The sequence below is a fragment of the Syzygium oleosum genome, unplaced genomic scaffold, assembly GCF_021117445.2.
Source record: "Syzygium oleosum isolate NSW1041296 unplaced genomic scaffold, Sole_v2.1 Sole_v2.01, whole genome shotgun sequence".
NCBI lineage: Eukaryota > Viridiplantae > Streptophyta > Magnoliopsida > Myrtales > Myrtaceae > Syzygium > Syzygium oleosum.
This window is the reverse complement of record NW_026607485.1, coordinates 37,336,453-37,480,631: the sequence shown is the minus strand read 5'-3', so window position 1 is coordinate 37,480,631 and position 144,179 is coordinate 37,336,453. Positions and strand designations below refer to the sequence as shown.

The 144,179-nt window shown below is 40.8% G+C and overlaps 6 protein-coding genes, 5 long non-coding RNA genes and 2 pseudogenes across 22 annotated transcripts in view; 6 read left to right on the top strand and 7 right to left on the bottom strand.

Moving 5' to 3' along the window:
* Nucleotides 1–2,412, top strand: part of LOC115681123 (zinc finger BED domain-containing protein RICESLEEPER 1-like) — a 5,023-nt gene extending 2,611 nt beyond the window's left edge. The window contains exon 4 of one of the 2 annotated variants that reach the window (XR_008818020.1): nucleotides 462–1,101. Coding sequence is in view for 1 of the 2 variants with exons in the window: in XM_056318200.1 (XP_056174175.1) it covers nucleotides 1,542–2,375 (834 nt within the window). In the remaining variant the exon portion in view is untranslated. Of the gene's footprint in view, nucleotides 1–461 lie in introns of both variants that reach the window. The other variant, XM_056318200.1, reaches the window with a different exon arrangement.
* An 11-nt stretch (nucleotides 2,413–2,423) lies between these two features.
* On the top strand, nucleotides 2,424–4,088 carry LOC130140018 (uncharacterized). The gene is made up of 3 exons (XR_008818021.1): nucleotides 2,424–2,564; nucleotides 2,651–2,732; nucleotides 3,798–4,088. It is a non-coding gene; the product is annotated as an uncharacterized LOC130140018 (long non-coding RNA).
* A 5,969-nt stretch (nucleotides 4,089–10,057) lies between these two features.
* On the bottom strand, nucleotides 10,058–11,556 carry LOC130140019 (uncharacterized). The gene is made up of 2 exons (XR_008818022.1): nucleotides 11,492–11,556; nucleotides 10,058–10,295 (listed from the first exon to the last, which is right to left on the bottom strand). It is a non-coding gene; the product is annotated as an uncharacterized LOC130140019 (long non-coding RNA).
* Nucleotides 11,557–38,296: 26,740 nt separating this feature from the next.
* LOC115681117 (uncharacterized) lies at nucleotides 38,297–40,507 on the bottom strand. The gene is made up of 7 exons (XM_030604960.2): nucleotides 40,347–40,507; nucleotides 40,163–40,252; nucleotides 39,688–39,900; nucleotides 39,413–39,571; nucleotides 39,261–39,314; nucleotides 39,024–39,170; nucleotides 38,297–38,742 (listed from the first exon to the last, which is right to left on the bottom strand). Exons 1-7 carry the CDS (start codon nucleotides 40,497–40,499, stop codon nucleotides 38,371–38,373), a joined length of 1,188 nt encoding a protein of 395 aa, XP_030460820.2. The 5' UTR covers nucleotides 40,500–40,507; the 3' UTR covers nucleotides 38,297–38,370.
* Nucleotides 40,508–84,018: 43,511 nt separating this feature from the next.
* On the top strand, nucleotides 84,019–105,261 carry LOC130140829 (uncharacterized). Its single transcript, XR_008818838.1, has 3 exons — nucleotides 84,019–84,135; nucleotides 100,508–100,567; nucleotides 104,475–105,261. It is a non-coding gene; the product is annotated as an uncharacterized LOC130140829 (long non-coding RNA).
* On the bottom strand, nucleotides 93,436–114,841 carry LOC115683090 (uncharacterized). Its single transcript, XM_030607515.2, has 23 exons — nucleotides 114,211–114,841; nucleotides 112,662–112,723; nucleotides 110,445–110,582; nucleotides 110,024–110,299; nucleotides 109,223–109,309; nucleotides 108,357–108,458; nucleotides 108,215–108,280; nucleotides 105,409–105,516; nucleotides 105,271–105,332; nucleotides 103,257–103,301; nucleotides 102,134–102,207; nucleotides 101,929–101,996; nucleotides 101,068–101,136; nucleotides 100,881–100,978; nucleotides 100,717–100,798; nucleotides 100,522–100,600; nucleotides 100,345–100,432; nucleotides 100,108–100,261; nucleotides 97,150–97,338; nucleotides 97,001–97,060; nucleotides 95,531–95,841; nucleotides 94,292–94,397; nucleotides 93,436–93,781 (listed from the first exon to the last, which is right to left on the bottom strand). Exons 1-23 carry the CDS (start codon nucleotides 114,749–114,751, stop codon nucleotides 93,728–93,730), a joined length of 2,919 nt encoding a protein of 972 aa, XP_030463375.1. The 5' UTR covers nucleotides 114,752–114,841; the 3' UTR covers nucleotides 93,436–93,727.
* On the top strand, nucleotides 110,579–112,456 carry LOC130140830 (uncharacterized). Its single transcript, XR_008818843.1, has 2 exons — nucleotides 110,579–111,568; nucleotides 111,667–112,456. It is a non-coding gene; the product is annotated as an uncharacterized LOC130140830 (long non-coding RNA).
* An 880-nt stretch (nucleotides 114,842–115,721) lies between the features above and the next one.
* LOC115669067 (uncharacterized) lies at nucleotides 115,722–118,572 on the top strand (annotated as a pseudogene).
* A 3,998-nt stretch (nucleotides 118,573–122,570) lies between these two features.
* Nucleotides 122,571–123,236, bottom strand: LOC130137618 (uncharacterized). Its single transcript, XM_056309298.1, has one exon. It carries the CDS (start codon nucleotides 123,234–123,236, stop codon nucleotides 122,571–122,573), a length of 666 nt encoding a protein of 221 aa, XP_056165273.1.
* An 897-nt stretch (nucleotides 123,237–124,133) lies between these two features.
* Nucleotides 124,134–125,373, bottom strand: LOC115667908 (uncharacterized). The gene is made up of 2 exons (XR_004004110.2): nucleotides 124,718–125,373; nucleotides 124,134–124,564 (listed from the first exon to the last, which is right to left on the bottom strand). It is a non-coding gene; the product is annotated as an uncharacterized LOC115667908 (long non-coding RNA).
* A 140-nt stretch (nucleotides 125,374–125,513) lies between these two features.
* Nucleotides 125,514–128,443, bottom strand: LOC115669424 (riboflavin synthase-like; annotated as a pseudogene).
* LOC115682907 (pentatricopeptide repeat-containing protein At3g57430, chloroplastic-like) lies at nucleotides 128,374–133,528 on the top strand. Of its 11 annotated transcripts, XM_056321409.1 has the most exons (5): nucleotides 128,374–130,879; nucleotides 131,417–131,539; nucleotides 132,745–132,809; nucleotides 132,876–133,039; nucleotides 133,216–133,528. In XM_056321409.1, the coding sequence occupies exon 1, from the start codon at nucleotides 128,641–128,643 to the stop codon at nucleotides 130,786–130,788; it is 2,148 nt and encodes a 715-aa protein (XP_056177384.1). In that variant the 5' UTR covers nucleotides 128,374–128,640; the 3' UTR covers nucleotides 130,789–130,879; nucleotides 131,417–131,539; nucleotides 132,745–132,809; nucleotides 132,876–133,039; nucleotides 133,216–133,528. The 11 variants fall into 11 exon arrangements, with proteins under 11 accessions (XP_056177384.1, XP_056177378.1, XP_056177383.1 ...); XM_056321403.1 differs by having other exon boundaries at nucleotides 131,420–131,539; nucleotides 132,745–133,039; XM_056321408.1 differs by lacking the exon at nucleotides 132,745–132,809.
* A 2,507-nt stretch (nucleotides 133,529–136,035) lies between these two features.
* LOC115683188 (protein SULFUR DEFICIENCY-INDUCED 2-like) lies at nucleotides 136,036–138,665 on the bottom strand. Its single transcript, XM_056309910.1, has 4 exons — nucleotides 138,446–138,665; nucleotides 137,631–137,843; nucleotides 136,909–137,064; nucleotides 136,036–136,566 (listed from the first exon to the last, which is right to left on the bottom strand). Exons 1-4 carry the CDS (start codon nucleotides 138,548–138,550, stop codon nucleotides 136,159–136,161), a joined length of 882 nt encoding a protein of 293 aa, XP_056165885.1. The 5' UTR covers nucleotides 138,551–138,665; the 3' UTR covers nucleotides 136,036–136,158.
* Nucleotides 138,666–144,179: the final 5,514 nt, after the last annotated feature.

The window sequence follows — 144,179 nt, the reverse complement described above, 5'->3', positions numbered from 1 at the left end:
GAGCTTCGTCACGAGAAAGTGAAGACCGAATGAGAAGATATCTACATACCACCGATTAGCTGACGTGGGGTTTAACAATTAGATATACTAGAGGGACCCATGTTCAAGGCAGCAAAGAAGGATGTGGGGGGAGGGGGAAGGGGGGGGGGGGGAGATGGTCTTGTTGCTGAAAAGGTTCAATTTGAAGATGAATGACAAAATGCTTGCTAGGAGTTGAGTAGCAAGATAAGATATAAGAGATTGATTCTTCATTATATGTTTACCCGTGCGTTGTTCACTTGTTATGTAACTTCTGTTGTTCTTGCGGAGATTTTTTTTTTTGAAAACAGGAAAAGTTCCAGTTATTATCCATGACTATTCTTTTTCTTATAAGGCTTGCGAAAATGTTCTATTATCGTGTTGTTTGATTGACTATTCAAGTGCTCTCAGCTAATTTATTCTTGTGTTGTTTGCCTGGCTAGTGTTGTTTGCTTGACGTATCAAGAATTCAAGATAACATGTCAATGGAGGTTGAGGGATGTAAGGATGTGAGTCCGATCACAGAATTGGAATTGTCGGGCAATGAAAATGAAGAAGAGCCATCCCTTGGCATGAGTGCGACAAACAAGGTACTTGGTTCTCGTCTTCCTCCTCGTGATAAAAAATATACATCCGAATGTTGGAATCATTATGCAAGAATCAAAGATGGGGATGGAAAAACATATGAGGTGAAATGCATTCATTGTGGGTCTGTGTTTATGTATTGTGTTGCTAACGGTACTTCCGCAATGACAAAGCACTTGACAACATGCAAGAAGTTTCCTCGCACTGTAGATAAGAGGCAGAAATTTTTTGCACCACGTAATGTAGATGTGGCTAGCAAGGCAGGGGGAAATTCTAGTACTGGTAGTGTCTTATCGACATGGTCTTTTAATCAAGAACGTTGTAGACAAATGCTTGCTCGATTCATCATAGTTGATGAACTACCTTTTTTCTTGGTTGAGCGTGTTGGATTTCGTGAGTTTGTCACAGAGTTACAACCTCTCTTTAAACATTTATCACGTTTTACGGTGGCTAAAGATTGTATGAAGCTGTATTTTTGTGAAAGAACTTGTTTGAAGACTTACTTTGGTAAGATTAATTCTAGGATCGCACTCACGACCGATACATGGACTTCCATTCAAATCCTAAATTATTTGTGTCTCACTGCACATTTTATTGATGAAAATTGGAAATTGCATAAAAGAATCATCAATTTTGTGGTGATGCATAGTCACAAGGGTAGAGAGATTGGGAAAATGGTGGAGAAATGCATCAACGAGTGGGGAATAGAAAAAAAAGGTGTCCACAATCACCGTGGATAATGCTAGTTCAAATGACGTTGCAATTGATTGTTTAAAGGAAAGACTTTCAAGAGAAAGGTTGTTGATCTTAGATGGTAGTGTTTTACACATGAGGTGCACCGCTCATATATTAAACTTGATGGTGAGAGATGGCTTGACTAGGTATGGGAATCTATTGCACGTATCCGAAATGTGGTTAGGTATGTGAGGAGTTCTCCCATGAGAGCCAACATATTTAAATCTTGCATTGATGGTGAAAAGACTACTTACGAGGGTTCGGTTATTCTTGACGTCACCACGAGATGGAACTCCACTTACCTCATGTTAGACACCACCATAAAGTTTAGAAAAGCTTTTGAAAGGATCGAAGAAGACGATCCATCTTTTGCCGGTGAGCTTAACCATGATCTTCCTAAAGATGATGATTGGGAAAATGCCATTATTCTTTCGGAATTTCTAAAACTATTCTATGATACCACTAATCGGATGTCAGGGAGTTCATATATTACCTCAAATGATTATTTTGAAGGGATAGCTCTTTTGTATAAATATTCGAAAGATGCGGTGGATGCTTCGAATCCTAAGCTTCAAGTTATGGGTATGAAAATGAAAGAGAAATTTGATAAATACTATGGGAGTTTGGATAAAGTGAATATGTTGGTGTCGATTGCGGTTGTATTGGATCCTAGAGCCAAGTTGAGTTATGTGAATTTTTTGTATGGACAAATTTATGATGATGAATCGAAAGTTAATGAGATGCATTACAAGGTGAAGGACGCATTGGAGCGTTTATATGAATTTTATGAGCAATCTTCTCTTGCTTCAAGTAATCGAAATTTTGGTGCCCAAAGTTTGAGTGCTAGTTGTAGTGGTTCCAATGCCAATGCTGGTGGTAGCGAAGGTAACAAGATCAAGAAGTATGACATCCAAGCTTGGCGGAGAACCTTTATGCACTCGAACCAACAAGTGTGCAATGACAACAAATCTGATCTTGATCAATATCTTGAAGATGAAAATGAAAATATTCTTGATCTTGATCTTTTGATGTGGTGAAAGACTAGTGGCTCAAAATATAAGATCCTATCTTTGATGGCTCATCGGGTCGTGTGCTTGATAGCTTTCGAAGTTCTTTGACTTCCAAAGTAGTAGAAGCTTTGATTTGCACTCAAGATTGGTTGAGAGCCGTTCGTGTGCCGATTAATGTTGAAGAGTGCATCGAGAATGCAGAAAAATTTGAGTTGGGTAAGTGATGTTCTGTTTCTATCTTTATGTATTGTAATTCCTTTTATATGTCTAATAAGTGAATATTTTATTAATCTTTTTTTTAGATATGGATTGTCTTAATGAGGAAATTATCGTCGATAAATAGAATTTACGAGTTGAAGCAGAATGGATCAATGAATACATGTGGTGAGGCTTTCTAATACTTTTTTTTTTCTGGAGAGTTGTTGTTCTTGTTAAATTTTGTTTATTTTGTGAAGGGCAAGAAAAATGGTTCAGCAATCTAGAGAATTTACCCATCTTTCACGCAAGAAAAAAAGATTGTGAAATGGGGGATGCTAATTTGTGATGTTGCATTGTCGCTACGATGCACCCTTTTGATATCTAGATGATTCCGTCACTGATTTGCTGCTTGTTTGGAGGCTAGTATATGTTGTGAAGAGATGCAGTTTATATATATTCAGAAGTTGAACATCCTATGTGCTATTGTGTGAGTGTGTTTGAGTTAGGGTTAGCTGTTTAATGCTCTCCCAATTCCATGTCTCCACATGTCGGTGCATGGGTTCCATTGTTCATCCCAGCTCACTTCTTTTCTTTCTTTTCCTTTTCTCTTCCAAAACTTGGGCACTTTTGCACCTTATGTAAATGTGCACATTGACCGTGCTAGTGTGTTGCATTCTTGTGGATGACTAAAGTCTAGGCAAGTAGAAATTAGTGATCTTACTTTTGAAAGTTACATGATTTGGAAATTAATGTACTATTAGCAGTTTAAATGGAGTTATATGGATTTCTTAATGGATTTAACTCATCTAGTTTCATATGACTAGTTTTACATGATCTGTGAAATAAGCACCAATGGCAATGTTTTGCTATTGGACATTAGTGCCCTCTATGAATCAGGGAGGGAGGCAACAACTCCCTTACCACCCCTCCATTTTTCTCTGTTAACAAACAAACTTTTCCCTTGCATTTACAAGCTGTATCCTCAAATGTATGCACTCATGCAAATATTGTGGTTAGATAGAGTAAAACACAGTTTCTAGTGACAATTGTGTGCAATGAGATGTTGGAGTTGTATTATGATGTGGAAATGTAGTAATTCAACTCAAAGTTAGTTGATTTCTATAGTTAATTGGTACGATACTTTGATTTAGGTTCTTTCATTCGGATATGATAATATCTTACTGCATAAAGACCACTAGTAAAAGTTCAAGTGCTCTTGGCTAATATGTTCACATGTTGTTTGCTCGGCAGGAAAAGAGCAACTCCAATGGGTACCATGCATTTGCTCCTCGAGGAACAACAGTTAAGTCTAATGACTGAAACTTAGCTCTTTTAGTAAGAATGTCTTTGTTTAAAATGTTTAAATTGATAGAAGCAGGATTTAGAGGAGTTGGTGATGTTCTCTTGCACGACAGCAGCATCCATTTCATTTTGTGATGTCCTCTGACAAGTCTAGTGACTGAAACTTGGTGACAAGTCTAGTGACTTTTGTTTTGTTTCCTCTCTTTTATCTAATTGAATTCCTTGCCAAACAGCCGCCAATTCTATTTCCTCTGTTGATAATTTTGTTTGTTTTGTATTCTCTCTTATTCGGTATTATTGCATTCATTTTTTGTTTTGTTTAACTAAAAATGAAAAAAAAAGGAACATGTTGGACCTTGAAACCGACCCTGGAATGTCACGCCCCGAACCCCATCGAGCTCGCGACATCCCCTGCTCTGGTCGAAATGATGCGACGTCCCAAGAACGTCGCCGACCCAACCCAAACATCAGAGCCACATGCGGAAGCGAAATATAAAAACACCCCGGACAGAAAGATGACGACAACGGGGTAGAACAACAAAACAATCCAGCAACCACATATTCATACAACATCAAATATACAAACATTGTAATACAAACATATATAGCAACCAGCATCCGGAATCACCGTCATAACAAAAGATCAGGGTTTGGTTAACTTAACTTCCCTATGGGTCAACCCAATATATACAACCCCTAAAATGGCCTAGGGAAAAACCTAAGGATCGCCCTTCTCCATTCTGCCCCTAATTCATCTGGCTCATTCCTTTGGAAATCTCTTGGGCATCGCCTGCAAATCCACCGGTACCATGGGCGGCTCTTCGTACTTCAAAAAGAGGAGGCGGTTCCCTGGGTTTATGGCTGGGGGTCTGAAAGTGGCGGTTATACAACCATGAGACGAATCTCAATAAGTGTACAACCCCAAACCCCACGTAGGCACTCACGTACCACCAGACGAAAACACACATAACACACAATAACCAGCCAAACTAACAATCACATGCGACCCTACCTGGAATTCCTCACGCACGACCCTGCACGTTAGTCAACCACACAGCCAGTATGCCACAGAAATACATCACCGCCGCGCGCGTGCCCCGGTTTTAGAGCAAAACCCACTTGGGCACGTCCCATACCATGCCTAGCAGTTTTTACCCCATAATCGAGCATCACATCACGCGATACAAACACACTCGCATCCCAACTCACACCACACGACACGCCACTTTCTTAATTTCACTCGTCCCGCCAATTCTTGCTCATTCTCAACCTTTCCACCACTACCGCGCCCGCGTAAAACGCATCAGGCCAACGGTCTTCTGACCTCGTTAGGCATCGTCACCCCGTCGGGCCGGGCATCGTCACCTCGTCAGGGATGGCATCGTCCCGCGTAAACGAACACGCCTCAGGACGGAATCCTACACACACTTTCCTTCTACCGTGCCCGCGTAAAACGCATCAGGCCAACGGTCTTCTGACCACGTCAGGCATCGACACCTCGTCAGGGACGGCATCGTCCCACGTAAACGAACACGCCTCAGGACGGATCCTTTCCAACCAATCCCACATTTCCAAACCTTCGTTCCACACTCTCCACACGCACCACGCCACCACACAAACACATTGCCAAACATACACACTTCACACACATTCCATAATTTCGCATTCTCGTCACACGAACACGCACCACTTAACCACACGCTCTTGGCACGCGAATTCAATGCACATTCACATCACCATATCACCACACTTCACGGCTACACAAACACGGCACGCCACCACACCACATTTAGCCCAATGCACAAACCAAATCAGCTCACAACGATTTCCAAGCCAACCAACAAGCACAATCACACAACCGCGCACAAATTTCCATTCAAGGCACAATCCCATTAATTAATCGCACAAATTAATTCCGATCAAACCCCAACATCACAGCCCTAATCCAAGCTCCCTAAACCTCAAAATTTCATCGCCTAATCAGTCCGAGAGAGATAAAAACCGAGAGTGAACAAAATCGGGTCCAAACTGGGCAGTTACATAGTGACAGAAATCCATTTGAAATAAATAGTAAATCAATTCGAAAAATTCTGAAATTTGGATATGTTGTACAAAAAATCTTTATGAACATTTTCCATGAGAACTCAAACCCAATTCTAACCGTAAACACCTCGTTTTGACACTCAAAGTCAGACAAAATCCGGTTCGCTCGGACAGCCCCTCAGGCCATCAAAATACAACTCATTCGGCACCCAAATCATTTTGTAAAACCTTGAAATTTTTATATATTATAGCCACAAATGTCCCCAACAATTTTTGTGAAGGAAGTATTTTGAAAATAGGCCTGGAAAAATTTATAAAAATTCGAACAGACCCGAAGGTCGGGTGAACAGTAAATCGGGCAATTTTATTTCGGCCCAAAGATAGACTTCCGAATGGCATCAAATGATTTCCAAAAATTCCCAAATTAAAATATGTTATATTTCAAGATGTTGGGAACAATTTTCATGAAGAAACCTTCCTCAAATTCGGGCCACATAAGTCACAGTAAAAATAACAAAAACCAGCGACGCAGGAGCAACCTAACTGGAAATCAGCCAACACACACCACCGAGCAAACCAGCCACTAAACTCACCCTAAACCGAGCCCTAAACAAGCCTAACAATACCCGAGGTCCTAGGCGACATTTGGGGAGGTCACTTACCTAAAAAGCGAGGCAGAACGGGGCTGGAACGGTGGCTGAAACGGCGGAACAACAGCAGCAGCAGCAGCAGCAGCAGCAGCGGTGATGGAAGGAAAAGAAGATGAAGAGAGTGAGAGAGAGAGAGAGAAAGAGAGAGAGAGAAACTGATCGTGAGGGGGGGGAGTGACCAGCTTGGGGAACAAGAATGGGAGGAGAGAGAGAGGTTTGACTAGTTGGACCAACATTTCCAAAAATGCCCAAAATGCCCTTAAACACTTGGCCCACATTAATCCTTATCCAATAATTCAAGAGCAATGTGGTAAATCAATAATTTCAATTTCTTTTTTCACTTATTTTAGTCCTCAATTATTGCCCAAAATTGTCCAAAATTCGGAATTCCCAATACCGGGTCCAGGGGCAAAATGGTAATTTTCCGGTCCCGGGGCGAAATTCCAATTTTCGCACATACGGGTTCCATATGGGCGTGGCCAACATAATATAGTGTCGGATCCGCGAAATTCACTTTTTAAGCCCTCGGAAATTGACTGCAAAGTTTCGGGAATAAAATAATATTATTTTTCGCTTCCGAGCCAAAATTCCAATTTTTTACTGTAACGACTCTAAATGCACGTGGCCACCCCAAAATGACGCTAGCCTCGAAAAATAACCTCAAATGACCTCAAAATCCAACATTGGTGTCCTCAGGGGCAAAACCGTAATTTTTCCGGTCCCGAATCCAAATCCATTTTTTTGCAGAAATGGGTGGCCCCAAGGTTGGCCAAGCTAAAAACGTCATCGGCTGCTCAAAATTGTCACTTTCAAAATTCTCGATTCCCGGGCCCGAATTCCAAGAAATGACTAAAATTGAACAATCGCAACTTTAGCTTATCTCTGGCTAACGGGTGGCTCTCTGGAATTACGCGCTCTCGACCCGTGATCGACACTAAGTCAAATCACGTTTAAGTTTACTCTACCCAGGACGACCTCGGTTGTCATATAATTGCGAGGGTCTGTCACTAGTTCCCTTCGGACACGATCAATCAGATAGACCGGTCTCGGTTGGCTCAAAACATTCCCTCGTCAATTCATATGGTCGAAGATCGAACCCAGGTCGAGTTCTTTGGTCGTGCGAACTCAATCCCGTAACGGCCCTACCCCTAAGGTTAGCATCCTGTGAATGCACATTTCCGGGTGAGACCTCACTATAGTGCATTGGTCAAATTCATTTCTTAAATCCCGGGAAAAGGATCGAAAATTCAGACTGTTACATGGAACCTATGACAGGGTAGGTTCTAAGTTCCAGGTTCCGACAGGTAGGTTCCAGGTTCCAAAAAATGAGGAACCTGTGCCCAAGGGTAGGTCCTTGATTCCAGGTGGAACCTGTAAGGAACCTGGAACCGCTCACCCCTAATGCAAATTGCATAATCGGTGATGTGCAATTGTAGACGCATTCCATGCTTTCGAGTACGATCACAAGGAGATGGAAGGTTGAATGAGATCATGAGAGATGGGAATGAGTATTTGGACGAGATGCGTGGCTGCGTGGTTTTATGAATTATGTTTGGAAAAAGGAAAATAGTGAAGGAAGGAAAAGGATGAAGGGCATGAAAATAGAGAAGATGGAAAGTCTAAAGGACTCACGTACCCAAAGGACAAAGGTGAAGGAGCATAGAGAATCCAATTCTTTTGTTTTTTTTTTATTATTTTGAATCAGAATATAGAAAGATTAATATCACGAAAAACTCCAAACTAATACACCTGTGACAATTTTATCTCGAACTAATTTTTTGACCACCAAAAACTCTAAACTAGTCTACCTTTGACAAATTTAGCCCGAACTATTTTTTTGACTATCAAAAACCCCACACTGGTACACTTGCGACAATTTTATCCCGAACTAATTTTTTGACTACCAAAAACCCCAAACTGGTATACCTTTGACAATTTTACCCCAAATCGGTAATTTTGTGACAAATTTACCCTTCGTTACCGTTAAATTGGATTAATATCACAAAAAATCACAAATTGGTAAACTTGTGACAAACAGAGGGGTAATACCAAACTGGTACACTAGTCAACTATCTCGTGTCGTCAAACTTAGCAATTTGACAGTAAAATTTAACGAAATCTAACAGAGGGTAAATTTGTTACAAGTATACCAGTTTGGGGTTTTTGGTGTTCAAAAATATAGTTTGGGGTAAAATTATCACAGGTGTATCAATTTTGGGATTTTTCTTGATCAAAAAATTAGTTCGGGGTAAAATTATCATAGGTGTACCAGTTTGAGGATTTTTATGGTCAAAAAAATAGTTTGGGGTAAATTTGTCACAGGTGTATCAGTTCGGGATTTTTCGTGGTATTAACCCAATATAGAATCCAACAATCTTAAAAGAGTAGTAAACTGTGGAACTACCTTCATGCCAGCAGAGATTTTATGGAGAAAATTACGAGGTATTGGGTGATCATAATATTCTTACTTAAAAACAAGATCAGACCAATTTTCTAGGACTAGTTCTTGAAACTTATTCACATGCTGCAAATGCCATTACATGTACATGCCTTTAATAGCCCTTTCTATCCAAATAACAGACAAATGACCTTGCATCTCTCTCCCTCTGACGTATATTGAACACACTTCATTACCCAATTAAAACTTCAAAGTTGTTCATTAGGGCCTCATTATGTAAATTGGAAAATTTGGGGTCCTAATAGCAACGTTTGGAGGGTAAATTTGCTAAAAATTCCGAATAAGGTCCTTTCGGCCTCAAAATTGTTTTGTAAATGAGTTCTCGGTGAAAACCGATTTTTATAAATAAAAAAAAATCAAGGGCTTTAAAGTAAAAACTCAGAATATAAAAGTTGTTAGGCATAAGGAATCCTAACTACCTAAACAATTTCACGCGGTTTGGATAACGTTTGTTATTTTTCCTACCTTTATTTTGAAATCTCTAGCAAAACTAGGTCAAGTTTACCCTTCCGAGTTAAATCTTGATTTTCGGAAAAATTGCGTGGGAATTAAGCAAAATGGTCTTCTTCTTTTGATCCTCATGATCTAAGCTTTCTAAAGACACCTGATTTACATCATTTGGACATCATTAAACTGATTAATCACTTTTGAACATAAGATGTTCGAATTTGATAATAAAGACCGATGTCCAATCTGGTCTCGATTTGCACACAATTCATGTTACTCAATCATGTCTCAGGTCTTTTTATTCGTGATGTATTAAACACTCGACGAGTTGTGGGTTTTTCTTTCCTCGCACTTAGAATAGCATGTCTTTCAATACTTTGTGTGTTTACTTCACGCATCACCATTTTAATACAAATTGCTTGTTTCTTTCCTTTTCTTGTCACGCCCTGAACCCTATGGGCGAGCGACTATCCCTCCGAGGATCGCAAAGGACGCGACGTCCCAGGACTCGTCGCCGACACAAAACCGCAATATGACAAACACGCGCAAGCGGAAGCAAATAAAAAACCCCGGACAATGAATAATTAAAATGGGGTAGTAGAAAGACACAATTTCAAAACAACGAATGCAATTTTATACGCTTGGCATAAATTACATCGTTCATTTATACAGTTTCAAAATGGGCTACTCACAACTTCCAACCACATTGAACAAAAAGGAATAGTGGTGGAAAATCTTAACTCCTCTACTAAAAAAGAATGGGGCACACACAAAAGTCGGGGCGACCCGGCCTATCCTCGGTCCCCGTGGTGCCCTGGCACCACCTTCGAAACGGTCATGGTCACGGATCTGAAATAGTTAATTCAACAATGAGGATGAAATTCTCAATAAACAACAACCTAAACCCTACATAGGTCAATGCGTACCCCCGACAAGTTTAAGCACACGATCTAATCACGCGTAATAAACTCACATGCACGTACCCGGCTCATTTCGAATCATGGGCCATCTTTGCATATACACCCATTTGCTATAATACGATCACATCACACAGACATACTCAAATCATACAATCGCCATACACGTGCACATTCGTACTATCCAGCCATGACCCGCGTAAACAAGCCTCAGGTCCTTTCCCACAACCGGCATCAACACGCCTCAGGTTGATAGCCCTCCAATCGGGCTTGTCCCGCGTAACACGCCTCAGGACATTTTCCAACCGCGCGTAAACACGCCTCAGGGTATACTTACATTTTCATGCCATCCAACTGCAACCCGCGTGAATACGCCTCAGGTCTTTTCTCACAACCCGCGTAAACACGCCTCAGGTTGGTAGCCCTCCGATCGATCCGGGATTGTCCTGCGTAACACACCTCAGGACATTCTAAACCACGCGTCAACACGCCTGAGGGTATCTCAAACCACACTCGCCACACAGTTCAATCAATTTCCACATCATTCACGTAATCAAACCAAACAATAATATACTCACTCGCCAACCATTCTAATCAAACCGAGTAATCATAAATTCACTATAATTCCCACAAAATTACTCACAATAAATCAAGCACACGAAAATTCCAATAGGCCGTCAAGCTCGACCCCCTAACCTTGCACGTCCTACTCATATTTCCAGCATCAATTTCAACCTCCAAAACATCACAAATTGACCCCCAACCTCGACCCTCAAACCGGCCATAATCAACCCACATATCGACACTAACAGATCACCATCGACCCCAAATTTCACTCGCAAAAGCCACAATGAACCAGCCATATTCACAACCACTAAATCGCCACATTTAACTCACATTCAACATCGCAACATAACCAACGCCACCCAACAATCCAGTCATTAATCAGATCAACACCGACCGTTACCCAGCCACAAAGTCATTACGGATTGACCCCGATACCAGCCACGATTAACCACTAATCGGCCCTCCACTCGGCGCACAATTAACCCCTAAATCTCCCTAATCTATCCCTAAACAAGCCCAATAATACCCATTATACTAGGTAGGGGTTAGGGAGTCGCTTACAAAGCTTTAGGGCGGCGGGGGTAGGGTCGGGACAGTCTGGGACAGCGGCGGCCGGTGAGACGGCGGCAAGCCGTGGCGAAGCAGCTGGTTCAACAAAGGGGACTCGTCTACAGCTGGTGCGGGCCGGCCGACCAAGGGCTGCAGCAATCCGGCGAGGCAGCAAGGGGCTCGCCGGACCTGCAACAGCTCCGGCGGCGATGGGCGGACAGAAGGCCGAACGACCGAACAGGGGAGGGGAGGCGCTGGGTTGGCCGGAACAGGGGAGGGGGTGGTGCTGGTGGCCGGCCAGGCGATGATGTGGCGGTCGGTGGCTGAGGCAGCGACGGCTGGCCGGGCGGCTCGCGACGGTAAGCAACGCCAGCACGGCCAAATCTGGCCCGAGCCGGAGGGAAAGAGAGAAGGGAAGGGAGAGATGGGAACGGTCGGGCTCGGGACGATCGGCGGCATGGACGACGACTCCGGGTCGACGGGAACGCCGTCCGGACGGGCGGTGAGGCTCACGGCGGTGGACAGCGGCGCGGTGGAAGACGCGCGCGGAAAAGGGTGGGAAAACCAGATCTAAAGCAAAGGGGGGGAAGGGTTAATGGCGGAGGGAAATGGCTGGAGGGGTGGTAGTGGCGGTGGCGACGGTGGCTGGAGCGGCGGTGGGTGGCTGCGAACTCCGGCGATCGGCACTCCGGACGATTTGCTGCTCGCAGCCGAGAGGAGAGGAGGACGGGTGGCTCAGCTGGGGCAGGCTCGCGACGACGACGCTGGCTGGTCGAGCGACCGGACGGCCAGGGGAGTGAGTGGCACGCGGCTTCGGAGCCGAACGCGCGGCGGTGGCTGGCGGTGGCGCGGTCGAGAAAGGGTGAGGGGCGGAAGACAGACGCGGCCGCAAGAGGAAGAGGGAGGGGGACGCACGAGGGGGCGAGGGGAGGAGAGAGAGAGAGAGAGTGTGTTGTGCAAGTTGACCTACTCAAGTCCAATCCAAGGGTCCAAAATTGATCTTGGTGAACAAGCCAAGATCTAACGGCCACGAAAATTCCTAGTTTTCAATTAAAGAAAAAGATTAGAAGACACTAATTCAAATAAACGCCGAGGGAGGTATACTGGTCTAGGTCCGCACCCGGTCCAAATTTCATTTTCTGACAAATCTGGGCAATCTCGAGGCTGACCACATTTATTTTAAAGTCGTCCAATTTATTTCGTCGCGAAACTCCGAAAAATTCGACACCCCAGTTCGGGCTCTAAATAATGGCCAAATTCAATCGGACGCGACTTTAGCGAATCTCAAACTAACGGGCGGTTGTTGGGAATTACGCATGACCGACTCGTGGCCAATACTAAATCGAACCACGTTCGGGTTCATTCGAGCCATGGTGACTCCGGTTGCCCGAAAGTCAGTCCACGATCGAGTCCCCCTAGTCGCGCTAAATTAATTCCCTAGTTAGGCTTTCCCAAATGGTCAGTGTCCCGAGAGTGATTAGTTCCGGGGGAGATTACACTACAAGCGCGTTTGATGAAATACACATTTTATAAATCCTAAAAATGGGTCGAAATTCGGAATGTCACAACTCTTCCCCCTTTACAAAAATTTTGTCCTCGAAATTTACAACCCAACCCAACTAATCAAACAAATGGGGGTATTGACGTCGCATCAATTCTTCACTTTCCCAAGTCGCACCTTCTGTCCCATGATGCTCCCAAAACACCTTGACCATCGGAATCGCCTTGTTCCTTAGCATCCGTTCTGTTCTGTCGCAATCCTTACCGGTTTTTCTACGTATGACATTCTGTCGTCCATGTCTATTTCTTCATAATTCAGCACGTGGGTCAGATCCGGTTCGTATTTCCTTAGCATAGACACGTGGAACACATTGTGAACTTAAGACAAATTTGGCGGCAGCGCAAGACGATAAGCCAAAGTCTCGATCCTTTCCAAAACCTCAAAGGGACCCACATACCTCAGGCTCAACTTCCCTTTCTTGCCAAACTGCGACAATCCTCTCATCGGCGATACTTTTAGAAACACGTGATCTCCCACTTGAAATTCCAAAGGCCTACATCTTCGGTCTGCATAACTCTTTTGGCGACTCTGAGCGGTCTTAAGTCTATCCCGAATCACTTTGACTGCCTCAACTGACTGCTGAACTAGCTCTGGACCTATGATACTTCGCTCCCCGACTTCATCCCAACACACTGGCATTCTACAAGCTCTACCATACAGTGCTTCAAACGGTGCCATTCTGATACTTTGCTGGTAGCTGTTATTGTAGGCAAATTCAACCAAATGCAAATGTTCTTCCCAACTACCCTTGAAGTCTAATACACATGCTCGCAGCATATCCTCTAAAGTCTGTATTGTCCTCTCAGACTGACCATCTGTTTGCGGATGATATGTCGTGCTAAACTGCAACTTCATTCCCAATGATGTCTGGAAACTTTTCCAAAAAGCGACCGTAAATTTAGGATCACGGTCTGAGGTAATCGTCACTGGCACTCCATTTAGACGAACTATCTATTGCACGTAAAGCTCTACGTACCTTTCTAATGCGAAGTCCTTTCGCACCGCCAGAAAATGCGCCGACTTAGTCAATCTGTCGACAATAACCCAAATTGAATCATGGCCTCTTTGGCTCCTTGGCAATCCCATAACAAAATCTATCGTGATGTGCTTTCATTTCCATTCAGGGATTTCCAATGGCTGCAACATTCCACCCGGCTTGCAATATTGCGCTTTCACTTGTTGACATGTTAAACACTTAACCACGTGCTTGGCTACATCCACCTTCATGCCATTCCACCAATAATGATGCCTCATGTTCTGGTACATCTCCGTACTATCCGGGTGAATACTATAATTGCTACGATGGGCTTCTGACAAAATTTCCTCTTTAAGTCCTACATCATCGGGCACGCATAACCGTCCATGAAACTTCAAAACCCCATCCTCAGACACTTGGAAGTCCGATTTCCTCTTAGTGACGTCCATTTCCAGAATTTTTTGAATCTCTACGTCCGTCGATTGTAGAGCCTTAATCTTAGTCTGGATTTCCGGTTTGATTCTCAATGTAGCAAGCAGGCTTGAAACACGACTCTCTTCAAACTTAAACTCCGAATCCCGAACTCCTTCCAACAAGGTCCACTCCTTAACCATCATGTATCCAATACTTGATTTCCGAATCAGAGCATCCGCTACTTTATTAGCCTTCCAGGGATGATACAATATATCGCAGTCATAATCCTTGAGGAGTTCCATCCAACGACGTTGTCTCATATTCAGTTCCTTCTGCGAAAACAAGTACTTGAGGCTCTGGTGGCTCTGGTGATCCGTATAAATCTGAAACTGTTCTCCACATAGGTAGTGCCTCTAAATCTTAAAGGCGAAAATAATCGCGGCCAATTCCAAATCATGCGTCGGGTAGTTCATTTCGTGCGGCCTCAACTGACGCGACGCATATGCAACCACCCTTCCGTGTTGCATCAATACACATCCAAGTCCCCTTAACGACGCATCACTGTAAATATCATACCCTCCCGATCCTAATGGGATAGTCAATACCGGTGCCGCTGTCAACCTATGCTTTAGTTCCTAAAAACTCCTTTCACACTTGTCATTCCATTCAAACTTCGTTTCCTTCTTAAGCAGACGCGTCAACGGTGTGGCTATCGACGAGAACCCTTCTACAAAATGCCTATAATAGCTTGCCAAACCCAAGAAGCTTCGAACCTCGGTTAATGACGTTGGTCACGGCCACTTTGTTACGGCTTCAATCTTAGTCGGATCTACTGAAATTCCATCACCTGAGATTATGTGTCCAAGAAATGCCACTCGACTGAGCTAGAGCTCGCACTTACTAAAATTGGCGTAGAGTGCGTGTTCTCTTAAAGTCTGTAGTACTTCACTTAGATGCACCTCATGTTCTTCCGAGCTCTTCGAGTAAACCAATATATCATCGATGAAGACTATAACAAACTGATCCAAGAACTCCTTAAATACCCGATTCATTAAATCCATAAAGGCAGCAGGGGCATTTGTCAAACCGAAAGGTATCACCGTAAATTCATAATGTCCATATCTCGTCCGAAAGGCCGTCTTAAGTATATCCTCTTTCTTAATCATCAGCTAGTGATATCCCGTCCTTAAGTCAATTTTAGAAAACACCGATGCTCGTTACAACTGATCAAACAGGTCATCTATCCTCGGCAGTGGGTACTTATTCTTGATCGTTACCTGATTCAACTGCCTGTAGTCTATGCACAGCCTCAACGACCCATCCTTCTTTCTTACAAACAGAACCGGTGCTCTCCATGGAGACACACTTAGGCAGATAAAACCCTTGTCCAACAACTCCTGCATTTGGACCTTTAACTCCTTCAATTTTGACAGCGACATTCTGTAAGGTGCTTTCGAAATCGGTTCTGTCCCTAGGGCCAACTCAACCACAAACTCCACTTCACTATCAGGTGGCAATCCCGGTAATTCCTGAGGAAAGACATCGGGAAGGTTACACACCTCAGCTATGTCCTTTAGCCTTGGTTCCTCAACCAACTAGTCAACCACAAAATAATTATTTTTCTATATCTCAAAGACAAGACTCAATCCATCCAATTTCAATCCACAGTCTCCCAAAACAAATTACCCCAGTTCTTTACAGAATCCGAAATTTCCAAGCAACACAACTCCTTCCCAACCCGTCCAAAAATGTCATTAGTAATTTAGAAATCCTCAACTGATTGCGCCTACTCACCATAAGTGATTATAAGTCTTACATGACCATTCAAGTTATAATTTCAAAATCTTCTCTTGTTGCACCCACTATCATCACATAACGCATCCAGACTTTCAAGACAAATCCTCTGATTCCTTCCCAACCACCGCGTACATCTTTCCTTGTGCCTACGGTTAATCTGGTTATTCCGCGGGGCAGCTCCCACTTAATGTCCTATTTGCGGTTGTTGTTGCTGTATTAACGGTCTAGCTTATCAGTTCGGGCAGTTTCTCACTTGGTGACCATGTTGGCCACATCCAATTTACGCTCTAGGCCCACCTGGGCAAGGGCCATTTCCGTGCCTCTTTCCACAAGACCAACATGTGATATTGGAGTAGTAATTTGGCTTTCCAAAGTTCTTCTTACTAGAGGGACAAATCTCCGATTCTCTGCCATAGGCTTCTTTCCAAAGTTCCTATTGTCCCTAGCCGGCGCGTGCCGCGATCCAAAAGCGGCAGCCCTTTCACTCGTATCCGTGTCAACCATTGAGCTCTCTCATACAACTCATTGTAATCCCTTAAGCCCCAAAAGTACTAACTGATTGGGGAATTCTGGTCCCGATCCATCCCGAAACCTCCTTGTCCTATCCACATGGTCCTTGACCATCCTTGGTGTGTACTTAGGCAACTTTACAAACTCGATCTCGTACTGGCCGACTGACATCCGATTTTAGCGAAGCCGAAGAAACTAGGTCATTTTCTGTCTTCGTGAACTCTCTGAATGTACTTCTCATTGAAGGTCTCGACAACGACACCCTAGCTTGGAATTATGCCCTTCAAAATATCCTACTTTGGGGGTCCTCTTACCAATTGTTGACACCTAAATTTTTCCCAAATCATTTAGGGTTTTATCGCAAAAAATTAGGGTTTAATTCTTAACCCCTAAACCAAAAATATTCTCATTAAATTTCTTGGCATATTGATGTTAGGTGCATTTGCATTAATAGAATTTAGTGAAAACATATTTTCCTTTTGTTTTATTTATTTATTTAAAAAATTACTATAAATTAAAAAAAAGAAAAAAGAAAAAAAAAAGAAAGTAAAAAAAGAAAAAAAAAACAAAAGAGAGAAGAGACAAAAGAGGGGAAGGCCATCTGCTTTCTCTCAGAGAGTGCACGTAAGAAGGGGGGCTACGAGAAGAGAAGCCAAAAGGAAAAGAAAGGAAAAGTCAAAGAAAAAATGACAAAAAAAAGAAGAAAAAAAAGAGTGAGCTTTTCTTCTTACTCTGTTGACAGCGCAATCCATTCACAAAAAAGGTAGAACGCAGCAAGAAGCAGAAGCGATGCAGAAGGGCAGGCTGATCAACGGCAGCTTTAAGCTGAAAATAGAAAGAAAAAGAGCTGGCTTCGTTGACTGATCGGGGACCGTTTTGGAGGGACATCAAAGAGAGAGGAACCGGGGAGTGGAACGGGTGAAAATAGAGAGAAAGAGGAGGTTTTTGGGTGGCTGGAACAGAGAGATCTTTTGGGGGTGAGTCTGAAAAACTGAGAGTTCTCGGGGAGAAAGTGAGACGGAGAGCGCAAGAGAACTGGAGAGAACTTGAGGGCGAGATCAGAGACTGAGAGCTTCGCCCGCTCGCCGGAGCGCGGCCCGAGCAGCCGCCGAACCCTTTAGCCGTCGCGCCTCGCTCCGGTCAGCCCCGAACCAGGTCGGTTCTCATCCTTGTCTTCCCCTGTTTTCGCCCCCCTTCCCCTGCCTCTCGGGTGCCGGGCACACCGCGCCTATTCGGTGGTCGCCCAGCTCCGTCCATGGAGGCTTACACTTGTTTCATGCTCGAATAAGTTGATTTAAACATTATAGGTCGAAAGTAGGCCCTGAGCTCTCTCAAAATCGAACCTGTAGTTCCGTCTCTCAGTCGCCTCCCACGTTCGATAAAATACCTCACCAAAACCTTATGAGCTTACAATGTAAAATCTGGTCGTGTTGATTTTTAGAGTTTCTTTGTAAACTGTAATGGATTTGTGGTGTAGTGAGGTTGTCTATAGTTTTACTCATCACATCTGAGCCAAAAATCACATTCAAGACCAATCTTAAGTCTCTGCTTGACCCCGCCTACCGCCTGTTTGACAAAATGCTCGAGAGAGCTCCGAGTTTGTTTTTGCAAAATTGGCACCCCCAAAGCTTTGTTATATGCTGGGTTGGTTTTAATATGGTTACCGATATCAAGTTTTTTTTTTGCGATTTTCATGTGTTTTACGGCACTCACGTGAGTCAGCCAGGGCTGGTAGTGTCGCCGGAGGTGCTACCCCCCCTTTTACCGGAGCGATGCCCACGGTTGAGGCTGCGACCTTTAACCCTCTATCCCCATTTCGTGTGCGTTTATGCTTGTTTGTTCAATCGTAAGGTCTGTTGTTGGGGTCGGGAGTTTGAGGGTCGGAAAATAGGGTTTTTGTTCGTCGGTGTCGTTTCCGTGGCCGGACTTGGTCGCCGGGACATTGGTCGACAGCAGCGGCGTAAGGCCACCGTCCGCCGCCGGCGCTGGTGGCCCAAGCCGACGGTCGGCGGTGGGGCGCTCCCGGCGAAGTCACGGTGATGGCATGAAGAGTTCTCGGTGAAGGGCCATGGAAGAAGATCACGTGCATGGGCAAAAGGCACGTAGGGGAGGAGTTCTGGGAAAGACACGAAGAAGGAGATGAAGACCAGAAAAGACAAAATGGAAAAGAGTAAAGAAACAAAAGAAAAAGAAAAAGAAAAAGAAAAAGAAAAAAGGAAAATCAAAAGAAAAGAATAAAAAATAGAAAAGGAGTGGGAATGCGGATCCCGGGTCAGGTGTCGGGCGGATCGGGTCAAGGGACCCGGTCTGGAATTATTATATTCTTAAAAATATTCAAAAATTCAAAAAAAATATTAAAAATTCCAAAAAATTCAGAAAATTAGGAAATGTTCAAAAATCACTTTTTGGGCTTGATTTCACTAGATATTAGTTTTAATTTCATTCTGGGCTTAGTTTAAAATTCGTAAAAATTGAGAAAATCCTTTAAAAAATTCTCAAAAATCGGACAAGCTATTAGGGCTTTACCTTGGGGCTTTTGATTGAATTTTTCTTTCTGGAGACGATGATAAGTCGCTGGTTGTTTATTTTGGTTGTGCACTTTAAATACATTGGTTGTTATTTTCCATTTTTTTAGCATGGTTAGGACGAGCTTTAGGCTTTTCGATAGACTGCCCGGTACGTTAGTTTGCGAACGTTCAAGTTTAGGTACCGAAAGGGCACTAGTTAGATCGCTAGTGTAATCAAGTCCCCGAATTTTGGAATCTCTGGTTTTCGCACGCATCGAGATGACGCTCCCGCGTCTCGATTAGGGTTTCTAGCCAACCCTTGATCTTGGCTAGTGGCGACTCCATTCAAATGCGTAAATTAGAAAATTCTCGTCGCACTAGGTATGAGGCTTGGGAGTGCCTTAGTTTTTGGATTAATGAACCATTTGGTTTGTCTTTCAAACGAATCAATCGTTGTTCACATCCATCGACAAATACCTATTGGCCTAACCTTTCGGTTCGGGGAGGTCGCGACAGCTTGGCGACTCCGCTGGGGACTTGAGGACTTAGGCCTAGTATAGCTTGATTGCTTGTTAACTAATGTGGTCTTTTGGCAGCGCATCGTGAAGGCTAAGGTAAGTCCGCTAACAAAGTGTTAAATGGTTTTGTAGGTTGGGAGTTATAAGGGGTGGAGTAATTGTTGACTCTTTGTTTTGCAGGTTTAGAGTTTGGGAGTGAATGTTTATTTTTTCGGATGCTTGAAGCATTGTTTGCTTATAAACTGTTGTGCATGCTTTAAATATTTTAGCACTAAACTGTTGCACACACAACCATGCTACCGGACCTGGGCTGCACTAGGAATGTTTAGGATGGTATTGAGTTGGATACGACTTCGACCGTGAGGCCGCGTAGTAGAGGTTGCCCAACTCAATCCCGAAAACTTCTTTCTTGGTGTCGAGGATGCTTACCTTTGCTCGCGAGGCCGCGTCGCATTAGGGTATCATTCTTGACTGAGCCGGAGTTACGAGGACTTGGCTTAGTACGCAAGGCCATAACTAGTCATCCCACCCTTGTAACTCCAATTTGTTGAGCCATCTAGAGTAGAAGTCGAGCCGCACGTTACATTCACATGTTTATGTGATTAAAAGTTTGTCATCTAATGTAAGTATGGTTTCTCTCTTTACTTGTTCACTTTTGGTTCAAACTTTCATTTTTGAAATTTGTGGAAATCAATCGAATGCCCTAGGTGATCTAAGCTTATAATTGAAAATTTCAGACAATCACTCTTGACAGTAAACCTTGAGCATAAATCTCAAACACCTTTGATTTGGCCCTACCAAAACAGATGGTTTTGTCTAAACTTTCAGTTATAGGCTTAAAATCACTTTTTTTGTTCAGAAATTTTTTCAAGTCAAGATTGTATTTTGGGGCATAAAATTGAAATCACATTTTCAATAAAATTCTTTATTGTTCGCATTTCGGAATCAAAATTCAAATCACTTTTTTGTATTAATTTTTTAAATAGGAATCACCTCATTTTTGCAAAAGTGAAATCGCAAATCAGTCTTTCAAATTTGATATGCCGCATTTTGCGATGAAACTTTTGGAATAAAAAGGGCGCTCGATTGATAGCCGCGATTTGATCTTTTAATGATGTCTCCACTTACGATGAAATCTTGGTGGAATACCAAATGCCCACAAACAAGGACCACGGGGGCATGTATTGTCGCCTCGCTTTTGTTATAAGAGGTGCCATCAGTGAGAGACCACTTTTTCATTCATATACTAACGTTATCTTCCTTTTGCAGGTTATGCGTAACAATCGTTCCTTAGAATTTTATCGAACTTCATCCCTCTATTATCATTGGGAACTGCATTTTCCATTTGGGTTTTAATGTGAACCCAATCGATGTTTTTGAAAATCATGCGACTCACGTCTTTGAGTAGTGAGATTCTAATTTGTAACATTGTTGTTTGAAAATACTTGGAATATTTCAAACTGAACCCCTGAGTTAAGCTTTTATGCTTTACCTTCAAAATGTTTTGGAAAAAAGAGTTTCAGGAAAGTTTTGCATAAGATTTTATCACTCTGCTTGATCATTTCTCAGGTTGGTCTGCAAAAAGATACTTTGAGATGGTAAGGTTGTAATCGTTCCAACAAGAATTTCTCGTGCGACAACTGACTCGTCCATTCATCTTTGTCAAACAGGTAAAATGAATGATTTGTTCGACATTCTCCTCCTCTAAACACAAAAGTGTAGGCACTTGGAACTCAAGCCAAACGCAACGTGCCATAATCACCAATTGAAGTGCGTCGCGGGAAGCACAAGTGCTCGTGATTTTTGCTATATTCGGCGGTCGGGGTATCAAAAGAAGAGAATTAGTTGCCCCCATATGCGTGGTCTTTGATTATGTCATGATGGTGTTGCGTGTTTGTTCAGTCTACAACCTGAACAATATAAGCTATCTGGCAAGAATTCGTGGACAAATTTCTTAGTCATTAACATTGGGCTAAAGATGGGAGCATCCTCGAAATTTTGAGAAAGCCAAGATCGTGAAAGAAGCAATATTGAGTTTCCTCGGTCGACTAGCCTAGAGGACAAAATTTCTCGAAATTCCGAACCAAATTACTCTCCATGTGAAAGATATTCAATCTGCATTGTTGATGGGAGGTGCAAGAAAGTTGACTAATTGTGAGATCAAGGCCGGAGTTAGAACCCTGAAGGCATGCATAACTTGAGCCCGAAAATGTGCAATAGCTCATCATTGAGAGAGTTAGGCATGCGGATATTGAAGGCACTAACAAGCTACAGGGACACCCACATGAGGTCGTGCAAGAAGATATGAGCACACAAGGCGCATGTATGATATGTGTAAAGATAAATGAGTTTCCATTTAATCAGCAACAAGCTCATCTAACGAGACTGGTGGGGATCTACCTTCAGAAGACACCGTTTGCCACTCTTGCAACGTTGCTGCGGATCCTCTTTGGCCGCTTCGCACGTATGAGCTCTAAAGAAAGTGATTTCGGGTTATGCAACTCATCATGTCTGATAGAGTTTACTGAGACAAATTACTTGTGGGAAATTGCAGCCCTGAAGTGACGAAAAGATAGGCTTTCAGAACAAAATGTGCCCTTTGATGTCATGACCGAGGCTGAAACGGATGGATGCATGAGAATGCCATTTTGGGGAAAACTTTCTAATTAACTCCAGTTCAGGTATACTGGCTGATTCGGATTCTCCATATAACAAAACCGCTTATGAAGAGCCTTCCTTCTTGAACAATATCCAGATAATGAGTCCCATGATTGACAGAACCTGAGCATTCTTGAGTTTTGCATTTGGCATCAAGACTACACAGGGACTTCTCATCTTAAAAGATCTCAACCAATTTTATAGTTTTTTTCGGAAGAAGTATGTGAAGAAAATAGGAAGCTCCATTTCTTTCTCCCCTACCATGTCAGCCTACCACTCTCATCGCGAAGATTGCTGTTCCTTATCTCGCGAGTCCTAATCCAGATGCGAGGACAGTTGGAGTTTTCCTTCACTTTCTGAAGTTGTTTTCACCGCCTCAGTGCGCATCTCTACCCCTGGCCACCATCATAGAGAAACTCTCTAGTCACCACCATCTCCGAGCTCGTCTCCCATTACCCTAATATCTCATTTTGTGATTGTCTACGAGCTTATTGCATCCCGAGTTAGCATGCGTCACGTTTGAGACTTTCGACGTTATCGCGTCGGTAGGGTAACGAAATGAGATTCCATCTTCTTCCTTGAATGATGAACTTGATAGTCTCCTCATCTAGCTCTGTTCCAAATGGGCCTTCTATGTTTGACAATGACTTCCTAGAAATGCCGAGAGAAGGAAGCTAAACAAGTTGAATGTTTTTAAATACTTTGATCTTATTGAAGGATCCTATTATTTTGATGAAGAGCTTTTAAATGGTGTGAAAGCTTGTGAAGGGTGTGCTGTCATTTGAATGCATTCATGCAAGAATAGAAAAGAAAGTTAAGTGCAATGACTTGTATCCTGTGATAAGAGATATGAGTAGGGAAGCGCTTTAATACATGACTTTGAAGATGGATTTTTTGAGATCCCAAGTGATTGCCCATTTACAAATTTTGGAAATGGTGCATCATGTGGCAACCCCTGATTCTCGACTCGGAAGCAATGTAAATTTACATATTCTTTGGAACTGTTGTTGATAAATTGAGTTAGTGTGAGCTTCAGGGAGGAAAATCTCATTTTGCTACCTATTTACGAAGCTCCAGAAAGTGGTGTCATTCGCTTTGAATAGCCCAAGGCACTGTTATGATGACGTTGCCAAGACCTCTGAGTTTCGCTGGATACATCCTGGAGCAAATTGTCCGTGAACAATCTGTTTGTCTTCAGCCCTATTGTCAAAAACTTCGAGAGGTTTAAAGACGTAAACCTATGTCTGGCCACAATATTCCTATACTCTGTCCTATAGATTATTTGTCAGTGAATAGGACATCAGTGCCCCATTTGACAAATTTAATGGCACACGGAAAGCATTGCACATATTGGGCAGGCCACTCTTTTACTCCTCACAATATTGGTCATTAAAAGCATAGCAGCTACCTGAAGGTGCTGTCAACCACGCCCAGGAGACTGAAATCAAGGAGGCCCTGCCCAAAAATAGGAGCCATAAACAAAGGAGTCGAACATCTCCATCCTCCACCACTTGACAGCTAACTCGAAGTTATAATCATTGCCAAGCCTATCGTATAACTCGCCTCTATCGGGTTGTCATGGGCTACTCTCAGTTGTTCCCGACTTTCTCCTGATTTTGTTAAGAAGTCCATGGTACAATCCCTCACTTGTGGCATTCTTGGAAATGAGAAAGGGAAGAACCAAATGGAGGAGTTGATTCCCTAGCAAATGAAAGAGGTCATCACTATGATGGAATGAAAATGACAGACCATCACTTTACCATGAAAATGGAGGGACTCAGACAAGGCAAAAGACTGCCGGTCAGACATAATGAAGTTGCATCTGACAAAGCTATCTGGCACAGTGCAGCGCACATTCTCCCCTTTATCTGTGAAGATACGATAGGATACCAAATCACTCGACATTGAAAAAAGGATGTATTTCGTTCTTGAACTTTATGTTTTAGTGTAAAGGAATGATCTGGCCTCTCCTTTTGTGCAGGATAGACTCCAAACAAAAGCCCCCAGGCAAGCATGGTGAAAATATGTGTCGACGAAACTTGATTCGGCATAAGGATACACTTCTCACCAAGAGAACATGATCGAAGCATTCGCTTTGGCACAAAAGAAATAATGGAGAGCGATTAAAGACCCGCCGGCCAAACAGGATGAAGTTGCATATGGCTAAATCATTTGGCTCAATGTGAAGCACCAAATTATTGGGACAAATCTCTCTCTTCTCCACCAAGCAGGCATAATGGGGCATCATATGTAGAACGTCTCTCGCCAACAAATCACAACAAGACATCCAATCTAACGCGAAAGGATGTATCGTTCCTAAATTGAGTCCAACTGAGTATGGAGTTAACACATCCCACTTTCTTTTCTCGCAGAAGGATGATTGGAGCAAATCACTCAAGGGGCAACAACTACCATTCATGAAGTATGATGAAATGGAATACAAAATGTGTTTGATCATCGTGACGACGTTTCCAACTAAGAAAACGTGAGGAGGCAGAATCATCCACATCGGCATAAAAGGAGTTGTATCGTTCCTAAATTAGCTCAACCGAGAATGGAAATGACTTGGGTCATCTCTCATTTTGCAGATAGAGGAATGTATGGGGAGAACCATCCATGAAGCAATGCCCTCAAACGTCGAAGCAGGGAGTATCCCTCTCCTTTAGTCTCTGACATTCACTTAGACTTGGTGAATTCGATGGCATTGGAAAGGCCAATGTGGGAACAAGATTTTCAAGATAACTTGGAAATAATGATCCTCATTTAAATTTTTCAAACTTCATATGAAAATAACAGGAATTGAATTTTGTGAATTATCCCGTGAATGAAATAAGGGCCGCAAGGCCAATTTTCATGCAATTCTAGTCACTTTAGGTGATTTGTATTATGAATATATTGCATACATCCTTTATGTGTGTATTTCTTTTTGACAATGCCGAAAAGTCAAGATGGAAGAAAGCGGATGAATGGAGTTACCAAACATACAATGAAGCAAATTCAAATGAAGGGAGTTGTCAAACACCCAGGGAGGCGAATTCAAATGAAGGTAAATTGTATCGTTTCCAATTGTCCCTTTTGATTCCATTCTTGACATGATTCTTTTTTCCATTGATAGGAAGCATCAAAGACCTGAAGGACAAATGCAAACGAGGGGTAATGTTGTATCGTTCCCAATTTTCCAATCCCTAAAGGGTCTTTAACTAACTCATTCTTTTTTATTCTTTACAGGGTTACCAAGTCGCCATGTCGCAGGTAAGTACCCTTCTTCCAAAATTCAAATGAAAATCAAATGCAAATTTTCTTCATGAAAAAATGGGGGAGTTTCTGATGTATTTGAGAAAAGAGCACAAAAGTAGAACTGTGAAAGCAAACTTTTCACAAAAATTTTGAATATCGTCTTTATCCAGAAATTGCCTTGGTGCTTGGCGGATCATTCATTTTGAATCAAAATTCCCTGTGGAGATTAATCAATCCGTGATGATCTCAACAAAATGAAAGGGAGATGTTAATCATGCCAAGCGAGAAGCACTTAGAATGAAGAAAGGCGAACCATTCCCAAACACGTCTTATAAACACTTTGTGAGTTGAGTGCAAAAATTATGTTTTAGGACGAGAGATTCATTCGCAAATAGTATACAAATCAAAATGAAAAGAGGCACTTCCTTCTTATATCCTATACACTACAGGTGATCATAGTTAAGCCCATTTGAGCCTTTAAATGTGAAGAATTCTCAAAATACTCCTGTCAAGAACCATCCCACAATTGGGGCAAGTTTGGAGATTTTGTTTAACATCATTTGGTGAAAAGATGAGAAAGATTTCTTTGCTCTCACTGGTATGAATCTTTTTGTGGTAACTCCAGGTGAATCTTCGTGGAAGCTCGAAGCATCCTAAAATGAAGAAGAGCATTCATTTCTCTACCCAAACACTCATACCCTTTGTTCTGCTGAGTTGAGACTGAATATTTATTTCTAAAGCCTGAGTAGTGATTGTCTTCCCACACTAGGGCAAGGCACATGGTTTACCAAAATAATTGGTGCTTATTCTCGAAAGTCCTCGGAGCTCAAAAGATTCAAATTAGCAAGAGTCATATGAAAGTTTGGGGGCATGAAAAAGCAGTGTGCCTGGTAAAAGCAAGGCCAATGCCCGTAAAAAAAAAAGAGAGACAAAAAAAAAGAGGAAAGCTGCATCAAGAGAAAAGCTCTCATGTGAAAAAAAAAAAAGATGTCAAAAGAAAAATGTTGGCAAGAAAAGAAAAATCATTACAAATACAAAAGCCATTAAAGAAAGGAGCGAAGCTCTTGTGTTGAAAGGACTAGTCAATGGATTTTCGAGATGAACTGAATTTCAAACTTTGAATGCCTTCGAAAAGATTGGACGATATGGTAATGATGCCATGATGATCACCAACTCTTAAACCCCTTTTGTGAATTTCTAAGCCTTTCGAGCCTTTACCCAAGCCAATGTTACAACCTTCTCTAAAGTCTCTTCTGATTGGGATGGTTCAAGCAGAAATTTGGATGTCTAAAGAAGCTACCGCTTGAAGAAGTGGGAGCAAGGTTATCTTATCTCGTCTAAAGATTTCTTGACTTGTAAACCTGATGGAGATGCTGATTGACAATTATTTCATTCCTTAGCCGATAATGCTCATCCATTGTTGAAACCGTGACCAAACCTACATTACGGTCCTTTAAAAGACCTCTTAGATTGGTCAATGTGTACTTATTGCGAATGATTCTCAAAACCCTCGACAGCGGTCATGTGAGATATATTGAGTGATCAAACTATTTCCCACATTAATGGATGGAATCAAGCAGCCTTCTTGAGAGTACATGAGAAGCCCTTTTCCGATTAAGGAGCTCTTGTTTGGCATATTTAACTAACTCTTTTCATGGACTGAGATCTTTTCTGATAAAGATTTGTCTCATAAGGGAATTTGATGATTAATGGCGTCTTTCAAGCCTAAAGGCAATTTTGCGATATTGAAGGATGCAAAATATTTTCCAAACAATCGAAACTAGTTTGAATTGCTCATGCAATCAATGCTTTCTCATTGAATATACCATTTTCATATGGCCTCTCATGATGTTATCTTGCCTGGTACGCATTCGCTACCAGAGCACTTGTTATAACACGTTCTGTTAGATGTGCAGATGCCTCCTCGGAATTTCCTCAATATTCAATAGATACGGTGAGCTTCTGCAGCCTGGAGCACCCTTTCGACCTGGCGAGCTTTCGCAGCCCAGAGTCTTTTTCCTTGCCCGGTGAGCTTCTGCAGCCCGGAGCATCCTTTCGACCCGGCGAGCTTTCGCAGCCCGGAGCACCCTACCAACGTAGCGAGCTTTCGCAGCCCAGTGTCTTTCTCTTTGCACGGTGAGCTTTCGCAGCCCGAAGCACCCAATCGACTTGGCCAGCTTTCGCAGCCCAGAGTTTTTTTCTTTGCACGGTAAGCTTTTGCAGCCCAGAGCACCCAATCGATCTGGCGAGCTTTTGCAGCTCAAAGTATTTTTCCTTGCACGGTGAGCTTTTACAGCCCGGAGCACCCCATTGACCTGGCGAGCTTTCGCAGCCTAGAGTCTTCTTCCTTGCACGGTGAGCTTTTGCAGCCCGGAGTTTCCTTTATTTCTCTTGTAAACATCATATAAGTATTTTTACCCTCTTTAAAAATAAAAATAAAAAAAAAGAGAAGAAGAGAAGAGAAAAAAGAAAAATGAGGCCTTCACAGGTATGTCCTTAAGCCATGCTCCTTATGTCATATCCTTTGTGAGAAACTTAGGCACCTCAAGCCCTTCGTGAGAAACTTAGGCGCAATCTATCAAATCCTCGGGTGAGGAACCCCGAGTGCTCATTCACTGAATCTTTTCAAGTCTCGCTGGCAAAGAGCCTCTGAGCAATCCGATCCAACCTATAGGTATGTAAACCCAAGTACGCTTCAAGGTTTATGGTCCAACCTTAAACCACACATCAAAGGTTTGTGGTCCAACCTTAAACCACGCTTCAAGGTTTGTGATCCAACCTTAAACCACGCATCAAAAGTTTGTGGTCCAACCTTAAACCACACATCAAAGGTTTATGGTCCAACCTTAAACCACGCTCCCAAGGTTTGTGGTCCAACCTTAAACCACGCATCAAAGGTTTGTGGTCCAACCTTAAACCACGCTCCAAAGGTTTGTGGTCCAACCTTAAACCACGCTCCCAAGGTTTGAGGTCCAACCTTAAACCACGCATCAAAGGTTTGTGGTCCAACCTTAAACCACGCTTCAAAGGTTTGTGGTCCAACCTTAAACCACGCATCAAAGGTTTGTGGTCCAACCTTAAACCACGCTCCAAAGGTTTGTGGTCCAACCTTAAACCACGATTTCCAAAAGTTTGTGGTCCAACTTTAAACCATACCTTATTCATCTTATTTTATTTTACTTATTTCATTCTCATCTTATTTTGTTTTATTTTTTTTTCATTTTTTTTTCTCTTGCGTAAAGCCAACTTTCGCTTGCCTTCCGCTGACAAATTTAGGTGTCTTTTGTCTTTGAAGGGAACCTCTTCGAACTCCCCTTCAAAGAGGGGCAGCTGTTGACACTTAATTTTTTCCCAAATCATTTAGGGTTTTATCGCAAAAAATTAGGGTTTAATTCTTAACCCCTAAACCAAAAATATTCTCATTAAATTTCTTGGCATATAGATGTTAGGTGCATTTGCATTAATAGAATTTAGTGAAAACATATTTTCCTTTTGTTTTATTTATTTATTTAAAAAATTATTATAAATTAAAAAAAAAGAAAAAAGAAAAAAAAGAAAAAAAAACAAAAGAGAGAAGAGACAAAAGAGGGGAAGGCCATCTGCTTTCTCTCAGAGAGTGCACGTCAGAAGGGGGGCTACGAGAAGAGAAGCCAAAAGGAAAAGAAAGGAAAAGTCAAAGAAAAAATGACAAAAAAAAAGAAGAAAAAAAAGAGTGAGCTTTTCTTCTTACTCTGTTGACAGCGCAATCCGTTCACAAAAAAGGCAGAACGCAGCAAGAAGCAGAAGCGATGCAGAAGGGCAGGCTGATCAACGGCAGCTTTGAGCTGAAAATAGAAAGAAAAAGAGCTGGCTTCGTTGACTGATCGGGGACCGTTTTGGAGGGACATCAAAGAGAGAGGAACCGGGGAGTGGAACGGGAGAAAATAGAGAGAAAGAGGAGGTTTTTGGGTAGCTGGAACAGAGAGATCTTTTGGGGGTGAGTCTGAAAAACTGAGAGTTCTCGGGGAGAAAGTGAGACGGAGAGCGCAAGAGAACTGGAGAGAACATCGGAGAGAACTTGAGGGCGAGATCAGAGACTGAGAGCTTCACCCGCTCGCCGGAGCGCGGCCCGAGCAGCCGCCGAACCCTTCAGCCGTCGTGCCTCGCTCCGGTCAGTCCCAAACCAGGTCGGTTCTCATCCTTGTCTTCCCCTGTTTTCGCCCCCCTTCCCCTGCCTCTCGGGTGCCGGGCACACCGCGCCTATTCGGTGGTCGCCCAGCTCCGTCCATGGAGGCTTACACTTGTTTCATGCTCGAATAAGTCGATTTAAACATTATAGGTCGAAAGTAGGCCCTGAGCGCTCTCAAAATCGAACCTGTAGTTCCGTCTCTCAGTCGCCTCCCACGTTCGATAAAATACCTCACCAAAACCTTATGAGCTTACAATGTAAAATCTGGTCGTGTTGATTTTTAGAGTTTCTTTGTAAACTGTAATGGATTTGTGGTGTAGTGAGGTTGTCTATAGTTTTACTCATCACATCTGAGCCAAAAATCACATCCAAGACCAATCTTAAGTCTCTGCTCGACCCCGCCTACCGCCTGTTTGACAAAATGCTCGAGAGAGTTCCGAGTTTGGTTTTGCAAAATCGGCACCCCCAAAGCTTTGTTATATGCTGGGTTGGTTTTAATATGGTTACCGATATCAAGTTTTTTTTTTTTTGCGATTTTCATGTGTTTTACGGCACTCACGTGAGTCAGCCAGGGCTGGTAGTGTCGCCGGAGGTGCTACCCCCCCTTTTACCGGAGCGATGCCCACGGTTGAGGCCGCGACCTTTAACCCTCTATCCCCATTTCGTGTGCGTTTATGCTTGTTTGTTCAATCGTAAGGTCTGTTGTTGGGGTCGGGAGTTTGAGGGCCGGAAAATAGGGTTTTTGTTCGTCGGTGTCGTTTCCGTGGCCGGACTTGGTCGCCGGGACGTTGGTCGACGGCAGCGGCGTAAGGCCACCGTCCGCCGCCGGCGCTGGTGGCCCAAGCCGACGGTCGGCGGTGGGGCGCTCCCAGCGAAGTCACGGTGATGGCATGAAGAGTTCTCGGTGAAGGGCCACGGAAGAAGATCACGTGCATGGGCAAAAGGCACGTAGGGGAGGAGTTCTGGGAAAGACACGAAGAAGGAGATGAAGACCAGAAAAGACAAAATGGAAAAGAGTAAAGAAACAAAAGAAAAAGAAAAAGAAAAAAGGAAAATCAAAAGAAAAGAATAAAAAATAGAAAAGGAGTGGGAATGCGGATCCCGGGTCAGGTGTCGGGCGGATCGGGTTAGGGGACCCGGTCTGGAATTATTATATTCTTAAAAATATTCAAAAATTCAAAAAAAATATTTAAAAATTAAAAAATATTAAAAATTCCAAAAAATTCAGAAAATTAGGAAATGTTCAAAAATCACTTTTTGGGCTTGATTTCACTAGATATTAGTTTTAATTTCATTCTGGGCTTAGTTTAAAATTCGTAAAAATTGAGAAAATCCTTTAAAAAATTCTCAAAAATCGGACAAGCTATTAGGGCTTTACCTTGGGGCTTTTGATTGAATTTTCCTTTCTAGAGACGATGATAAGTCGCTGGTTGTTTATTTTGGTTGTGCACTTTAAATACATTGGTTGTTATTTTCCATTTTTAGCATGGTTAGGACGAGCTTTAGGCTTTTCGATAGACTACCTGGTACGTTAGTTTGCGAACGTTCAAGTTTAGGCACCGAAAGGGCACTAGTTAGATCGCTAGTGTAATCAAGTCCCCGAATTTTGGAATCTCTGGTTTTCGCACGCATCGAGACGACGCTCCCGCGTCTCGATTAGGGTTTCTAGCCAACCCTTGATCTTGGCTAGTGGCGACTCCATTCAAATGCGTAAATTAGAAAATTCTCGTCGCACTAGGTATGAGGCTTGGGAGTGCCTTAGTCTTTGGATTAATGAACCATTTGGTTTGTCTTTCGAACGAATCAATCGTTGTTCACATCCATCGACAAATACCTATTGGCCTAACCTTTCGGTTCGGGGAGGTCGCAACACCAATCACTTGCATTTCCTTAGAGTTGATATATAGCCAGGGTCACTTTCTCCTCATCAGTGCACCCGAATACCTAAAAAGCCCCCCTTTTTTTTTCCAAGTCCTCTATCCAAAGTAATGTAGCCTCAGGGTCACCTCTTTCCATCGAACCTTGCAGGTTTATATTTCAAAAATTTTCAAACCAACTAACGCATCTATCTGACTGCATTAACTTGCCCTTGACCTTGATTCCCAACATTTCCATTATACCCATGATTCTCATTATTTTCGTTGGCAGCGGCAATAGTAGCCACAGCATCAGTAGCAACAGTAGCATTTCGCTCCTCAGTCTATCTTCCCATTAAAATTCTAACTTCCTCGAGTACCCTCAATATCTCATCCCATCTGGGATCCTCTGCAACTCCAACTTGCGGATCTACACGACCTCGACCTCGACCTCGGCTACTCATATTCACAGGATTCACACCACCCACTTACCTGCTATAATTCCCCTCGAGAATTAGAAACCTAGGCCAAATATACCAGTCTAAGGCCCTAGGTAATAAATCACGACAACCAACCACCAAAACAAGCAACCATTTACAACCAACACCAAGTCACAATCAACGAGTTCGTGCACTAACCTCAAGTCGCGACGCACCTGCATTTCACGTGTTATTGCATAAAAATCACGCATCAACCACAATCACATAGTCTGGGGATACGCATGACACACAAGTCTCCCTAACAAACTACCCCAAGGTCATCACTCCTTATCACTCCAGGCTTCGACCGACTTGGATCGAGACAACCTCGCTCTGATACCAAATCAACTAGGGATGTCACGCCCCGAACCCTTCGGGCGCACGACCATCCCTCCGAGGGTCGCAAAGGACGCGATGTCCCAGGCCTCGTCGCCGACCCAAAACCGCAATATGACAAACATGCGTAAGCGGAAGCAAATAAAATACCCCGGACAATGAATAATTAAAATGGGGTAGTAGAAAGACACAATTTCAAAACAACGAATGCAATTTTATACGCTTGGCATAAATTACATCGTTCATTTATATAGTTTCAAAATGGGCTACTCACAACTTCCAACCACATTTAACAAAAAGGAATAGTGGTGGAAAATCTTAACTCCTTTACTCAAAAAGAATGGGGCACACATAGAAGTCGGGGCGACCCGGCCTATCCTCGGTCCCCGTGGTGCCCTGGCGCCACCTTCGAAACGGTCATGGTCACGGATATGAAATAGTTAATTCAACAATGAGAATAAAATTCTCAATAAGCAACAACCTAAACCCTACATAGGTCAATGCGTACCCCGGACAAGTTTAAGCACATGATCTAATCACGCGTAATAAACTCACATGCACGTACCCGGCTCATTTCGAATCATGGGCCATCTTTGCATATAAACCCATTTGCTATAATACGATCGCATCACACAAACATACTCAAATCATACAATCGCCATACACGTGCACATTCGTACTATCCAGCCATGACCCGCGTAAACATGTCTCAGGTCCTTTCCCACAACCCGCGTCAACACGCCTCAGGTTGATAGCCCTCCGATCGTTCCGGGCTTGTCTCGCGTAACACGCCTCAGAACATTTTCCAACCACGCGTAAACACGCCTCAGGGTATACTTACATTTTCATGCCATCCAACTGCGACCCGCGTGAACACGCCTCAGGTCTTTTCTCACAACCCGCGTAAACACGCCTCAGGTTGGTAGCCCTCCTATCGATCTGGGCTTGTCCCGCGTAACACGCCTCAGGACATTCTAAACCCTGCGTCAACACGCCTGAGGGTATCTCAAACCACACTCGCCACACAGTTCAATCAATTTCCACATCATTCACGTAATCAAACCAAACAATAATATACTCACTCGCCAGCAATTCTAATCAAACCGAGTAATCATAAATTCACTATAATTCCCACAAAATTACTCACAATAAATCAAGCACACGAAAATTCCAATAGGCCATCAAGCTCAGCCGCCTAACCTTGCACATCCTACTCATATTTCCAGCATCAATTTCAACCTCCAAAACATCACAAATTGACCCCCAACCTCGGCCCTCAAACCGGCCATAATCAACCCACATATCGACACTAAGGGTGCGTATGGTAATGTTTCTATTTCTGGGAACAATTTCTTTTAAGAAATAGTTTTTTTCTATTTCTATTTCCTGGAAGAGTTTCTGAGCAAAATAATGCGTTTGGTAACTGCACAAAATTTCTATTTCTAGAACGGAAATGTGTTTGGTAACTGCACAAAATTTCTATTCTTGGAATAGAAAAAGAACATAAATGCGTTTAATAACTGCACAAAATTTCTATTTCCAATTTTTTACATTCAAATCTATATCTTTTATTTAACTATAAGTACAAGTTATAAGTGAAAAAAATCAATAAGCATGATTTATTGGTTTGTCTAATCCTTTTTAGGGGTTTAAAACCCCTTTTAATCCCTAAACTAAGGAATCTTCAAAAATACCACTTGAGCACATCAAAAATTTAAATTTCACTCAAAGTGGGTGACCACAGGTATTCTAAGCCATTATGTGAATTTTTTTATATTTTTTTGGGGTAAAATTTATTAAAAGTTTTTACTTTCCCTAAATCTGTTTATTTTTATTTTTCCGAAAATTTTTTATGAATTTTTTTTAATTTTTTCAATTTCGGAATTTTGCAAATATTTAAGGGTTTTCTGAGTTTTTCCGATTTTTATGGATTTTCTGAGAATTTTTCTGATTTATATGAATTTTCGGGATTTTTTAATTTATTCTAAGCCATTATGTGAATTTTTTATTATTTTTTTTTGGGGAAAAGTTTATTAAAACTTTTTACTTTCTCGAAATTTGTCTCTTTTTATTTTCCAAAAAGCTTTTTATGAATTTTTTTTAAATTTTTTCAATTTCAGAATTTTGCAAATTTTTATGGATTTTCTGAGTTTTTCTGATTTTTATGGATTTTCTGAGAATTTTTCTGATTTTTATGATTTTTTGGAATTTTTGGAATTTTTTATAATTTAATTAATTTTTTTATTATTTCCGCCGAGAATGGACCAGACCGGTGCTTTGAGACGGTTTGCAGACGATGGAGGATGGAGGAGGAGCTGAGGTCGCGGCTTGAGGACCAGACCTTTCTATTTCTAGGAATAAAGAAGTAGATTTTTTCTACTTCTTATTTCTGCTCCAATCTATTTCTTGGCCACTTTTCTATTTCAGGAAATAGAAAAATAAAATACGTTACCAAACGGATTTCTGTTCTTTTTTTGTTCCAGAGAACAGAAGAACAGAAAAATAGAGAAACGGAAGCGTTACCAAATGCGCCCTAACCGATCACCATCGACCCCAAATTTCACTTGCAAAAGCCACAATGAACCAGCCATATTCACAACCACTAAATCGCCACATTTAACTCACATTCAACATCGCAACATAACCAACGCCACCCAACAATCCAGTCATTAATCAGATCAACACCGACCGTTACCCAGCCACAAAGTCACTACGGATTGACCCCGATACCAGCCACGATTAACCACTAATCGGCCCTCCACTCGGCGCACAATTAACCCCTAAATCTCCCTAAATAAGTCCGATAATACCCATTATACTAGGTAGGGGTTAGGGAGTCGCTTACAAAGCTTTAGGGCGGTGGGGGTAGGGTCGGGACAGTCCCGGACAGCGGCGGCTGGCGAGACGGCGGCAAGCCGCGGCGAAGCAGCTAGTTCGGCGAAGGGGACTCGGCTAAGGCTGGTGCGGGCCGGCCAAGGGCGGCAGCAGTCCGGCGAGGCAGCAGGGGGCTCGCCAGACCTGCAGCAGCTTCGGCGGCGACGAGCGGACAAAGGGCCGGACGACCGAACAGGAGAGGGGAGGCGCTTGGTTGGCCGGAATAGGGGAGGGGGTGGTGCTGGGTGGCCGGCCAGGCGGCGGTCGGCGGCTGAGGTAGCGACGGCTGGCCGGGCGGCTCGCGGCGACAAGCAGCGCATGCGCGGCCAAATCTGGCCCGAGCCGAAGGGAAAAAGAGAAGGGAAGGGAGAGACAGGAACGGTCGGGCTCGGGACGATCGGCGGCACGGACGGCGGCTCCAGGTCGGCGGGAACGCCGGCCGGACGGGCGGTGAGGCACGTGGCGGCAGACAGCGGCGCGATGGAAGACACACATGTAGAAATGGGTGGGGAAACCAGATCTGGAGCAGAAGGGGGGAGAAGGGCTCACGGCGGAGGGAAACAGTCGGTGGCGGTGGGGGTGGCGACGATGGCGGTGGGCGGCGACGAGCTCTGGCGATCGGCGCTCCGGCCGATTTGCTGCTCGCGGCCGAAAGGAGGAGGACTGGTGGCTCGGCTGGGGCAGGCTCGCGACTACAACGTCGGCTGGTCAAGCGGCCGGACGGCCAGGGGGGTAGTGGCGCGCGGCGTCCGCGGCCGGACGCGCGGCGCGCGGCCGGACGCGCGGCGTCAGCGGCCGGACGCGCGGCGTCGCGCCGGACGCGCGGCGGTGGCTGGCGGTGGCGCGGCCGGGAGAGGGTGAGGGGCGAAGGACAGACGCGGCTGCAAGAGGAAGAGGGAGGGGAACGCACGCGGGGGTGAGGGGAGGAGAGAGAGAAAAGAGAGAGAGAGAGAGAGAGAGTGTGTGTGTGTGTGTGTGTGTGTGTGTGTGTGCAAGTTAACCCACTCAAGTGCAATCCAAGGGTCCAAAATTGATCTTGGTGAGCAAGCCAAGATCTAAGGGCCACGAAAATTCCTAGTTTTCAATTAAAGAAAAAGATTAGAAGACACTAATTCAAATAAACACTGAGGGAGGTATACTGGTCTAGGTCCGCACCCGGTCCAAATTTCATTTTCCGACAAAATCTGGGCAATCTCGAGGCTGGCCACATTTATTTTGACGTCGTCCAATTTATTTCGTCGCGAAACTTCGAAAAATTCGACACCCAAGTTCGGGCTCTAAATAATGGCCAAATTCAATCAAACGCGACTTTAGCGAATCTCGAACTAACGGGCGGCTATTGGGAATTATGCATGATCGACTCGTGGCCAATACTAAATCGGACCACGTTCGGGTTCATTCGAGCCATGGTGACTCCGATTGCCCGAAAGTCAGTCCACGGTCGAGTCCCCCTAGTCGCGCTAAATTAATTCCCTAGTTAGCCTTTTCCAAATGGTCAGTGTCCCGAGAGTGATCAGTTCCGGGCAAGATTACACTACAAGCGCGTTTGATGAAATACACATTTTATAAATCCCAAAAATGGGTCAAAATTCGATGTCACATTTCTAGACTAAGTCAAAACTAGTTTAGAACCTAAATGGAAAACATAAAAATAAAAAGCATGATCACCTAGTGGACTTAGACTTTGGCATGAAAATGGTAAAAAACAAAAAAAATAAATGCATGACAACTTAGATAACAACGCTGTTAAGTTTAGTGTTACCAAAAGGCGTTAGTGGAAACATTAACGTAAGCTAGTCTCCAAATCCATGATCTCTGATTTTCATAGAAATCGAAACGAAAATCCTGCGTTTCAGTTGGGTATTCTAGCTAACCCCCGACCTAGGTTAGTGGTGACTCCTATTTGCTAAAAAGATAAAATCAATTCACTGTCAAGCAAGGTATAAATTTAGGGACAATCCACGTTCATGATCAATGGATTTTATGGATGACTAAAAGATTAATGCTTCGGTAAGCCATCTTTTATGATGTGTCATTTGGACCGTTTCATGAACCCTTACCTCTAAACCCGCTTCATCGAGTTCGGCCCTCAAGAGGTAGGTAGCGATAAAGTTTTGGTCTAGAATCTTGCAAGTTATAAGTTTTGAAATTATTAAAGAACTCACACTCCAATATATGAAAGCCCTTGTCCATGTGTCGAAACTGGAACATTTATTTACCTGAAATAAAGAAGAGGTTAAAGAGCTTTGTCGAACTAGGATACATGGTCAATTTCAGTTGTATTATTGTTTGAAATTATGATGCAATGCGAGTGCTTAAATCATTGATATAAGAAGGGGTAATTGATGAGCCTTTATGTTTGAGAATTGGAGATTCATTGAATTTAATGGAAAATAGATAAGTTCTTATCTCGGTTATCTAGGAAGTTATAGGCATTCAATATTAAGTGATGATCTTTTAAATGATAAATTCTTTAGTAAGATTTTTGGTTTAAAGATAAGGTCTAGTTTTGAAACCCCTGATGCTAGAGGCAACAATGGGAAATTGCCTTGGGAGACAATGAGATTGGAATTTAAAGAAGTGGATCATTATCTTAGTGCTACGATTGTATGTACACAATAATCTTTTTAATATGATGTTGTTATGAATCATGTCTTGGGTGTATAACGAGTTAAGTGTCCCATGATGCTAGACGAACAAATTTGAAATAATGTGATTAACAATCTCACTCGACGTGTTAGTAAAAATATGAGAAGTATTTAATGGTTTTATACAACAAATAAGGGTTGATTTGCACAAATCTTCAAGTGGATTATGCGATATTCTTGAGGATAAGTTGATCAATGGAATAGACAATTGATGTGTGATATGAGATTGATCAACGTAATAGATCATTGATATTAGGGTACGAAAAAACGCACCGATGTACTCACTGCAAAACACTTGACAGAGCCATTTTTATTAGGGTACGTAAAAAAAGGAAAGCATGTTATCATATGTTCAAAAATTTGTACACTGCGGTGAAAATCCGGGGCCCCCATAATAGAAATCGACTCCAAATTTGTTTAACATTAAGTCATAGCATTCAGATCTGTGCACAATCTTCAGGAGATTCTCCGGGTCTCTCTCAATTAATCCTTCGTCGATGAATTTTAGATTGCTGAAATAGGACGCATGTCCAAGGCCTTCATAAGGGAAATGGCCACTCCCCATTTGCGTTGACGTATGACTACCACGCTGTTGCATGTCGACTATCTCTCCGCCCCAATCGATTCGAGTAGCAGGGCCTTTTAGATAACTGAAGAGTTCCGGAGGCCAGTAGGCTACAGCTATGTTCGCAACGTGCAGCCACCACGATCCAGTATCAAGCACCTGAAATACTTTTGTTAAAAGATAGAAGACTAAACAATATCCATCGTAACCACCCGTCTGGGTGGCGCTGCTGGAAAGGGCACTCTTCCTCTCGCAAAAGGTTGAGTGTTCGAATCCCGGGCGCCGCAGGGTGACTTAACCAGTGCATGTGTGTGGTGGCTAGCACGTGTCGCCCCCAGGGTTTACCTCCCAGCTGTCGGCCGTGCGGGGGTTCCCTGGGTTACCAAAAAAAAAAAAAAACAATATCCATCGTAAAATTAGATAAAATGTTGCTCCATTACCCTCGTAATTCTTATAGGTACATCATATTGGTCTCCACCATAGACAGAGACTGGTCGAATCACAGCACCTAAGGCAAACTGGCGATTTATATGTACAAATCCCTCGCAATCAACATCGTAGCAACCACTACCGCGATAGCCATTACCCTAAACTCCAGCCAAGAAAAGCATGTCAACGTTTGATATGGTTGTGAAAATTTAATGAATTGTAAGCACTCAAAAGTGTTAAGAACTTACTGTCCAGAATGTGAAAATCTGTGCCTCATTGGTATTGCTCCGTTCTCTATTAATCTATAATAAAAACACAAACCACTTATCTTCCAAATTTACATACAATTAGAATGTCAATCATGCTAAAATCTTCAGATATGATCATTCTAAGTTCTTACCATCCATCCGGCCTCCACAGTGTTCACATCCCAATCGGGGCCTGCTGCGACCCAAATTTGAGAGAAAGTGCCTTCATTCTCCATTACTGTGGGGTTCCACACATTAATTTTTGCATAAGCTCCATTGTAGTTGCCACCTCTCATAGATACTGCAGCATACTAACCAATATACAACAAACTCATAAGGAAGTGAAACTTAAGGATCAACGCATAAACAAAAATGCAACTCAAAAGCAATGCCACAGTAAGTCATATCGTGATGTATTTGCACATACTTCATGTTTACCCACTCCATTGATGTCATTCCTGCTCAAATTGAGTTGATGCAGGCGTGGAGTCAACGGTCTAACATGATGATTGGTAAGATTTTGTCGTCTTTTGATGGGGACCGTTCCTTCAGGGCATTCACCATATTTCCACCAAACTTGACGGAACGCACCTTCCACATATTTCTCTCCATTTGCTTTCTGATTTGAGTTTGGTTTCATCTATTCATAAACATGCAAGCTTTAGTGATTGTTAAATAAGGTGGACGAACATATCTAAGTTCGCATAACAATACTCTGGACATAGAATAGCCCTCATTTCTTAGACTCTCCTACAACTGCTCTATGATGGCCCTCATGATTAAGGTACCTATACCCTCATCATTGCACTTATTCATTTCTACTGTTAATTGCAAATTTTGTATGGGAGGCATAAGACAGAATACTGGTATTATGTTATAGGTCAAGAATGAGGGACAAAAACCTGTATGGTATGATTCTTGAGAAGTGGATGATCAAAAGCAGGTTGCTTGAAGATGTCAACACAATCGATCACTTCACCAGTTTCATGACTCTGCAGTAGGTTCTCATGCATCATCTTAACAAAAAGAACATATTTAAAAGAGAAAAAAAGGTTGAAATAGCAATAGGCAGAGTTTAGGAATGACCTCAATGGTTTTCACCGTTCCTTTAGGCTTGTTGAAACCTGTAACTTGGTTTGATATAAGGATTCTCGCTCGAGCATGCCCATCGCTTGTCATACCGATAATACTTATAATCAAAACCAACCATTTGGAAAGATGTATTTGTGGACTTACCATAGCCTTTATAAAATAGACCAGCTTATTTTTGAAAATGAGACAAGACATGTTCTTCCTTATATACACAAAAATCATATCCCCTTGGTAGACCTCAAACTTGAATCATGACAATCATCATTAACAGCCTGCCTTGGATCACCATTTCCACAAGGAAGAAAATGATTCTTCTTTTCATTAACAGCCTGCCTTGGATCACCATTTCCATAAGGAAGAAAACGATTCTTCTTTTGGCAAGTATGATCAAGTTTTTTCACGGATCACCATTTCCATAAGGAAGAAAACGATTCTTCTTTTGGCAAGTATGATCAAGTTTTTTCACGTTAAAGGAAATGTTCAAGATTTGGTAATCTAAAGGAGATACACATCAAAGATTTATCGTTGATAAACCACAAACCTAAATCCTGGCAATCATCATTAATAGCCTGCTATGATCATTATTTCCATAAAGAAGAAAATGATTCTTCTTTTGGCAAGTATGGATTGGGTTTTTGCACATGAAAGGAAATGTTCAAGATTTAATAATCCAAAGAAGATAAGCATCAACAATTTATCCTTATCCTTCCATAGATGGAAACATAAAGAGAAAAAATAGGTCAATTTTCATACTTATAAAAAAATTCTCATTTTGGAGTGGCCATAAAATGTCATAAGGATGGCAAGTATATACGCATATATACATATATAATGGCCTAATTCTCTAAAAAACCCCAACTTTAGGTCAAGTCCCAAATCGGCCTCGAACTTTTTTTATCTTAAAAAAACCCCAAATTTTAGGTCCAGCCCAAATATGCCCCAAGCTTTTTTTTGTCTAAAAAAAAACCTCAAACATTAAATCCAGTCCCAAATCTGCCCTAAATTTTGTTTTGTATAAAAAAAATCATCAAAATTCAATTTATTTTCAAAATATACCCCCGTAATCTAGTCTCAACCTGATGTAGTACTTTCACGTCAATAACAAATCCACATTAACAAAGTAATGGTGCTTTTTTTTAGACAAAGAAAAGTTCGAGGCAAATTTGGACTCAACCTAAAAATTGAAACAAAATTTGGGGTGGATTTGTTATCGTCCCTAACTTTCATATCCTAGATCGGTCAACAATTTTTATTAGGTTGGATTTGTTATCGAAGTGGAAATAAAACATCGGCATGTACCTATCACCCCATTACTTTGCTGATGTGGATTTGTTAACAACGTCGAAGTGCCACGTGAAGTTGGGATTGGATAACGGGGGCATATTTTTTAAAATAAATAAAATTTGCTATTTTTTACACAAAATAAAATTCGGGGCAGATTTGGGACTGAAGTTAAAGTTTGGAGTTTTTTTTTAGACAAAAAAATGCTCGGGGCAGATTTGAGACTGGACCTAAAGTTTGAGATTTTTTCTAAGACAAAAAAAGGTTCGGTGTAGATTTGAGACTTGACCTAAAGTTGTGGGTTTTTTTTTTTTGGAATTCGCCCCATATATAATATATATGGTAATGGTAATGAGTGAAATTGCTTCAGTGCCAAAGGGCAAAGAACTCTTCAATTCCCTCTTTTTCAAAAATGGTAATGAAACTCCAGTATCCAAAAAATTATGTTAACAATACATAAAATTGCCAAAACTAATAGACGAAGATGCAACAAAAAATAGGCAAAGCTGCAAAGCCTCTCTTGAGAATCTACCCCTTTTCATATACCGATACCTGGAAGAAAAATAAAATGACAAGATTAACGTTCCAGATATAATATGTCATATGTTAAGGGAGATATGCTAACACATGAATTTCCTGAGGCTCTCGTGGAAACTCGCAACTGATTTTCAAATTATTGCTAGCTCATCAACTGAAATTCCAACCCGACAATGCATCTCTAAACCAATCTGATTGTACTTCCAAAAACAATAATGAACAATAATTTCCGAACACCATTTCCAAACTATTTGGACATAATGTACGCACCCGGGAGGTCTGTTCTATGGCTTTATTGACACTTAATTTTTAGTCAATGGGTTTTATAAATGTAAAAACTTGAAATTACGGTTTCTGATCATGACAGAGCCCATTTCTCAACCAAAAAGAGTCATTTAACATTTTTTTTATAATTAACCTTTCATTTCCAAGCTTTTTACACTTTGTTTCAAAAAGTCAAAAATGTTGACTTTCAAGTTGACTTTTTAGTCAAATTTTGACCGAAAAATCACTCATAAGTCAAAATTTGGGTTTTTGCATAAAAAACCCCAAAATAGTGTCAATTTCACTTTTGCACTATCAATTTTCATAAAACTCAAACTTTGATCCATTAATTGATAGCTTAGTAACTAATTGCTACAATGTTAACTTTTGGTCAACGCTTTCTCGAAAAAAAATTGAAAAAATTTAAAAACACTAAATCACCTCCTTTTTACCTTAATTTCAATTTGGCAATTTTACAAAAATCAGCTCAGAATCAACTTATCCCAAATTCATGAATTTTGGTTCAAATTGGTCAAAAATGAAATTACTTCATTTCTAGTAATTTTTTGGATAATTTCCTTCACGACATTTGATCTAGACGTCGTCTTATATTCAATTTCAAGCCAATTTCAGAATTCAAAGCCAAGAGTAAGAAACCCCAATTTAAGCCCTATTTAGGAGTTCCGGTTGGTTCTTAATGATTTGTGCAATTAAACCACGAATGAGTCCATTTTCTTATATGCAACTTAAATCCTACATCAATTTTAATAATTTTACATGAACTCAAGTCAATTTGATCAATTTGGTAAACCAAAGACTTGCGAAATCGAGTTAACTTGGTTCAATTGATGTAATTCGACGTGACCCATTCCAATCCAGGGGTTAATTTGATGAATGGAGCTTCATTCGATGATTAAGCTCCAATTACTTTTTTGGGTTCAATTCAAGTCATTATGCCAAAGTCAATTTGAGCACATTAGAGTGTTTTAAACCCATTTAATTGAATTAATTGATTGCTTTTCAAGTCAATTGAGTTTAATTGAAATCAATTTTGTCAATTGGGAACAAAAATTGCAAAAATTGCATCAATTGATTGAAAATTCCCAATTTGTGTGAAGCAAATCAATCAAGATGAAATTGACATTGCCTATGATATAATTCGAACAAACTCATTCAATTAAGGTGTCGGAAACGAGTTTGATTGAATAATCGATTCGATTTGAGTTGTTTTTTTTCCAATTTGATCCGTTCCTTTGATAATTTGATGATAACTCTTTGCAATTAGGTTCTCCAGAGAATAAATTGGACTAAATTACCCAATTTGCTTAACATTGAACCGGCCCGATCGGTCCAACCGACCCAACCGGTGAGGAGGTCATTCCAGCCACTACCGGCCACCTTGAGCCTTGGTTGACCAAGCCCCTCTCCTTTATAAATGGAATAACCAAATTACCCCTTAGTGAAATTACCAAAATGCCCCTAAATGCCATGCATCAAATTTATACCAATTAGAGCATTTCCTTAATGATTAAGCAAACCATCTTAGACATTTATCAAGAGCACGTCTTAGCCATCCATGAGCCATATCACCTATCTTAGTGATTCAAATTCAACTAATGAGAGATAATCTTTGCAATTGTTGAAACTTGATTTTTAGCCGACATCATAAAAGTAAAAATAATTAGATTAGGGTTTTTTATTACAATAGAACCTGTTTCTCAACTAAAAAAGAGTTATTTAGCATTTGAATTAGCATTAGCCACTCATTTTTTAACCAGGATAGGAACTTATCTATTTTCCATTAAATTCAATGAATCTCCAATTCTCAAACATAAAGGCTCATCAATTACCCCTTCTTATATCGATGATTTAAGCACTCGTATTGCATCATAATTTCAAATAATAATACAACTGAAATTGACCATGTATCCTAATTCCACAAAGCTCTTTAACCTCTTCTTTATTTCAAGTAAATAAAGGTTCTAGTTTCGACAGATGGACAAGGGCTTTCATATATTGGAGTGTGAGTTCTTTAATAATTTCAAAACTTATAACTTGCAAGATTCTAGGCCAAAACTTTGTCGCGACCCACCTCTCGAGGGCCGAACTCGATGAAGCGGGTTTAGAGGTAAGTATTCATGAAACGGTCCAAATGAAACATCATAAAAGACAGCTTACTGAATCATCAATCTTTTAGTCATCCGTAAGGTCCATTGATCATGATTGTGGATTTTTCCCAAATCCATACCTTACGTGACAGCAGATTGATTTTATCTTTTTAGGAAATAGAAGTCGCCACTAGTCTAGGTTGGGGGTCGGCTAGAATACCCAACTGAAATACGGGAGTTTCATTTCGGTTTACACAAAAACCAGAGATCATGGGTTCAAAGACTAGCTTACGTTAATATTTCCACGAACGCCCTTTCGTTACCGTTAAACTTAATAGCGTTGTTCTCTAAGTTGTCATGCATTTATTTTTATTTTTTTTACCATTTTCATGCCAAAGTCTAAGTCCACTATATGATAATGCATTTCACTTTTATGTATTGAAATGGTGATGCGTGAAGTCAACACACAAAGTATTAAAAGACAAGCTATTCTAAGTGCGAGGAAAGAAAAACCCACGACTCGTTGGGTGTTTAATACAACACGAATAAAAAGACCTGAGATATGGTCGAGTAACACGAATTGTGTACAAATCGAGACCAGATTGGATATCGGTCTTTAACCACCATCTTCGAAGTTGTTTGGCTATCTTCTCCACGGATCGCCTCACAGGTGTCGGTTTCACAGTCATACCATTCATTCAAGTGGCACTCAAACAAGGTCAAGCACGAATATTCAAGCATCAACTCAAGAATGGGCCTCGGGGTTAGCCTTTGTTTTATATGCATTCCGATCATCCCACCTACTTAATCAACTACCATTGATTGATTAATGATTAACAATAACGAGCCACCATTTGTATTCAAAAAACAATGACTTATATCTGTTAACCCTTAAAATAGGATCTAAGTGTTCACTGTGTGCTACCCGCCGTTCATAAAGTTCGGGCCTAGACATACATCTAGCATGTCGGGAACCGGCCAATGAGCGATCAGACCGAACGAGAGTAGATCTGGCTGAGAGAGAGAGAGAGAGAGAGTTTAGCGAGAGAAAATGAATTTGAAAGTGGGCCCCCCTTGATTTTTGGAGGAAAAATCCTTATATACCTTACCCAAGTTTAAATGATAGTCCTTAGATTGATCAAATGGCTCAAATTGCTTCTTTAAGAGTTAAGAATATTATTTAAGGGCTAAGGATAGATGACCTGGCATAATGGATGGCTATGATGCATTATTAATGGATGGTCATGATTGTTTACTTAATCCCTAAGGAAATTTGCTTATCCCTTAAGAAAATTGGTTAAAAATTGATTATAGAAGCATTTTTGTAATTTCAATAGGGGTATTTTTGTAAGTTTAGACACAAAGGAATCAGCTGGCCTTGGCCGATCAGAATGGACCGCCGACCACTGAAATTTTGGCCGGGAAATGATCGGCCCGATCGGGCCGGTTCAATTCTGGTCAAACCGGGTGGCCAACCGGGTTGAACCGATTTGGTTCTTGGCTTAATTTCGTTCCAATTTCATGTAATTTCCATCTCTATCATGATTGATTGGCCCAATTGAATTGAATTTGATTAAAATAGATTGAATCAACTTGAAATACAAGTACAAAATGGCCAAATTGAACCTCAATTTATCAAATTTGATGTTAGTCTAGAATGAGCCAAGTTGAATTGCACTAATTGAGCCAATTACTCTTAGATTTCTCAATCATTGGATTGCTAGATTGTTCAAATTGACTTAAATTCATATAAATTTTCCAAAATTAATTTTGGATTTGAGTTTCATATAACAAATTTGGCTCATCCGTGTCTTAATTATGCAAATCATGAAGAATCGACCGGAATCCCTAATTAAGGCTCAAATTGGGGGTTTTCACCCTTGGTTTGGAATTCTAAATTTGATTTGAAAATTGGATCTAATACGACATTTAGATGAAATGTCGTGAAGGAAATTATCCTAAAAAATGACTAGAAATGAAAAAATTTCATTTTTGGCCGATTTAAACCAAACTCCGCAAATTGAGGAAAAGTTGATTCTAAACCGATTTTTGTAAAATTAATGATGCCAAAGTGAAATTAAGCTAAAAAAGAATATTGATTTAGGGGTTTTGAATTTTTTCAATTTTTTTGGACAAAATGTTGGCCAAAAGAACATTTTAGTACCTCTGTACTAAAATGCAATTAATGGGTCAAACTTTGAATTTTTTGAAAATTGATTGTGCAAAATTGAAATTGACACTATTTTGGGGTTTTTCATGCAAAATACTAAAATTTAACTTTCGGTTGACTTTTGGACAAATTTGACAAAAAAAGTCAACTCAAAAGCCAACATTTTGACTTTTTGAAATTGAAATGCAAAAAGCTGGAAAATGAATGGCTAATGTTAATTCAAATGCTAAATAATTCATTTTGGTTGAGAGTTGAGTTATTTCACGATTAGAAACCCTAATCTCAAAATTTTCCCTTTACAACGCGTCGGCTAAAAATCATGTGTCAGCAACCTTGACATGTATATATAGGAGGGATTCTAGGCTGATGACTATCAAGACAATGGTCGTTACGATTTTGAATGTCCTGGGTTCGTGCAAGTTTATCGTAAAGTTGCTCTAGGATCTCCAATTAGACCTATCTCCTTCTATAGTGGACAGCAATATAACATATATGTATCCATAATCAAGGTAATGAGGAGTTGAGAACCATATTTCAGGTGACATAAAACAACCTTAGGCTGAAATGCATAGCCTATCCATGACTGTCTCCATTTCCTTCTTCTTGTAATACTCATATTCAAAAGAAATACGTGCACATACTTTCAGTCTTCTATCTCTTGAACAAAGGGATAATTGCATATTCAAGATAGTGGGGATTGGTGGCTGCACATCACGAATGTTAGATTTGGGAAACCGGATTAGACAAATATTCATTTCTCTAGATGGAGCTGCTTCTAAAATACTTTGGGCTGGAGAGATAATGAATACACAACCGAATGGTCATCATAAGGCAATGTAGATGGGAAACGGCCATTTTCCTTCCACAGGCTTCGGAAAATCGTCATTCTGCCGCAATATTAAGTTCATCAATGCTAGTTTCAAAGAGAGAAATGCAAAGAATGTCATGAAGTATGTGACAAGGCCTCAATGCTATGATTTACATATTGATGAGGGTGAGTCTCGTCCATATGAAGTTCGGTCCATATGAAGTCCATTTCTACTATGGGGGTGTTGACACTTGATTTTTAATCAACGGGTCTTTAAAAGCTAAAAACTTGATATTAGGGTTTCTGATTGCAACGAAACCTATTTCTCAACCAAAAAGAGTCATTTAGCATTTGAATTAGCATTAACATCTTATTTTCTAGTTTTTGCACTTTATTTTCAAAAAAATTGACTTTTAAGTTGACTTTAGGTTAAACTTCGACCGAAAAATCAACCCAAAGTCAAAATTTGGGTTTTTGCATAACAAGCCCCAAAATAGTGGCAATTTCACTTTTGCATTATCAATTTTCAAAAAAAAATTCAAAGTTTGACCAATTAATTGACATTTTAGTGACTATTCACTAAAATGTTGACTTTAGGTTAACACTATTGAAAAAAATTAAAAACCCCTAAATCAACTACTTTTTAGCTTAATTTCACTTTGGCATCAATAATTTTACAAAAATCGGTTTGGAACCACTTTTCCCCAATTTGCAGATTTTGGTTCAAATCGGCCAAAAAAGAAATTACTTCATTTCTAATCACTTTTTAGAATAACTTTCTTCACGACGTTTGATCTAGAAGTCCTTTCACATCCAATATTTAATCCAATTTTACAATTGCAAGCCAAGAATAAAAATCCCCAATTTGAGCCATAATCCGTGATTCCAATTGGCTCTTCGTGATTTGTGCAATTAAACCATGAATGGGTCCATTTTCTTGTTTGAAACTCAAATCCAACACCAATTTTGGAAAATTCACATGGTCCAAGCCAATTTGATCAATTTGGCCAAATAATGACTTGCAAAACTAAGCTAGATTGATCTAATTCACCCAATTAGAACAAAAAATCCCACAAATTGCATCAATTAGTGAAAATCCCCAATTTATACGAGACAAAGCAATTGGGATGAAATTAGCATTACCCATTGTATAATTCGAATAATTTTGATCAATTGAGACAATAAAAGCGAATTTAGTTGAGTTTAATTGTCTGGATTTGAGTTTAATCCTCAATTCGACTCATGTATTGGTCAATTGGACACGAATTCTTTGCAATTAGGTCCTCCAAATGATAAATTGGATTAGATTGCACATATTAATTTGCATTGACATTAGCCAAACCGACCGAACCGGTTCAAACTGGCCTTAATCGGTTCGAACCGACCCAGCCAGTCCGATCGGCGAGTATAGCCATCTGGCGAGGATGGCCGATTTCCGGCCACATCTAGCCACCATGAGGGGTGGTCGGCCAAACACTCCCCCTTGGATCCTAGAATTACTAAAATGCCCTTATTATTCAACTAATAGAGTAACAACTTAATCATTAAAGAAGTAATATGAGTTATTGGATTAATCTAAGGGCCACAATTCAAATTAGAGGGGGCATATATTTATTTTTCCCTCCAAAAATTAAGGGGTGGGGTTGGCCATTTCCAGATTTGAATTCTCTCTCTAGCTCTCATATCTGTCTAGTTCTCTCTCTCGCTCTTGCTGGTTCCTTCCATAATCCATACTGACTGGCCGCCAGCCTCTTTCTAGTGGACCTCTGCCCCTCTGACAATCCTCACACCTCCCCCAAGGCTGTCGCAACACCAGCCTCGCCGGATCATCGCTAGAGCCCTTCGGTCCAATCAACTTTCTCTCTCAGCATCATCACCGTCGCCTACACTGGTGAGCTGTTCAGCCGCTTCTCGCAACGATTCAAGTGGTCCAACGACCTCCGCTGGTCCCTCGAAACTTGTGACTGGTCCCCTCAACTTGTCCTTGAAAACGTGGTGGACGACCGCCGAAACACTCATCTTCATATCATTTTCTACCAATTGTTCAATCGAGTTTTATTGAACCGGTTCTCACTTTGATCTTTGTACTTCATTCTTAGTAACTCGTCGAGCTTTCTGAGGCTATTCCATGGTATTATTGAACCGAATACACAAACCGGATAGTTCATGCAAGCTCATTTAGCTTTTCGAACAAGGTATGCATATCACCATATGTTCTGTGATTTTCGTATACTGAGAAGTCAGTGTGCTTCCATTATTTATTTAAGTTCGAATATGTCAAAATCTGAAAAAGTGTTCAACAAAAGATTCGATCTAGACTTCTTGAGCTTCGATTTGATAGGTCACATGCATAAAATGGACGTCATTTGCTAGGCAAAAAACTCTTCGTGATCTTAGATCAGTGTTGACACCTATTTTTAATTTGCCCAAAATTAATTGCACAAAATTTAGGAGTTAATTTTCTTTAATTCCTAAAACAAAAAAAAATATTTCTATTTAAATGCATTGCATATAGAAATTAGGCACATTTGTATTAATAGAGTCTATTAGAGTGTTAAAAAAAATCAATCAATCAAAATCAAAATTTAAAAAAAAAAAAAAGAATTTCCTAGTTGGGCCGGGTCGGGGCCGGGCCGACCCGGCCCTTTTCTTTTTCCCTTTTCTTCTCCCCCTGCGGTCCTCGGCCCTCTTTCTTTTCTTTCCTCTTCCCCCGCGCGGGCCCAGCCCACTTTTCTTTTTTCCTTCTTTCCCCCCCCCCCCCGAGCTGGGCCCAGCCTGGCCCAGCTCCCTTCCTTTCCTTCTTCCTCTCCGCCGACTGTCGCTCTCCTTCCCCTGTTATGCCCTGTTGCTAACGCAGAACGACGAGCGGCGGAGCAGCCTTGCCCCGTCGCTATCTGGCCAGAGGAAGGCCGAAGAGGCACGCCGACGGGACTGGCATTAATTGCCAGTCCCGTTTTCCCCGAAAACCCGGACCATCTCTCCCCCCTTCTTCCTCTCTTCCCCATCTCTCTGTACACTCCACAGACAAGCCCCCTCTGCACCGGCCTGCAAATGGCCACGAAAGTCGCGGGGCGGCGTAAGCCGGTGCAGGCCGTCATCAGCCAACGTGGGGGAGCAGAAGTGTGGCTCTCGGCCACTATAAAAACCAATGAGGAAGAGAGAGAAAGGGGTCGGCCATTTTCAAAGAAAAACATAGACAGAGCGAAGAGAGAGAACAGAGAGAGAATCAGAGAGAAAAGAGAGAGAAAGAGAGGAGATTCGGCTTCTACATGTTCCCAGCAGCGTCGCTGTCGCCCCCCGATCAGCCGGAAGCCCCCCAGACACGCCGTCGACTATGAGATTCCCCCCGGGTCCCGACTGTCCTGTTTTGCTTTGTTTTTCTGTACGGTTTGGCCGGGACTCGCGCCGGCCGTTTTGCATGAGTCCCGGCCCATACCGTTGTCCCCCGCCGTCCGTGCGTCGTCGTCAAAGGTAAGAACGGGTTTCCTGAGGACGGCGGGGCCTCGAAGCAGGTCGGAACCTCTTTTTTTTGTTTTGCTCCCCATCTGTTTGATAAAATGCTTCAAAGAGGTCGTTTTTTAATTGCGTCGCCGGCCGGCGAGCGGCGGTCGGACGGCGACCCAGGTGGACGGTGAGGCTTGGCGGTGTTCCAAGAAGCCGATTTGGGGGCGGTGCCGGTTTGGCTCGGCCAACGGAAGGCCAATTTTGGCTCCGCCGGCATCCCCGCGTGTTTGTACACCCGGGGGTGACCCGACCCGGATCAACCGATCCAACCCGGATCAAACGATCCGACCCGGGTCAACGCCCTGGGTCGAGTCTGTTGACCCAGGCTGGTTCCGACCCGGATCAACCGACCCGACCCGGGTCAACTCCCTGGGTCGGGTCCGTTGACCCGGGTCGATTCCGACCAACCCTGATCAGCTGATCCGACCCGGGTCAACGCCCCGGGTCGGATCCGTTGACCCGAGTCGGTTTCGACTCGGTCCGGATCCGCCGACCTGTTTCTTTTTTATTTTATTTTATTTTTTAAAAAAATATATTTAAAAAAATTACTTTTTTTTTCTTTTTTCTTTTTCCCTTCCTGTATTTATTTTTTTAAGAAAATTATTATTATTATTTTTTCGTATTTATTTTATTTTATCTTTTTTTTTAAAAAACTTCAAAAAAAAAATTTCTTTAAAAATTATGTTATATATTTGTTGTTTTAATTTATTATAGTATTATTATGCAAGTTTTTGTCTTGTTTAAATTAGACAATCCTGAGGATGCATGGTAATATTTTGCATGTTTTTTTTATTATTACTGTTGTATTATTATGCATGTTCTTAATACAATTGCATGAATGGTTGTGTTTTTGAATGTCATCTGACTTGGTTAGGATTAGAACCTTAGGCTGCATATCTATCCTGACTGCTGATCATTTATGATTATGCACTCGTTTGATCACCTCACATGTCAGGAGAAAGGTCCTAAAATCAATCCAAATTGCCTGACAAATGTTTTAAAAAAAAAATGAACAGGGTAAAAAGGTACCGAAAGGGCATTAGTTATCCAACTAGTGTAACCAATTCCCCGAACTCAGTTAATCTCTGGTTCGCAGGAATAGGGTGATTCTCCCATAACCTTATTTGGGTTTCTAATAGACCCACCCCAAATCGATTAGTGGCGACTCCTTAGTATAAATCATTTGCATGTTAAAAACTTAAACCCTAAGTCGCGATATGGTATGGGCTTGGGAGAGCCCGAGTTAAGTCCTGAACCATAGACTTAGCACGTACCATGCGAGCCCCCCTTCTTTTTGCATGCTCGATAAAAAAGGCTCGGAGGTCAGTCGCGACAGACTGGCGACTCCGCTGGGAACTTGCATTTTTTTAAAAAGTGGACTTAGGCCAAAAAATTTTTCCTGTTCAAAATAATTTTTGTTTGGCAGTAAGGACTCCAGGTATGATCTTGACATTAAGGTGTTATTTGTTCTTGCAGATTCGAATTGATTGTTTATAAATTATTGTGCATGCCTTAATAATTTAGCACTACACTATTACACACACTACCACGCTGCCGGACCTGGGCCACAATAGGGAATTTTAGGATGGTGTTAAGAAAGATACGATCTCGAACGCGAGCCCGAAATGTAGAGGTTGTCTTTCTTTTCCCCGAAATTTATTTCTAAAAAATAGTAAAGAAATATCTTTAGCCGCTATTCGCGTGACTATAAGATATTCCTTTTAATTTGGCCGAGGTTAAAAGGACTTGACACCAACGCGAGACTGCGACGGTCAGGCACCCTTTTAATTTCATTTTGCTGAGCCAGTCTAGATAGAAATCGAACCTCACTCCTCATGTGCATGTTGTTGTGATTGCCATGGTTCAAGGAAAGGTATATATTCTATCCCTTCTCATTTTTTATTATGCACCCTACTTATTCATTTGGTTTGTTAATGTTAGGCCACCCATTGATTGCATTCTATATACGATGGGAAGAGCTGATGTCCAATTCGTCCCCACTCCTAAAAAAGAGCTTCTGGCATGGTGGGACCGACTCGATCAAAATGGCCAACAGTATGTCAAAGCAAGAATTGGTCGCCTACTCCCCTTGCTCAAAATCAACATCCATTCTGGCATGATGCAAGCATTAGCACATTTCTGGTGCCCACAAACATCCACTTTCATATTTGGTAAATTTGAGATGACCCCGACTCTGAAAGAGTATAGTGTTGTCATTGGAAAACATTTGGGATCTGAGCTCATCAAACCACTTTTGGGTGTGTCCCCTCTACCCGAATTATCCCAATTTTTGCGAACCGATAGCAATACCGTGAAAAGAGTCGTTAAAGCTCATTGCAATGCCTGCCCCTGGTTTTTCTTAAATGAGCGTTTTGAAAGTCAACCCATGGGCCAAAAAGCTAAAATTTTTATCCTTGTTTTTGTTGGGTGTGTCATTTTCCCACATCGCAGAAATTCAATAAACCCCTCAATTGCGTATGTGGCCAAGCAAATTTGCACCGGATTGGGTTATGTTAATTCGGTTCTGGCAGAAACACTTTTGTCTCTAAACCGTTTTAAACAAAATGATGATAAAATCATGCGGGCCGCCCCAGAAATTTTGCAAATCTGGTTTTTATCTCATTTGAGAGGATTTGGGCACCTCATGCAGCTTTTTGAAGTCGATGACTTTATACATCCGATACAAAGGTTTGAGGTTTTAAAAAATAATTCCCCTCGTAAGGATTACTCTACCTGGATAAACTTTTTGAAAGACCCCAATCCCAAGGCTTTCTTATGGCACGCTAAGTGGTTCCATGAGGGTCAGGCTCGGTATGCTCACCAATTTCACAACCCTGTCCCATTGCTCGGTTTATCTGGCATCACTTCATATTACCCTTACCGGGTAGCTCGCCAGTACAGGGTCCTCTAGGAGATCCCGCCACCTCTCAAGACAGACTTGTTTCGAGCTCGATTCACTCGTTCGAATTACAATTACGCTAGCGAAATTCGTGCCATCTAGGGAATATGGACTGAGTGTCAACCTGAGAACATTCTTGTGCCTAGACTATTGAAAGGGCAAGAAAAGGCCCACCATGCTTCTCTGTTCTACATCGTACATCACCAAATCCCGGCCGATCTACAGCCGAAAGTCCCAGATGTAACCAACAAGCCCAGTCGCCAAACACAGATTGACCAGCTCGATAGGACTATGGGGACGAAGGATGCGCTTATTGCGGAGCTTGTCCGTGAAAATAAGCGGCTCCGAGAGACTGTAGCTTCCCCATCGTTTATAGAATGAGCATCCAGGAAGAGCGCCTTTTTGTTAAAAGCCCTGTCTTTTATATTTCCCCGTATTTATGTTTAGGGGTTTTGGTTATCTCCTGTAAAAATGTTTATGGGTTGTACTAATGTTAATATAACTCGGACCGCTTTTTATTCTTTAAATAATTTTTTTTGCCCTTTAATGACACCACCGCGACCTTCGGCCCAGTGGTATTCGGGGATGTGGTGTAACGGTCCGAGGCGACCGGGGTTCGAACCCCGAGGACGTCGCCTGTAATGTTAATATTAATAAAAACTTTTTTTCTCTTTTTTTTCTTTGCAAATAAAGAAAGTATGTAATAATAATATGACTAGGTCATAGAATGATTCTTTATCGAGCATTATACTCATTCATATTAGCGTTTTCACAGGTAGTTACAAAAAAAAATGGTCGAAGAAAACGTCCGCCTCAATAACATGGAAGACGAGATGAAGATGGTCCTCAATGCGATCCAAAATCTCACAAAGCAGGTGGAATCCATTCAGGGCAAGCTCACGCCCACGCCTACAGCAGTTGAGGTGGTGTTATCACCACCGTCTACTGGAAAAGACAAAGCCTCCGCCAGCGACAGTAAAATGACCCTGCTAGAGGACGATCCGCTTCCCCTTGCTGTCAGGAAGCCTGAACTTGAAGCTGTACCAATGACAAAACAGGACAAACGCCTTGCAAAGGTTGAGGAGATGCTGAAACAGCTATAAGGCCCGCAACATGCTGTTCTACTTGACCTGTCTATATACAAACGGGTCAAAGTACCAGAAAAATTCAAGATGCCAAAATTCGAGAAGTATGACGGTACCTCATGCCCCAGACATCATTTGCACATGTATCATGTGCGGATGACCCAGTACGTTGACAACGAACCCCTCATGATTCAAACCTTTCAAGCGAGTTTGACGGGGCCAGCCTTGACATGGTATATGTCGAAAGATGTAGATGCGTTTAAGTCTTGGGATGATGTCGCTGATGCATTCCTCAAGCAATATCAGTTCAACCTCGACGTCACCTTTACTCGTGACGATCTGGAACGCATTGAAAAGAAGAAGAGCGAGTCCTTCAAGGAGTATGCCACCAGATGGAGAAACTTGGCCGTCCAGGTTACCCCACAACTCATTGATCATGAACAAGTGAAGTTGTTCATAAAGTCGCTTCAGTACGAATACAGACACCGCCTGGTTGGTGCCACTACTCAATCGCTTAATCGTCTTGTTCCTGTGGGTGAACAAATTGAAATGGCACTACGTGACGGATGGTTCACAGACCCCGCTTCCACAAGTAAGAGACTCCACACACGAAAAGAGAAGGAGCCCCTAGCAGATAGGAATGTTGCATATACCCAGACTGTTCATCGTCCCCGGACAGTCCAAGTGAACAGTGACCAACCGCCGACCTCAAGTCGCCAGCCTCCAAGGCGATATAAGAAAAGGCAATTTACTCCATTGCCTGGATCCCCTTCTTAAGTCCTAGCCATACTCCGGAAGAAAAACCTGCTTTCTACCGAACCAAAACGACCCAACTCAGAAAGCTTTTCGAATTACGATCCGTCCAAAAAATGTGACTATCACATGAGCAAGGTAGGACATTCGACGGACAACTGCTATACCCTCAAACACCAAATCCAAAACTTGCTCGACACCAAAGCCTTTTCATTCCAGACACCCAAGCCAAATGTCCAAAACAACCCACTACCTGAACATGAAAGCAGAATTAATGCCATATTCACTTTCGACGCTGGTCGAATCAAGAGTGAGAGGGTATAGACTGTTGACATTTATGACGCCCTAGTGAAAGCGAGGTATTATCCTACTGGTGAAGTACTGCCCTTGTCTCTAATGAAAGAAAGGGTTGCCAGCATGGCAAAAGTAGGTTTGATTGTGTACACCGACCGTACCAGTATAGTGGCCACCATCTCTGAGGTCATCATCGACTGGGACAAAGAGCTCTCAGTATTGAATGCCGAAACAAGTGAATCCACCCCCACGCTTGTGAACGAACCTTTGTCTGACAGCCCAGACAAGGAGGAGGAGCTGACGATTGAGGTACCCCTACCCGCAGAGCACATAGTGATCGAAATACCTCAGCCCTACCGGTACGAGAATGACAAAGCAGTCCCATGGTCCTACGAATTGGATGTAGACCTAATCACCAGGTCAGGACGGACGTATGCCCAAGCTGACGCTCAGCCTCCGAAGCTTGTTACCGACAAAGAAGCCAAAGAATTCCTGGCTATCGTCAAAGCCAGTGAATATAATGTGGTGGATCAGCTACGCAAATTGCCCGCTCAGATTTCCTTATTAGAACTACTCCAAACGTCCGTGAAGCATCAGAAAGCTCTGATGAAGGTACTCAGCGAAGTAAACGTACCAGAGACAATCGAGCATGACAAGCTAGAAGCATTTGTGGGGTTTATCCTTTTGAAGGATCACATAACATTCTCGGAAGATGAATTTCCCGCTGAAGAAAGGGGACATACCAAGGGCTCTACATTTCTGTTAAATGTAGAAACTTCCACGTAGCTCGACTTCTGATAGACAATGGGTCTGCATTGAATATCTGCCCGCTGGCAACCTTGCGCCGTCTTAATGTGGACACATTCAAGCTCCGTGCCTCCAAAACATCCGTCCGAGCGTTTGACGAAATGAAGAAAGACACTGTGGGTGAAATCGACCTCGATGTCCAGATTGGCCCAACAGTATTCAGCATCCTGTTTCAAGTGATGGACATCCCCACTGCTTTTAGCTTTCTATTGGGCCGTCCCTGGATTCACTCTGCTGGAGCTATACCTTCAAGCCTTCACCAAAGCGTGAAGTTTGTAGCCCAAGGGAAGCTGATCACAGTCCTTGGAGAGGAAGACCATCGGATCTACCAAGAAACCGCCATCCCATATGTCGAACCAAGTGGCAAGGTGGAATCTAGCTATCAGTCCATCGAGCTCGTTTCAACTGTGCATGGATATCGAGGAACTTCTCCCCTCGCCCCTGATATGTCAAAAGCCTCAATCATGGTAGGGAAGGTTATGGTTGGAAATAGCTTCACCCCAGGTCAAGGACTCGGCAGAGGAGGCTCGGGCATCCGAGAGCCTATCCAGGCTGGCAAGAATTACCGTACGCTGGTCTGGGGTATCATGGAGGAAACCCACAGGCCAACAAGGGGCACATAGCGGGTCAAGTCAGTTTGTTACCTCCCCACATCCGGGAAACTTTTCTGTCACCTGCTAAATTGTTGCAGGATGAAAAAATTTATCTCAACCTCTCAGGACAATCCGATGAGGGGTTCAAGCATCCTGCCGAATGTTCAAGTCAACCGAGCTCCTCGATGCTTCTCTTAAATGTTGCTGTTGACCGACATCGAAACCTAGACAGGCTACCAATTAAGGAAGATTCGGCCTCAGAGACGAGTATGAACCCGCCTGATTTGCTTGCACGTTTGCAGTGTCAGTTAGGCACGCTACGAGATTTGCTTAAGTCCTTAATGGATACTATTGGCCAAATCTCGGATGTGTTACTGCCGTTTCCCGATCAAGAGCAGGTGACCCAAGTAAATCGTCCCGAAGAAAACCCGCCGTCGGGAGCCCTTCCCGACATGACTTGGCGAGATGTCCAACTCTTACAGTGGCAGGGCAATGTACGACGATACTCGCCGGTTCCCAAATCCATGGATGTGATATTCCCTATCCTTTTGTAGAAGGGGCTGATCACAAGGAGGCCAAAACACCCTACTCCTGAGTACTTCATTAACTATGATCCCTCTAGATCTTGTGACTTTCACTCAAGAGAGTTCGGGCACTCACTGGATGATTGTGACGCTCTGAAGAATAGAATTCAAGACCTACTGGATGCTAGGGCATTCACTTTTCGTGCCCCATGGTTGTGTCATGGTGAAGATGACCTCTTGGTGGTACCTAGCCTTCGTGACGCTACCCCTGAGCTTTCTGATAAGGCACGCAAGGGAAAGAAAATTATGGATACCCTGGGCCAGCCCAGTGGTAAGTTCGACTATTACGTTGACTACCAGATGCCATCAAGTTTTTATGAAGACGAAGACCAGCAGAACAGCATTCCTAGCGGATGGGACGACATGGAAAAGCTAACACCAGTGAAGAGAAGAGCCGATGAGCTAGATTCTTAGAACGATGATTTCAAAGATTTCTTCGTCGGCGCAATAGACGAAGGACCGGTGGAGGGAATGGGCGCAAGCCCGCTTGAGTAGAATTCCTCTTCTCCTTTCTGCATGAATCCCTGGAAAAGGGGCTATCCTTGTATTTTGTTTTTTGTCGTCATTTCTGCCGGAAGAAATGTCTTTTTGAACTCTCCCTCTTTTGAGGTTGTAAATCCGTGTATTGTAAATAAATAATGTTTGGAGGGCATGAGGTAGTATACCAAACCGGCCCGTTGATGATATCCAGCTAAGAAAAGGAAGGTATTCTGAGGCCCGGGCTATCTCATGCTTCCTCGTTTCTAAAATTTTTTCGAAAATCAAAGACGTTTCACGATTTCTTCAAAAAAAATGTTTTAAGTGGAAGAGGATAATGAAAATGTCCATATCCCCATTTGTTTTTTTGATCAATTTACCCTATGTTTCAGGCATAATCTTGCGACTTGCGAGGGAGTTAGTACGGTCCAGCCTGATGATGTAGATACTGATAGCAGTGATTCTGACGATTCAAGCGATGACCCCGCTGAAATCCAAAGAAATTGGGAGCAATATGAACAAATCAAGCCCCTTACAACCGAAGATAATGTTACCATCAATTTGGGTCGTACTCAGGAGCCAAAAGAAGTGAAGATTGAGGCCAACCTTCCCGAAGGGAAAGCCATATGTTTGATCGCTCTCCTCAAAGAGTATCAAGACGTCTTCTCGTGGTCTTATTCTGATATGCCAGGACTAGACCCTCGAATTGTCGAGCACAGTTTGCCTACCAATCCCGACATGCCTCCAAAAAAGCAAAGATTACGAAGGACCAAACCCGAGCTGTCGAAAAAGATCGAAGAAGAAATGATGAAGTTGCTGAAAGTAGGGTTCATCGAGGTTTCGTAATACCCCGATTGGGTAGCGAACATCGTACCAGTGAAGAAGAAGGACGGTCGAATTCGAGTTTGTGTGGATTACCGCGACTTGAACAAGACCAGTCCAAAAGACGACTTTTCGCTCCCCCACATAGATGTCCTTGTAGACAGCACTGTTGGATTCGAATTATTTTTTCATGGATGGATTCTCTGGGTACAACCAGATAAGGATGAACGATGAAGACAAAGAGAAGACGGCGTTCATCACTCCATGGGGGACCTTTCACTATAGGGTTATGCCTTTTGGTTTGAAGAATGCTGGGGCAACATACTAACGTGCTATGGTCACTCTCTTTCATGACCTGTTGCATAAAGAAATTGAGGTCTATCTCGATGACATGATTGCCAAGACCAGGTGTGGAGAGGACCACATTAAAGCCTTAAAGAAGCTATTCAGCCGGTTGCGTGAATTCAAATTACGCCTGAACCCTGCAAAGTGCATACTCGGGGTGACCTCTGGTAAGTTACTCGGATTCATCGTGAGTAGCAAGGGGATTGAGGTCGACCCCTCGAAAGTTAAAGCAATATGTGAATTGCAACCCCCGTCCACGGTGAAGGAGGTCAAAAGTCTTTTGGGAAGGTTGAACTACATTGCTCGATTCATCTCCCAACTCTATGAGACCGCACGGCCTTTCTTCAAACTTCTCAGGAAAGACGCTCAGATCAACTGGGATGAAGATTGTCGGGAAGCATTTGAAAAGCTGAAGTAATATTTGATGAGTCCCCCGGTACTAGTTCCATCAGTCCCAAGGCATCCTCTAACTCTCTATTTAACGATTCACAGTGAGTCGTTAGGAGCCCTATTGGCCCAGAGCCACCCCGATGATGGAAAAGAATGAGCCATCTATTATCTGAGGAAGAAATTCACCATTTCGGAACAGAATCATTCCGAGTCAGAGAAAACATGTGTCGCATTGGTGTGGGTATTGCATAGGCTCTGACAATATACTTTGCATCACCAGACATTTCTCGTAACTGAAAACGACCCTATCCGGTATTTGCTTAACCGACCGGCATTAGTGGGAAAATTAGCTAAATGGCAAATTCTAATTTCAGAATTTGACATCCAAACATCATCACAGAAGTCAGTGAAAGGTCGGATGATCGCTGATATGCTGGCTGAATGCCCTGGGGAAACACATGAGGATGATCTCCCAGATGATCGTATTTTATCAACGGAGGAACACACATGGACCATGTTTTTCGATGGAGCAGTAAACTTGTCTAGCTCTGGCACCGGGGCAGTCTTGATATCCCCAATGGGCAGCATTATCCTGTAGCTGCAAAACTGGTGTTTCCTTGCACCAACAATATAGCCGAGTATGAAGCATGTATTGTCGGTCTACAAGCAACAATTGATATGAAAATAGCCAAATTAAAAGTGTTCGGCAATTCTGCCTTAATCATACTCCAGACTGTGGGTGAATGGAAGACTAGGGATACTAAATTAGTACCCTATCATGACTATCTGGAGGAATTGATTTCCAAATTCGACGAGATCTCGTTTGACTACCTGTCTAGATCTCATAACCAATTCGCCGATGCACTGGCTACACTATCGTCCATGTTACAGGTTACCAATGGTTTGGAAATAGAACCTCTGAATATTGAAGTCCTGACTAAACCAGCCCATTGCATGACCGTGACTGAGGAACCCGATGGTAAACCATGGTATTACGATATCTTGAACTACATCAAGGAGCGACAGTTCCCTGAAGAGATTAGCTCTGCAGACAAATGGTACATAATGAAGATGGCGACGACGTTCTTTGTCAATGGTGAGAACTTGTCCAAGAGGTTCTATGATTCTATTTTGCTAAGATGCGTGGATGCGACAGAAGCAATGCGAATTATGCAGGAATTGCATTAAGGAGTATGTGGTCCACACATGAATGGACACATGTTGGCTAGGAAGATAACCAGATTAGGTTATTACTGGCTTTCCTTAGAAAGTGATTGCATCCGACACATTCGAAATCGTTACCGTTGTCAGATCCATGGAGATAAGATAAATGCCCCACCAACTGAATTACACCAGTTGTCAGAGTCATGGCCATTTTCAATGTGGGGTATCGATGTGATCGGCCCAATTAATCCAAAAGCATCGAATGGACATCGCTTTATCTTGGTCGCAATTGATTATTTTTCCAAATGGATCAAGGTCGCGTCATATGCCAATGTCACTGCTCGGAATGTGATGAAATTCATCAGGCGAGATATAATCGCCCGTTATGGCGTCCCTGAAGCCATAATTATAGATAATGGGACGAATCTGAACAACAAAATTATTGATGATTTACTCAGTGAATTCAAAATCCGCCATCTGAATTCGTCTCCTTACCGTCCCCAAATGAACAGAGCTGTTGAGACTGCCAACAAAAACATCAAGAAGATCTTAGCCAAAACTACTGAGAACTACCGAAATTGGCATGAAAGATTGCCTTTCGCATTAATGGCTTACCAAACATCAATTCGGACATCTACCGGGGCAACCCCTTTTTCCTTGGTGTATGGCATGGAAGCAGTCCTGCCTGTTGAGGTAGAAATCCCCTCACTCGGGTATTATCCCAAGTGAAACTGTCTGATGCAGAGTGGAAGCAACAAAGATTGAGCAATGAATATGATTGATGAAAAGCGCACCAAAGCTCTTTGTCATGGGCAATGTTATCAACAAAGGGTAGCCAGATCATTCAACCGGAAGGTACGCCCAAGACACTTCGAAGTAGGCGATCTTGTCCTGAGAAAGGTGCTACCACTACCCCCTGAGCTTGGAGGTAAGTTCGCTCCAAACTATAAGGGTCCCTATGTCGTGAAAAAGACACTCCCTAGAGGGGCTTTGATTCTGACTGAAATAGATGGACGCCAATTCTCCAACCCGGTCAACTCTGATGCTGTGAAGAAGTACTATCCTTGAAATAACTTCTATGTCCCAATTGATAGCAAGGGAATTGGCAGAAAAGTTATTGATAAGGACATTCTTGGTGGCAAATCTGACCGGAAAGGATTTCGCACATGACAAAGTGGCTTCAAGGCCGATCCTGACAACTATGGAAGTCTCGATGGCAGTCACGCCCATATTCGTCAAAGACCTTTAAAGCAGAAATTAGCTTTGCTGCGAAGTTCCCCATGCAAGCAATTGCACATGCCTGTGCAGTCAGGAATCGGAGCATCCACGAGAAACTCCTTAACATGCAGGAACCGCATTGATACAGCATGCGCTAACAAAAGAACCCTCTATTCGGAAGCACCCCTAATTATAGAGGATTTCATTCGAGCTTCGAGACCAAGAGTATGGAGGAGCAGACTGAGCCAGAGAAGGCTGAACAAAGTAAAGAGGAGAACAGACTCTGCTAGCTTTGAAGGCAAAATGGAAGAAGAGTAATTTGTATCGTTCTCAATTTACCCTCAATCCTCTCATTTCTAACATAAGCTCCTGTTTTTGTCAGAAGGGAATCATCAACATCCGAGAAAACTCAAGGAGCTGTCAGTTTAATCTCAAATGAAGGGAATCACGAAGGGTAATGTTGTATCATTTCCAATTTCTGTCCCTCAATGAACCATTCATTAACACTGTCTTCCTTATTACCTTGTAGGGTTTGCTCTACTATCGCAGCATAGGTAAGTATCTCTTTCCCTAAAAAAAAACTCTTCTCATAATAGTAGAAAGAAACAAGAAAGAAGAAATAATTAAAGAAAATGGACACTACTTTCTTCCTCAAGTGCATTATGTGGAAAGTAATTTTGCATGGTAATTTTATTTGTTTAATTCACTAATTCCCCGCGAAAATTTTGACAATTCTATGAATGGTGTCGAACTGCTCCGATGTATTGAATGAAGTGGGTCAGGATGATAAGAGGCAATCCTTGATCTATACACATTCTCAAGTACCAAACCCTTGCAAGATGAGCGAAAAGGTTTCGTTGCTACAAGGTTTCTCGCATAAGGTACGGTAGCCAAAATGACGAAAGGCAGTTCATTTCTCTACCCCATACACTACTGTCAAGAACCACTCCACATTGGGGCAGCTTGAGGTAAATCAGCATCACAGGAAGGATTCAAATTCAGAGGAAGCAAGAAGAGCGTTCCTCCCTTCTGGTCACCTCCCCCGTGGCTTCGACCTCGTCGTTTTCATGGATCCGGTGGTCCTCAACAGAGTCCTCCAAGACAAGCACACCATCGACGGCAGGATGGTCGAGGCTAAAAGGGCTTTGTCAAGAGAGGAGCAGTAAACTAAAGCCTGTCCAAAATGCCAACATTTCATTGATAACAGTGATGTTTTCATCCAGCAACTAAGCAAGACAAGAAGGATGAGGAGTTTGTAATATCTAAAATTTTCTATGATCATCAGCCGCAGTAGCTCGCACAAGGTGAAAAAGATGAATATAAATTTTCTTGCTCTCATTTGCATTAATCTTTGGGTGTTTTTATTGCAGATGAACTCTCGCGATAATTTAAATGCCCTAGGATGATGAAGAACAATTCTTTTTCTATCCCATACACTTATATCCCTTACTAGCCCAATTGAGCCGGTGATTTCATTTCATACGAACCCAGTTGGTGATCATTCCCCACACCGGGACAAGGCAAAAGTCACCACAGTTTGAGCATTAGGGTCCAAAGTACCGAATCAAGATGAAGACTCCAAGAGCCTAATAACATTATTCTGTTCAACTTTGTTTAGGCTAGTCCTGACAACACCATAAGAACAATAAAAAAATGCTGAAAACTAAGGGCATGAAAAAGCAGTGTGCCTAGTAAAAGCAAGGCCAATGCCTATGAATAAAAAAAACAAACAAAAAGAAAAAGGAGAAGAAGAAAAATGATGAAAAAGATGAAGAGAAAGGAGTCCCTAATTTCTGGGTAACTGCTATGAAAAACAATGAAGTTTTAGCTGAGGAGATCTCTTAGCATGATGAAGACACTCTCAAATATCTCAAAGATATTAAGTGGTGTAGAATGGACGACCCTAAAGGGTTTAAACTTGAGTTCTTATGTGATATAAATTCCTACTTTAAGAACTCTGTCTTGACAAAGATCTGCTACATGATAGATAAAGACGAACCTATTCTTGAGAAAGCAATTGGAACAGAGATATAATGGTATCCAGGAAAATGCTTGACGCAGAAGCTCCTCAAGAAAAAGTTGTCAAGGAAGCTAAAACACGGGATTACCCAGGGAGTTTGCCAGAAGGATCCTGACGGCGGAGAAGAAGACTGGTGACAATGCTAGATGATCACCAATTCTCACCCTTACACACATTTTTTAGCCTAACGATCATTTCATTTCTTAACCTGTAAACCAAGCCCACGTTACATCCCTCATGAAGTCTCTTCTTACTAGGGCAATTGAATTAACGTGGAATTTCAAATGTTTATAAATAACGTTCGAGGAAGTGCGAGCAAGACTATTCTCATCTCATTTTGCAGGGTTCTTAACTTGTAAACCTGGAGATAATTGCAGAATATTTTCTTTCATGGCCTTGACTTGGACAGTCACCTTTCTTAAGCCATTGGCCAAGCCAGCATTACAACCCTGAGGAAGACCTCTCAGATTGGTAGCATCGTACCGCTTGCGAGAAAATTCAGACGGCAAAAGAACACCACAAGTGCCATAACTTGTGTACGGCGCTCACTTTGGTGCCATAAGTTTTTTTTGGATCACTTTAGTGCTAAAATTTTTGAAAAACGATCACTTAAGTGCCAACTCCGGTGCTGTACACAATTTTTCGCCGGAAATCCAACGTGGCATTTTTTTTATTAATTTCTGAAGCTGACGTGGCTCGCCGGAGATTGGCACTTAAGTGATCGTTTTTCAAAAATTTTAGCACTTAAATGATCTTTTTAAAAAAATTTAGCACTTAAGTAATCGTTTTTCAAAAATTTTAGCACTGAAGTGATCCAAAAAAAACTTATAACACTTAAGTGATCGTTTTTCCTCCGACTTGGCACCAAAGTGATCTCCGTACACAAGTTATGGCACTTATAGTGTCCTTTTGCCAAATTCAGACCCTTGTTGATATGATAGCGGTCAGATTGAGTGTTTTCGATGTTCCCGCATTAATGGACGGGACAAACAGCCCTTTTCAATGAGAGTGAGTGGAAAGTCCATTCTGACTGAAGACCTCTCGTTCAGCATCTCGAGAAGTCCACCTTGAGAGCGAAAATTGTCTTGATCGGTAATTACCCTCGGTGGATGTTTGGTAATGCAAACATGGCAAAATCATCATGCATGAACTTTCAAATACACATTTTGGAATAGCCTAGCTTGTCTATCCTTGATGAATGCATATATGTTTGCGCTCATCGTCTTTGACAGCTCAGAGTTTTAACCCCCAGTGATAGAACACGAAAATTCGGGCGTTGGAGAAGCCCTCATTATCATCCCAAGGGAGACGCCCCGAAAAAGGTCAGTTATTCAGCAGATGATGCATCAAACCTCTGGGGTAAGAAACCCTGGGTATTTCATCAGAATTCTTTTCAAACTACCCAGAAGGTAAACAGGGTGTTCCTTTGAAAAAGAAAAGCATCTTGACTAGCTGATCAAGATATTTCATACGATATTCTAGAATAGCCTCAGTTGTCTATTTCTCCAATGAATACATATGTGTGTGCATAAAGAAAAACTTGTCTGACAGGAGACATGCACTTAAGAGGCAGGAACGTGCCCAGGTAAGTATATTCTACCCATGCCCGGTTCCAAAAATTCATGTACCTACGATTGTTATGGTACCCTTTGAACATTGGATTGACCCCTCTATTCACCAACTGAACATTGGATTGACCCATCTGTTCACCATGTACCTACGATTGTTATGGTACCCCTTCTGAGCATGGGATCAACCCCCCTCTGTTCACATCAAGTCTTTTCAGGTACCCCTTTATGAGATGCAGGTACTTTGACAAAGCAAAATTCAATCAAGGCGACCGAAGAAAGGTTTGGGTCCTAGGCGAAGCAAAATTCAGTCAAGGCGACCGAAGAAAGGTTCGGGTCCTAGACAAATGAAATCCAGTCAAGGCGACCGAAGATAGGTTCGAGTCCTAGGCAAACGATTTCCCCAGTCAGGGCAACCGAAGGTAGGTTCGGGTCCTAGACAAACGAAATCCAGTCAAGGGGACCGAAGATAGGTTCGGGTCCTAGGCAAACGATTTCTCCAGTCAAGGCGACCGAAAAAAGGTTCGGGTCCTAGACAAACCATTTCCCCGTCAAGGCGACCGAAGACAGGTTCGGGTCCTCTACACACAATATCAACTATCTGAATTACTCTACCCTTTGGCAAGGTAAGTAGCCCCAGGTATGTTTTTATTTGCTTTAGCATGCATCATCTTATATCGCATCATAAAAATGGGACTCCAGTCTCGGCAAAAATAGCACTTATTGAACATGCATGGGCCAAATTTACGTGTCATTTTATCTTTGAACGTAACCTCTACGAGCTCAATCTCTGCGAGCTCACCTTCAAAAAGGGGCAGCTATTGACACCTATTTTTAATTTACCCAAAATTAATTGCCCAAAATTTAGGAGTTAATTTTATTTAATTCCTAAAACAAAAAAATATTTCTATTTAAATGCATTGCATATAGAAATTAGTCACATTTGTATTAATAGAGTCTATTAGAGTGTTAAAAAAAATCAATCAATCAAAATCAAAATTTAAAAAAAAAAAAAAAATTTCCGAGTTGGGCCAGGTCGGGGCCGGGCCGACCCCGCCCTTTCCTTTTTCCCTTTTCTTCTCCCCCCGCAGGCCTCTGCCCTCTTTCTTTTCTTTCCTCTCCCCCTGCACTTGCCAGCCCACTTTTCTTTTTTCCTTCCTTCCCCCCCCCCCGCGAGCTGGGCCCGGCCCGGCCCAGCTCCCTTCCCTTCCTTCTTTCTTTCCACCGACTGTCGCTCTCCTTCCCCTGTTCTGCCCTGTTGCTGATGCAGAACGGCGAGCGGCGGAGCAACCTCGCCCCGTCGCTATCTCGCCAGAGGAAGGCCAAAGAGGCACGCCGACGGGACTAGCATTAATTGCCAGTCCCGTCCTCCCCGAAAACCCAGACCATCTCTCCCCCCTTCTTCCTCTCTTCCCCGTCTCTCTGCACATTCCACAGACAGGCCCCCCCTCTGCACCGGTCTGCAAATGGCCACGAAAGTAACGGGGCGGCGTAAGCCGGTGCAGGCCGTCGTCAGCCGATGTGGGGGAGCAAAAGAGTGGCTCTCGACCACTATAAAAACCAGAGAGGAAGAGAGAGAAAGGGGTCGGCCATTTTCAAAGAAAAACAGAGATAGAGAGAAGAGAGAGAACAGAGAGAGAATTAGAGAGAAAAGAGAGAGAAAGAGAGGAGATTCGGCTTCTACAGGTTCCCAGCAGCGTCGCCGTCGCCCCCCGATCAGCCGGAAGCCCCCCAGACGTGCCGTCGACGGTGAGATTCCCCCCGGGTCCCGACTGCCCTGTTTTGCTCTGTTTTTATGTGCGGTTTGGCCGAGACTCGCGCCGGCCGTTTAATGGGGGTCCCGGCCCATACCGCCATCCCCCGCCGTCCGTGCGTCGTCGCCAAAGGTAAGAACGGGTTTCCTGAGGACGGCGGGGCCTCGAAGCAGGTCGAAACCTTTTTTTTTGTTCTGCTCCCCATCTATTTGATAAAATGCCTCAAAGAGGCTGTTTTTTAATTGCGTCGCCGGCCGGCGAGCGGCGGTCGGACGGCGACCCAGGTGGACAGCGAGGCTTGGCGGTGTTCCCAGAAGCCGATTTGGGGGCGGTGCTGGTCTGGGTCGGCCGGCGGAAGGCCAATTTTGGCTCCACCGGCGTCCTCGCGTGTTTGTACACGCGGGGGTGACCCGACCCGGATCAACCGACCCGACCCGGGTCAACGCCCTGGGTTGGGTCTGTTGACCCGGGTCGATTCCGACCCAGATCAATTGACCCGACCCGGGTCAACGCCTTGGGTCGGGTCCGTTGACCCGGGTCGGTTCCGACTGACCCGGATCAGCTGATCCGACCCGGGTCAACGCCCCGGGTCGGATCCATTGACCCGGGTCAGTTTCGACCCGGTCCAGATCCGCCGACCCGGTTCTTTTTTTATTTTATTTTTTAAAAAAAATATATTTTAAAAAAATTAATTTTTTTATTTTTTCTTTTTCCCTTCCTAAATTTTTTTTATTTTTAAAAAAAAAAATTTTGGTTTTATTTTATCTTATCTTATTATTATTTTAAAAAAAAACTTCAAAAAAAATTTCTTTAAAAATTAAGTTATATATTTGTTTTTTTAATTTATTATGGTATTATTATGCAAGTTTTTATCTTGTTTAAATTAGACAATCCTGAGGATGCATGGTAATATTTTGCATGTTTTTTTATTATTACTGTTGTATTATTATGCATGTTCTTAATACAATTGCATGAATGGCTGTGTTTTTTAATGTCATCTGACTTAGTTAGGATTAGAACCTTAGGCTGCATATCTATCCTGACTGCTGATCGTTTATGATTATGTACTCGTTTGATCACCTCACATGTTTAGAAAAAGGTCATAAAATCAATCCAAATTGCCTGACAAATATTTTCAAAAAAAATGAACAGGGTAAAAAGGTACCGAAAGGGCATTAGTTATCCAACTAGTGTAACCAAGTCCCCGAACTCAATTAATCTCTGGTTCGCAGGAATAGGGTGATTCTCCCATCACCTTATTTGGGTTTCTAATCGACCCACCCCAAATCGATTAGTGGCGACTCCTTGGTATAAATCATTTGCATGTTAAAAACTTAAACCCTAAGTCGTGATATGGTATGGGCTTGGGAGAGCCCGAGATAAGTCCTGAACCATAGACTTAGCACGTACCATGCGAGCCCCCCTTCTTTTTGCATGCTCGATAAAAAAGGCTCGAGAGGTCGGTCGCGACAATCAGAATCTATAATGTTTATCTCTTGTTATGTTCTTATGCTATTCTGAATAACCATGCTTGGTTCAACGATTTTTTCGATTTTATATGCTCATTATCCAAAAAAATTTCTTTCATAAAAGTCGTAGAATACATTCAAATTTTTCTAGCATAAGTTTTCACAAAATTCCATGCGGATTAGATTAGCACGATTGATGCTCGAAGTTGCGTTTTCTGTTTGTAAAAAACGATTTCAGGCTGACCTATGCATGTTGTAAGATTTTTACAAATTTCATCATTTAGAAAAACTTCTTTCATGAAAGTTGTAGAAAATATGTTGATCTATGAAACCTCAAAATTTCATGCAATTTCATGTTAAGATAGTCCGATTTGTGTGTGATGAGGACGTCAGAATCCTGTGTTTTGATCCAAAAATTTCCAGTTTCAATGACCGAATTGGTTTTGCAATTTTCATAAAGTTCGGGTCCTTTTTTGCATTCGATAATGACACAAAATTTCTGTTCTCGGAATAGAAATTCATTTGATAACGATGCAAAATTTCTATTCCTATCGGCCAATGAGCGGCAGCGGTGATGGCAACGAATGACGATGAACGGCCAATGAGCAGCGGCGGGGAGAGATGGGCGAGCAGTGGTGGTGATGAGTGATGAGGAACAATGGACGGACGGCGAGTGGCGGCGATGTCAGACAGCTGGCGAGCGGCGGCAATGGGCGGCATCAAGGGACAAAAGAGTTGTGGTGGGCGAGTAGTGGTGGCGGATAGCCGGTGAGCAGTAGCAGTGGGCGGCAGACAGCTGGCGAGTAGTGACAGGTGGCGATGGACGACCGGCAGCTAGCGACAAGTGGGCGGTGATGGACAGTAAGGGCGAGCAATAAAAGCGAGTTGTTATTTCTGTTTATGTTCTACAATTAAAAAAGTAAAAAAATTTAACTTTTCATTTCTGTTCTAATTCTATTTTTTGGCCAAAATTTGCCCTAGAAATAAAAAAAATGGAATTATTTTACCAAACGGATTTCTATTCCAATCCTGTTCCCAGAAAAAAAAAATAGAAAAATAGAGAAACGGAATGGTTATCAATATGAAATTAATGAAATTTCATTAACACTTAGGCTGCGAATGGTAACTATTCTATTTCTATTTTTCTGTTCCAGAAACAAGTTTGGAATAGAAATCCGTTCGGTAATGCAATTTCATTTTTCAATTTGTGGAACAAATTTTAATTTCAGAACTATGTTTAGAACAGAAATGAGAAACGAGCCATTTCATCACTCGCCCTCGTTACTAGCCGGTCGCCCACCCACCGCCCATCGCCACTCACTTATCGATCGTCGCCTCCCGCCGTTCACCGTCTCTCGCCGCTGGCCGTTCTCCTCCCGCTGCCACCCTCCTTCCACTACTGCTCATCGTGGATTGCCGCCCGTCGGCCACCATCTCCCGCCGCCGCCCCCCTCTCGCCGCAGGCCGTCGCCCATCTCCTGCCGTTGCCCGATGCCGACCACCTCCGGTCGCCGTCCTTCGCACTAGCCACGTTGCCATCTGTCGCTGCCTCCCCCCACCGTCTATCGCTCACCATTCGCTGCCACTGTCCGCCCTTCTCCCGCCACCTCCCCCCTTTTCGCCGTTCTACCTCCCTCCGCTGCCCGACATCGGTCGCCTCTAGCCTCCATCCTCCGCACTAGCTGCGTTGTCGTCCGCTACTGCCTTCCCCCACCGTCCGTCTCCCGCCATTCGCTGCCACCGTCCGCCCTCCTCCCGCCACCTCGGCCCCCGCTGTCGTCCGCTGCTGCCCGACACTAGCCGCCTCCAGCTTCTATCCTCCGCACTGGCCGCATTGCCGTCAACCGCCACCCCCCTCCCGCTGCTACCCGACGCCGGTCGTCTCCAGTTGCCGTCCTCCGTACTAGCCGCATCACCGTCTGCCACTCGCCATTCGCTACCACCATCCACATCTCGCCGTCCACCACCGCCATTCGCCCGCCGTCCACTCGCCGGCCACTCGAGAGGGAAAAATTTTGTACTGTTATCTAACAAATTTTTGTTTCAGTAATATAAATTTTGTGTCGTTATCAAATGTATTTTTTTGCTCAAAAACTCGTTCGGGAACAGAAATAGAAAAATCTATTTCTTGCCAGAAACTGATTTCTAAAATAGAATAATTGTCATTCGCAGCCTTAATAAACAACCTATTTTTGTGGAATAATTTAATTTAATTTAATTTCATGTTCTAAAGTTCCATGTCGACAAATGTAACTGTGATTATATTTTGAAAATATTTCAAGAGGTCCAATCATCTCATTATATGTAGGGTTAATATCATGCAAAAACTCAAACTGGTACACCGGTGGCATATTTACTCCAAACCAATTTTTGGGTCACCAAAATCCCAAACTAGTATACTTGTAAAAAATTTATCCAAAACTAATATTTGAGTCATCAAAAATCTCAAACTGGTACGCTCGTGACATATTCACCCTTTGTTAGTTTCCGTTAAAGTTTATGTGAAGTTACTAATTTAGATGACACATGGCATGGCAAGTCCACGTGGAATCCATATCAGTTTTTGGTAAATTTATTTAAGCTATATTAGTTTGGGTTTTGGGTGACTCAAAAATTAATTTGGGTGAATTTATCACAGGTATACTAGTTTGGAGATTTTGATGGCCCAAAAATTAATTTGGGTAAAATTTATTGCAAATGTACCAGTTTAAGGTTTTTCGTAGTATTAACCCTTATATGTATATATATATATAAAAGATAATTGATATGAATTAGTTTAATGGTGATATGCACAATGAAATAGAAGTTTATAAACATGTAATTATTGAAGATGCTCGATCTCCAGCCTAGTACCGCAGGTTGGTTGGAATGGAGGATGTAATATTTTCAGATGTTGTTCAGCCAGATCAGGTATTAACTCGTCCTTGCCTATGAAAGAAATTGAATATGTTCTTAAGAAAGTTTTCCTTGCCAAAGTGGAGGCCCAGGACTTCGTCTTGCGTCCGGACCGCCGAAAAGAAAATCCTATGTCAGGCATCTTACCTGCATTTCTGTTTGACTTACTGCATGGTTTTGTTATATGCTCATAGCATCTTATTTCTCTATTTGGATTTTTCTTCCTTCATGAAAATGCAGATATATTACCTTTTGATCCTTGGTAAGCAGATAGCATTGTCGCGACCTACCTCTCGAGGGCCGAACTCGATAAGGTGGGTTTAGAGATAAGTGTTCATGAGACGGTTCATATGGCACATCATAAAAAATGACTTTACTGAAGCATAAATCTTTTGGTTATCCATATGGCCCATTGATCATGAACGTGAATTTTCCCTAAATCCATATCTCGCGTGACAACGGATCGATTTTATTTTTTTTAGGAGTCGCCACTAGCCTAGATCGGGGGTCGGCTAGAATACCCAATCGAAACGCGGGAGTTTCGTTTCGGTTTCTACGAAAACCAGAGATCATGAGTTCGGGGACTAGCTTACGTTAATATTTCTATTAACGCCCTTTCGGTACCGCAAAACTTATCATGGTTGTTATCTAAGTTGTCATGCATTTGTTTTTTACCATTTTCATGTTAAAGTCTTAGTCCACTAGGTGATCATGCATCTTGTTTTTGTATTTTCATTTAAGATTCTAAACTAATCCTATCTTAGTCTAGAAAAAGAAAGAAACAATCAATTGTATTGAAAGACATTTCGTAAAGTAAACATTCAAAGTATTGAAAAGGCGAGCTAATTCTAAGTGCGAGAAAGTAAAACCCGTGACTCGTCGGATGTTTATTTCAACACAAATTGAAAACCCGAGACATGATCGGGGATGAATGAATTGAATATAAATTGAAACCGGATCGGACATCGGTTTATTGCCACCATCAAATGAATACAAATTGAAACCGGATTGGACATCGGTCAATCGCCTTGGTCTTTTACAATTTTGGATTATCCTCCCATGGACCGTCTCTCGGGTGTCGGTGTTTACATTCACAACATACATTCACAACAAACAATATACAAAGGAATAACCAAAGAAAAGCAATGGTGCAAACAATTCACTAATCAAGCACGAGCCTCGGGATCAACCTTTTTTTTTCATGCATTTCGATTCACCACCCACCTAATCATCTAACATTATTTGATTAATGGTTAACGATAATGGGCTACCATTTGCATTCACAAAACGGCAACTCATATCAATTAACCCCTAAAGTCGGGTTCTAAGTGACCATAATGGGCTACCCGCCGAACATGCACCGGGCCTAACATTCATCTAACAAACACATGCATAGCAATGAAATAAGCATGAATTCAAGTCCATGGGCCTTATTTCTCAACCAATCAAGCGATGGGAAGTGGGCTTCATAAGGAGACCACTTATTCAGTTATTATCTAATTCGGATTGCTTTTGTTCATATGTGATTAACTAACCTAATGATGTCCAAATGAAGTGATTCATGTGTCATTAGAAAGCTCATGACATGAGGATAAAAAGTTAAGAAGACCATTTTTTCTAAATCCCAACCGATTTTCACGAAAATGACAAATTTACTCTCGGTGACAGACTGGACCTGATTCTGTTAGGGATTTCAAAATAACGGCAGGAAAAATAACAAACCTTATCAAAACCACGTGAAAATTTTTAGGCAGTTAGGATTCTCCGTGTGTAACAACTTTCATGTTTTGAGTTTTTGCTAAAATTCCTCCAAATTTTTATAAAATTCGGTATTCACAAAGGACTCAACTGCAAATCAAATTTTAATCCGAGAATGCCTTATATGAAATTTTAAGCAAATTGACCCTCTAAAAATTGCTATTAGGCCCTCAAAATTTTCAGTCAATATAATGAGACCCCAATGAACAACTTAGTAATTTTGATTTTTTGCAAAGGAGGACTCTAACTTTATCAAATTCGGAAAAACATCTTTTGGATTCCAAAGGAATGAAAATCAGATCTGAACACAGATACTGATTAGATCATAAAAATTCCTTTTTAAAATCCAAATGAATTCAGATTTTGATGAAATTAGTATCAATGGAAAGATCTCAATCTCAGTGTGAACTTTTTTGAACAAAACTTTTTCATATTTTGAACACATGAATTTATGAAAATCGAATAACACACGAAGGTCAGTCAGAAACTAGTCTGTCACCAGATTTATGCATATATGACGTTGCAGATCGTACAATACTAACATGCTTGGAATTTTATGAAAATTTTATGATGAACATATTAAGAAGTGCTTTACGACTTTCATGCAGAAAGTTTTTTCAAAAATCGATCGTAGAAAATCAGAAAAATCATAAAACAGCACAACATCAATCAGGAAATCATCAAAACAGACTTGAACATCACATTCCAGATTCTGATCCTAACTTCCGAAAGAGTTTTGACATAGTAAAATACGTCCGATTGAGGCATGCAATATATCAAATCGAAGCTTGAGACGTGTTTTACGATTCTCTAGTTCGTCACTGTGTAAGATTTCGACATTAACAATCTGAAATCGGCATCTCAAACATGCAGGTTTCTCTGTACACGAATTTACAGAACAACATCCAAGTGTACTTACCTTGTTTAATGATGCTTCGACGCGCAATCGAGCGATCTGGTCTCCGTATTCAGATCAAAAGCGGCACGAAGAAGTCTCGGAAAGCTTGACAAACCTATGAGAATAGAGTGCACAAGCTATAGTGAGAACCGACTCGATTTCGCGCTAATGAACTAATAACGAAAAATCAAGTCAAAAAACGCGATCCGGTGGCTGTTCAGCGAGAAGCTGGCCACCACAGCCACGTGAAGACACCAAGGAATGCTGCTGGAGGTTCGGGATCGCCGATCAGCCGATTCAGCCGCTTGAACCGGCTGATTCAATCACCGGCGATTATGCCGGTGATGCTGCCGTGGAGGAGATCACGCCGGACTGAGGGGTTCCGGCCACCAGCAAGGTCAGCTGATCCTGCGACCGGCCTTGTGTCACCGTGGGGGACGACGGTGAGGCGGTGGCTCGCCGAAAAACGGCCGGCGAAGGGGCGAAATGACCGGCGGCCGAGAGAGAGTGAGAGAGAGAGGTATGCGTGAGCTAGAGAGAGAGAGAGAGAGAGAGAGAGAGAGAGAGAGAGAGATTGAGAATTCAGATCTGAAAAATGAGAGTCCCCCCCAATTTTGGAGGGAAAAAATACTATATACTCCCATCAACTTTGAATCCTAGCCCTTAGATTAATCCAATGGCCTAAATTGCATCCTTAATGATTAAGAATATTCTTTAAGGGCTAAGAATTGGTGACATGGCATCATGGATGGACATGATCAATTCTAAATGAATGGCCATGATTGATTTGCTTATCTCCTAATTAATTTGCTTAATCCTTAAAGAAGGGCATTTTAGTAATTTCACTTAGGGGCATTTTCGTAATTTTCAATTAAGGGCATTTTTGTCATTTTTGGGCTCAAAGGGATGAGGCCGGCCTTGGTTGGTCGGAATGGACTGTCGATCGCCAGATTTTCGACCGGAAAATGGCCAGTCCGATCAGACCGGTTCAATTCGAATCAAACCGGGTTGAATCGGTTTGTCCCGAGTTTGCCCTGGTTGAACTGGTTCAATCCTTGATTCCATTTGTTCCAATTTTGTACCATTTGATCTCTATCATGATTAATTGACCCCATTAATATTGAATTCGATCAAATTGGATTGAACCGATTTGAAATTCATGCACAAATTGATCCAATTTAACTTGTTTAGCTCAATTGTTCTTGAATTTGGGTAATTGCATGGCCAAGCTAGACTAACAAATTTAATTGAAGTTCAATTAGCCAAATTGAGTCTCAATTCATCAAATTGAATATTAATCTAGAGTGAGTCAAGTTGAATTGCACTAATTGGACCAATTACTCTTAGACTTCTTAATCGTTGGATCACTAAATTGATCAAATTGACTCAAATTCATGTGAATCTTCCAAAATTGATTTTGAATTTGGATTTGATATAAGAAATTAGGCTCATTCGTGCCTCAATTGCCAAATCATGAAAAATTGATCCAAATCACTGATTAGGGCCAAAATTGGGGGTTTTTGTGTTTGGCTTGGAATCACAAAATTGGTTCAAAAAATGAATATAGGATGACCTCTAGATCAAATGTCGTGAAGAAAACTAACCTAAAAAATGACTAGAAATGAAGTAATTTCATTTTTGGCCGATTTGAACCAAATTCCGCAAATTGGGAAAAAGTTGATTCTAAATCGATTTTTGTAAAATTTCAAATGCCAAAGGTAAATTGAATGTAAAATAAGATGATTTTTGGATTTTTGTATTTTTCAATATTTTTTGTCAAAGGTTTGACCAAAAGTCAAACCCTAGTTGACTTTTCACTACGAGTTTGATTTTATGATCAAATCTTTGAATTTTTATGAAATTTCCACTTCTAAAGTGAAATTGGATTAGAAAGGAATCTTTTTATGCGAAAAGTCCCAATTTGACCTGGGGTTGACTTTTGGTCAAAGGGTTGACCAAAAAGTCAACTCAAAAGTCAACCGTTTGACTTTTCGGGTTTTTGCATGAAATGAATAGAAAATTGTTTACAGAAGCTAGGCCAACAAATAGAATTAAAAAACGATACTTTTTGTTCAAGAAACGGGTTCAGTCGCGAGCGGAAACCATAATCTTGAATTTTCTACTTTTAATGACACGTCGGCTAAAAATTAGATGTCAACAAGCATAAATTGTCAACTTTTTTTTTTCTGATAACGCAAATCAATGCATTTCTTTGCAACATTCATTTTTATTTGTGATATTTTCATGATTAGTTTCATCTTTGTGGGCTTCACAGAACTTGAATAGACAGCTCCTGCAAATTCAATATGTTGATTAGACAAGTTTAAAGTTGAAGTACTTGATGAGAAATTTGCATTAATTTAGGGAAAAAAGATGAAATTTTATCCAAATCTCATTTTCCCCACGTACACCAAGAAACATCTTTCAATCAGGACGGGACGGACACACCCATGCAACAGTTGACTAATGACTAATTATGATTTCTATCTTCAATTTCATTTGAAAAAAAAAAGCATTAGACAAAGAAACATCTATTGATATTTTGAGAATAGTCTTCAAATGATAAAAGAGAAATTCGAAAGAAAATTTATTATAATTATTTTCTCTAATGAAAACACGATAGATTGAGAAGGAGACCATGAGCTTTGAAAGTGAAAAGTTCCGCCTTAAAAGACACCTTCAAAAACCACAAACCCTATCTCTCCAATCCAGACTGTTTCTACTTTCTACATTGAGGTCAATAAAAAACTTAGAGGACACGTAGTAAAAAGGAATTGACTTGGAATGGAATTGTTATGCCGCGTGCGATTCCGTTTCTTTTGCTTGTTTCTTGGAAAGTCGAGGATTTCACATTCCACGTCAAAAATCTTGTTGTTCCGATGAATGCGGCCAACTAATCAGATTTGGAGCGGTGGAAACTTTTAATTAAAAAACTCAAGTAAATTCAATAATTTCATTAGATAATTTAAAATTTTAAGTATTTGATTAGAAATTTGATTAGTTCAGGGATTAAAAATGCCATTTTATCCAAATCTCATTTCCACCCACGTCGGTTGTGGGATTTCGTCATGACTTGCAAAGTGATATTTTTAAAAGCAGAGGATGAGAAGCAGTAAGGAAGATATTTAGGGCACGAATGATAAACATACCGTTTTCAGGCCCAAATTCTGGCTAGAAATAGAAAAATATATTTCTATTCCTTGAACAAGTTTCCAAACATAAAGTAGCGTTTAATAACAACACAAAATTTCTATTTTCGGAACAAAAATTCGTTCAACAGCGTCAATGTAGAATTCATAAAACGGCGGGCAGGTGGCCAATGGCAGTGAGGGCGAGGTCTGAGAATAATTGTTAAGTAGAAAATTTCTACTTCTAATTTTTATTACAAACCTATTTATGGGATAAAAAATTGTCCGGAAATAGAAAAATGAAAATGCATTGCCAAATGGATTTTTATTCCAAACCTGTTCTCAAAAAACAAAATAGAAAAATAAAATGATTATCATTTGCACTCGTATCTTTCTTTCATTTCTTTTAGGTTTTTTACACTAGGGGCCTGTGCAAGAGGTTTTAGAAAGATTTCGCAACACTAAAAGCTATCTAGACTCTAGACTTTTGTTATTGGGGCGCTAGGTTCCGTCAACCTCCTATGCCTTTGTTCTGAGTCTTTGCCTCACAGTCTTCACATTAGCAACTTAATGCTTCGTTTGTTTCCCGGAAAATCTGATATTTTTGGAAAATGTTTTTAGAAAGCCATTTTTCAGGAAAATTATAATATTTTTCGGTATTCGACTAAAACATAAAAATGAACTAGAAAATACTTTTCGCCGTTGGATATGGAAAATCCTCATAGGACTCCTTTTAAAAATATTTTATTTTATTTTTTTATAAAAATAAAATTTTTAATTATTTTTTATTCTTTAATTTTGATTTTTTAATAATTTTTAATATTTCTTTTCTTTTCTTTTTTCTCTTTTTTTTATTTTCTTTCTTCCTCTACCAATCGCCAGCAACCGGCATAGGCGAGGATTGGCCTCACTGGCCAATCTCGGGCGAGGCCAAGCCTAACCTTGCTGGATCTAGCGAGGCGAGGCTAGGCTAGGCTCGGCCTCACTTGAGGCTGGTAAAGTGAGGCTCTTGCCTTGACCTAGCTGGAGGTCGCCGGCCTTAGGTGAGTCAGCTGGGGCTAGGCTCGGCCTCGCCTGAGGCTAGGCTCGGCCTCGCCTGAGGCTAGCAACTGGCTAAGGAAGAAGAAAACGAGAAAGAAAGAAAAGGAAAAAAAAAGAAAAGAAAAGAATAAATAAATATTAGTCTTTAAAAAAGAAAAGAAAAATTAATAATAAAAGTAAATTGTGTTTGGTAAAGAAGATGTGGAAGATAAAAAGTGGAAAATATTTTCCTCACTTTTTTTTGAGTGGCGCTTTTTCCACTCCTCTCTTGGCTCTCATACTCCCTTTTATAGTGTATTGGCTATATTACCCTTGCTAAAAGTCAAAAGTGGGGCTCATTTGGGAATTTTTTAATTGTTTCTTTTTTTCTTCCATTTTCCTTTTTCTTCTAAGTGGTTTTGTTGATTAGGGACCCACGAATCTGAAGATGACGCCGTCTCCCGCAATGGTTCCTTGACGAGAGTGTCAAGTTCTTTATCCCCCCGAATGGCTAGTTGCAGATGCATCGGGATTATCTCACATTGAGGTCTTGCTCGCATTGCCCGTGGGCTCAAGCACCTCGATCATTCTATTTTGATGCTTGGAAATCATCATGAGAATCAAAGAATCGCCAGAGAGAATTACAAGCCCCCTCTGCACTGGTAAAGTTTTGAGTCATCATGATTAGCGTGGTTAATCCTCGTCATACAATGGAGGTTCAACGCCAAGGCCAAACTCTACAAGGAAGTCTTGCTCTCCTACCTATTCCTCGCTAATAATCTGAACTACATGGTGGAAAAGGCGAGATCAATGAACCTCAAGTATGCAAGGCATGCGAAAAAGGTGAGGCAATATGCGGCGAGCTATGCGACCGCGGCGTAGAACAAAGTCCACTCATCGCTGCCAGAGGCAGCATCCGAGGGATGATTGCTAAAGGTGGCAAGGGCGTGTCTCCAGAGTTTGACGCAACGTTTGAGGAGGAGTACCAGAAACAGATGCCATGGACCGTGCCGGACAAGAAGCTAAGGGAGGAGATAAAGCTGTCCCTTGTGTTGGCATCGGGATGGTTCTACCAGATGCGCCAAGAGTTTGTGAGGGGCAATGGCGAGGTCGAGGGGAAGCTCGTGCGATTCTGTAAGACCGCGTAGTTGTTGGTGTGCATGGAGGTCTTGGAGGAGGAAGAGGAAGCCGTATCGGCGATACGCATCAACACAAGAGAGAACAAGATGAAAAAAAGTGGAAGAAAACAAAATGAAACAAATAAAAAAAAGACCTCAAATGGGCCCCACATTCGATTTTGGGAGATACATCATTCCAAGGTGGAAAAAGTGCGGAGTAATATAGTTAGTACAATGTGAAAGGAAGTGTTTGAGCCAAATGAGGTAGAGGTGAGCACGGTTTCAGGGTAGAACCGGGAACCGAAGAACCGAACCGGCGGGTCCGGTTCGGTTCCCGGTTCTAGGGTGGGAGGTTCCGGTTCTTGGTTCCAATTTTTTAGGAACCGCCGGTTCCAGTTCCAGTTCCCAGTTCCTATAGGAACCGGAACTGGACCCGGAACTGGACCCGGAACTGGAATCGGAACCGGCACTCTCTCTCCTACTGAAAAGTAAAAATCCTAACATTCTTAGTTTCTTTCCAAATTTCCTCTCAGTTGGTCGCTCCTCCATTGCGCTCTCTCTCCCACTCCCCACACCCACGAGTCAACGAGACCCTCTCGCCTCTCCTTGCTCTATTCGGCGTCTGCCTCGGCTTTTCCTCTGTCTTCATCAACCGCGGTCTGGCTCGTCCGCGGCGGAGGTGGTCTTCGCTTCACGGCTTCAACCGACATCCTTTGTCTTCGTCTTCGTTCGGGCTCACGCACCGCCGCACACGCACCCTCTTGAGCTCGCTATCTTGGCTCTTCCTCCTCTTGTCTCTCCGCAAGATCGGCGTCGCTTCTCGTCGGACGTGGTTCCTCTCCGGGCAAGGTTCGTGTCAGCCTCCGAGTTTGAAAAAAAAACTGGTAACACGCTTGTTCTTTTTCTTTATTTGGGTTAAGCTTGAGGGAGGGGATAGGGGGGAAGGAGGGTTGGAATTCAATTATTCAACTTCTGAATGTTTCGGACCCCAGACCCAAATCCACAAAACAAATACTTCTATATAAGTTACAGAGATTTATTTCTGATTTGAGCAGAACTGAAGAATAGTACTTGCAATTTTCATGTTGGTTGGGTGTCTATTGGGACTCTGGGAACGCAAAGTAGACATTACTATGCCAGAGAGCGTACATAAGTCATTCCAAAAAAACAATGAGCAGACTCATCCGGTATCCAACATCTCGGGGAAGCAACTGATTATTTCTGTGTTTTTTTCCAGATTCCGTTCGATTGCGCTACTGTAGAGGTTTCTCTGAGCATTGATTCGGGAGGAAACTTGTAGCTTGCAGACATAACTTCCTAGTTGTTTGCTTGGCCAGTGTTGTTTGTTTGATTCGGGAGGAAAATATTTTGAGTGTGTCTTAAGCCTTTGGGTTTGCAAATCCTTGCCAATCTTCCTTGGGTCATATCTGCTCTGCTTTCCTTGTATTAGATGTGCTTTAGTATTATTAGAATTCTTCGGTTTTCTTGTTGCTCCTGCATCAAAAGATTTTAAAGTGTTGATGGTGTCTTATAGCGGCATATGGTTCATTGGTTTGTATGTTTTAATTGAACATAAATGTTTAATTAATTCTGTGATGATAGAAAAAAGAAAAGATTTCACTAACTGACAAAGAGTTGAACAGTTGAGGTGCGCATTTTTTATGTTTGGGGATGATTCCACTACAAGTGTAAAGTTACATAGTGCTTGGCTATGGTGATGTAAAGACTGGATCTAAACTTATGTAGGGCATGCATCTGGTCATTTTTTTGTCAATATTGGAACTTCAAATTTATGTTTGGCTGCAGCATCTTGCTAAAGTGTGGCTATTAAAATTCCCATTTGTCAAACATGTTTTTACATGGCATAAAATACTATAGTTGGGACTCGGGAGAATTGAGACAAGACAATTGAAAATTTCTTCTCATTTCATCTGCACTTAATTTATAGTATGTCTCATAAGGTCCTCTTTCCATTTTACTCTTTCGTTTTGATTTAGGCACTATCTTCTTGACTTGATGAGAGTAACTCCTTGTGTTGCAAACTATACCGGACCTGGATCTCGATTTTGTATTTTGAGATAGGAACTAGTCACAGCTTTTTGCCAGGTAGCTCATGCTATTACTGTAGTTAAGTGGTTCAGCCATCTTCATGATTTCTTACTTAAAATTTTTCTATTGAGAAGGCCCAGTCGCAGGGGAGATCGAAACGAGTTCAAGCTCGATACTCGTCCGTGACTCACCAACCGATTCTTTAAGAGTTGCCGAGAGATAACGGGCTTGGGAATGCTGATGCGGTGTTGGAGGATTTTCCGACAAGAAGGTAGTTACCCTATCTTTCCCCTTCAATTGGTATTGGGCAATTATAGTTTAGTTCTATCCAGGCATTTGTAAACTTGGCATTATATCCCCCAAATATCACATCAGGGCATTGTGTATGTATCATTCAGATGATCTACTATTGCATTTATTTTCGTTTTGTTTAATTCAAAACGAAATTAAAAAAAAGAACTTGTTGGAACCTGGAATCGACCTTGGAATCTGTGACAGGGTAGGTTCCACGTTCCACGTTCCGACGGGTAGGTTCCAGGTTCCTCATTTTGAGAAGCCAATACCCGAGGGTAGGTTTCAGATTTCAAGCGGAACCTACCCGGAACCTAGAACCGCTTACCCCTAAAATGAGGAGTGTTGACACCTGATTTTTTGCCTATTTTTTAAATTTTCTAAAATTCACAAAATTTGGATTAATAATCTTGGCCATGCTTAGGAACCTATTTCTAAACAAAAAAAAAAATTTAGAATTTTTCTTGAATTTTTCCTTATTTTATTTTGGTCAAAATGAGTGAAAAATCAAGAAAAATACCAAATGGAACTCAAAAATTCAACAAAAATATCCATTGGCCTTATTTAAATTCTAATTTCATCATGGTAGCTTCAATTTTGTAAAATTTCAGTTGGGGATACGTTTTTCCCAAAATTGGGTAAGTTCATACCCTAATTGAATCAAAAATTCGATTGAGTCGCTTTTAGTCATTTTTAGGTCATAGTGTCTTCACAAAAATTGATTATAGGACCTTGAATTGCATATTGGTCAGTCCAATTTTACAATTTAACAAAATAATTGGAAAGCCCCAAAAATTAATTGAAAACTAGGGATTTTAAGACCCAAATTGGGAATTTTATACAATTCAAAATTTTCGAAAAAGACCCATACCTTCCCTAGGGTTAATAAGTCATGGGTAATTCAATTCTGGCATCAATTTTGCCTAATTTGGTCATTTGGGCACTGAATTGAACAAAAATCCTATTGATCTGAATTCAAATTTGGGAATTTTTTGGTCTAATTGTGACAAAAATTGGTACAAATCTCATATTCTGATGCAAAATGTGCTAAGAAATCTAATTTTGGGGTTAAATTTGCAAAATTGGGTCAAAATCGGGCTTAATTTGCGAATTTGGACTAAAACGGGCCTACTGGTCAGTCGGATCAACCCGACCCGACTCGGGTCAGTCTTCTTCCTTACCTGACCAACTCGCCCATGCGGGAAAAGAGAAAATATCTCCTTGGGGCCGCGTTTTCACCGACTTACTCCGGTGAATCCAGCATGTGTTAAATGGATTGGTTAGAACGGTTGTCCATCTTGATCCGTTCTAACCCACTCAGAGGTCGGTTAGAGCAACAATCCGACGGGAAATCGAGCTAGAAAAGGAGAAAAAAATCATTATCCGCATATACAACCTGTTCGACGAATTGCCAAAGAGAGAGAGAGAGAGAGAGAGAGAGAGAGATTGAACAAGAGGGCGAGTTGAGGATCCCTAAGATCGAGCGATCGGCGCAATTGGAAAAACGCTAGCAAATCGGTCCCGACGGTGAATCTTCTCACCGAAAAACCTACAACAAAGCTGATCGCCGAAGCTTGAAAGTGAGCTCCGGCCGATCGATCCAGAACCTTCATGGTGAAACGGAGACCATTGGCTGAGAGAACAAGTGTTGAGGAATCACTCTATGATCGTTGTTTAGTTCGAAGTTTCAAAATCGAGTCTCATCAAACAAGGTAAAGTTTGCTCATAGTCACGGTTTGATAAAATTCCAAAATAGATGTTTGAACTCGGTCATGCTTGATTATGTCATTTTCTCTGCGATTTTGAGAATATTAATGTTCAAAATATGTTTCTGATCACAAGTTTTATTGTTTGTTGCATTTTGAATGATTGAAATTGCATTTGACTGAGTTGGCCACCATGAAACCCATGCCGAAGCTTCTCAAACTTCATCGGAGCATTTTTTGTGGCCAATGGCCGCCCAAGTTAGTGATTTCCAATCTTTATTGATGTTCTAATGAATGCTTTAAGCATTAGAAACGGCTAGGGCGTACCGTGTAATGATCTAAAGGCCAGAAAAGCTTGTTTTGATCAGTTCTAGGTTAGGTTCTTTAGGATCGATTTTCACCGGTCGGCGGTGGTCCGGCGACGAACCGAGAAGGTTAGATGGTTAGGGTGCGATGAGAGGTTGATGCAAAACCTAAAATCGACGCCGTAAAATCATCGAAAGGTCGTCGGAATTCGATCCGAAGTGGCGGCCTTGATAACAATAAAACATAGAATAATGCCCACCAACTGCTCGGCAAAATGCCGCAGTGAAAAAGGAGGAGAACGGCGCCGTTTTGTTACTGTGCCAGCCGGGGTGCTGGCCGGCGCCAGTGCCGGCCGGTTCGACTCGGTCGAGCAGGTTTGAACCGGTTTAGCCCTTGGTGGGAAAAATTTTTAAAAATCTATAAAAAAAAATCCAAAATTTTTAAAATATCTATAAAAATTTAAAAATCAGAAAATTCAAGAAAATCCTAAAAAAATAAAAAAAAATTCAAAAAATTCATTAAAAAAATCAGAAAATTCAGAAAATCCTAAAAATATGTAAAAATTCAGAAAATTCATAAAAAACGGAAAACTCGGAGAATCCTAAAAAATTAGAAATTTTACAAAATTAAAAAAATCAAAAATAAAAGATTTCAAAAATTCACATAATAGCTTAGAAACCTGTAGCCACCCAATTTGAGTAAAATTTGAATTTTTTGAAGTGCCCAAGTGATATTTTTTAGAATTCTTCAATTTTCTGAATTTTTCTTTGGGGCTTTACTAGGGTTTTGGGTGTTTTGATTGACTTTACATTTTAGAGACAAGTTTAGGATTGTTTTGTGTGATTAAAATTGATTGTGCATTTAATCATTGATTGATAGAATTTTTCCGATTAGAATGGTTAGAATTAATGGATAGGCCTTGCGAACTTGTGGGACACGTTAGACACTTCATATTGTTTTAGGTACCGAAAGAGCGTTAGAGATCTCAATTAGAGATCATTAGCGTAACCAAATCTCCGTACTCATGTAATCTCTGGTTCGCAGAATCGTGGTATTTCTCCCATACCTCGATTAGGTTTCTAGTCAACCTACCAATAATGACTAATGGCAACTCCAAATCAAAACTTAGGTTTAATAGAAAAGATTAGAAAATAAATACCCACTGTATCATGAAGTATGGTATGGGAGAGACCCTCGTTTGTCTAGTGATGAGATGTTTATGGGTCATTAGAGCAAAATATCTGTTTTGGACCTTAGTAGTCTATTCGGGGACAGTTTCCTCATTTGTGACGAACGAAAGTATCTCCATAGGCGCGCGAAAAAGCGCCACACGATAGGCTTGGCAACTTTACTGGGGACTTTAGCTTTCTAAGTGGACTTAGGCCTAGATTAAAAAGATATGCATGTGTTTGGTGCTCGCGCAAGGATCCAAGGTATGTCTTACTAACAATTATGTTAAATAGTTTTGTAGGTGAGAGGTATAAGGAGTGTTGTCTTTGTTGACATTTGTTTTGCAGGATGGTGTTAGGAATAAATGTGAAATGATTATCATAGAAGTGTTGTTTGGATATAAATTGTTAGCACGACACCATTTGCACACACCACCCGTGGCCCAATCTTGGCTACATTTAGGACTACTCTTAGGAGGTATGCATTTAGGCAAAACTATGGGATGATTGTCCATGGGATTGTTTAAATGCAATACCGATCACCGAGATGGAATAACATTCCATTACTTTAGGCCGATTGCCTATTGGAATGGAATCCCTTGTCCATTAAGGTGGTGACCTTAAACCTTTAGCCTACCCTACCCTTAGGCGTCAAAACCTCACCTGTTACATCCGTGTGTCTTTGTGGTTGGTATACCAAAAACCAAAAAAAAGTGTCTTGGTGAGTAAGTATCGTTCCTTACCTTTCTCTTTTTATTATGCAAGTTAGTTGGTATAATTTGAACAAAATCCCTAAATGACAACCAATGGTTGATCTAAATGCCTTTCTTATACTAGAATGAATGATTAAGGTGGCATGCTCCATTAGACCATCCTTTTACTTTTAGATGGAATGTATAGGTTCATAGTGGATTTTCAATGTAATTCAAGTGGTCATTGTCTTTCAAATTGAAAGATCATTTTCTATGTGCTCCAAATGTGATAAATACAATTCAGTGAGTCAAATGTTCATTTTGATATATTCAAAGTTGTAAACCATAAGTGAGGGTCCTATGGTCTAAACGGAGCATGAAAAAGGGATATTTACATCAAATATTGATTTCATCTCCATTTTCAATTGTATGCTCTTTTAAAGAATAAATGGACTTAAAGTGACATTTGTATTACTTTTTAAGTATGCAAATGTACTTTACCTCCATTTTACCTTAAAAAAGATATATGATTGAAATGGAGGCATTAAAAATTGATTGGTAATCTATAGTGAATAATAATGAATCTCTTTGCATGTTTAGACTCAATGGGAAAGCTAGACATCCAAGTAGTTCCCATTTCTCAAAAGGAACTTACTGCTTGGTGGAAAGATAAGTCCAAAGACAGTCAAGCTTATGTCAAAGAAAGGCTCGGGTATCTTTTCAAGCTAATACATGTTGAGCATCAAGTTAGCTTACTACAAGCTTTAGCCCATTTTTGGGAAGTTTCTACCGCCACATTCCAGTTTGATGAACACGAAATGGTGCCAACTTTAGAAGAGTATAGGACCGCCATTGGGATCAATTCCAAACCTAGGATTGTAGAGCCACCCGTTGGACTTAATCCCGTGAACGTTTTAGCCGAATTCCTTAACTTAAAAACTCCCAAAGTCAAAAAGTTGGTCAAGTCAAACACGGGTAGATTTCCTTTATCCTTTCTAATAGCCAATTTTTCAAAACTTCCTAAGAAAATGGGAAACACTTCAGCTTGGGTATTCATTTTAGCCTTTTTTGGCTTCATTCTCTTTCCCGTATCTAGAATGAGATTAGATCCCTTAGTTGCCGTAATCGCAAGACAAGTATGTCTCAAATGGAATTTTTTAAATATACTCCTTGAACAAACCATCATTTCATTAAACAAGTACCAAAATCATGGGAATGGTGTATTCCAAGCTTCTACTAGTCTTCTCTTATTATGGTTCATTTCGCATATTCGACCATGGTGTCGCTTCATGAACATTCGCAAGATTAGTTCAGAGATAAACCCAATAGAATGATATGTTCGTCTCCAAAATAAATTACCCAAACACTCGTTCTTAGATTGGGCCAACTTCATCAGAGCCCTAACTCCTGATCAAATCCAATGGTAGATCAATTAGCCAAAGATTGACAAGGCAAGGATTACAAGCCAAGTATGAAATATGGTGCCATTGCTTGGATTGAATGGAGCAACTACATATTGTCCCCTAGGAGTTGTTAGACAATTTGGGATGCTTCAGCAAGTTCCCTCGGTATCAAATCCTGAAGAGTTCACCTTTGACATCCCAAATGGGACTCTGTCCGAAAAGGAGAAGAATAGCCTACAAATGAAAGTTCGCAAGATTATCCAATCTTTGGAGCACTCACCCAAGCAAGCAATTGAGTGGCCAAAATGTTTGGAAGGCGAGATGAAGATCTACATGGCATCCAGAGAATACATTAAATGGATAGAAAACAAGCGACCAATCGACGTGGAGCCATATGTACCATTGAGCATTACATCGGATCCCGACAAGCAATATGTTCCAAAGTATTTTGTTCCAAACATACCTGAAGTGGAGCCCTATGTCCCCGAGGAGGTCATAATTGATGTCGAGGAATGAGAATCCCCAATCAAGGAATGAGAATAATACAAAAAGGCGGAAGTTACCTTAGCCAGCAAGAAGCCTGGAATTGGATGAGCTAGAGTTCTCATTAGAGTTTAGAATCATTTGTTGAACAATCTCAAATTCTATATGCGATAATGAAGTGATCATTTTCAAAATGTGTCTGGAAAGGTTTAGAACATGATTTGAAAACATTAAGGAATCACCATGGATTACAATTATTTGAATTGTATGATTACTTAAGAAAGACAATGATAAGGAATTTAGTATAAGGCTAAGGCTTGTATAAAATTTTTTATCCTTGTTAATCATGAGAAACCATACAATTGAAAGAATGTAGGTTTACATTCTTATTTTGCCATATTAACACCTTGTTTTTCTATTGACAAAGGTTTTCTAGCAACTGAATTGAAAAGACCCCGAACTCGTTTGCAAACTAAAATGGCGGAAGAGGAGACTCATAATGACTTGCTGAAGTCGAAAATCAAATGACTCAAATGGCCGCCATGATAGCAAAGATGAAGGCCTTTATTATAGCTGCAAGAGGATCTTATCCTATGGCTCCTAATGCTAATGCTCCAAATGTTGAAGAGACCTCAAATCAGAATCAAAACAAAGAGCCCGTTTAGGAAAACCCGCTGAAGACAACACCCAAGGTGGTGAACTTAGAAAAAGACGGAACTTCAAATAAAACCCTCTCTAAAACCAAGGATGAGGAAGAAGCCAAAAGACCAGCCAAGATCGAAGAATTTTTAGCAAGTCAAGGCTACGAATTGCAAATATTCGATAAATTCTCGCCATATGCAAAGGTTGTTGTTCCAGAGAATTACAGGGAACCGAAGTTCGTAAACAAATATGATGGAACTGGTTGTCCCAAAAGCCATTTGAAGTATTATCTCCGTAAGATGACAAGGTATTCGGATAACATGCCTCTTCTCATTAGCCCTTTTCAAGATAGTTTCAAAGGAGCTGCTCTGGCGTGGTATACTACTCCTGACACAGAAGGCTTCACAGAATGGGATCATTTGACGAGAGAATTTCTCCTCCAATATAAATTCAATGTCGAAGTACTCCTAACTAGGGAGGATCTCATTAGAACGGAGAAATGAAGAAATGAAGGGTTCAGAGCTTATGCCCAAAGATGGAAGGCTGTCACTTCGCAAGTAAAACCTGCTATAAACAATGATGAGCTTGTTGAGCTCTTCCTAAAATCATTGCCATATGAATACTACGATAAGTTACATGTGTCAGGTTGTCAAACATTTATCATGCTGGTAAAAGTTGACGAAAGAATTGAGTGGGACTTAAAAGAGAAAAATGCTCAAAAAACAACAACATGAAGGCCTTATCTTGGGAAGGAAGATAAAGAGCCAATGCATGAGGTACCTATGGTTTCTGGCCCTAACGCTTATCAAACACCATTTCCGAAGCAACCTAACAGGGTTTGGAAAAACTCAAGGCAGTTTGAGCCAAAGAAAAAGCCTATAAAGCAATTTACACCACTCCCACGACCATTGTCGCAGTTATTACCTATGTTACTATAAGGGCATTTGGTAGCAAAAGAGATATCAAGAGAAAATCCTCCCATATTTCCTAGGTATGACGAGTCAAAAACCTATGTGTATCACATGGGAAAAAAGGGACATGATGTGGATAATTGCCTTACTCTAAAATTCAAGGTTCAGCAGCTCATTGACAAGAATATTCTTAACTTCCCAGAACCAGAACCAAATATGCATCAAAATCCACTTCCTAAGCATAATGTGGTAAGCATGATTTGGAATACGAGGCCAAATAAGAACCTCTCGATGAGGGCATGCCCGATTTCGCCAAGAGGCATTTCAAAAAGGTGAAGTCGTAGACAATTTAGGAGAAGATTCTGGTGAATATAATTTTCAAGTAAAGTATACCCCGCTGCCTTAGGTATTTAAGGACGAAGTAATTGTGCCCGATGGTTGGGGCGGTATGGATGATGAGGTGAGTCCCAAGGAGGAGATTCCATTTGAGGGAGCAAAGTTCGAAGAGGAGATAGATGAGGATGAGAAAGAGAAGGAAAAGATTCGTCAGGGTGAAAGGCATTTTACCCAAGAATCACTCAAGCAAGGCGAGACTGTAGATTTACTCGGTCAAGACAGTGGCAGGTACAACTACCATGTAAAATATACCCCTTCTCCATGGGCATTTAAAGACGAGGTTATCGTGCCTGATGGATGGAGTGGTATGGATGAAATTCCAATCAACAAGCTAAATCTTGAGGAAAAGGAAGATTGAGAGGAACAAAAGAAGGAAAAAATTCGACGAGGTGATAGGCGGTTTATCCGCAAAGCACGAAAGCATGGTGAAACTGTTGACCTGTCACGTCAGGATATCGGTCATTATAATTACCGTGCCAAGTATACACTCCCTCCATGGGCGTTTAAAAACGGAGTCGTCATACCCGATGGTTTGGGTGGTATGGATGACGAGGAAGCTAATAAAAGTATCGTATCCATGATCACACTATTTGTGATCAAACCTGATGAAGTGGACAAGTACGGGAAGGAAGGAAGTCATATTGAACCGATTACTATTCAACTTTAAATGGATCTACTCAAGATTGAGGAAAAAGAACCACAGCTTGTGATTATTACTCTGCCTCCAAACAGTTTGATATTAAATGCGTACCTTGGAATTACGTACCAAAAAAAGTCGATGCTATAATCCGATCGGAAAGATGTCTATTACGCTCCATTCAACTGTTATATATGGTCGCTAGCAAAGTTGCCTTCAAAAGTCTCGCCGCCAAGTCCTTACCTTTGGTAGCCCTAATCATCCATTTGAGTTCATCATTCCATCCTCCTAAAGAACGCCGAATTCCATATTGTGTAAGGATAGTACACCAAATGCTTCCGGTCCATGTGCACTAGAAGAATAGATGTTCTCTGCTTTCCAGACCAGACATACAAAAATTACAGTGGATATCTACTTCAGGCTTCCAATGTGATATGATTTCCGATGTTTGTAGTCTATCCCTACAAACTAGTCGGCCGATGAAGTTGTGCTTGCTGAAGCCTCCTTTCATTCCACAGCCGGTCTCACACTCCTGGTCTCATTGTATACCTCTTGGCAACAATCTTGGTCTAGATATGACCAAAGCTAAAGCCAGTCTCAGTTGAAGAATACAACGCCAACTCCATGCCATAGAACCCTTGATTTCAAGTTGCATAATCAAATTGCCTCTACACTTGGTACTGTTAACCCATTTACTCCATAAGGAAGACGACGAACAATTTATGAGGTTCCAAAGCATACGTCCAAGCAAAACTTTGTTCCATAATTTTTTATGAAGCAACCCTAGACCTCCTTCCTTTTTTGGCGAACAAACAAATTCCTAAGCAACTTTATGTAATCCATGGCCTTCTGTATTTCCAGCCCATAAAAAATGTCCCAAGCAAAACTTTGTTCCACGATTTTCCTCACTTTTGAAGGTGTTTTCTACATTGGTGGAAAATGTTTTCCTTGACTAGTTTATCTTCCGTGAACCGAACACCGGAAAATCCACGTTTTCCAGGAAGTTGTTTTCTGGCGAGGTCGAGCTCACCTGAGGCCAGCAAACAAGCTAGGCGAGGTACCCAAGGTCGCCACAACCTTGGGCGAGGCCCGAGCTCACCCGACCGGCCTTGGGCGAGCTCGACGTCGCCGGATCAAGCAAGACCGAGCCTCACCGGAATCTGGCAAGGCTCGAGCTCGCCTGTGGCCAGTCACATGGGAAGAAGAAGAAGAAGGAGAAAAAAAAGAAAATATAAAATTAAAAATATTTTTAAAAATAAAAATAAAAATTATTAAAAGTAATGCAAAGAGGAAAATCTTTTCCATATCGAACAATGGAAAATATTTTCTGAGCCTTTTTAATATTTCAGCCGAACACCGGAAAATTGTTCCATTTTTCAGGAAAATAACTTCATGGAAAACATTTTCCAGAAACGTAATATTTTCTGCGAAACGAACGGAGCCTAAATGTAAAATTATTTCTCAAGAGATTTCTTTGACAATAGTTACCAATCCCTTTTATTTAGGTTTATGCAAATTGCAGAATCCATGATGCGCGATTGTAGAGGCATTTCAAGTTTTCGAGTACAATCACGAGGAGATGGAAGGTTGAATGAGATCATAAGAGACGAGAATGTGTATTTGGATGAGATGCGTGGCTACGTGGTTTTCCAAATTATGTTTGGAAAAGGAAAATGATGAAGGAAGGAAACGGATGAAGGCCATGAAAATAGATAAGATGTATAACCGAAGATGTAAAGCCTAATGGACTCACGTACCCAAAGGACAAAGGTGAAGGAGCATAGCGAATCCAAGTGCAATTTAGTCCTTAAACTAAACAATCCCTGCACGTTAGCTCAATGTGCAATTTAGTCCTTGAACTTTTAATTTTTTCAATATACTCCCTAAACTTTAGCCTAATATTCAATGTGGTCCTTGAACTATATGAAAATGTTCAATATAGTCCTTCCATTAATTTAAATTCAGAGACTACATTAAACATTTTCATATAGTTTAGGGACTATATTGAACACATACCATAAGTCTAGGGACCACATTGAATAAATTAAAAGTTCAGGGACTACATTAAACATTAAGCTAAAGTTCAAGGACTACATTAAACAAATTAAAAGTTTATGGACCAAATTGTACATTGTGTCAAAGTTTAGGGATTATTTATGTCATTATCCTTTTTTTTTTCTTTTTGGATCAGAAGATACAATCCAATAGTCTAACACGCCAATTTCGAAAGAGTAATTGATTTTTACATAATCAGGGACAGTTCTTTATCTTGGAAGGGAAAAAATTAAATTTAGGAGATGAAACCGAAAGTACCGAAGAATTATTTCGATGTGACAGAGATAGTTAGCTACTGTTAATTACTATCGTAAACTTAATGGTCGGCTCATTGACTGATTAAAACAAGTTATCAAGATTAAATTTGGCAGAGCCTTGTAATTATTGAGGCTTCTTCTATTTTTAGTTCCAAAACCGAAATCACAACTCTACCAGTTTTGGGCGTCTACAAAACCCATGTCCCCGCTTTGTACGAGTCTTAGCGAAAGAAGGTATTGGGTTATCGCAATATTCTTGCTTAAAGGCATTTGAAGTACTAAGTCTTTGCCTCTGTATTCTTTCTCCAGTAGCTCTCACTCAAATAGCTCATACTACTTTTAAGCTGACATGGCATTTCCAGACTCTTTGAATTCTATAGAGATCTCTATTTTCAGAATTTAAATCACAGAAGTGAGAGCCTTGTCAACGACTTCAGCTTGGACAAGCAGAACTGATCCATTAGTATTATACATTACGCTGCATGTACCTATCTCAGCCTTTTCGCAAAGACTCGGTATATTTTACACTTCATAATATAAGTTTCAAGCTATGATTCACAGATGCACGAGAAGAGCGATTTGTAGATGTTTGTCCCACTGTACCATGAGAGCAGCACCTCCGTGGACCTTCGGAGTAACCTGGGTAGTCACAGCAAAAAATCTCGAATTCGAACCGGCCTTTTTATTGCATTTGTGAAACCCTGCGCAAAAGGAAATCACTAACTCATAAGCAGCGAGCTTTAAATCAAGTATTCAAACGAAAGAACATAATCTAGTAAGAACAGTAGATATACACAATCTTTTATAATATTTCGGCTGTTGCAACTACTGATTAATGAAGTCTGTCCGTAACTGGTGACAACGTAATTGCACCAAGGGCATGTCACTTCATATGTTTTTATTTTTCAGTAATGAATCTCAAGAATGTGCAAAAGATGGCAATAAGTTATTGGACAGTAATTGCCGCAGAAGCTTTCTCATGGCCTTCAATCCTGCTTATCTGAAATTGAACAGCATATATTTTCATATTCTGGTGGGAGTCGAAAATCTCTGAGGAGGGGCTTTCTCTTGGAGTTTGCTTTCCATAACCTATATGCCTATCGCCTAGGGCAATATAACTCCATTTTGGGATGTTATGTTTGAAAATCACATTCATTCTTTCTACTTTGTTACCAGCTTCTATTAAATGAGGGTGGCATAAAATATTTTACCTCATTAAACTTGAAAAGCAAAGGATATGAGTCTCTCTTTAAGGTGGTCAGCTTTTGGGCGGCATTGTCCGTGTTCTGAGAACCTTCAGCCTTCAATTTTCTAAACCTGTTCCACAGAAGGGATAATATTAAGCAGAATCAAGAATAATACGTGCTCTAAGGCACATTAAATTGTATAAAATCTTTTTCCGCAAGGAGCGGATCTCCTATTCTATGTGCAACACCAACAGAAAGATGAGATCTATGTTTGTCATGGAGCCATGAAACTTTTGGGGATAACGACACTAACAGCGTTATCAATTTCGTACAACGCTCATTTTGGTGCCATAACTTTTCAAGCAATCATTCAAGTGTCCTGACTTTTACAAAAGCAGATCATTCTAGTTACATCGGCAATCTTCTTGCCGGAAAATTTCCGATGTAAATTAAGTTATGTGTTTCTAAAAGTTATGACGCGAAATGATTGTAAAGTTATAACACCAAAGTAAGCGTCGTACGATAATTATGGCACATTTAGTATCCTTTTCCCAAACCATTGAGATGTAATGCAGAACCAAATTTATGCATCGATCAAAAGCTCCTAAATCATATCAAGCATTTCAAAACCAAATTATGCTATGAAAGGCTATTGGTAACATCAAGGGAGATAGATCACAATTTCTGTAAGTTTTAAATATACACAAAAAGAGGGTGCCGTGTTAAAATTCTACAGACAATCTATGTGGAGAGTGAAGTAAGCTAACAGAGGAAATGAGGTGGCAATTATGGTAGCATCATTCAAGAAGAAGAATTACTTGATTTCATGCTGGCCTAGAATTTACAAGAGGAGCTGCTGCTTATAAGAATCTTCAAACTTAAAACTATCGTAGATGTTAACTACAGACTAAGTTAGGAACTCAGATTTAGAAGGACTATAAGTGAATTTAGCTGCTATCTATGAAGTATAGAAAGGAAAGGTCGTGGAACCACGTGGCCATATATGAAGAAATGAAGAAAAATGCTTTACAAGAAAGAGACTAAGCATTTCCTAACTTTTGAATTTGAGAGGTAGATGATATTTTACCTGGTCAGGACAACACTATAGCTGTAATTGTGAGAGGAAGCTTTTAAGAAGGATATTGTGGATTACAGAAAGAAAAGTGAGTTCTGTCTCCCCTATGTATTCTTCAATCCGAAGTTTTAAACAATGACCACTCTAGTTTAAGTCAGAAGGTTGAAAAGAAAAACTGAATAATTAACCTGTCAAAGAAGCTGGAGCCAGCAGAAAGCTTTTTAGAAGCATTAGTAGGCTTTAGCTTCACATCCACGGTGGTAGCTCTGTTATGAGCAAGGGATGAAGAATTAGTGGAGGCACTCGCATTAAACTGAGTAGAGCTAGATTTATTAGCTCCACTCCCAATGTCCTTCATAGCACAAGTGGCCACATTGAGAGAATTGTATCTTGCTCCAGCAGTCTTCTCTCCTTCAATATACTGTGTTTCTCTGTTCCGTCTGTCAGTTGGATATGCAGATTTCTCAGCGCTCCCATGCAAAATCTTTTGTTTTTCGACCTGAGATTTATTGGATTGAGGGATGTGAGCGACAGAAAATTATGTCAATAAAAAAGGGAAAGCTCCGTAACAACCTAAACCACAACATTCAAATCATACACGCACTTGCGGCTTGGACTGTGTGTGCAAGCACCCAGACACAAGCGGGACAAACACACAAGCACATGGCATGCCTGCGGCACTCATGCCCACAGAGAGAGAGAGAGACAGAGTCTGCAAGGCCAACCAATTAACATGGCCACTTTCTCAGCTGAAGCAACATGATAGGAACATAAGCTTCAACAGTATTGGCAGTAATTTGTGTCAAATTAATTAGCATCAACATATAAATCAAAACTTCCTTTTCAGTAAAAGATAGGATAGATCTTTATTGCCATTAGATTAGTGTGGGCCAAGATAAAACCAGATGCATTAACAGAGAGATTAAACTTTAATGTCCCTCGACTTTGAACAACAATTTTTTTGTACGATTTGCACTCAGCTCATGATCAAGCCAATCTCATAAAAGTTTCTTTAGTTGAAGCTAACAAGTTTTCCTGCTCCAGTTTACCACTGGGAGAACATCATCTTGAGCAATGAGATTGCGCTTCTAAGACACTTTTTACTACATGCAGCAGATCATACCTCTCGGTACATATTTTAAAGCACATTGACGAGACAGAAAAACTTGCTGTCCTTTCTTAACAACATATCTACCAGGAGTTAAAAGTTCAAGTATGTCTCAATTTCATTCTCTGGCTGATTGTTGTGATGATAAAGCTAGACAGACAGATTGGCATGAGAAGATTACAGAAGGTATTTATGCACCAAAAGTTACTTCAAATCTTTATGCCAATACAACCTCTAGCTGGATAGTCATATCTTTCTCCTCTTTCAACAAAGACAGACGGAAGACGTTCAATTCACAAAATGCTCAAAATCCTTTCTCTTTAAAGACAATATTTGTTTTAAAAAAGATGCCTATATTTAAATGCTTCTGTTCTTTTAGGCTGGAATCAGTTGGGAAGAAGAAAATGGAGCCACCTACAAGGTTGTTTGTTGATAGAACATTATGTCCAAGTAAAGCGAACCGCTCAACTTGATTTTCCAGACCCAATCAGTTTGAGAGAAATTAGCACACAAAACAAAAGCACTAAGCTAAAGGACTTTATCAACCTACCTCATGGACTAACACCTGCTTCATTGCTGCTGAAAGTATGTGATGACTAGACTTGTAGTCCTGTTTAGCACAGACAAGAGCACTTTGAGAACTATATAATTAACAATTACATAGCATGCGAATTAGGACATGTAATTTACAATCCTTACCTTGAAGTTGACATAATCATGAATAGGCGGATCAAAACCAAGTGAAGAGGAATTCGAGATAGCTTCCTCTTTCAGGTTACCCAGTGGACCAGAATTTGTGTTCTTATATGTCATAGAATAAGACACCATTGTGCTAACCAATTGATTCAGATCAATCTTCTCCTTCTCCGACAACAAGTGGATTGCCACCTGAGAGAAGTCCAAAGTCCTATTAAAGACCATAGCAACAAAGCAACAATGAATTGGTACTTGCATTGAAGTTGTTCTTTGCATGTAGTGTCAGCTGTCACCTTGTTTAAGTACCAGCAGTTGTAGGAATTGTGAGGGGTGGTAATTCATGTGTCATGATATTAGAGTCGGTTATTTGTCATTTTGTGTCATCACTAAAATGTATCAACATAGATTATAGAGTGTTTTCTATACAAAATGGATGAAAATGTGTAAATTCACGTCATTTTTTAGTTAAACGTGTTATGTCATGCTAAGATTGGGTTTCTCTCTTTAAATTCGTTTTGCGTAAAGTTCGTGGTCACTTCTCGTATTTAGAATTGACATCCCTTGGGATGCTTGGCCAAGGATTATTTCAGGTGAGAACTACAAAATGGCAGCAAACTAGTATCATGCATGTAAGGAAATATGGAAAAGCCACTCGTTTCATTCTAATTCTTTTTTCTTTTTTTTTAAGTTTTGTTTCCCCTCAATCCCATATGGTCCAATTCCCATGTTAGGTTACATGGAATTACAGTCATGGATTTACAAACAGAATGAGGGATACCATATGCTCTGCTACGACCAAAAGCTGGTATGGAAAAGTTGTCGCAAAATTGTGCTCTTGCCCAAATTAGAACTTTCAAACAATTATTGAGAAATCATTTGGATCTAGAATAAAGAGCACACTGATCTCGTAGCTACGTTTAAAATGAAGCCATACTAATTTCAGCAGGAATGTATGAAATCGTAAGCGACATCCTCGTGAAACTCTCAAAGGACCTAAAAATGAAGCCGATCTTGCGAAACTATATACAATTACCTTGATAAAGAAATTTAATGAATTCTTACCTAAGTTATTACATTTCTCGGTTTAACAATTACAATCAACAGTATACAAAAATAGTCGATGTGATATCACCAAATCTCAAGCATAAAGTACGCCAACGTACAAATAATTCTTGCGTGGATGGTGGTTTTAATTCAGGTTTTGATGTTGGTCTTTAATGTAATACGCCTCTACTTGCCTTGCTAATGACTCTATTGTTTTACGTTAGAATAATTAAATATTAAACCACGCATTCATCTAACAGTTTAAGCTTTTGGAAGAGATAGTAGTGGTCCCACATAATCTCACATGGTATTAAAGCTGGAGGTCCTAAGTTTGAATATTTCAAGGCCCTATTTGCCTCCCCAATTAATTATGTCCACGCTTGGTACTAGGCAAAAAGACCAGACTAAACGTGAGGGGGAGTGTTAGAATAATTAAATATTAAATTACGCCTTCATCTAACAGCTTAAGCTTTTAAAAAAGTTGGTAGTGGTCCCACATAATCTCCCATTTTACACGGAGCCAATGTTGATCATTTACTGAATCTTAAATGTGTTGTTCTTTGCTTTGAAGATGTTTATGGCCTTAGGATTGATAAGTGAAGTCATGCCAGTGGGCCATTGTTGAAAGTTTTAAAATTCTCATGGATGACTTAGTTCTAAAGTTGAAAGCCCTCTGAAATTTCTTGCTCTCCCTTAGGGCGATCCTTTTAAAAGTGTGAGAGTGGAATGGCAGTCTCAAAACATTAGAAATAAATCAGAGTAGTTGAAAGAGGGCCTATCTCATGAAAGGTGGTTGAGTTACTCTGTGTTTACAGAGCCTAAGTAGTTTGATATGATGCATAAAGCTGACCAAAATTAGTAGAATAAGGCTTGAGCGGTTGTCATTGTGATGCTCAATTACACCTATAGTTGTATGTGTTCAAATAAAAGTAATCTATGAGCGCTTCCATTTTACAAAGATAAAGCACTCTGCGTCCCATAAATAAAAAAATCTTTAGATTAAGCAATTCACTCAATTTGTATTCCACTGAATAAAGGGAAAGTACTTTATAATTTCAGATATGGAAACAACTTTAGATTAAGCAATTCAATGGTTCTGCATTTTCTTACATATGAATATGACCATTTACCTTTATGTATCAATTTAATTAAATAATAGGACACTCTAATGCTCAAGTAGTCCTATACTCTGATCTGAATTCTATACACTGAACCAACTTAAAAACCTTGGCCCAAGTACATGTTTCGGTGACCTTTTACATCTGATAAATGTAGTTTAGGGAGGCAAAAGGCAATATATCCTTCAAAGCTTATATATTGGTAGACCAAGAAGTTTAAGAAACCAAGTTTCCTCATCTTTTCTCTTACCTTCAGTTAATACAATTAAAATAAGATCTGACTGACAAAATCAAGACATTAAAAGATATTATCCAAAGCTTCAACATATGGCACAGAAGCCTACACAAGTTCTTCCAAGAGTCCAACAAGGTTTGCTACCAAGAAAGTTTATCTCCAAAAAATTCAACCAAAGCATGCAACACATGATACTAGAATAACATACAAGTCAACACATGCAAAAATTTTAGAGTTCCGATTAAGAAAAAAGTTTGCTTTCATATTATCACCAAGGTCATCCTCATAGACAATTGAATATCAAATGATAAGAAAAGTTGGTAGAGTGGAATACTACTGTTCCTCCATGTTTCACAAATTTACAATAGACAAACTCTGAGAAATCACTTTGCCAAGTAGATTGGCAAATTGGAAATGAGTATTTAACAAGTGGAACATATTCAAACACTCAACAAAACCTTGGCACATCACTTTGCGAAGCAATTTTATAAATAACATTTTTTTCACATAAAAAAAAGAGCATATCAAAAAGGCAATTGTATAAATTGAGTAGAAGCAAATTACCGGCCTCAAATTTGGTGGAGAGAGGATATGCAACAACGGAGAAACTGAGTCTTCAATAACGGACTTAATTGATAAATGCCTCGATAGATGAGGAGGAATCCTATGACACCAGTCCCGTAAAGCGTCTGCCCTCTCGATTAACATTGTTCGACATCTGAAGTTCATACATGAAGAGAATAAGACAGGTCAAGAAATAACAAAGTACAAGCATTTTGCATCAACTTTAATGTCATGCACCTTTGGTAAGACTTTGGCCACTCAATATTTGCTTTCTGAACTTGAGCTACATGGCGATGTACAGCTATTGCAATAGAAGGCTGATAAACTTGATAAAAAAACACATTTAAATGAGCTTCTCGAATATCAGACACATTCAACATGGAAAAGTTGACATTGACAGGTAATGCATCTTACCTTGAAGATGCATCTGCTGCGAGCGAAGGATATATTGGTGAATCAGGTCAGAAACACCAATGCTATCGAGGCACACAACCTTTTGGTTAACACAATATAATCAGATCACAGGTCATAGTAATTTATGCAATAATGTCATAGTTCAATATAGTCATCTGCACTAATCATCAGTAACCAGAAAGTCGTTGGCCTTACAGTTTTCCACATTACAGGATCATGATAATGAAGCTGCAAAAAATTTTCATGAATCCCTTCCAAGACTAGATCATAGTCACCGCTGCATTAACCATATAAATCCAATAAGGTCATCCACTGAAGACAAGGACTGGAAAGTGCCATTCTTGGAAATCCCCACCTACCGACTAGAAATCAGAGAGTGCAAAGCGTCGAATTCGCTGGACAGACTGCTGGCAATACTAGACTTTCTGTCCCTTTTGATTTTTCTCTTCTGGAAAATCTGCAAGAGAGAGTCCTCGATTACTAGCTGTAAGCGAGAAACTAGAGATAATCAGATAAATTTTACAGATATCAACAACTTCATTGGACCTCTTTCCATATATCAAAGATACTTCTTGAGACGTCCTTTCGACCAACCACTTGAGAACTTATGTCCACCTGAAAGACAGCAAAGATATATGAGTATTGGCGAAACTCAACATAGCCAATTGCCACTGGCAATGATATGGAGAAAATAGAAACCAACAATTCTTAGCATGCAATTTCCAGTAAATCTACTCAACTCTCACTAGATCATCCTGTAAGTATGTAGGGAATGGCTATTTGGTCTTCCAAGAGAAGGGAAGTTCACTTCCCCAGAACCCACATGTAAAGGGATTGCAGACACTTTCCCGCTACAGATTAGCAGGAAGGATCCATCAATGTACAGCTACAAGGTCACGTTGGTTATCCAATACTTACTTCTCACAGTCATGACTTTTACATAGCAATTCATGTGTTAACGTAGTTAAAATCTACCAATTCTCTATGTCAATGGAAAAATCAGATTTGTCTGGCTACATTAATAAAAATAGCTTGACTTCAACTGGTAGATCCAAAAAATTCAATTTTAGCAGAATTTAAAGCAATTGGAACCTCCGACCAAAATAAAAAAAAGCAATTGGAACCAACTTCAAAGAAGTTGCCAATTTGCTCAATCTACCCACTGCTTTTATTGAGCTAATCAAACAAATGAGATTTAGAGTTATGCTTCTCCTATTTACCAGAAGCATAGTACGCGACCCGAGCTCTGGCACATTAAACTACAAAGAACATTAACCCAACGAAAAATGGTTTGAAAGCCATCCTCTATCTAGCATTGTAGATATAAGGGACTAATGCTAAATTATATAAGTTAAAAGCTAATCATTAGTATAGTAAACAAGAAATTTTTGCAGATAAGAGTCTTACCACATTGAGACTCTCCTTCTTCTTGTTGAGAAACTGAAGAGTATTTAAACAAGATCGGATGTCACATTCTGAAATTAAAGACACGGAGTCAAGCATTTGAAGGAAATAATTACACATGAAAAGACCAAGCAGACAATCAGACTGTCCTGACAAATGCATATGATGCATTGCTGGAGCATCTGATACATTTCGACCATCAACTCACCAGTGTACTCTGCAAGGGCAGTAAGTGAATTTGCGCTTGTTTTCATTCCCTCCTTGTTACAAATATACTTAAGTCTGTAATTAAATAAGAGCAAGAGCTTGACATTTTTTTGATAAAATATAGAGTATTATAGTACCAAAGTTTAACATGAATAAGTTGAGGGGGCACAAAAACCATGGATTCAATTAAGATATAACTGAAGTGTCAGATAAGTGCTTGAATCACTAAACAGTACAAAAAAAGCTTTACATTCAGTAAGCACCAAATAATGAATCAGACTCGAAAAGATTTCATGGTCGATGTTTTCCTCATTAGGTAATATCCTTTGGGTAAAATTGCTACCAAGCATACTACCTGCTACCTTTATTTGCTAGATGGTCTTCTTAGAAAATTTTATTATCATATTTATTATTTATTCAAAACCATTATGTATAGATTGTTTGAACAACAGATACTGAGATCCAAAGCACAGTTACCAGGAGTCCCAAATTGAGGGGGAATATCCATGAATGAATCACATATACTTTGTTAGCTGGTTTTTCTAATGTGTTACAGCTTGAATGTCTAATCCTCTGGCAATCGCTACCAATTCTCTCTCATATGATACCACAAACATATCTCCAACTAGTGACAAATGTCTCGGACAGAACGCATGCTTTTTGGTGCATTACAAGGTTGGAGACCCATCAGATGTGTTCCATCCTAGCACTAGAAAGTTATTAAAGCTTCAAAATCAGTATTGCTGACACATACAAAATGATCATATATATATAGTGCACTATAATAATCATTTAAGTTTATTTTCTCCATAGTGTATAAACAGTTATAACCACTTCGATCTATAAGCAAGTGGTTGCAGGTACTTGACCCATAACCCACAAAGCATCTTTGACGTAATCTATGATCGATTGAGTCCAAATGGCTGCCAATGAGTAAAAAGAAGACAATTTCTTATTGAAAGTTTCAAACAACCTGTTACATGTGGGACATCACTATCCAAGTTGCCATATGGTTATTAAGGAAGTACAAAGGAAAAAAACCAGTATAAAACTTATGCCCCCTCATATGTGCAGAACTTACAACGACCAGACATAAAATAGATTTCAGAGTAACCATTCATCACCTGCTCACTATTCGGCTAATGGACGGTTGGACAAATGTATGAACCCTGTGTCACAAAGAAGCAAATACTTACTCAAGTTCAAGTACTTCAAAACTCTGAGCAAGACAAAATAAATGATATTGATTTTAGTAAAAGCAGTATGTATGATCCAACACCAATCATGCAAAAGCCTGAAGAGATACACTTCCAAAGAAACACACGTTGAAACCATAAAATAGATTGCTTATAACTCACACAAGACACTAAAATTTTTATTGACAAGTCAAGGAAGCATGCTTAAACCGTGTTATCCTCATGCAGCTTCTCATAAACAAAAATCTCCTTCTGAAGGATAATGTGGATATCGATCTACTGGCTGTTGATTCTGTGTTTAGCAAACTATCATATGCTAAGGCAGAATGCCCAGTTGCCTACCAGCCAGAAACTCACTTGCTAAGTCAATCAACATTACCTCAAAGAAGAATCACCCATCTTTTAGATCAGAATTAACCAATCTCATTATCACAAGGATTAGCTTAGTCTTTCTATTGATGTAATTACATTCTAATAAGACAAGGGGAAAAGTCCTCCTCTTATAAGCGGGTTTAGGCTTAGCTTTGATATGAAAGGATGCAATTTGACCATATCACATAAGCTACAGAGGCCCCCAGTAGATGGTGAACATATACCTGGAGATAGGTTGGTAGCCAAATACAAGATGGACAGGAAGGACAATTTGTTCATGTGAAACATAAAACAACAAGACAAAAAATGAGACTCAATGGTTAGGGAGTCTAAGAGCACCCATTCTTTGTTAATAATATACACTACGTGATTATCTACGAGATATGCCTCTGTAGCTACTAACACCACAGACATAATATTCCTCAACAGTTCATGGCATCTAGTAGGAGTTTGCATGAGATACCATTGTCAGTTGTCAAGTGAACTGCAGCTAAGTCTACATGTGAATATCTGCTGCTGCTTTGAAAGCAGTTTGAAGTTTTACTGTCTTTGTTGAACTCAGTCAAGTCTAGGGGATAGTGCAAAATGGGCATCTTTGTTTTCGATTTCAAGGGGGGGGGCAGTTCACCTATAGAACCAAGGCATGCTTTTGGAGGAAAAGATAAAAAAAGCAAAAACTAAAAATTACAAGAGGAAAAACAAATGAACTAAGTGAGCACTCTTGAATTGGTGTCCCTTAGTTTATGTTTTCTGCAAACGACATGGTTTTGATAGAATTGAGGGAGTAACTCCAAAGCTCAAAGCATGGGACGTACTGGAAGATGAAAGTTTCATCTATACAGCATGAAGAGGAAACTGGACTGTAAATCCGGGAGGAAGAGGGTAGCAACAAAGCTCCAGCACAAACCGAGGATCAAGAAATAGCATCAAAAAGCAAATTAGATACCTTTGCTTCATTTTGGCAAATGATAATGTATTGATGGAGATGTTACAATTGACATAAAAGCATGATGGATGCAATGGCAAAAGTGTTGCCAAGTTCGGCATTCTGTATAGGTCGGCAGTAAGGCTGTATATGCTCAATGTAACAAAGAGTTCAGAAGCTAAATGTCTTTGATCTATAAGATGGACATAAACACAAGGTGGACCACTTTAAGGATACCAAGGTGGAAGCTAATTCAAACCTAATCACAATAAAGAATGCCGATGACCATTTTCTTCTTCACAAACTTTAGCATCACAAAACGTGAGATAAAATAGGTTGAAATCATGACAAAAGTTCCTCGTCAAGTATATAACATACTACATCATTGAACTTGCATTGCATCACATGTTCATTTGACATTCAAAGGAAAATTTGGGCCCACATAATGATAGTGTTCATAATATTTACGGCTACTAATGCAAGCTACTAAGTTCAAACTTTGAGAAATGGAAACCAATGATAATTATTTTCTTTTCTTTTATAAGTAAACGCACTGGACTAATGTGGTTCCTAGAGAATGCAAGCCACTACAATGTCATCTAAAATACGTGGAAAACAATTTAATAAAAAGCAGAAGAGACTTACTTTGCAATCTGACGTAATTGTCTCAAGGCAGGAGCATAAAGGTCATTACATATGCATATTACCTGTAATATGCGGATCATTCACTATGAAATTTAATAAAAGTAATTTACAAGAAATATGTCTGAGCACTGAACTAACAGGTCTCAATAGTGACGGAGTCTTCTGCCTCTTCTTTGAGATCTTTCTAGATTGTTCTTCTATTGCAGCATTTTGCTTTCCTTCCTCAAATTTCCTTCCAGCAGAGACCTTAATATGTTATGCAATGAATGAGGAAATTATAAGTTCAGGCAAAATAAAATACTTGATCTGATAAAAACCTAGTTTAGAACAAAATAAAGAAGAGTTACCACGAGAATCTAATTAAACATAGGGAGCCCTATACTCTCTTTAATTAAGACATAAGAAAAGGAATCACACATATAAGAGGAATCATAAATCCTCAAGCTTTTAATCATGTGGACTTGATTTTGGGAATAAAATCCTCAGTTTGTAAGTTACTTCTGATATTAGGATTGCATACATGCTCTTACCAAAGTTCAAATCACTAAAGCCATATATAAAGCCGCTCTCAAAACCAAAAAGGAGTTCAATAACAAGATGAATCATCAACTATACTAACCAAGGCATTTACATCCTAAGCAAGTTTCCACTATACCAGAAGTGTGAAATATTAAGCCAAAATAGAGATGGGAGATTCCTTGAAGTCAAAAGCTCTCTTCTTCTGCTCCTCCCCAATCAACCAAAACATAGAAAGAGGAGTTGAGGTAGCACGTCTTTTCTTGTTGTGCTGTAATTGAATGCCCTGCCAAGCCCAAAGTTTTTGCTCAATAGAACCTCCAATATCCCAAGATAACCCAATGCAAGCAGAGGCAGCTGTCGCAACCCTTCTCATCCAAGAACAATGAAGGAGGAGATGCCGAACGGTCTCTGCCTCCTTTTTGCAGATGAAACACCAATTAACCTATACTTTGCCTATTTGTTGAAGGTTATCTTCCCAAGCAAAAAAAAAAGAAACTCTTGTTGGGATTTTCACTTTCCAAATTGCTTTTCAAGGAAAATCCAATCTACCATGAAAACCCTCCCTATCTAGCAGCTTGTAGTAAGATTTTATAGAAAAGATTCCGTCTCTTTCACCATTCTCCACCAAAGCATCCTCAGAAGCAGTAGAAATCTTCTAATTACACAAAACATATAAAAAAAAAAAAGCACAAACTTCGAACACCCAGTCTTGGGCTTGCCTCAAGAAATCAATAATGACCATGGCATCATTTAAACAATAAGAATCCACTACCAAAGCCTTCTTGTTCCTGGTGATATCAAAGATATCAAAAAACCAATCTTTCAAAGTTGTGTCCCCACACCCAACGTCAGAACAAAACTGTGTCCTATTTCCATAAGAAGAAACTCGCTTCAACCTTCTCTGTCTTCCTTTGTACATTGATCCGTGTGAAGCTCCCCTATCCTCAGTGATCCAACCTGCCTTTTCAAGGCCAAATTTTGCAGCTACTACTTTTCTCCAAAGATGTTCATTTGCAACACTGAACCACCAAAGCCATTTTCGGAGAAAAGCCTTGTTGATTAACAAGAGGGACTTAATGGCTAAACTGCCATTTCAAAAAGGTCGTTTGACTGCTTTCCGATTCACCTAATCGAACTTGTGAGCCTCCTCAATATCACCCAACGAAGATTCATTTTGAATGGCATCCAACCTTTTAGCCACCAAGCAAGGGATGGGAAATAGAGAATGAAATAAATAGGAAGATCGGGAATAGTGCTTTCAATAAGACCAAATCTCCCTGCTTTGGAGAGGGAAAAACTTTTCCAACCAGACAATCACTTAACAAAAACAGGCTCCCAGATATGCTTGTTCTTGGAACTAGAACCAAAAAATGAGACCCAAAACCTATCAGTTACGGATTAGCAAAATTCCAACTCTTTCATACAATCATGTCATCTCTCTCTAATGGGAAACTCCAGAATCAGTTCTTCTTGGGGAGGTATTGGATTACAAAGACTCATAACGTTTGCTTTCCATTAGGGTCATATATGCAAATGTTTTGATGAATAAGGTTTGGAAGTAAGAAAATTAACACCGTTTGATCAAAGCCCTTTTTGGGAAAGAACTGTTTTTTTTTTTTTTCTTTTCTCTAGATACAGCTAAGGGGAGTAAGGTTGGCATACCAAGGGAGTTGAAGGCGCGAGGCACCTAATTATGGAAATCTGTCTGGAGAAATTGGGATAACTTATCTTGAGTTTATCCGCTTCAATGTCGCCCATGGATGTAAGACAATATCTTGGATTGTTTTGTGTTGTGGTTGACTTGGGATAAACATTTTTTTATGATAATTAGCCGCACATCTATGCCATAGCATCACATAAAAAGTTCTGCACTTTCTAAGATAAATAGTCGTCTCATCCACTGGAATTCAAGGCTTGAATGGAACATTGAGCTCATGTCGGTTAGTTTGACTTCTGTGTTATTGTAATTCTTCCTTGCCTTTTTTGTTATCTTAACAAGAGAAATGAGAGATGCAAAGAATTTCATAATTGGTGTGCATTTGAATTGGATTTCTTTTCTATTCAAAACACAAGTTAAATTAAAGAGAAATAGTAGAATTTTTAAAGTAAAATGACGAGTGTAGGTTAAGAAAAAAGTAAAATCCTGAGACACACCAATTAGTTCTATTTAGTGTCACAACCCTTCATTACAGAAGGAAGAATAATCTCATCATAGCTATGGTAGCAAGATAGTTTATTGATTATTACCTTAATTTCGACCCAAAAAATAGCATACCCTTTGACTATCACATACTCACTGCTTTATTGTTAACTCATGAATAAAATATATGATGTAATGTTTAAATTTTAAAATGGCCTTGGTAAATATAATCATAATCAGCAATGAACTCTAATGTCATATTAAGATATTCCGGAAATGCCTTACCAACTTTAGTATAGCCTCCACCGCCCCCTTCCCATCCCCAAGAGCACCATCAATTTCATCAATTATCTGCACAATCAACATCACATTCATCATCTCCAATAGTACAAAAATCCCAAGCAAGACATTTTTAAAGAACACGGACCAAACACTTGGGCTTTGAGTCAGCCATGACAGAGTCCATCTGAACCACATCAAGGATTTTGGCTTCAACTGTTGCCGATGACCGATCATCACTAGCATTGATCTACACAGACAGTCTTTCAAAATTATAGCTGGAACACAAATAGCAAGAGAAAAAACACATGATGAGGCCTAAATGAGAAAAGATGCACATGAGAATGACCCCAAACATGATTGAGGGGATGGGGTGAGAGTGGAAAGTAATCTATTACCAGGACAAACACAGAAGCTCAAGGCTAGAGTCTAAAATAACCACACAATCAGACTTATGACCTTTTGTCATACAGAGAAGGGATATGACAAAGAATTTGATATAAAATGCACTCCTATTTTTTCTCTCTTTTTTTCAGTTAAGCAACCAACCTCCCTGAAAGTCTGGTATAGAGTCCCTGTCTCAGTTTAGTAGACGATTCATTCTGTAATTGTTATAATGTAGGGCAATCTGATCGGTAGGACTCAGATACCGGTTAAGCATGTCTTTTATAGTTCCTCAAAGGTTGTTTCCCAATCCGTCATCATCAACATTTACAACTCATTGATGCCTTTTCAGTTTTTGATGTTATTAGGAAAACCAGCACATAAATGAGAACACCTAAGGAAGGTCTAATAATAACACAAAGCAAAGTATCAAACCTATCATAATCAAAAATCAGCCAAAACCAAGCGGAAATGTATATCTGCTTTGTCTTGCAAGGAAATATCTGTCATGAGGCACTTTCTGATGCACTCATTTGCAATTTTAAAGTCACCCGAAACTCACACAGTAATTAAAAGGCTAGTATATCTATAAATGAATATTAAATCTTGCCAAAGAGAATCAGGTAATACCTCCACTACTCGATACCCACAATGTTTGGCAGCTACATGAGCAAGTGTAGTTTTTCCAAGTCCTGGAGGACCACAGAGTAGAAGGACCTGCACAATTGGAAACAAACGTCCAAAGTATTGACAACATACAGACCAATCTATAAGATGCGCATGGAGATAGTAAAACATTTGCAACCTTCTGAAGAATAGAGAGACAATGTTAAAAGTTAGAAGCAAACAATAATCTAACTGTTTATGTTAAACATATGTCGAAAAGAACAAGATCTGTACAGTTGGTTCTGTAGCAGGGCATGAACATCTTGCTTTTGAGCATCGATGAACAATAATTTTAGCCCCTTCCAACTCACATCCACCCCCCCCCCTCCCTTAAAAAAAACAACAACAAGAAGAAGCAGAAGATTCAATAATGCAAATGAAACACATAGAACGAAGAGATTGCTGCAAGTAATGCAATAATGTTACAATTACTCCAGATTCTCTTCCATTATAGCAGTACTTTCTCCCAGGGATTTGTCAATAGAATCCAGATAATAATTAGGTTTTTGAGATTTACATCCATCCAACAGCATATTGCTTCAGAGCCACCCAATTCTAGCTATTAATACAATGTGAACTGGATGAACAACATTGCTAAATAGATCTTTACATGCATGCCCGTCTATTAGGCAATATATGGGATCCAGATATCAGTTGTGAGATGCTTGTCCATACGTACTGAAAACTACACAACACATTGAGTCAGCACTTCATCAACAACCCTTACTTTAGTACACTTAACAGATTCTTTCAAAAAGTGCTGACCTTCTGCTCCGGTGGGCCAGTAAGCCTTGAGCTTTTGCTGCATGTATCCAGAGTTCCTTTCAGATCGGCATCTGTGTGGCCTGATTTATGAGGATCTTTAAAGCTCTCATTAGTCCAACTTTGCCATCTACTACTCTTGAGTGTATTTAGACTACTATATTTTCTATGCTGACTATGAGCAAAATGACGTCTAAGTGCCAACAGAACCTCATCTGTAGTGCTCCTAATTTCAGACCCAAAAACACATGAATCCCACTGTTTTAGCCATAAAAGTACCTGAAAATGCAACAAAACACTTGTTAAGACATCAGCGTTGGGAAACTATTGAAACGTTCAATAAACAGAAGCATTGGTAAGGCTTAGCCAAGACAGAAAACAGGAGCTTTCGAAAAAAGATGTAATACTCGGAATAAAGTCTTGCCTCACGATTTGTCTGTTCATCACTAAGAAGCTCGCTAAAAGAATTTGGGGCATATTTATCCACCCAAAGTTTCTCCGGTATTATTGGTGTTCCTGGAAGCACTTGATCTTTCATTTCCTCCAAACTCACACATAGAGCCTTCAAAAACATGATCATTGCAATGAGAAAGCTTGCATGCAGAAGGCTTGTTTTACCAAACAAAAACCTAATATCCATGACCAACATTTGGTAATGAATGTAACACCCTTTTATATTAATAATTATATTAACTAAGGTCCATAATATCTTAGACAGGAAATGAAGCTGATACATCTCGCAAAGAAAAATACCAGATGCAAACTGTTGCGAGATATAACAAATAAAATACATCAGGATAAAAGATATTTCGATATTTGATGTGATGCAGTTATTACTGAGCTGATTACATTGAAATACTGAACTGAATTCACTTTAGAATAGCATGGCTACCCAAAACAGCCTAGTAGGACCTTAACAATTGTATCAATCTACTCCGCATGATCCGTTAAATAGGTTCTTCAAGGAATCGGATAGACAAGTAGACAGACTGAAGATGACGTTTTTTGTCTGGGTTTCACCTTTTAGTGAGGTTTTTAGTCAGCTGCACCAACTTCAACTGAAGTTTATCACCTCACCTTGCAGTTCATCTTGCACCAAATACTAAACTGTTCCCAACATAAAGTTACTTCGTGCAATAAGAGATATCTCCCTTTTAACTTTCTAAAAGAATCCATCACATGAACAAAATCTTTGGGATTTATGCGTGCTGAGGTGTTCAGGTCAGTCTATAACATTACAGAACATAAATCTACAACCCCCATACAATAAATCTCACATAAAACAGGATGGTTCTGTGAGACCAATATTGTTCACACAATTGACCAACTAGGGCAATAAAGGTCGAAAAATCTGATAATACAGGGTAAATTTCATATGGCATCATTGAACTTTAATATATTTCACAAACAAGTCATTAAGCTTGATTTCAATCACCAATGTACTAAAATTTTGCTTGTTTGTTGTTAGATGCACTCTGACAGGTTTTAGACCAATTTCCTACAGAAGTTCTGACATTGCTTCTAGAGGTCAGCAACCTTCCTCTGGAGGTGAGGGACCTTTGCCAGCCCTCTTCCCCTTCTTTCTTCTGTTCTACTTTGTTCAATCTCTTTTGATTTTTTAGAACATTTTTGGAACTTTTTGGTAGGGGCTGGATTACAAACCACATCAGCACCCCGTGGTCACAAAGCATTTTCATTGAAAGAAAGTTGCACAATGTCGATAATGCATCAGTTGCAAGATATGAGAGCATACCGCGTTGGTTAATTTGAAAAATTTTATGATCTAACTGCTCCAATTTTTGAGTGACCATATATGAAATTTACCAATCCTACATGCAACAATCTTGAAAAATTAATTCTTCATATTAGCGGGCTGAGAATCGAAGCACAAAGAGTTTTAAATAGCATGTTTTTCTTTATTATTCTTATTGCTTTATGTCTCAGTCTAGAGCCGTTTTGGTCAAGAAGCAACCTGGATCAAAAAGCCCAAAAACAACCAGAGGTCGAAAATAGATGTTTGTGTAACGGGGGAATTGGGGTCAGGTGAATGGGCCACAAGGCCCAGACTACTGGCCAGAGGCCTGGAACGGCCAACCATTTTTATGGACTGGCCAAGCCCTCGGCCACTAGCCCTGAAAAAATAGTCCATTCTTTGAATTTGATAGGCACCTTTACATGCCCAACCGAGCACCCAGTGGCTACGCAAACTGTCCCTATTCCATGCTTTTAAGCCTTTTCCAAGTTAATTGTTGTATTCACATATAAACCATCAAAGAGTATTTTAGGGTTCTTTATCTGACTTTTTGGTCAAAGCACTGAGAGATTGTGTGAATTTTAAGGAGAGGCTTTGCGTAATCAAGGGCTGGAATTGAGAGCCATAGATTTAAGCTTGTAATCTCCGTTGTTCAAAGTGTAATTACTAGCCAAACCATTTAACTCCTGGTGTTGATTTTCTCTTCTCTTTCTGGTTAACTATTGCAATTTTCCACGTTTTTCAGAAGTTCATATTTGCGAGATGGCATGCTTTCTGTTAAGCTGCATTTAAGCACTTGCACTACCAGCAAACCTGGATAGCATTTTTCAAATTCTTAACCTTGCCCCAACACTTCTACTTGCGTAAGTTTATGTGTGACATGGATACCTTGGTGAATGCCTCCTTTTCGCATCTTTGTAGCAGAACATTGACAGATTCAGTGATTAGGCCTGCAACATGATTCGGTGCTAACATCATCAAAAATAAACTTTGATAACTCATATAGAAAGAAAAAGATTGTGGAATTTATAACCATAGGCCCTCTATAATTAAGATTTCCTAGTACACAACATGCCTCAAGCTGAACATAAAAGCTTTCATCATATAGACAAAAATTTGCCTGTTAGAGCACATATTATGAGTGTTATAAAAACTAATCCACAATGATGCTTAACAGCCTTGGGATTTTTCTCAATCCCAATTCTTAAGCCTGACAGTAATCTTGAGAGGAGTGGAGACAAGATTCTTGGGTCCAAACTTAATCGAATTAAATTTTCCATTCGTTGTTGTTACATCATTGCAACCCTATTAGACAGACATGATCAGTCATCTCGCAACTTATCAGCTCCCATGCCTTCACATGAGAGAACGACATCGCAGAGACTTCAACTCCAAGTAATCAGATCAACCATCCTCCAAGCCCATTTCTGGCACAAGCCAGCATACTGAACTGGAGCTTCTGTCTATGATCAAATTAACCATCCAAAACAAATCCAACATGATTCATGGAACCACCAGCCAAAAATAGACCTGATCAATACCTGAGTTGGTTATGAGGCACCACTGTCTATAGACATTCTCCACTGAGGATTGTCCCTATCTTATGTTTAGTTACACTGAGTACCCAACTCCACATCACATAATATTTGCAAGTCAGTCCTTTAGATTGACATGGCCCACGAGTGAGTACAGCCAAGGGTAAAGTGTAGGTTTATGAAGTCCAGGGGTGGACATATAGTTATGTTAAAGTGCATAGTGAGCATGTAGTTCCCCCAAAGCATACTCATTGGCATCATCAGTTTAATCTTACACAAAGGGTGAGGTTGTTTCGTGGAAAATGAATAATTTGAAAAGCATTATCCTTTAAATAATCTTGTGTATCGCTTTCAAAAATAAATTAACAAAAATATTATCATCGTACCTGAAAATGTTTATACATAATGTGAAACATTTTTCATTGATTAAGCGATACAAGCTATCATTTTTTAGGAAAATATTTTCCAAATCATTCATTTTCCGTGAAACAAACGGAGCCAAAATCCATGAATCAATACACACATGGAGGCTCTTACATTTCTGGTAATGTTGCATATTTTGCCACCACTGATTTCTTCTTTTCCAAATAACTAAATTACCTTAATTCCAAAACCAAGACAGATTAAGGCGAGCTACATCCCTCACAATCTCAACCTCACTTCAATCTATTTATTGAATCACTTTATGTTTCTTGATTGTATCTAGCATTATACCTCCTGTTTTTCTATTACCAACTTGTTCGTGTAATCTCTTAACACAAAAATCGATTGCCTTGACTAGCTTGAAATTGGATACTAACATAAGCTCTTCCTCCTACATAGTGTTCCTGACCCACCCAAAAACCACAATAACACTAAAAATGATTACAAACAGGTAAGGCAAGAGGGCAAAAGGAAATTACCATCAGATCGAGCCCTCAAATCCAATCTCTTAGGCCATGAATCGATGTCGAACCTACAGATCTTCGCATAAACCCTGTCCCCTCCGGGTGCCGTCACCGGGACACACTCGCCGTCGATCTGAGACGCGTACCGCGAAATGGCAACCTCCTCCGGCTCCAGAATCTCTTCCTCCCGAAGCTCTGCCCGATGAGTCTCCGGCGGAGGCGAGTAACGCAGCCAATCCTCCTCTTCGCTGTCCTCGTGGTCGTCAGCAGCAACTTTGCTCCGCTTCTTCTCGATCGGACCAGCGGCTTCCTCTCGGGAAGGGCGTTTGCGGTTTTCGAGCTGCTCGTCGACGGATTGCGGAGATCTAGGAGGCGGCGAGGAGGTTCGATTGCGCCGGAAATTGAGCACTTCTCCTTCGTCTTCCTCGTCGCCTTCGGGAGGGTAAGGGTAGGGATCGGGCGGGTGGAGGTCCAGCGGGTCATCTTCGTGGAGGCGAGAGTGAGCTTCGAGCCACTCGAGCTCGTCCGGGAGAGGCATGTCCATGTCCGCGTCCATCGGCGGTTCCACGGCGGCGGTATGCGGCGGTGCTCGACGCGACACGGAGGGAGAAGAGAGAGAGCGCGCGCTGGGGGGCTGAGTGAGGAAGACGCAGCACGGTAAATGGGGGGGTTTTTGGCGGGAAAAGGAAGGAGGTCTTGAGGGGGACGCGCGTAGGGCTATAAGCGGAATTTCATAGCCGAAGCCTGTAAACCCTTGAGTTATTGCCACGTGGATATTCATTTCTATTTAAGAAGGGAAAATGACACAACAGATTCTGAATTTCTGCCCAATTTACACACTAGTCTCTAAACTTTTAATTTGTTCAATATTATTCATGAACCGTTGATACATATTCAATTTAATCCATGAATTATATGAAAATGTTTAATGTAATCCTTCCATTAATTCAAATTCAGAGATTACGTTGAACATATAACAAAAGTTCAATGACCATTTTGAACAAATTAAAAGTTCAGGGACTAAATTGCACATTGGGTCAAAGTTCAGGAACTATATGTATCACTATCCCTTTTAAGAACAAGTCTTGTGCACGACCTCACTCGCGACCGGCGAGGCGCCGACGACTCTTGCTAGTGGCCATTGGTAAATAAAAAGATATAGAATGTAAAAAAAGAAAAAAATTAATAAATTAATGAAAAAATTTTGAAAATTTGAAAATTTTATTAAAAATTGTCCATATTAGCATCAGTTGTGCTACATGGGATGGCCGACGTCCACGTCGTAAATTCCGGATGTACTCAATTGGCAAAATGTTAAAAGATTTAGGATTCAATTGATAAAATTAAAATTTTTAGGATTGAATTGAGAAAATTATAATAAATTTATGTTTTTGAATAATTTTTCCTTATTTCCGGCAAACATTGATCAGAGAAAATATTCAGTAGTAACATACTGCCACGTAGTTATCCTACGTGGCGTATCTGTTCCATTAAGAAAGTGACACGCGTCACTTGACGTGGAAAAAAAAAAGAAAAATTGGAGGGACGGGCGAAAAGTTGAAATCCCGCTTAAAACACTTTCTCTCTCCTCTTTTCAATTTTGGAGGCCTTCTTTACCTGCTCTCGTGGGGGAGAAGACGCTCTCTCTCTCTCTCTTTCTCCACCGCCTCCGCCTTCGCCTCTCCCAAGAGCCTGGCCGTCGCTCCGAGTTCAGATCTGCGTCTGGCCCGTCGCGGCTGCTGGATCCCGAGCCCCTCCCCCTCCGCCTGCGCCTCCGCCTCCGTTGTCGCCTCCGGAGCCCCATCGGGCGGCTACGATTTACGATTCCTTGGCTGAGTCCTCTCTCTCTCTCTTTCTCACGCACCAAATTCCTGGCTGTTTCCGACGCGGCGATCGAGCACAAGGTCTATGCTCGCGTCAGTTTGGGGAACCCTAGCGACGTCTACCTACGGCCGCACCATCTCTCTCAGCCTTGGCAACTTCTGGGCCTCCGTTCGATTGCGTCCCCCGAGACACTGCGGAAGACGTCCCTGGTCGAGCTCGGGGCTGGGTCGATGGTGAACCTGGAGCGGGCGGTGCAGCCAACGAGCCGGATGGGCAGGCACTGTGTGCAGGGCCACGTGGACGGGACCGGGGAGATCGTGTCGATGGAGCCAGAGGCCGACTCGCTGTGGGTGAAGGTGAGGGCGGGGAAGGAGCTGCTGGGGTACGTGGTGCCCTAGTGGTTCATTGCCGTCAACGGGACGAGCTTGATGGTGGTGGGCGTGTTCGATGGGGAGGATTGCTTCAATTTCATGCTGGTGGCGTATACGCAGCAGAAGATGGTCATTCCCATGAAGAGAGTTGGGCAGAAGGTGAATTTGGAGGTGGACATATTGGGGAAGTATGTGGAGAGGCTTCTCAGAAGCGGGTTCGTCGATTCGATGAAGACTTCTCGATCGTGAAGGTGATGATCACTCACTCTCTGTAGGTGGTAACTTGATTGTGAAGGTGCATTAATCTAATCTAAAGCTGTTTGGTTCGCTGTTAATGGAATTGTCTCGGTCTGTCATTGAAGCTAGTGATTTCATTTTAAGATCTGTGGCATAAATCATTGCAGATGCCGTGCACCACAGTTTTGTATCGGGCGAGAAAGTCGTTAGTTCTTTCATGCGAGGGCTTGAGTGATAAGATGGGAAAGGGGGTTTGTAACTCCATGCTTGCATAGACTCTGTCAGCTCTTGAAGTGAGAATGCAGTTGTTCGACCGATGATCACCTAGTTTAGTCGCTAGCTGCAAGACCTGGCAGAGGTGTACAAGTGTTGTAGTGACTAACTTGTCTAGAGAAAAACATAACATGAGACATAAGAATTGCATTTTGATATCATGTTGCGCTTGGTGGTGCTTTTTATGGTTTCTGTGTTCACTTTATTTTCTATCCCACTCAATAGTTATGTTCAATTGTGAGTTAGGACTTGTGAATTCGCAGTTAAGGAACAGTATATGTTTTTATTTGGGAACATAAATATCATAAAAATATTTCAATGCTATTGTGAAAAAAAGTTCTTCAACCGAGAATAGCATACTTCTATACAAATTGAAAATTGCCAGTTATATATGGTGTCATGATTTCTGTATTGCCGCCATTTGCATGTTTAAGGGAATAGATATGCTGAAAATTAAGGGGGTAAACTGACTAAACTGTTCTTTTTCCTATTAACATTCTAAAGAAGCAAGGAGGTGTTATTGGAAAAAAATAGTAAGAGGCAATGAAATGCATCTAATTCCTGACCCATCCTCTTTCTCCTCTGCCTGTGTCATTGTTTCCTTGCACTTCACTTCCCTCCATCACAGCAAATGTCAACCGAGATATTTTCTTCATTGTTTGCTCTTTCTAAATTGTCAGTGAAGCTATTTGTGCAGTCATTTTGTGCATCGTGTTTTAGTGGCAGTAATGAAGTCATTGATAGTTTGTGTTAAGTAGAGTGTATGCATTCGTTTATTCAACCTAAAGATTTGAGACCGAGATTAGAAGGTCGATCGCATTTTCTTTGTCGCAAGCAATGAAAAAGTCCTTATTTTTAACTGTCCATCTTGTTGCTCTAAAGATGGTTCTCTGAAAGGGAAATTATGAATATAGAAATATGTCATGTACAAATTCTTCAATGTCTGTTAGGTTATGCTGTTTGCTCTATGTCCCGGCTTTTGCTTTCTCTTTGCGTCAAAGATGTTGTGAGCTAGTGATGAGGTTGCTTATTGTTTACTTTTTTGTGACAGCATATGGAAAGTGTAAATCTTCTTTTCTCACATTAAGTTGTATTTAATCACTGTTTTTAGATAACTGGAGTGTGAAGACAATCCGAAGGAAGACCAAAGAAACTGGTAGGATGAGGTATCTCCACAATGTCCTCGCAGGTTCAAGAGTGGTTTCAGGGAAGGTAACGAGCTTCGCTCTTACTTATTTGAATGTCTTTGGAGATAATGTTATTTTTTGCACTTGGTGATGGAATTTTTTTGGCTTATTTGCTGATTTTTGTAGCTGATGGTGATGTAGACACTGAAGCTGTGCCAACGAAGGACGCAGCACCAGCTTCTCCTTAATTGCTATGATTGTTTTGGGGCATAATCATGTTATTTTGAAGGATTTAGTTATTGATATTTGCACGCAGGGAACTTTTGGCATATGCAAGTTTCATCTATTGGCATTATTTGCAATTTTGAATGAGCAAAGATTAAGCCTGCTGTTGTTCTAGAAATGTCTAGTGATGTGGTAGTCGGCCATTGATGCTCTTGCAATGCCTACCTGTCCTTAGTTACATCTTCAATCTCTCTTGATTGAAGCAAGTTGCTGAGTCCTATTATGACAAATCCCAACTCTGAGAGTGCCCTTTCTCAGCCTGTATTGTCCCACGAAATGTTTGGTACGCAGCAAGATGGTTCTTTGGAGGTGAAAATGTATCCTGTTTCCTCCAACCTTTTAAACAGTTCAATTTAAATCTTTTGAAAAATTAAGAGATATATGTTGAGTTGGTTGAAGGAGAAAAGACTAGCTAAACTGTGTTATTGATTGAATCGCTACTTACAAATTTATAAGCTGTAGAAGCTTATCTCTAGGAACAGAAAAACAATAAGATCCCAAAATACAAGGAATAAAAAATAAATAAGATATTTATCCCTAATGATAAGAAGAATTTTAAAAACAAATCCTAATTGAAATAGGTAAAAACTAAATCCTAAAAATCTGCTAAGGATCCGCAACACTCCCCCTCAAGCTGAGTTGTACAGATTGTACATACCCAGCTTGTCTAGTAGACTTTCAAACATTTTTCTGGATAGGCCCTTAGTCAAAATGTCAGCTGTTTGATTCCCGGTAGGGACGTATGTTAAACTGATAATTCCATCTTCTATCTTTTCTTTGATGAAATGTCTATCTACCTCTACATGTTTAGTGCGATCATGATGAACTGGATTATGAGCAATACTAATAGCAGCCTTGTTATCACAATACATCCTCATAGGCAGCTCCCCTTGAACTTGTAACTCTTTCATAAGACGACTCAGCCAAATAAGTTCACAAACTCCGTGTGCCAAAGCTCGAAATTCTGTCTCTGCACTGCTTCTAGCCACAACACTTTGCTTCTTACTCCTCCAGGTTACAAGATTGCCCCAAATAAAAGTACAATAACCAGAAGTTGATCTCCTATCTTCCACTTGATCCCGCCCAATCGGCATCTCCGTATATCCTTCAATTAATCTATTCTCATTTTTTCTGAAAAACAGCCCCTTTCTAGGTGTACCCTTCAAGTATTTCAAAATTCTAAAGACAGCTTCCATATCTTCTTCAGTAGGATCATGCATATACTGACTTACCACACTTATAGCAAATGCTATATCAGGTCTGGTATGTGAAAGATAAATGAGTTTATCTACCAAACGTTGATACCTTCCTTTATCTACAGGTGTCCCATCGACTTTCTGCCCGGTTTTGCTTAATGGTTCCATTGGAGTATCAACAGGTTTAGAGCCAAGCATCCCTGTTTCTTTCAATAAATCCAATACATACTTTCTTTGGGTAACGGAAATACCTTCTCTATTTCTTGCAAATTCCATTCCAAGAAAATATCTTAAGGATCCCAAGTCCTTAATTTCGAATTCAGCAGACTAACTTCCCCTTCAACCTTGACATTTCCTCTTCGTCATTACCTGTTAAGATAATGTCGTCAACATAAACAATAAGGATAGTACTCTTACCTTCCTTATGTCTATAAAAAAGAGTGTGATCCGTCTGTGCTTGACAATATCCTTGTTGTAAGACGGCTTTAGTGAATCTCCCAAACCAGGCTCTAGGAGATTGTTTCAGCCCATAAAGAGCTTTGTTCAATTTGCAAACCTTTCCATACTTCTTCGCATCATCAAATCCTGGCGGAAGATCCATATAAACTTCTTCTTCCAAATCACCGTTTAGGAATGCATTCTTGACATCAAGTTGTTGTAGTTTCCAATCAAGGTTTGCTGCAAGAGAGAGAATTACTCGTATAGTATTCAGCTTCGCTACAGGTGCAAAAGTCTCCCCGTAATCAATCCCGTATGTTTGGGTGAAACCCTTGGCGACTAATCTTGCTTTGTACCTTTCCACTGAGCCATCAGATTTGTATTTAACTGTAAAAACCCATTTGCAACCTACTGGAGTCTTCCCCTTGGGTTTTTCAACAATATCCCAGGTATTATTCTTCTCAAGGGCACTCATCTCCTCAAATACAGCTTTCTTCCATTGTGGTTCTTTTAAGGCATTATGAATATCCTTAGGAAGATTTTCGCCTGAAACCCTTGTAACAAAGGCTCTAAAAGAAGGAGATAGATGTCCATAGGAAACATAATTAGAAATAGGATGTTGTGTACATGATCTTACACCCTTTCTAACAGCAATGGGAATGTCGAGCTCACTAACCTTATTAGACCGATCCGGGTCCAAGAATCGACTGCTTTCGAGTTGCACAATGGTCTCCTTATTTTGTTTCAAATTTCTACGTGAATAAACACGTAATTCAGTGTGTAATTGTGGGCTATTGGGTACAGTTTCAGGACTGTTGGGTACGGTCTCAGAGATAGAACGAGACACAGTTTCTATTTCAGTATTGGTTTTGGTAGATGATGGTATAGTGGATAGAGTGATAGGTTGAGATAGCGATTCGGGCATTGTAGGCAATGTAGGGACGGTAGGGACATATTCAGTGAGCGTAAAGGATTTAGTGATTGTGTCCCAAGAATTGTCTTCCTCTATATTTACTGGTTTCTCCCCCTGGAGAGAATTCTTGAAAAAAGGTTGTTGTTCAAAAAAGGTAATATCCATAGAGATAATATATTTTTTATGTTGGGGAATAAAACACTTGTAACCTTTTTTTGTGGAGGAGTAACCGAGAAATATGCATGGAATGGCTCGAGGTTCAAGCTTTGAACGAGAAGGATCAGTGATATGAATGAAACATTTGCAGCCGAAAACTTTCAGTGGTAAGGAGGAGACAATTTGGTGATCTGGGAAAGTTTTGCAAAGAATGTTGATTGGTGTCTCATACTTGTGAACTCGTGAGGGTAACCGGTTAATTAGGTAACAAGCTGTAAGGATAGAATCCCCCCAAAGATATGTAGGTACATTAGTTGTGAACATGAGGGAACGGGCTACCTCTAACAAGTGTCTGTTTTTGCGTTCAACAACACCATTCTGTTTTGGGGTACGGACACAAGAACTTTGGTGAATGATGCCGTTGGATTCCAAGTATTTCCCAAGAGTGGAGTTGAAGTATTCTGTACCATTATCAGTACGAAAGATTTTGATATTAGTACCGAACTGAGTTTTAACCATGGTATGGAATATTTGAAAGATATGAGAAACTTCACTCTTGTCTTTTAATAGATATACCCAAGTAAGACGGGTATGATCATCTATAAAAGTAATGAACCACCTTTTTCCCGTATTAGTTGTAACACGTGAAGGTCCCCATAAGTCACTGTGTATCAAAGAAAATGGTGAGGATGGGATATGTTCATGAGATGAGTAGGAAGAGCGCTTATGTTTAGCTAATTGGCATATATCACATTGAAAAACATCACTTGAAAGGAATAATGATGGAAATAATTGTTTCATATATCCAAAGCTTGGATGTCCAAGTCTGAAATGTAATAACATGAGATGTTTTTCACGAGTCATTGGAAAAGATTCACAACTAACATTGAAAACATTTTTATTAATGCAGAAATCTGAAACAAAATAATAAAGTCCACCGTGTTCCTTAGCACTGCCAATCCTCTTCCCCGAACTCAAGTCCTGAAATTCACAAATAGATGGTGAGAACCAAACCATACAATTCAAATCCCTTGAGAGCTTACTAATGGAAAGGAGATTGCAAGTCAACTTAGGGACATGGAGAACATTTACTAAGCAAATTGTCGGGCTCAAATGGACAGTACCCGACCCTGCAATAGAGGCAAGGGAACCATCTGCAATTTTCACTTTAATGTTACCCGGACTTGGTTGATATGTAGAAAAAATATTTTCTGATCCAGTCATATGATCAGTAGCTCCGGAATCTATTATCCATAGATCACAACCAGTAGATCCCCCAGAGAGAGCAGTTAAAAAAGTACCTTTCTGAGCAAGCAGAGAAGTGCTTGCAGCAAGAGGATTTTGTGGAGTTGTCGGGGGAGTGTGCAATTTATATAATTGCTCTATCTGCTGCTTATTGAGGGGAAGCTGGATCGGATGATCTTCATGCTTCGGTGACACATCCGTAGAAACCGAGTATCCTCTAGTGTTATGAGGTCTATTATTTTTCCAATCTCCAGGCTTGCCATGGAGTTTCCAACATTTGTCCCTGGTATGATTAGTTCTTTGGCAATAATCACACCGAGATTTCCTTGGCGTTTGTTTGACCTCGGTTCTCCTCTTTGATCGCCTTGTTGTGATCATTACGATGAGAAACAAGGGCTGATGATTCTGGGGCTGTTATATCAGATTTGTTGCTGCCTAACATCACTCGCTTCCTTGATTCTTCACGCCTGACTTCAGAAAAAATCTCCTCTATACATGGTAATGGTTTGATTCCAAGAAGACGACCTCGAACCTCATCAAGATCTCTATTTAGACCTGCCAAGAAATCGTATGCCCTCTCCTTTGCCATTCGATCCTGATATTTCTTGGTACATGTAGCACAGGCCATAGAACAGTCATCATGAAGATCTAATTCTTGCCGGATCTTTACCAGTGAGGTGTAGTATTCTGTCACATCGGCTTCTCCCTGCAGTAGATTCCTTGCTGCATTCCGAAGTTCAAATACTTGAGTTGAATTATCAAGGTCGGAATATGCCAAATTTAGATAGTTCCAGAGTTCGGCCGCTGAGGAGTAGTAGAGACAGCTACTTTGGATTTTTTCTGTCATGGAATTGATTAGCCATGACATAACAATGTTGTTGTTGGCATCCCATGTCTCGAAAGCAGGATCCTTTGAGTCTGGTTTTGATAGAGTACCTAAGAGATATCCGAGCTTACCCCTTCCTTTAACGACCATTAGGACTGGCCGAGACCAAGAGAGGAAGTTTTTTCCATTTAATTTGAGTGAGGTAATTTGAGGAGAGGAGAGGGATTGATCAAGGAAAGAAGGAGTAGGAGCAATTGTAGAGGAGGACGAGATGATCGTAGAACCATCCGAGTCTGCTCCTCTGCTTGCCCCTGTCACGGCAGTCTTTACTATGGTTTTTTCTCAACTTTACAGGTCAGAACAACCATGCTCTGATACCATGTTGAGTTGGTTGAAGGAGAAAAGACTAGCTAAACTGTGTTATTGATTGAATCGCTACTTACAAATTTATAAGCCGTAGAAGCTTATCTCTAGGAACAGAAAAACAATAAGATCCCAAAATACAAGGAACAAAAAATAAATAAGATATTTATCCCTAATGATAAGAAGAATTTTAAAAACAAATCCTAACTGAAATAGGTAAAAAACTAAATTCTAAAAATCTGCTAAGGATCCACAACAATATACAATGACATGCATCGGGCAAGTCGCAATCTATTGAATAGGTTGAGACCTTTTTATGCAAAGGATAGAACAATAGCAAATTCGACTTTGCTGAGATTAGGACAGAAGCCATGGAATTATGGTACCTAAACACAATCGACATTTCTAAATTTTTTTTAGTGAAATAGGGCGGCGTCACTCGTTGGTGCTTCAAATAAAGACATATAAATGAGAAGAGATGGACCCCTTTCCTTCCAAGAAATGCGTCTTTGTTCTCAAGTTAGGGCAAGAACAAGAAAATTGTCCAGACCTGCAATTGCGCCTCACCTTTTGCCAGTGAATTACTGTTGCATGCCAATAGAAGGTCGTAGGGGTGCTAAACCGATCACCCAGATTCATAACTCGGTTTTTACCATTAAAAGTTGACTAGGGGATTACTAGAAATTCATCACAGCCAAAAGGAAATGATGGTGCTCCATGGAAGCAACCTTGCAATATCGCGATATTCTTACAATAAGATGGAGCCACATATCGGCTGTTTATCACCAAGCTTAGCAAGGTACACAAATTTCAGTTCACAAGTATAATATAGACAAAGCCTTTTTCCTTCAATATATTGCCTTCTCAATATCAAGCACACGCTATATTGCCTTCTCAATACCAAGTACAAAGATAAAGATCAATTCAAAGTTAATTCCACTTTCTCAATCAAGCAGACTGATCTCCCCATAAATGCTTCAAAAAGATCTATTCCATGAAGCTTAATGACAAGCTTCTCCTCCTCAGGAGTAAAAGGGCCACGTTTAATGTCTGGACTGAGATTGTTCGTCCACCTTAGCCAGCAACTCAGCAACTCTTGCCGCAATGAGGAAGACCTATCAAGTAGCAATGGCAAAACCATCATGAGTATATGAACTCACAATATCAGCATCTGTAACAAGCCATCTACTGCAAAACTAACAGTCTAATCGTGGAGAAAAGAAACAAAAGAAATTAAAACTTTAACATATTGGACAATGTAAGCTTACTGATGGGTAATGCTCATTGCTTGCGACAAAGAAAATGCGATCGACCTTCTAATCTCGGTCTCAAATCTTTAGGTTGAATAAACGAATGCATACACTCTACTTAACACAAACTATCAATGACTTCATTACTGCCACTAAAACACGATGCACAAAATGACTGCACAAATAGCTTCACTGACAATTTAGAAAGAGCAAACAATGAAGAAAATATCTCGGTTGACATTTGCTGTGATGGAGGGAAGTGAAGTGCAAGGAAACAATGACACAGGCAGAGGAGAAAGAGGATGGGTCAGGAATTAGATGCATTTCATTGCCTCTTACTATTTTTTTCCAATAACACCTCCTTGCTTCTTTAGAATGTTAATAGGAAAAAGAACAGTTTAGTCAGTTTACCCCCTTAATTTTCAGCATATCTATTCCCTTAAACATGCAAATGGCGGCAATACAGAAATCATGACACCATATATAACTGGCAATTTTCAATTTGTATAGAAGTATGCTATTCTCGGTTGAAGAACTTTTTTTCACAATAGCATTGAAATATTTTTATGATATTTATGTTCCCAAATAAAAACATATACTGTTCCTTAACTGCGAATTCACAAGTCCTAACTCACAATTGAACATAACTATTGAGTGGGATAGAAAATAAAGTGAACACAGAAACCATAAAAAGCACCACCAAGCGCAACATGATATCAAAATGCAATTCTTATGTCTCATGTTATGTTTTTCTCTAGACAAGTTAGTCACTACAACACTTGTACACCTCTGCCAGGTCTTGCAGCTAGCGACTAAACTAGGTGATCATCGGTCGAACAACTGCATTCTCACTTCAAGAGCTGACAGAGTCTATGCAAGCATGGAGTTACAAACCCCCTTTCCCATCTTATCACTCAAGCCCTCGCATGAAAGAACTAACGACTTTCTCGCCCGATACAAAACTGTGGTGCACGGCATCTGCAATGATTTATGCCACAGATCTTAAAATGAAATCACTAGCTTCAATGACAGACCGAGACAATTCCATTAACAGCGAACCAAACAGCTTTAGATTAGATTAATGCACCTTCACAATCAAGTTACCACCTACAGAGAGTGAGTGATCATCACCTTCACGATCGAGAAGTCTTCATCGAATCGACGAACCCGCTTCTGAGAAGCCTCTCCACATACTTCCCCAATATGTCCACCTCCAAATTCACCTTCTGCCCAACTCTCTTCATGGGAATGACCATCTTCTGCTGCGTATACGCCACCAGCATGAAATTGAAGCAATCCTCCCCATCGAACACGCCCACCACCATCAAGCTCGTCCCGTTGACGGCAATGAACCACTAGGGCACCACGTACCCCAGCAGCTCCTTCCCCGCCCTCACCTTCACCCACAGCGAGTCGGCCTCTGGCTCCATCGACACGATCTCCCCGGTCCCGTCCACGTGGCCCTGCACACAGTGCCTGCCCATCCGGCTCGTTGGCTGCACCGCCCGCTCCAGGTTCACCATCGACCCAGCCCCGAGCTCGACCAGGGACGTCTTCCGCAGTGTCTCGGGGGACGCAATCGAACGGAGGCCCAGAAGTTGCCAAGGCTGAGAGAGATGGTGCGGCCGTAGGTAGACGTCGCTAGGGTTCCCCAAACTGACGCGAGCATAGACCTTGTGCTCGATCGCCGCGTCGGAAACAGCCAGGAATTTGGTGCGTGAGAAAGAGAGAGAGAGGACTCAGCCAAGGAATCGTAAATCGTAGCCGCCCGATGGGGCTCCGGAGGCGACAACGGAGGCGGAGGCGCAGGCGGAGGGGGAGGGGCTCGGGATCCAGCAGCCGCGACGGGCCAGACGCAGATCTGAACTCGGAGCGACGGCCAGGCTCTTGGGAGAGGCGAAGGCGGAGGCGGTGGAGAAAGAGAGAGAGAGAGAGCGTCTTCTCCCCCACGAGAGCAGGTAAAGAAGGCCTCCAAAATTGAAAAGAGGAGAGAGAAAGTGTTTTAAGCGGGATTTCAACTTTTCGCCCGTCCCTCCAATTTTTCTTTTTTTTTTCCACGTCAAGTGACGCGTGTCACTTTCTTAATGGAACAGATACGCCACGTAGGATAACTACGTGGCAGTATGTTACTACTGAATATTTTCTCGATCGCCAGGGGCACGACTTTACACGTAGAAACGAAATTGCCCTCATGTGAAACCACTTCTGCTTCTACAAATTGCAACCAGCAAAAAAAAAATTTATTGGTGGTGGGGCCACCATTTAGGGTTGAGTGGATCATCCGGCTGTAAGGATACGTTTAGTAATTATTCTGTTTTTAAAAATAATTTCTGTTCAGAAATAATTTTTTTTATTTCATTCTCGAAAATAATTTATAAGCATTTAAAGGCGTTTGGTAACTAACCAAAATTTCTATTCTTGAAAAAAAAAGAACAGAAATGCGTTTGGTAACTGCACAAAATTTCTTTTTATTAATAATATTTTTTTCTTTTTTTTTCTTCTCCTTTCTTGGCCCATGGCCAGGGCCAGTGAGGGCGTCGCGGCCCTCGTCGGCCATAGGCCAAGATGGCCCTCGCCGAAATGCGTTTGGTAACTACACAAAATTTCTTTTTATTAATAATATTTTGAATTTTTTAATATTTCTTTCTTTTTTTTATGCTTTTTTTTCCTCTTCCCCATCCTTGGCCCATGGCTAAGTCGCCGACGCTAGTGACCGACCACAAGCCGTGGCCCGCAAGGGCGTCACGGCCACAAGCGAGGGCCGACGAGGGCGGCTCGCGGCTTGGGTGAAGGTCGCCCATTGACGGCTAACCACAGGGTAGGAAAAATGAAGAAGACCGGCCAAGAAGAAGAAAAAAAAATTTCTTTTCTATTTTTTATTCTTGTTTCCATAATTAAGAATCAACTTTTTTTTTATTCTTGATGCTGTTGTAAAACTGATTCTGGGAACAAATTTGTGTCCGGGAACAAAAAATTTACCAAATCGAATTTCTATTTCTTTTTTTTCCTGAGAACAAAAGAATAGAATCAATCGTTATTTAACAAGTTACCAAATACACCCTAAGTTCCACAGCTAAAATTATGACCTACCCTATCAAGGTCGCTTGCTTATCAATTTTGGAAATCATTAACCGACTTTGTTGACTTTGAGTGATAATGGGATAATACGTGACTGATGAGGATAGATTACGATCACCATCGAGAATTAAAGAATGAACAACTAGCCAATGATAAAAGATCGGGATTGACTAAGTTCACAAAGATGAGCCACCCGTAAAGAATAAGAGATTTTGATATAGGAAAATTCACAACCAAGGCTTAAAGGAATATCAAAGGCTGCTTGGCTCACTGCCAAGGAAGAACCCACATTCCAAAAGTAAAGAAATCGGGGATAGATATTTGCGTCCATGAAGGCAAATCTCATGTAATCTCGAGATTCAAGTCTTGTCTTACATTTGAGAATTCATCTCGTCTGGGCCTAGCGACGGTCATCGGTCCTTAGCGAATTCTCAAATGTAAGAGTTGATTGTCCTTATTTAAAGTTTTATGGCTCAATTGCACTTTCGCGATCAACATATCTCTTAATTTGACTAAAAATTACTTTTGTTTTCGGTTTGAAGAGTTTGAAAAAAAAAAACCGAAATACATAGAAATACAGTTCAAAAATCCAAAGGTCGGCGTTCCGACAAGCATACCTAGGAGGCCGCTGGAGCGTCGCCCGTCGCCACTTCGATCATTGTACATGGACGCAAATGGCAGATTGTCGGAAAAAATGAAGCTTTTGCAGCAATGGCGGTTCACTTCGCAGCTCAGTAAAATCTTTCCAAGCCCGGGGCTTGCTGTTGCTGGGGCATGACCATGTCCGAAGTCCTCGTATCTCGTTCAACCGGTCACAGGGATTGGAGATAGTTTAGCTCTGAAAAAGTTGTGACATAGGCTTGATGCGGAGGACGACGTCTCTCGGACAAACGTGGCCTCTTGTCGTCGGATGGAAGAGCTCGAAGTTGCGATTCTCGACGCTCCGTCGGACAACGACGAGCCGCCCGGACATCGTCGCTGCCAACATCTTGATCACGCAGCACGCGAGGGGTGGCCAGCTGGACGTCGCGCGGCGCCTGTTCGACGAAATGTCTGAGAGAACCGTCGTCTCGTGGAACGCCATTATCGCCGGTTATTCCCAGTGGGGAAGGTATGGGGAAGCTCTTGGTCTTGTCTCGAGCATGCATCACGGCGGTGTGAAGGTCAATGAGACCACTCTTTCTACGGTACTGAGCGCCTGTGCGAATTCTCGCTCGTCATATGATGGGAGGCAAGTCCATTGCCTTGTTTTGAAATCGGGTTTTGAGGATTTCGAGTATGTAGGGAGTGCATTGATGTATTTCTATGCTAATTGCTTTGAGATCGAAAAGGCGAAGCGGGTTTTCAAGGAGTTTCGAGGTAGTAATGACTTGTTATGGAGTGTACTGCTTGCGGGCTATGTGCACTGTGATCATATGGACGATGCCTTGGCTCTGTTCATGGAGATGCCTGACCGAGGCATTGTTGCATGGACAACGTTGATTTCTGGATTTGCAAAGCGGGTCGATGGCTGTGAGAAGGCTCTTGAGTTGTTTCGGTGGCTGAGGGAGACTAATGAGGCGGCACCTAATGAGTTTACTTTCGATTGTGTTTTGAGGACTTGTGGTAGACTGAGAGCTCAGAGTGTAGGTAGAGTTGTACATGGTCTGGTGGTAAAATCAGGTTATGAGTGTGATCAATCTGTTGGCAGTGCAATTATTGAATTTTACTGTGAAAGTGAAGCGATCGATGAAGCAAGGAAGGTTTATGAAAAGATGGCGCAACCAAGTTTAAGCGCTTCGAACTCTCTAATTGGGGGACTGATATTGGCGGGTAGAATTGAAGATGCTGAGCTGATATTCAGCGGGTTAACTATAAACCCAATTTCATGTAACTTAATGATTAAAGGGTATGCTATGAATGATCGAGTTGCGGATTCAAAAAGCTTATTTGAGAAGATGCCTATGAAGACATTAATATCTATAAACACCATGATTTCAGTGTATTGCAGGACAGGTGAAATTGAGAAGGCATTGGAGCTTTTCGAAGAAGTAAAGGGGGAGAGAAACTCGGTCACATGGAACTCAATGATATCTGGTTATATTCAGAACAGTATGCATGAAGAAGCATTCAAATTATACGAGACCATGAGGAGATTAGCCATACATAGAACCAGATCAACTTTCTCTGCTTTGCTGCATGCTTGTTCATCTCTTGGATCTCTTCAACTAGGTCGACAACTTCAAGCACAGTTGCTTAAAGCATCATTTGAGTCGAACATATATGTAGGAACATCACTTATTGACATGTATTCCAGATGTGGGTGCATTGATGATGCTCGAGTATCATTCGCCAGCATATCCTCACCCAATGTTGCTGCTTGGACTGCTCTTATCAATGGATATGCACATCATAGGCTTGGCTCTGAGGCAATCCTTCTCTTTGAGCAGATGTTGCGGCAAGGGGTGAACCCTAATGCAGCTACTTTTGTTGGAATTTTAGCTGCTTGTGGCCATTCTGGTCTGGTTGACAAGGGAATGAATTTTTTCCACATGATGAAAGATTATGGATTAAAACCCAACCTGGAGCATTATGCATGTGTTGTGGATCTTCTTGGTCGATCAGGTTATCTGAAGGAAGCTGAAGAGTTTATAAAAGAGATGCCAATTGAAGCTGATGGGGTCATTTGGGGAGCTCTGCTTAGTTCATGTTGGTTCTCCGGAGATGTGGAAATGGGTGAGAGGGCAGCTGAGAAGATGTTTAGTGTAGATCCTAAAACAGTATCTGCTTTTGTTATTCTTTCCAACATTTATGCATTATCGGGAAGATGGAAGGAGAAGAGGAAGGTGAGGAAGTACTTAAGAGGTTTGGAAGTGAAAAAGGATCCTGGGCGAAGCTGGATTGAACTCAATAGCAAAGTTCATGTATTCTCTGTGGAAGATAGGATACACCCACAATGTAATGTGATTTATTCTACATTGAAGCAGATAACAGCAAATGTCAACTCGTTTGTGAATCTTGGTTTTGCTTAATGACCAACTCATAAGAGTCACCAGTGGATACTCTGTGACCTTGCATAATAGCTTTCTGAAATGTTTATCCAGTGATGAAGAATGTCACCGGGTAATTGCTGAATCCAACACAAACTGGCTATGCTTAAATTTCGATTGTAAGCTTCTCTCTTCTTAGGCCACATGTCTTATTGCAGCATTTAACCTAGAACACCCACTGCAGCATGCTAAGCTGGACAGAGTTCTCCTTGAATATAGCAGCTATTCTGTTAAGCCAGTATAATCCATTCAAGAAACACTTATTAGAATCATTTCGCAGGATAGTCAAATATTGCTTCTAGTTGGAATTCTTTAAAAGTGCCATTACAGAGTGAACCAGTTACATTTGCATAAAGTGATGGAAAAAAGAAAATGTGCTGCCAGAAGTATGTGACTCATTTGCTATTGCCGCCACCCCCCCCTCAAAAAAAAAAAAACAAAGAATCCATCCCTTTTCACCAGCTTCCGTACACTTTTTGGCTGCTCTTTAGTTTTACTTGCTCCTTTCCATTTTATTTCTTCATTTTTTTGAGCAGTTAGTCTTTTATAATATCAGTTATTGCTCTTAGATGGTTTATGGACTTAATGGTAGTTGCTTACATGATGGCAGGAGGCTCACCAGCAGCTTGTAAGGGAAAAGATGTCCATTTTCGCACCCCATCCTAAAAAATATTTTGACCTTTCTTTGTTTCTGTTCCACAAAGCAAATTAGCTGAGTGCTGCAACAAAAGAGGTATTTTTTTTTCTACTTGTTCTCTGTGTGCCTTTTTGGTGTCAATTGTTGCAAAATCACTTCAATCTGGTGAGACTTACTCCCTCATTAGTTTTTTGGGGCAGAATTTCTACTTTTGTTCTTTTTCTTGTATGCCTTTTCACTGTCCGTTCATCCAGTTGTTTGTGATTAGGGAATTGGCCTAGAAAGATGGTTTTGTGTCCAAGAGCCAAAGCAACTTTATACTGTCTGCCGAGATGCTTTCATTCACTATATGTTTCATCATAAAAACCCCGCTCGAAGGTGTACACAAGCATCACCCTTGCCCCTGCACCTGATATGCCTCCAGATCTATGCAAGAAACTAAACACTGTTTGATCTACGGTGAGAACCATAAGGTGTTCTGTTAGGAGTAGCTCGGGTTTTTACAGTTTAATTTTAATTATGTTGGTTTTTCTCTGTTTTTTATCATGGCTTTCTTTTTTGCATAATTTGTTACTTATCCATTGGATAAGGTCTTCTTGATTTAGGCTCTGCTGTACTGTGCTGGGAATAAACTTCGAATTTCATGAGCCTTTATTTTCTGTCTTCTTATTCTTTTCATTGTCTTGTTGTTTCTTCAGGTTAATAGTTAATGTGAGTTAAGCCTTTTACCTGATTTTTATGTCTGTTGTTTGGTCAAGGTTGTCCAGAAGTAAAAATATACTTATGATAAAAAAAAACACTGTAGAGGAGTCCTATGTTTCTGTTCCAATCTTTTTCTTGATGGACTGAGGCATCATACTTTAATATACTGTAGTGTGCCGCACCCATTCTATGTCATTATCATGGTTCAGTAGCTCTAAATGTAATTTTTCTGCATCGTTACAATTGTTCACATTGATCTTTCCGTCGCCTGTTCATTTGATTTTGAGTCTTTTGCATAGAACCCTTTTCACATTACTGTCACCACGAATTAATCCTTCAAATCTATGAAATGGTCTCCCAAAAGTGTCCGCATATTGTCTGCATATATGAGGAAAAAAAATTGTAAACTTCTAACATGTTTATAGAAACAAAAAAAGCGTCATGTTTCTTTAAAGTGGAGAATCTTGGCTTTGCCACTGTAAGTAGTATGATCTAAACATGTAGTTTGGTTTCTGTTATTGTTTCCCGTCATGTGTGGTTAGAGTATCTTGCTGGAGTGGCTTACATGAAATTTGACGCGAATTCATCTATTGAGATAGGCAGCGTTGGCATCAGAGGGTCAGTATAATGAGAAATCACCTACATCCTCCCCTGCATGCAGAAAGTAAACACAAAACTTGGGTCAGTTGCTATTGTTTTCCCATCCTTTCCATTTTCATTTTTTTTGTAGTTATATGTTGCCGGGAGGCAAAGTCCAATTGCCGTGTGGAACATCCTGGAGTTCAGAAGCTTGCAAAATGTAAATGCTGAGGTCTCCCAAGTCAAAGATCCCATGATAGATAGCATCAAGTGAATTGGGGCTGCTGGTCTGTTTTACTGGTGCCAGTGCAAAAGGTATCATTGTTAAGCTCGTTTTGGCAGTTTTTTCAGGCAAGTATTACGATAAAAGCTCTTTTTAGCTGATTTGTCGATATCATTTATAACTTATCCTTGCAATCAACAAACACCAATTATTTATATCTTGATTTTGTCGAGAAATAATTTAGCTAAGGAAGCTTGCTCTGATGCAGATTCTTAATTGTGGAGAGAAGATTGAGTTGCTGGTACATAAATTGAGAATCTTTGCTCTGAGGTTGGCAAAGTGTAGATTATATGTAAATTTTGGCAACCATGACTGCTGCGAAAAGTTTTTGGACAATTTAGCAAACTTTTGTTTTTTTGGCCTCAACAGAAGTGAACTTGTACCTGCACTGGTCCATCGATCTGTAAAAACTCTAACCATGAGCGTCATTAACTTAAACAAACTTTCAAATTTCTTCTTTTGTTATCTTGGGTAGCTTTTTTGAAGGCTGAAAGACAGTGGATTATATTGCTTTTGTGGGATTAAGGGCTCCCGCACTTAGAATCTTAGATAGCGAGAGTCTTTCCCTAATAATTGGGAATTGGTTTCATATGTTTGAATCAATTTGGTTGCATGGCGTCAACTGGAGTCTTTGAAGTTCTCTGAGCGTCACGTGGCCTCCAATATGGAGGACAACATTTCGCATGGCAGGCTTGCATTTTCCTTCTCTCGCCGTAATACTTGCGGTTTCAATTGCCGTTGTAGTTATGTTTACAATAGTTTGCTTATGCTTGAAAATAGAACTGTTATTTTGGTTGCAGAGGTGTAAAGCACAATAACTTGTTACATCGATCTAGGTTTTAGGGTGCATTCGGCAATCATTATGTTCTCAAAAATAATTTCTGTTCGGAAATGATTCTTTTTTATTCCGTGTCCGGAAACAATTTCTAAGTATTTGAAGGTGTTTAGTAACTGTCCAAAATTTCTATTCTTGAAATAAAAAAAGAACAGAAATGCGTTACCACATAAAATTTCTTTTTATTAATAATATTTTAATAATATTTTGAATTTTTTAATATTTCCTTCTTTTTTATTTTTCTTTTATTTTCCTTTTTATTTTTCTTCTTTCCCTTCCTTGGCCATGGCCAGGTCGCCGGCGCCGACGACTGGCCACAGGCCAGGACCGGCGAGGGCAGCGGCGAGGGTTGCCCACGCCAAATCCGGTGAGGGCCGTGACACCCTCGCCGGCCACATGCCAGAAAGAAGAAGAAAATTTTCTTTTTCATTTCTAATTCTTGTTCCCAGAATCAAAAAATAACTTTTTTTTGCTTCTTGATTTTGTTTCAAAACTGATTTTGGAAATAAATTTTTGCAAATTTGTACCCGGGAACAAAAAATTTACCAAACGGATTTCTGTTCCAAAATTAATTTTGAGAATAAAAGAATAGAAATAGTTACTATTTGGCTGGTTGTCAAACTCGCCTTTAGTCACCTTAAAACCTTTGATCTATGTGCCCTACTCGAAAGTTCATTGGAATGCAATGTACTACCTAGGCTAGCTCTTTGTAAGTTAAGGATCTTGTACGGAAACGGAATGATTAGCCGGCTTTCAAGGGTCGAGATGATTATGCTATGACTACAGCGACAGCCCGGCCAAATGTCGGCAGAGGACGAGAAATATCACTAGGCCTAGGGTCTGTTTGGCAACTTGCCAAATAGTGTTTGATTCTGTTCTTTTGTTCCCAGAATCAGTTTGGGAACAGAAATCCGTTTGTTAAAATTTTTGTGCCCGGGCACAATTTTGCCAAAAATTGATCTCATAATCAGTTTTGGAGTAGAATCAAGAATAAAAAAAAAGTAGCTTCTTGATTCTGGGAACAAAAATGAGAATTAATTTTTTTTCTTCTTTTTCTTGGTTTTTAATGTAGCTTCTAATGTCCGGCGCGAGGGCCACCCTCGCCGTATCTGGCGAGATTAAAATTTTTTAATAAAAAAATGTTATTAATAAAAAATGTTATTAATAAAAAAAATATTTTATCGACCATGAACAAAAAAAAATTATTTTACCAGCCATGGCCAGCGACTAGGCCATGAAAAAAAAATATATTATTAATAAAAAAATTTTATCGGCCATGGCCGGCGACCAGGCCATGGCAAAAAAAAAGGAAAAAAGTATTTTCAATAAAAATATTTTTTTATTAAAAAATTTTAATAAAAAAATATTTTACCGGCTATGGCCGGCGACCAGGTCATGGCCAAAAAAAAATAAAAAAATTATTTTCAATAAAAATATTTTGTATTTCAATAAAAATAAATATTTTTCCGGCCATGGCAAAAAAAAAGAAAAAAATATTATTAATAAAAAAATTTACCGGCCATGGCCAAAAAAAATAAAAATTTATTTTTAATAAAATATTATTAATTAAAAAATATTTTACTGGCCATGACCAAGAAGGAGGAGAAGAAAAAAAGAAAAGAAAGAAATATTAAAATATTAAAATATTATTAATAAAAAGAAATTTTATGCCGTTACCAAACACATTTCTATTCTTTTACTATTTCAGAAATAGAAATTTTGGGCCGTTACCAAACGCCTTTGAATGCTCAGAATCAGTTTCTGGGTACAGAATAAAAAAGAATCATTTCTGACTAGAATCTGATTCTGGGCACAGAATAATTGCCATGCGCAGCCTAGCCAACTATACTTTCTCTGCCCGTCTTTTATGGCATTTTGTTGTCTTTTATGGCATTTTGTTTTCATGGACAGTCGAATTTTTGCAACTATAATTTCGTCCATGAACGATGCATGGTGGGTCCTATTGAAAAACATATGAATTCTCATGCAGTTTTTGCATTGCGACTGGTTCTGTCCCCTTCACCAACCTTACACTAAGTCGATACGATATTATTTTCTTATGACCCATTTTGAACAGAAAAGAATCCCAAAAGCGACCTGCGCACCTTCATGATCCTTCACTCTTTCTGGGAATCAACGAAGATGGAAAAGAAAGATAACCTAATGGATGAGTAAGAAGACAGGAAGCAGATATAAGATCAAAACTTTCTTAATTTTATTCCCCTATTTCTTTTCAACATATGACAGTATACGCATGCGTGCAGATATTTTACAAGATCTAAAACTCAACAAGCCATTGATTAAAAAAAAAAAAACTCAACAAGCCAACTGATCCCTAAATGGAGAAATCTCTTCAAAAATGGGAAGTCTCTTCGATCTCAGCGGCACCCACTGGTTCATCAAGAGATCAAGTCCTTCGATGAAAGCATCTTCTACCCTCTGCGCTGAACCTGTCGGCTGTAATGAGGAAGCTTCCAATGGCTCTAATCCTTGCAATAGCTCCTCAGCCCGGGTTCTTGCCTTTGGGTCATCAGATCCGGGCAGTTCACCTTGCAATACATCTAAAAGAATGGAGCGTGCCTCCATGTTCCTTCCTAGCTTGATCAGGCACAAAGACAAGTTGCATGCCTTGTTGGCATCGGGATCGATTATCTGAGCCTTGCGGTAAACCACTTCGGTCGCCACAAAGTTGCCCTGTTGCATGTATGCCCATCCTAGGTTGCCCTGCATCACCAAATAGTAAAGAAGCTAAGGTCACTATGGCACATTGGAACATGGACATGATAGAATTTTTCATCATGATGTCACCTAAACCCATAAATCAATTCATCTCATGTCAAAACCTACGCGAAAGAATCTACTGAGTTTCCTAGTATGGAATCAGTTCAAGAGAAGCTCACGAGCAGCAAAGGACATTAGACGGAAACATATGAATGACTGCCAGACTATGAAGCTTTCAACAAAGAAACCAGCTCGAATGGCATGAAGGCAACCTCATCAGAATTCAATGGACATGTCACATAGCAATGATCACTTCGATTAATTGTAGGTTTGTGATCAAATTACCAGTATTCTCGAAGTCTCTTGCTTGACAGTGACCTGAAACTTCTTTCCATGTGAACGTGCTGTCTTTGTGGGCTTCTTGTTGAAAACCTCTCCTTGGCATATCATCCACAGTTTCTGCTTCAATAGTGCAATCTGTTCATCCAGTCTACCGCATTTCTGCCAAGTTCATAAAAACACAAGCCAAATTTAACAAGTAGAAATCGGTAGGCAAGTGACATTCCCCCGAAAAGCCAATTCTTTAACAAGCTTTCTAAAAACCACCAGAAGTAGAAGGAGATCCATTTGATAGACTTAGCCAAAAATTCAAGCTGAAGAAACTTCATTTTTCTCTAGGAGAAAACAAAGATATTGTCTGCACATCATTCAACGTTGTCAGGTAAAGCAAGTACTCTAGTCCAGGGCTTCGCACTGACAGTCTCAGAATTTTCTGGGTAAGTTAGACAAAAGATTGGCCATTTAAAGATCACAAGCAACTTACACTATCAGCTAGAACGAATTAAGTCATAGAATACCATTTTGAAGGAAGTGCTCTGCTTACAAAGCTATCGAAACTGTCATTTCGTATTTTTGCAAACTAAACCAGAATAAATTGAATATAATAGTTCTCTTCCATTAAAATCTTGCATGCCTCATCAACATAGACTCGAGACACAACCTTTCCCTAAAGTACAAGCAGATGATCGCTATAATGCAAATCTGCAGTTATGTAAGAATCAAGTTACCTTGTACAAGTCGATGAGTACATTGTCCAGGGACTCTTGAGCTTGTTTGGAGCAAAGATGCCTAAAAGATCTAACTGCTTCAATCGCTTCTTCTGCTCTGTCTTGCTGTTTCATGATAACAGCCATGTCTTTGAGGGCACTATCTACTCTATCCCTTGCATTTATCGCCTTCCAAAACAGACCGATTGCCGCGTCCGGATTTTTCTCCACCAACTGCATTTCACACCGAAATCAATAAGCAACGGGGCACATATTACGGTGAATTAATCGACAGAAATAACATTTCGGACTTGACTAGGGCACAAGAAACACGTTATCGCTGTATAACATATGTAAATCAAGATGAGCCACATAAGGAAACGATCAAGAAACTCAATATTAGATCAACAAGCACACTAACTAAAAGACTATATTCTGCCATGTGAGATTCAATTCTATCTGGATATGCATAACTTTCATGAAATTCAGCCGTCGTAAGTATTTGGGCGGGCAACGGAACACGAAATGATTGCCCCCGAAGTCGCGAATCCAAGCAAACCTAATCCCACCCATCATAAAACATTTCGCAGTTTCAGCCCCAACCCAAGTGACCATCTTGCTTTGCTCAAACAAATACAGCAGCACCCAGTAATAAAGCGCAACAAAACGAAGCCGCGAACGAATGCAAAACACGTCATCACGCGCGCACTCCCGTCCATGCATCATCAACTTCAAGCACCCCAATCCCAGTTCTTACGTCCTAACCAAGATCACCCCATGAGGGATCACCCAAACCGAAAACGCCACAACCCACCAACACAGCAACGACAACGAACCTGGACGTGCTTGGCTCGAACGTAAGGGCTGTCACCGGGAGGCAGCTTGTGAAGAACGTGATATGGAGGAGGAGTTTCTTGCTTCTCACTCTTCCTCTGGCTCATTTCTCTCCCTCCCTCTCTCTTCCTTCCTCGCTTCCTTCGCTGCGCTCACGATTCGGGAACGGCGGCACTGCGCGTGGAGCGACCAACGACGATCACAGATCACAGAGAGAGAGAGAGGAGGGAACGAGCTCGAGATGTTATGGCCATGGAGGAGGAATGCATCCGGACATCATTGCGGCCACGTTCGTCGACGCCGTGTCTGCCAGTCAGCTTCCTCCCGCATCTGGACACGTGGCGGCCTCCCATTCATCCTGCCTTTTTTGGAGTATTTTTTTCTCTTTTTCTACAGATCAGGGGCAATTCGGTAATTCACTTTCCACGGGCCGGCAAAGTGTTGACCCCTCTTGCGGCACGGTGAGAAAAAGAAAAAAACCAGGAGTTTTTATTTCAAGAAATGTCGTGTGAAAGTATCATTTTCTCTAAAATAAGGAAGCACAACAGAGACACACATGATTTTTTGAACTCCATTAAAAAAATTCTACTTTAATTACCGTAGAAACTAAGCTTCGCATGTGAAAAAGAAGTTTACAAAATGATCTGAAAAACGTCAAAATTTGATTTTTAAATATGATTATGGAATTATCTCGTTTCTCTCGTCTAATCAGTTTGTAGTGGGGTGGTACGTCAATATTTTCCTCGATGGCTATATGGTTTTGAAAACTTCATTAAGTACCAACATATTTAACCTGGCCAATTGATGGTATCGATTTTTTTCTTCAGCCACCTCTTGAGTAAATGAATTTTTTTTTGTAATTAACTAATTATTTTTCTTAAAGCTTTTTTCTTGATTCATACTCATAAATATAAATGATAAAGCATATCTAAGGAACATTCACCCTTCAAATAATGTTGCGCAATATAGTCGGGCAATCCACCACAGGCGCGAGTTAATAGATAAATAAATAGAAAAATATAAGAAAGAAACATAGAAGGATCAGCGTGGATCGGTTTGAGTGTCGATACACACTCCATGGAGAGAGCAGCGGCAATGAATCTAAATAAGGAGATTACGAGTTTCAATTTGTGTCTCTCTCAATCATGAACCCTAATTACACCTAATTAATCCTCATTCGACATCCCACGCAAATTCTCGTGATGTTTTCTCATCAAAACTAGGAGAGAACCCTAAAAACACTCTCAAGAGGCTCTGGTGTGCAATCCTCATTCGGGCTTCTATCCTTGCTCGAATCTTGGCCAAAACTTGAGACATACTCAATAATCTCGACCATTGCTCAAGTTTGCAGCCAAGGCATGGTCTTGATTCGCCCTTTGTATTGCCGCTTAATTAATATCGCTGCTCTCCCAAATCCCTCCACCAGATGCTCAAAAGACACACAAATTTGTAATTGCAACAATGAAGTTAATTACAATATATGAAGTTAGTATTTCCAATGTAATTCGAATATTATTATTCATGGATTCACACGATCGCTATTTTGCTTTTATCAAGATAACAATCCATCTACCTTTTGTTTCGTAACCCTTGAACCGAGCCTATGTTACGTTCCTTACAAAGTCTCTTTAAATTAGGGCACTTGAATTAACGTAGAGTTTCAAATGTTTACAAGCATCGCTTGAAGAAGTGCAAGCAAGACTATTTCTTTCTCATTTTGTAGGGTTGTTGACATGTAAACCTGAAGATGATTGCAGAGTATTTCTTTCATAGCCTTGACTCGACAAGACCTCTTTGTTAAGCCGTTGACCACCTACATTACGGTCCTAATAAAAACCTCTCAGATTGGTACTGTTGTACCGTTTGCGAGAATACCCAAACCCTTGTCAACATGATGACAGTGAAATGGAGTGATTTTCATAAAATAGCTTTTTCAATGAGAGTGAGTGGAAACCTCTTTCAAATTGAAGGTCTCTCATTCAGCGTGTTCAGGATATCCACGTTATGAGTATGGGTTGCCATGTTATGATTTTCCCTAGTGGAAGTTTTGACATGCAGACTTGACAATATCATAAACCCCATTTGAGTTGATGAATTTACGGTATATGGAAATATATATGTTCATGATTGTCTATGAATACATATTAAATGTTGCGTATAACCGAGTTTGATAGGAGACATACCCTCGAGGATAAGAGATATCGCCAAGTAAGTGCATCTCTACCCCTACTTTCGCATACTTATAATTGTCCAAGTATTCTTTCGCCTTTGAGCACTTGTGACTATCCAGGTATTCTTTGTTGCTACATTGACACTCAACCCATTCGAAGTGTCGACCCTAGAGTTTTCTAACCCCGAAATTATCTGAGTTTAAGTCTAGGTCTTCCCCTTGAGAAGTTTTATCGCCCTGTTGTACGCCCAAAGAAAAGTCCACATACTAAACAGTCGACATGCACTGTCGCGCATTAGAGGCAATGTTTGGATACTAAATAGGCAATCTCTCAAGCCCTATGAACAGAAAGAGTTTCCGGGCGAATCTATCAAACTCTCAGGTAAGTAACCTCAGGTAAGCTTCAAAATTTTCAATCCGAGTACTCGATGGTAAGATCTGAGTATCTCCCTCGGTTTCGGTCCGAGTATCCAAGACGAAATCCGAACATCTCACCAATTGCCTAAGGCAAAAGCCGGGTATTTTACAGTTTATTCGTGACATCTCATATGATAGCTAAGTGTCTCGATGCAGTCGTGAGATGCCTGTGACGATATTCAGACATTTAGGCTGCGCATGACAACTTGCCAAATAGTGTTTGATTCTGTTCTTTTCTTCCCAGAATCAGTTTGGGAATAGAAATCCGTTTGTTTAATTTTTTGATTCTGGGCACAAATTTTGCAAATTTGTGCCCAGAATCAGTTTTGGAGCATAATCAAGAATAAAAAAAAAGTAGCTTCTTTATTCTGGGAACAAAAATGAGAATCAGTTTTTTTTTTCTTCTTCTTTTTCTTGTTTTTTATAATAGAAAATAATGTCCGGCGCGAGGGCCACCCTCGCCGTATCTAGCGAGATTAAAATATTTTAATAAAAAATATTATTAATAAAAAAAATTTACCGGTCATGGCCAGCGACCAGGCCATGGAGAAAAAAATAAAAAAAATATTATTAATAAAAAAAAAATTTACCGACCATGGCCAGCGACCAGGCCATGGCGAAAAAAAATAAAAAAAATATTATTAATAAAAAAAATTTTACCGGCCATGGCCAACGACCAGGCCATGACGAAAAAAATAAAAAAAATATATTTTCAATAAAAAAATTATTTATTAAAATATTATTAATAAAAAAAATTTATAAAAAAATATTTTACCGGCTATGGCCAGCGACCAGACCATGGCAAAAAAAATAAAAAATATTTTCAATAAAAATATATATTATTATTAATAAAAAAATATTTATAAAAAATAAAAAAATATTTTACCGGCCATGGCCAGCGACCAGGCCATGGCAAAAAAAAAGAAAAATATATTTTCAATAAAACTATTTTTTAGTAAAATATTTTTAAAAAAAATTATTAATAAAAAATTTTCTTATAAGAAAATTTTTTACCGGCCATGGCAAAAAAAAATAAAAAATTTATTTTTAATAAAAGTATTATTAATTAAAAAATATTTTACCGGCCATGGCCAAGGAGAAGAAGAAAAAAAGAAAAGAAAGAAATATTAAAATATTTAAAATGTTATTAAAATATTATTAATAAAAAGAAATTTTATGCCGTTACCAAACGCATTTATGTTCTTTTACTATTTCAGGAATAGAAATTTTGGGCCGTTACCAAACGCCTTCAAATGCTCAGAATCAGTTCCCGAGCACAGAATAAAAAAGAATCATTTCTGACCAGAATCTGTTCCCGGGCACCGAATGGTTGCCATGCGCAGCCTTATCGATCAAGCCTTTTCAAAGTATCTCAGACGATATCCATGTGCTTCGTCAAGGAATCCTCGAGCATTTGGGTTAGTTCCCTTTGTTCATTCAGTCCTTAAATACCTCATATGATATCTAGAGTCTGCATAGCAACGTTTCTGTTCTCAGAAATAATTTTTGATCAGAAATAGTTTTTCTATTTCTATTTCTTGGAACAGTTTCTGAGCAAAAAATAGCGTTTAGTAACTGCACAAAATTTCTATTCCTGGAATAGAAAAAGAATAGAAACGCGTTTAGGGCGCGAATGATCCATTTCTATTCCATGGACGAGTTCCTCCCTTCTGGGCTACCGGCGGAGGACGGCGGGTGGCGGTGGGGGCCGGAGGACGGTGGTTGGCGGCGGTAGAGGATGGCGGCCGGCGGTGGGAGGCAGTGGAGCACGGCGGTCAGCGGCGGAGCACGGTGGCGTCGAGCGGCGGGGACGGCAGTGGGGGGCGGCGGCGGGAGGTGGCTGGCGGCGGAGGGTGGCCATTGTCGGTCGATGGAGCACGGCGGCCGATGGCGAAGGATGGCGGCCGATGGTGGGTGACCGCCGGCGTCGGGTGGCCAGAGGCGGGAGGTGGCCGGCGTCGAGTGGTGGAGCACAATGGCCGGCGGCGAAGGATGGCGGCCGGTGGTGGGTGGCCGCGGCGGCGGGGCGGCGGCCGGTGGTGGGTGATCGCCGGCGTCGGGTGGTTGGCGGGGAGCGGCCGGCCGGGGTGGCGGCCGGCGTCGAGCGATGGGCACGGCGGCCGGTGGTGGAGGACGGCGGCCGGTGGCGGGTGGCAACAAGCATCGAGCGGCGGAGAACAGTGGTCGACGACAAGAGGCGGCCAGCGGGCGGGAGGCGGCCGGCGAGCGTTGGCCGGCGGGCGGTGGCGGCGGAAGGCGGGCGGTAGGTGGCGGCGAAGGACGGCGAGAGGCGGCGGTGGGCGGGTTGCGGCCGATGGATTGTTTCTTATTTTTGGAGAATTCTAGAAAAAAAATCGTTTCTTTTTTCTTGTTCCAGAAATAAGAAGCAGATTTTTTTTGCTTCTTGTTTCTGTTCCAAATCTATTTCTGGAACACTTTTTTGTTCCATAAACAAAAAAATAGATTTTTTTTACTCAACGGATTTCTGTTCTTTTTCTGTTCCGGGGAACAAAAGAACAGAAAAACAAAGAAATAGAAACGTTACTAAACAGACCCCTAGTTATTTATTGATAAAGCCTTTTCGAATACCTCGATGATAACTAGGTATTTCGTTAAGCAATTTTCCAATAATTTGGAAAGTTCGTACGTTGAGCACCTCTGATGATATCTAGGTGTTTATGGGTTAATTTCTTCGAATACTTCCAACGATATCGAGGTATTTCATTAAAAGTTGGAATGACTTTCATTCTGTTAACCCCTTGTTAGACACCTCTGCTGATATCTAGGCGTTCATCGGATTATTTATTTTGAATATCTCAGACGGTATCCAGACATTTGGAACACTTCTCATTCGTCGATCTTTAGGTGCCCCAGATGATATCAGGCGTCTATCAATCATTCGTCTTTAGATGCCTCAAACGATATCCAGGCAATTCAAATTTCTTGGTGAATCATCAAACAATATCTGCGGGGTGAAGTCCAGATACTTGGCAGGTGATTCAGAGTCATATCCATACCTTGTCATTCATTTGCACGATAAAAAATTTAGGTATTAGTTTGTCTTTGAATGCAACCTCTGCGAGCTCACCTTCAAAGAGAGGCAACTGTTGACATCTAAATTTTGGTTAATTATTTAGAATTAATTGCAC

Coding starts and splice junctions, on each gene's coding strand:
- LOC115681117 (XM_030604960.2), bottom strand. CDS start 40,499: ATGGTAAGTCCACAAATACATCTTTCCAAATGGTTGGTTTTGATTATA. Junction 40,253..40,346: donor GAACGGTGAAAACCATTGAG/GTCATTCCTAAA, acceptor AACCTACTGCAG/AGTCATGAAACTGGTGAAGT. Junction 39,171..39,260: donor AGATTTTCACATTCTGGACA/GTAAGTTCTTAA, acceptor GCTGGAGTTTAG/GGTAATGGCTATCGCGGTAG.
- LOC115683090 (XM_030607515.2), bottom strand. CDS start 114,751: ATGGACGCGGACATGGACATGCCTCTCCCGGACGAGCTCGAGTGGCTC. Junction 110,300..110,444: donor ATGAACAGACAAATCGTGAG/GCAAGACTTTAT, acceptor TTGCATTTTCAG/GTACTTTTATGGCTAAAACA. Junction 100,433..100,521: donor GCAGCAGATGCATCTTCAAG/GTAAGATGCATT, acceptor TTTTTTATCAAG/TTTATCAGCCTTCTATTGCA.
- LOC130137618 (XM_056309298.1), bottom strand. CDS start 123,236: ATGGTCGTTAAAGGAAGGGGTAAGCTCGGATATCTCTTAGGTACTCTA.
- LOC115682907 (XM_056321403.1), top strand. CDS start 128,641: ATGCGGAGGACGACGTCTCTCGGACAAACGTGGCCTCTTGTCGTCGGA.
- LOC115683188 (XM_056309910.1), bottom strand. CDS start 138,550: ATGAGCCAGAGGAAGAGTGAGAAGCAAGAAACTCCTCCTCCATATCAC. Junction 137,065..137,630: donor TACTCATCGACTTGTACAAG/GTAACTTGATTC, acceptor TGAACTTGGCAG/AAATGCGGTAGACTGGATGA. Junction 136,567..136,908: donor AAGAGACTTCGAGAATACTG/GTAATTTGATCA, acceptor TTGGTGATGCAG/GGCAACCTAGGATGGGCATA.